The sequence below is a fragment of the Ahaetulla prasina genome, chromosome 1, assembly GCF_028640845.1.
Source record: "Ahaetulla prasina isolate Xishuangbanna chromosome 1, ASM2864084v1, whole genome shotgun sequence".
Taxonomy (NCBI): domain Eukaryota; kingdom Metazoa; phylum Chordata; class Lepidosauria; order Squamata; family Colubridae; genus Ahaetulla; species Ahaetulla prasina.
Window position 1 is genome coordinate 107,256,892 of NC_080539.1, and position 144,179 is coordinate 107,401,070.

The following is a 144,179-nucleotide window of genomic DNA, read 5'->3' on the forward strand; positions in this document are numbered from 1 at the left end:
AAAGCCAAGTTTTAAAATTACATTTGCTGTACCAGTGAACACAATACTAAATATATAAGATCTAGCATATCCTTCTCTTCTAATCTTTGGGAAAAGAGCTAACACCCAAATTTTAAAAGTTATGAATTATTCTTTAGTCAACTTTAGAAATGGTCTCAGAACTTTTTTCCTTGTCTTCACTAGAAGCTCCAATCTTCTAGTGACGGAAGATTTTTATAAAAATAAAGTCAACAGTTCTGGAGAACATCAGGTTGGGAAAGGATGGCTTATTGAATAAGGTGCATGAGCACAGATTCGCCATACAACTTCAAAAATTCCTGGATGAAATGTCTTACATTTTGACTCCTATTGATGCTAACCGACAGGAATAATGGCAGAAGATTGGGGAAGCTATGATTCAAAACATGGAATATTCTAGCTTGCTTATCCCTGTCATAATAGTTCTTTGGATGTCCATTTAGGAATTTGATTTTGTACTTTAGTGATTTCTCTAAAATGTGACCCCTAGAGAACTCCAAATTCTGATGCCAAGTTGTAAATTTTGATATAAATTAAATGCTTGTCATGTCATTTTCCATTTTTTCATAGAATCCAACTCCTGGCATGCTACTCAAAGATCAAATGTGGCCTTTTACTCAGGGAAAACTAGGCACCCCTAGGCTAGTGGAAAATTACTCATAATCCACAGGGCTCATTCTGTGGGATTTTGCTGGCTAATTTGTCTCCCATGAGATTTAAATACCTGGAGATAGTCCAGACTCCAGAAGTTTGCAAGGACATGCCTTTGGTATGCTAATTATCCTTTTCCATCTGATTCAGGTGAGGCAATCAAAGGGCATATTGGCAGCTGGAAGCAATCTTTATAAAATAGAGGCAATTAGAGAGTACCTTCTTTGCAGAGAGAGAATATTATTATTTGTTTCAGGTGGCTCTGCATTTTGATTAAAGCTCAGACTAGCAACCTTATTTTATTGAGGGCCATAACACTAATCTGTTGGTAGTTACATTATTGCATGCTTGTGCTGTTTGTATGTAGTTAAAGCCAACAATAAATGAGAATGGCCATTGATAATTTTTTTTCCTGTTGTTTTTCTGAACACCTTTTATCTCTCTCCTGCCAGAGAGCAAGCTGGTAAGGAAGTGACAGAGCATTTTTTTTTTACTAGAGAGCTGTCTTGGTCTCTTGCAAAGGACTTTCAAAATGAGCCTGAGAGCCCATAGCTTCCAAGGTCCCAGATTTCTGCTCTAAAGGACCAATGTCTCCATGTGGAGAGGCTGCTAGGTTAGATTTGTGTATAAAACATTAATAAGGGCCTACATTCTGTGACATGAGTGATAGTAAAATAACAAAGAATCCAAATTAGATAGATCTATGTAAAGTGTCTCTTTATCTATTGAATACATACAACAAACATGTATGAATGTAGCACAAAGGGTGAATCACTGCTTAGCAACCAAAGCAATCTTTCCCCCCCCTTTTCTAACCAACTGTTTAATTGTTGATGAATGGAGGAAACCATTATCTCCTGGTTATTAAATGTCTCCTGTCATTATCAGGGAACAATGAAGTTTTCAATTCCAAGACATTTCAGCTTCATTAACATTCATTTCATTTACATTCAGATTCAAATTCAAGAATGTTTACAGGGGGAAAACCAAATTTACTAAAATTTATATAACACTGAAGGTGCAACAGGGCTTCCTTTAATTTTTAGAAGAGCATGTGACCCAAGATGCTTTACAATATTAAATTTTAAGATTTAGTGACTACAAAATCATAAGAATCATATCTTTCCACCAAATCTGTCTCTTCAACAAAGGAAGAGGCTGCCTTGTTCTATACAGTTTAGGAAAGTAATGGTAAAATGAGCTTGATTTGAAGTATCACAGAATACATACTGTGAAAACATACACACATACTTTCTAAGTATTTCTTTCGGGGGTAGCATAAAAATGTAGGTAGTTTTATACCTAACTTATAATTGGCACATTAAATTTCTATGCAGATTTTCAATCATCCAGGTCATAGCTGTCCCAAAGGTGCTTTTTTCCCCTCAAAAGGCAACTGGACTTTCTTGGTTGGTTGCTTTGAAAATGTTTTGCTTATCATCCAAGAAGCTTCTTCAATTCATGAACTGAAGAAGCTTCTTGGATGAGAAACATTTTTAAAGGAAAAAAACAAGGGAATGCAATTGCCTTTTGAGAGAAGAAAAGCACTTTTGGGACCTTTACTAAATTAGCCTAGTTAGTGCTGAGTGTATCGACTGATACTTACATTTTCTAAATTAGAACACTTACCAGGTTAGCTTTGTTGCAGGAGACAAAATCATTCTACTGAACTTTGATTCAGTGGAATTCCAGAGTCATCCCAAATAACATCAGCTTGCAAAAACAATGTTTGAATAGGTTGAACTGTAGCATCATTCAAACAAAAATATGATTATGTATAGCCTGGCTTCACATGACAGATGGGGTAGTTAATAGTTCATGTGTGTTGTGTGAAGTTAGACAACTGGATTAATGTAGTAAGCCACAGTTCAGTAAACAATGGATGAACATGTTGTGAGATCACAACAACTGGGACATAACATTTCAGAAGCATGTATATGCTTAACCAGAGGCACAAATGAGTCTAAAATCTAAACCGACAATTTGTGAAAATATAGCTGTCAAAAAACAAAATCAATGCTCAGGATCAAACTAGATATGATGTGAACTACATGAACTGAGCTTTCTGTTTGTGTAAAGCCTGTAATCCTTTAAGGAGAATTAAGAATTTAAATAATTTAAATTCTTAAACTTAAATTGTCTGCAAGTAATTATTTAGTTTTTATTAACAAAGCAGTACAGAACTGGTGCTATGATGCTGTCTGTATGTGCCTGGCTAATTAACCCCAAAGGACTTACCATTAATTACTGTAAAACAATTAAAAAACACACATGGGTAAAACCTATCATTCTATAAACAGAATGTACTGAAAACTCTAGACCTTTCTGTTTTTCTTTCAGTCCACAAAAGTCCAAGCGTTCAAGTAAGGTGAAGTAGGAGGTATGGAGATTAACGAAGTCCTCCTCTGAGGGAGATGGGCAGTTTAGAAATGTAACAAACAAACAAATCTTCCAGAAAGCAGGGAAGCATCCTCATAGTGCTATGATTGGCACAACCTTAAAAAGAAACAATATATTCTAGAATTCTCCAGAATGGTAGATTTTACAAATCTATATTAAAAATGTGGGATTCAATTTGTGATAATAATTACTGTACAAAAAAACCTGCAGACGTCTGGGGTTTGTCATCAGCCAAGCTGAAGGTGGGGGGGAAACACAGGAAGGGGGAGTAGAGGAATGTGGCAGACATTGGAGCTATGTTTTTACCAGCAAATATTTTAGATGGAAATTGATCAACCAATACAGAGTACTTTGGTTATGATAAAAGTTCTATCAGAACTCAGAAGAAGCAAATACATCTTGATGAATTCTCCATTCTGAACAATATATTTATATAAATATACATTAATTTAGTAAGGTCAAAAAACTAGCAAGTCTTATGGGAGGCTACCATACTTCGGTTTTATTTATTTACATCATGACTAATAATTCTGAGTGTATTAGATTTATGGCAGACTATTGGAAATAACATTGTTGCAGAACAACATATTGTGGAATGTAAACATCTTCCCTGGCTACAACCACCACGAATGCTTTCGGGACTAAGAGACCTTTCTTTCATTTGAACATGATCGTTAATAGTCAAATAACTCAAAAAATGGTAACGTAATGAGCTCTCTAGTGGAGGATTTTATTTTTAAAAAGAGCCTATGTGTGCAGTTTCTGATCTAGAATGGGACTTTGGGAGATGTATCTATTTGGCTCTTGTGATGTCCTTACACCTACCTGGCTCTTACCACCCATTTTTGCAGCTCCTTATGGTCAAGAAGCAGGAATACAGTGTTTCTATTTACGATATCCTTAATTCCACTAATCTTATTAGCAATAGTTATAAAAGCAACCACCAGAGAGCACTACCATCCACTTAAAAAAGCAAATTGAAGGACAAAGGGTCAAGTGAAAACCAGTGTCCTATTTAAATAGAATATATTTATATTAGCGTAAATGATTTGGGCTGCAATTCTGTGCATACTAAGGACTATCCACTTAAATCAATTGGCTTTACCTTTAGATAGCTGAATTAGCAATGCATACTGTAGGGTAGTTTATATATCTCCAAGTCCTTTTAACTGTAAACAGAATTCAGCTTTACGGTACTTATTCCTATGTAACCATAATCCTATAATCCAGTGATATGAAATACAGAGCACTGAAACAAGTAATAAGTATACAAAAATAGTTCTGTTAGCAAGAAGAAACAAATATAGACATTAGCAGAAATAATTATAACAGAAAAACAAAGCAGTCATGCCTCATATAATTGGCAGCCTTTAATAATGACATGTTGCAGTATATTGTTTTATTGGTGAATACTCTTGTAATACCTAATGTAATAAACTACTGAACTATTGAAAGAATCTTTTATAAATAGAAAATGGATTATTCCCCCCCCCCCCAATTCTCTAATAATATATTAGGTACTCTCAGGGGAGGAACAGTCTGCCTGTACTTTAAAGCTACTTTTCAGCTTTTTTCATCATAATCCTTTCTTTAACACAGCTATTAACATTTCACACATACCCACAGAAATACAAAGGGCAAGGGTTTAAAACAGTGAATATGTAGACATGCACAACTTTACAGTTATCAAAGTATAAAGGTAAAGGTTCCCCTCGCACATACATGCTAGTCGTTGCCGACTCTAGGGGGCGGTGCTCATCTCTGTTTCAAAGACGAAGAGCTAGCGCTGTCCGAAGACGTCTCCGTGGTCATGTGGCCGGCATGACTCTAGGCCAAAGGCGCATGCAATGCTGTTACCTTCCCACCAAGGTGGTCCCTATTTTTTCTACTTGCATTTTTACGTGCTTTCAAAGCTGCTAGGTTGGCATTCCATTATTGTTGTGTTTTAATAATCAAGCAGTAAACGGCATTGCCAAACAATATTCTTAAATAAATATTGGATAATTTGCAGTATCTCCACAAGTATGAATGGTTAGTATGTATCATTTTAAACATCAGATTTTAAGAAGATTATTTAATATCAAGAAAAACTTTGTATATAAAAAATTTACATTTGATAAATTTAGTTAAGGAAAATGCATCAGGAAGACTTTCTGAAGACTGCAGAACTATATTGTATCTACTTTGTGTAACTTTATAAATTAATTAGCTTTATGTTCAATGCCTGTCCCTAGAATTTTAATGTAAAATCTTATAACTGCCTTTCCTATTTATACCATCAGAAGCTTTAAAATGTATAGATTTTTTATAATAAGGTGTTATTAGTTTTGGTAGTAAATATTATGCCTTTAGTTTGGAGTCAGACATTTTTATGTCAAGTATTTAGATTGCATGTGGAATTCTCTATTCCCCCCCCCCCAATAATGGTGGCTCCATTCACGTAACTTTATATCACAGGTTTCCCAGACCTTTGAGAATTGTGGAAAACTTAAAATTGGGAGACAGAAACCAGTATTTAGGTCTATATCAGCAGAAGTGCCTTAGGCTCACACTAAAGGGTTTGGGCAGCAAGTACTTAATGAGCAAAAATGAAATGGAACCTGTAATACTAGTGCTTTAAAAAAGTTCTGAATACAATCATATTATCTCAATAGCAGCTTGTAATATGTAAGAAAACGATATTTACTGACGAATTGTAAGTGTTTTGTTTGAGATAAGCACATCTGGGTTCAGAATATTCTACACATGCAGTAACAGCAGCTTCTGATCTGCAGAGGCTCTGTGCACTAAACTGAAGCCATCTGATAATAATTGCAAGTTAGCCACAGAATTCATTCAGAGGGGATGGTTTGTTTTGCCACCAGTCCAGGTGGTAGTATCTTCTGTACTCTGCTAAGCTTAAAGCAGCCTTTAAGTTTATTCAATTTTAGATTATTGAACAGTGGTGAAATCCAAATTTTTTTACTACTGGTTCTGTGGGTGTGGCTTGGTGGGCGTGGTGTGGCTTGGTGGGTGTGGCAGGAGAAGGATACTGCAAAATCCCCATTCTCTCCCCAGTCGGGGGCCAGCCAGAGGTGGTATTTGCCGGTTCTCCGAAGTAACCAAAATTTCCGCTGCTGGTTCTCCGAACTGCTCAAAATTTCTGCTACTGGTTCTCCAGAACCAGTCAGAACTTGCCAAAACCTGCTGAGTTTCACCCCTGGGTTACATCCACCATCTCTTGTAGCCCTCTGGTCTGCATGCTATTAAGCAATAAATCAGAACCTGCTGGATTTCACCCCTGCACTGCTCCCGACCCTCAGCTGATTCAGGCTGCAGGGATTGCCATTGCCTATTGCCACATGGGCTTCCGCTGCTTGCTGCAAGCAGGCAAATTGCTGGGAGGCAGATTTTTTTTCTTGTGCTGAAAATTAAAATGAAACTAAAGCAGGTTGTTTGCTGCAAGGAGGCAAACTGGAAGGCAGAGCCAGAGTTATTGTACGTGTTTTATGGTTTTATTTTCTTCTTTGTATCCTTTTGTTGTAAAATTTCTGTCTAGAATAAAAAATTAGCTGGAATTTAAAAAGCATTTCACTAACTTAATTAAAATGTTACCTGAAGGAAAACGAAGAGAGGGGGGAAAAGTTTTACATCTAACAGATTGCGTGCTGAATAACTTACTGATTCTGATTACAGTACCAATCTATACAAAGAAAAAAACTTTAAAAAGTTCCAAACTGGTAAAATTTCATATTATTTCCCATATCCATGCACTAGCGTATATCTTGTTTTCCTCCGCAAAAAAGATAGGTGCTTCTTATAGTCCAGAGCATCTTATACTCCAAAAATATGCTAGTTTGATTTTGAGCTGTGTATTTATTTATTTATTTATTTTTATTTTTGTCACAACATTATATACAAGCACATATAATGAAAGAAAACAATAGGACAGGAACGGTAGGCACTTTTGTGCACTTATGCACGCCCCTTATAGTCCTCTTAGGAATGGGGTGAGGTCAATGGTAGACAGTTTTTGGTTAAAGCTTTTGGGAGTTTGAGAAGAGACCACAGAGTCTGGTAGTGTGTTCCAAGCGTTAACAATTCTGTTACAAAAGTCATATTTTCTGCAATCAAGATTGAAGCGGTTAACATTAAGTTTGAATCTATTGTTTGCTCTTGTATTATTTAACAGGAAGGACATTGCAATAGATGATTCTATGTTCCCTGCCCCTTCAAGCTCCAGACTCTACTGGAATTAGGCAGCTGATAAATTTAAGTTAATTAATTAAAATAATTCAAAATATCTGATTAAATAGCATGGTACCCAGTTCTCAATATTTTCATTATAAACTGAGCCCTATCGCATGTTTGGCAGTCACCTCCTGCTAGTAAATCAGGCTAACAAATCTGGGCTCCAAGAATTCAGATGATCAACAGATGGCAGCAAAAAGAAACAGAAAACTCCTTGTTTCTGTCTAGTGGTCATTCATATTTTGCAGGGCAAATTTAGTAGTTTTAAATCAAGGGTTTCCAAATTGGTGTATATGATGATTGTGTCCAGGGGGACATGATAATGCATTTTTTAAAAGAAAAAATAGATTGGCAACATCTGTGAAGGTGGGCAAATTGATGGGAAGATGAAAGGGAGGGAGGGAAGGTTTTTATGGAGTTTGGTGAGTGTGCAGTAAATGTCTGTGCCTGAATGGCCCCCTGAAAAGATTGGCAACAGATTGCTTGGAGAAAGTCCATTGTATATAATGGTTTATATATCAGTGTATAATGGTTGCTGAGGCTTTCTGAAGCATCTTAATAAAGCTGCCTGCAATTTGGAGAAAGGCAGATTTGACCTTGGGAAGAAGGTCCAAGGTATCCAGAAGCTGCCTCAGATAAGGCTATCCGGGGCACGCTGTGTAGACAACACAGAGGAAGGCAACAACAAAGGTCAGCTGGGTGCATCAGGACCAGTGAAGCACAGAGTGGTGGAGACATCTGGGACATTGTGCTGTGGTACTAGAGTGCTTGGCTGTGGCAGCCCTGGGGATGAAGTAGAGGCTTGAGATTGGGGGTAGCTGGCTGAGACTGCTGAAAGCCCTGGGCCTTTATTTCAGCATCAGTACCAACTGCTGGTACCATAGCCAAGAAGTGCTACTGCGTAAGGGGGCCAAAAGGGCATCTTTTCCACCCATCCCTTCCCCAGATGAGTGGGGAAAATAGATAAGTGGGGGGAGGTTCAAGTTGAGGCAGTCCCTTACATTACCGAAGCTCGGGGGCAGGAGACACCAAGAGGGGAATGGCTTGGATCGGGGTGCATCCTCACCTAATGACTGGTGGGATTCAGTTACAAATGGCAATGGGGACTGCTGGGATTTCCATCACTAAGCAATGCAATAACATGATGTTTCACTTGATAATGGCAATGCTTAGCAATGGAAATTCTAGCCCCAATGATCACTGCTGAGAATTACCTGTACGCACCATTCAGAAGTTCAGAACTGCACAAAATGGAAGTTGTGGTGGTGCAGTGGTTAGAATGTGGTATTGCAGGCTAACTCTGCTCACAGCCTGGAGTTTGATCCTGACAAGATTGACTCAGCCTTCCATCCTTCTGAGGTCAGTAAAATGAGGACCCAAATTGTATGTTGTGTAAGTGCTATTGCTATTCCTCAGCAGAGAAATTACTAATTGTAATTTTTGGAAATGTTAGAGAAATGAAAATATTTTCAATTCACTTAATGGCCTATTAACAAGTCTTGTGAATCTAGGTTTAGGGTTGAAAGGGAGAAGCTATTTATGGGGTTATCAGCAAATGGGTTGGGTTGTAAAGTTTAAAAAGCCTTTTCCTTACAAATATGGTATCTCAGCATGACTGCATTTGAAGGCTTTTCCAAGCTGAATTGATATTAACCTAAATTGCCTGCCACACATGAAATTTGTGGCAGAAAATCTGGGCAATGGGAAAGAAAATGGCACAGAGGCAGGATGGCCTCACTTTCACACGGGCTCCTCCTGTATCAGAAAAATGGAAGAGGAAAAATCCACTCATTTTATGAAGGTTGCAACAATCCTTCCCATTTTTTTTCTTTTAGCACTGCTTTGCAGCCATCATTGCATAATGGGAAGCAGTATGTCTGGGAACAGACACATAGTATATGTAGATGACCAGACTGAGCTCAAGGGAGGGGTCAAACACATCATCAGTCATGAATTCCTTTATCGCCACAAGAGACCTAAATCCAGCCCATTGTGAATTCCTTATTTACCATCAAATAGCTTTAATGGTTAGTAGTTCAGATTCTTGTAGAGAGCTTAAGCTTTCAATAAATCTTTATACTCATTTGTCTGGACCTCTCTGGCACTTGACAGGATAATTGCTATTTTAGTGGGCTTCGGTAGCAAGGTGTGGATTTGTACTGATTTTTCTAGGAAAATTTAACATGACCAGGCTCTATTTCAATATGTTCAAGTTCTTTTCCTTCTGCCTACATATGGGATCAAACCACCTGGTTTGCTGTGACAGATACAGATCCCTTTACCTTGTGAACAGTTCTGGCTTTAAATATGCTTGCAGGTCATTTTAAGCCCTTCATGGCATCATGGGCAGGTTATTTGAGGAAGCCTCACTCTCCAATGGTCTCAACATCAGGTGTGGCAGGAAGGTAATGCTCCAGCTGCTGTCAATTAGGAAATCCCATCTTGTAAGACCCAGCAATGAAATGGCACTTGTCACTCAACATCAGTTTGGTCTTGGACCTGCTAGCCATTTGGAAAGTCCTTATGATTTGTCTGCTTTCTTGGTTTGGAGGTTGAGAAATTAGGTGAACCCATAATATGATATTGGTTTATTCCATTGCCATTTTATGTTCTTTTGTTCAGGATGCTTATTATTTTAATATTCTGTATTGATATTCTATAAGTTAGCCACCCAGAGTCACGTTTGCAAGATGCCCATACAGCAATTTAAATAAATAATAGATGACTTCTATAAGGTGGGAATGCTGACTTATTCATTTACTTCAACATCAGATGAAGTGGAAAAAGTTAAATCTTAACTCAGTCTATTTACAGTTGAGGATTTTTTTAATATATGAAGATATTCAACCCATCTTGGAAGGAATCATGCTTTTTTCCCTAAAAGATCAAATGTGAAATCAGCATAACCAGCTATATTTGTGAGATGAAAACAGCTAGTCTTTGACTTACAACCATGTGTTTAGTAACTGTTAGAAGTTACAATGGCACCGAAAAAGTGACTTATGTCTATTTTTCATACTTATGACCCTTGTATCGACCCCCTGGTCAGGTGATCAAAATTCAGATCCTTGACAACTGACATATTTATGATGGTTGCAGTATCCCTGGGTCATGTGATCACCTTTTGCAACCTTCTGACAAGCAAAGTCAGTGGGGAAAGCAGATTCACTTAACAACTGTGTTACTAACTTATCAGCCGCAGTGATTGACTTAACAACTGTGGCAAGAAAGGTCATAAAATGAGGCAAAGTTCACTTAACAACTGCCTTGCTTAGCTACATAAATTTTGGGCTCATTTGTGGTGTAGGTTCAGAAATACCTGTAGTGCAGAAAATACCTGTAGTGCAGAAAATCCCATTTTCTGAGAAACAGCAGAGGACCAATGTGATAACAAAGTGCACAATTAATTGAGCTTGCTCACATATTGCTTAAAATAGGCACCATGTGCATGACACAATGACTCTACAATAAGAGCAGTACATGACCTCCAATATTGACTTCATTTTTGCAAGGGCAGATGTAATGAGAATAAGTTACAATATCTGTCCTCTAATATAGCGGTACCTAACCTTTTGGGAGCCATGGACCGGTTCCATAGAAGGCAATCTGGTGATTTCACACGCTGCTTGGATCCCACACGTGCACACAGACTTTGCTCACTTGTGCGGTTTGGTTCCTGGTGGGCCACAGACTGGTGCTGGCCCATGGCCCGGGGGTTGGAGACCCCTGCTTTAAGAGATAAAGGTAGGTACCGGTAGATTGTGCCAGCATAAAAGCTCTGTTTGTTCATAGATATGCATTTATAAAGAAAATGGGCAAAAATGAGATTTTTTTCCTGCAGCTATCAAGCAAAGCAGGAATGGTGAATTAAATAATGGGACTCTCACTGTGGCTGAAACCAAACCTGTCTCCACATACAAAACTGCATTTCGTACACTGGAGGATTGCAAAGATGGCCCTTAGGAATTCTGACTGAACCACATTTAGATAGACTGATTTCTGCAAATGTGTACCTGGGCTCATACCACAGCAGCCAAGCCACTAATATAAACCACAAATGCATTTCAAATGCATCTCAGTTACAGGTGATATATGTGATGACAGACTGCTAAATAGAATAAAATGAAGAATGACAGGAAAATATATAGAACAATTTTGATAGTAAAACAGAATAAATGTCCAATTTTTCACTTTCGTTTTCTCACTCTGTATAATACGGGATTGCTAGTCAGCACAAATCTGTAAGGCTGAGAGAAAAGACAAGCCATATCTCACTGGAAAAAGAAGAAAATAAGCATAACAGCAGGCTATAAATTTTCACCAGGAATGCTTCTCTTTCAATCTCTGTGGGTCATTTCTTTTCTACTGCTCTGAGTTTTGAGAAGGATGTCTTGTACAAAGGCTTTAAGTAAGGACTGAAACATGATCTTACATAGCAGAAGAGGAAGGAAGGAAGGAAGAAAAAGAAAGAAGGGAGAGAGGAAGAGAGGAAGAAAGAAAAAGAGAAAAAAGAAAGAGAAAAGAGAAAGAGAAAAAAAGAAAGAAAGATATCTGCCTTCTGGGCTTTCTTTCTGAGTGCTTCGGTAGAGGGAAGTATGAATTAAAGATGATGTACTGCATTTTACTATTGCGGCAGAAGACAACTTGGCTCAGCTGCCCCGCTCACCTGCTGAAATCCTTAAATTACAGCTAGGCAAGCGCGGGCGGGGAGGTGGGAGGAGCGGAGGGGGGCCAGGATTCCCGCGAACACTACTCCGTTGAATGGTGGAGGCTCATTGGAGGAAGGCAGCTAATCTCACTCCTCCCCTTTTCCTGGCCGAAGCGCCGGCCTTCGAGGGGAGGACCCGAGAGAGCAGGAACTTCGCGGAGCGCCTCTTGTCTTTTTTCATGTTGGCGGCAGAACCATTATGCTCTCGCTCCCATCATGAGCCGCTGGTCTACTTCCCAAGGAGTCGTCCTAACAGCGTATCATCCCAGCAGCAGTAGCCGCCGACGCCGCGGCGACGAGGACGGCCAAGAGGCGCCGGGAGCCGATGCCGAGGAAAATGCCGAGGCGTCCCCCTTAAGGTAAGGGCTGGAGCTCCCACGCGATCTCGCTTGAAAAGGGGAAGACTGCTAGCCGGGCGTCCGGGTGGCGTAAAACCCGGGGCTCGCCTACCTGTTGACGTAGGCGGGCTGCTCGGAGCCAGGTACGACGGACTTAGCCGCGGTGTACCGTGAATCATATGACCAAAGTTTAAATGTCAGAAGAAAGTTGGAAGAGCAACCTTGAGGGTTGGTGCTGCTGCTGGACCGTGTAGGCGAGCGTGCAACAAATGTGCGTTGGCAATAGCCTCTGCCCTGTTGCTTACTAAATAATATTGCATGCAGAAGTAACTCGTAATCAAACACGCTAAACCGCCTTCTCAGATGGTCTGCGGGCCAGAAAGCTTTTTTTGGCACCGAAAATGAGGCAGCTGAGGAAGCTTTGGGTTCGCATGTGTTGGCAACAGCCGGCTTAACACATTCTTTCTCTGTTCGATAGTTAACCCCCAAGGCCTCATGCCGAGTGTTTCCAGATGTATTTCCCCCCACTTATATTAAAGTAATTCTACACACCACAAAATAGTTTCCTGTAATCAAAGGGATTCAGCAATATAGCGGGTGAGCAAGTATTAGGAGTGTGTGCTAGTCTACTCCTTTTCTCCCCACAGGGTAAAAAAGCAATTTCCTAGATTACATTAAAATGCAATTTAGTTGTATCAAAAAGTTAAATAAGATTCCTTTTAAAGTGCAAGCGTTATTTTTTTTTTACCCAATAGCATGACTTATAGGCTGTCTCTTAAAATCCCTTTCACATAGATTTCAGAGGTGCAGTAGACTTTCTTGGTATGTGTACTTTGCTTTACACACGCCCCTCCCCCTGCCACCTTATTTCTCCATAATGATCTCAGTTTTTTTCTTTCTTCCTGTCTCTGAATTGATAGTGTATGAAAAATACTGATTCTGTAAGTTTTGTTCAGAAAAAAAAAACTTGCTTCAGAGACAGATAAATTAATCCAGTTGTTGCAAGACATTTGGGTGGAAAAAGGCTGGCATGATTCATTTGTTGTCAGGACTGGGATATAATCAGTTCTGTTACAGAGAGTTAGTTTGTTCTCTGCGTAATATTGGTACTGTGCAATGTTCCGTATTTCTTTAAGCTTAAAAAAGATGGACTTGATACGAAGTTGTTTATTCCAGTTTAGCTGTCATCTTTGAATGATGCCTGCAGAAGAGCTAGAAAAGTATAGAATCAGATCTGGATTGACAGATATGAAGGTCTGATTACAATTGACTCCAGAATTTCTGCCATATAGCATTATGGTTGTTGTGAAGGTCACCACGTAACCTGACTCAATTTTACAATTGTTTTTACAATGGTCGTGAAGTGAATCACAGGACGTTAAGCAAATCACATGATTATGAAAGAAATCCATTGTTCCAGACGGATGTTGTTTGCCAGAAATTGGCAAAAAAATAATAATGCTAGAAACTGGCAAAAACACAGCAAAGTGCAGCCGTGTGATTGTGGGACATTGCAACCAGGCACTTGGCTGGAAAGCAGGAGACCATGAGTTCTAGTCCCACTTAGGCACAAATAACTGGGTGCCTTGGACCTTTCTCTCCATCCCAGGAAGGAAGCAGTGGGAAACCATTTCTGAAAACACCTTGCCAAGAAAATTGCAGGGACTTGTCCAGGCAGTCACCAGAAGTCAATAATGATTTGAAGACATCCAAAATGAAATAATATATATATAAGGCCGGAATTGTATACTTTTAAAGCTTTTTAAAGATATTTCTTATTTGAAGCTACTCCCATATAATTCCTTTATTTTTATGGCATAAACGAATACTCAAACATATTCGAATTCTCTCAGTAAGTTTACTCTTTTATGTATTAGAAATAATGTGCATAGAGTCTGTACTGATGTAAAGCTAATATAAAGGCTTTTCCAGTCATTTCATTGACTTTGTCATTCCCAAGACAGCATGAAGTTGGAAGACATTTACTTCAAGGATACTAAGCTATAATGGAAACAATCTCAAAAAATACTTAAATATTTCCATATTTTCTTCTACATTATAACTGCAGATGTATATTTAAGACTGCCTCTAAAAATAAGTGGAGACATTGGCATGAGTCTTTTCAGTGCCTCAATAATTTTTCAGGAAAGGAATTATTTCTTTGTGGTATGGTTTTTTTCTGTTGTGTCCAACTTTTGGTTTGGAACCAGGATGGCAGTATGAAGGAAATGACTGATATACTTGATGAAGTCAGCATTTGCATTGTTAAGGAGAAATTTAGACCTGAGCATCCGTAACTCACAAGCTTGCCAAAGTATAATATTCTTTAGGATAGGAAGGAAGTGAAGGATCCCAAATGCGCTCTTGAACTGCTGCCTACTGTTTTCCAAATTATCTTCCCACCCCAGATATAGATAATTAGCTTCCATCCTTGAAACTTATTAGTTGTGGGTTCCATCTATCTCTTCTTACAAACTTGAGTTACAGCAAAGCAAGATGTCACTTTGATATAAAAAGTTGATGAAGCTCAAACTCTATATAAATGTGATATAAATGTGAATTTGAAGGAAGTTTGAAGAACCTACGTTCAGTCAAAAGGATCATGGGTTTTGAGGCATTCTTCTGTATTTGCTGTTGCTATTACATTCAACCTGATTCAAAACATTTATGCAACAGAAAATGAAAACAAGCCCGGAAAGCAAAAATATATCTGATGATAGCAATTGCAAATTATAGACTTAAGCTCCAAAAATAAATGATGGTATTGTGGTTTGATGTCCTGTGGAGTAGTAGAAGAGTTTAATATGATGTGGGTCCAAGAAAGAAGGATGTGCTGCATATTTTGTCTTTTAATGGCAAGGGACATTCTCAGGAGTTATTCGGATCTGAAAATAGTATAGATGTTTTTCTCCTTTTTCCCTAAAACATTAGAACTCATTTTATTTAGTAAAGGGCTTGTCAATCACAAATTTCTGAGTATCTTGCCTAGTTTGGTGAGACTAATGTTCATTCTTGTACATGGAACAGTTCAAGTTCTCTATATTTCTTCAAGATAGTCTTTTGTTTTGCAGTTGCCCTGTCCCAGACACAGGATGTTATGATTGGTCTTCCCTCTGTTCCTTTCCTCTGTGTCCTCTTCAATTTTCCCGTCTCTTGTTCTTTCTGTAAAAAAATAGATAGGAAAATGTAAGCTGCACATTACTTGTTGATTGGAAAGAGCTAACCATTTGGAAGCATCAGTGGTCTTGGCAAAAAACAAAAACAACTAGGTAGCCCATGACCCATTGAATCATTGTTTCAGAGATATTTCCTTACCAGCTTCCTCACTGCCTCCAACAATGACAGAACTGCTAAGGTACTGCCTTCATTCTAAAAGTATAGCACAATCAAACATCAGCACAGGAAATGTTTTATGACATGTTGTTTTATGTTATAAGCTGTTTTATGATAATGTTATATCATAAAATGTTTTCAAAATTTGCCAAATTTCAATTCCCTGAGAAGCATGGATCCAGATTTTGGACCCATTCTATAAATTAGCACATTTGAGATATCTTGGTTCAAAAATTGTTATCCTAACGATGCACCATTTTCCCAGTTAAAGGTTATGGGAACTAAAGTTTTAGTAGTGTATAGATAAGATGCTTGGAAAAATTAAAAACTTTCTCTTAATCTTTTCCCCCTTCCCCCCCGAAAGTTACAGTACCTATTCATCTTTCAGTAATGATCAGATAAGGAAATAAAGGTTACAATAAAAAAGTAATAGATATATAACAAAAATAGAAACTATGAAATTTTCATGCTGAAGGATTCTTAATAAGTCCTTTACAATTATAACAGGAGCATTCTCTGATTAACTTTTGCCATTATTTTTATTGTTATGTTTGATGAATTTAATAATACATTACTTAGTTTAATTACATTTAGATTTTATTATTTTAATTATTGTAGTTTATTAAAGATGTTTTTAATTATTACATTACAAATTTTTAGTGGCTAATTGTAAATCACTTTGAATCCATTTGGGAGTATATATAGATAAATAAAGAAATAAATGTTGCTTAATGTGACAGTGTGGGATACAAAATCAATTTAATTTTTCTAGTTAAAACCTTTAAATCTATTTTCTCTTTTCCTCTCTATTCCTCTGTCCTTCCTTTGTTTAGCAGTTAACTTTAGATTGTAAGTGTCTTGGACCGGGATCTGGCATCTTATAATTTTAAAAATCTTGTGCATGTGGGTGACTTTATATAATAAAAGATACGTAAAAGTGACAGTGAAATGGTCTAATGAATGGTTTTTCAAAGTGTATTCCATGTAACCCTAGAGAGTCTGTGAGATACTAAAGGGGAAAAAAATCCCCACGTTCTAAGTTTCTATTACTAGAACTTGCTTTCTTATCAATAGTTTTTTGCTTAAATGTGTCATAGATGGGACCTTAATTTCATGAGAAAAGATTCATTGTCTTGTTATAAATATGACTGTAGGAGAAGAGCAGGCAGAGCTGGGGGAGGGGCAGAGTTAAACGAGTCATCAACCTAGAGTCATTATGTTCTCACAAATAGTCTAAGGCTAAGCCAACCCCTCTTGATTTCTGTTGACCTTTATCTCATGCCAATTTAGTATTGAACTTTAGTTGAGTAGGTTCTTGCGTATAGGCTTGAGCAATAAACCTTCTGAATTGAGACTTAAAGTATGGTCCTGATTCTTTGTGCCCAACAGTGGCAGCTATTATGTCTGCCCCAGCTTTTTTTCCAAAGAGGAAATACCAGGATGAGACCAAAGATCCAGGGCTCATATGAAAGTGACGTGAAGATTAAAATGAAACCAGCCCATGGAATCTTTGGATTCAGTCTCTGATAAATGATGTAAAAGCCCCAAACAGTCCTACTGCTGCTAATTGGAGGAATAAAGAGTTGAATGGGAGAGGACTTCCAGATTGTAGAATTGGTCTCCCTAAGATAGGAGTCAGCAACCCCTGGAGCCGCATGTGGCTCTGGAGCCACATGTGGCTCTTTTATCCCTCTGCTGTGGCTCCCTGTTGCTGGTCAGCTCCTCAGTTGATAGGGTTTTTGGTTAGGATAGGTAGAGGAAAAAGGACTCCGCACTAGGAGTAGACTCTATGGTGGGGGAACTGGACTTCCAGTTGGCAAAGGAAAACGGATGCCACACTAGGAGCAGACTCTATGGTGGGGGAACTGGATTTCGGGTCGGTAGAGGAAAAAGGACGCCACACTAGGAGGAGACTATGGTGGGGGAACCGGACTTCCGGTCGGCTCCAGAATTGATTGGGGGGCTTCCAGTTAGGACCTTTGTGGCTCTTTGAGTGTTTAAGGTTGCCAACCCCTGCCCTAAGAGAAATACCTCTCCAGGGATCAGAACCATGATGAGTTATAATTGAACATATATCTGATATATCTGCTGCTTTATATTATAAGGCAGTGTTAGAGCCTGAGATCGTGCATTTCAGCCTGTTTAGCATTATATGGACCATTACTTTTTTTTTCTGGGATACATGAACCCTGACCACTTTTCTCTTTTATTTATTCATTTGATTTATATAACTGGCCACCTCACTTTGAGATGAGACTTACAATAAAATTAATCAAATTAATAAGATTCAGTATGATGTTTCTTGCTTTGGGATCCACAGACTGGTTTGAATATTGTTTTGTCTGTAGAGTTTCTATAGGATTTGCTTAAAACTATATTCATTTTCTGAACATTCATTTTGGATCCCTACACTTGCATGGGGCAGAAGAGGAACTAAAGGAAAGTTTGTACAATGCAAGGATCATAGTATAATCTTTGAGAAGGAAACCTCCCACCTCTCTCTCAGTGAAACTTAAGAAAGTGCATTGCAAAGCAGTATGATTGGTTGTGGAGTGATATTTACTAAACAGGTTTTCCTGGGTCTTTTCTCTTACAAAGAGTGGTATCAAAAGCTGTTGTTTTACATTACTGTTTGAAAATATGCAAATGTAATATAACTTTCTGCATTGAAAAGGGCAAACAATACTGATTAACTTTGTTTTGGAATAGATATTAGTGAATATGGGAAGCTATATATTTTAAAAAGCATTGTTCCCTCTTCTGAGAATTTTAAAATAGTTATCACCAAAAGAGTACATTTGTTCCTTCCTGCAACAAAGCAAATCTGTTTCCTCTAAACAACAATGACTTCCTCATCCTCAGGAAATAAGGTACAGATTTTCATAAGCATCTATGATATGGCAGGAACAGTGGTAATGTAAATAACTGGAAAATGCATTCAGTCACATTCAGTCATAGTAGAAAGATTATATGGAACTATTAGAATCCTATGCTTGTGTTATTCAAAAGTGTGCAAGGAGACATGCAGGAAGGTATCATTTTTATTCACTAAATTGATTTATGTGTGTAATTATTAAGTGATGTCTGTGAACAGATGACTCCATCTATTAGCTTAAGGTACACAACTTCTCATAATTAGAGAGTAAATAATGCATGTTTCACATCAACCGGTATAAGAGTCCATATACTCTTATATGGACTTTGCATGAAAGTCCTGGAATATAAGTGAGTAACATTATATATTGGGTTTGGAATTTAAATATTTTTGACTTCTGAGAGCTATGAAGTGAGGTGGACAATTTCAACTGTGTGTGTGTGTATATATTTGTTTTAATACAAAATAGGTTTAGAGCTCACATGCTGTTCATGAGCTGAGGGTTGCTCACTTCCAATGTATAGAGGGAATGTTTCTGCACATTTATTATACAGTATATACTTTTTCAGGAATAAAGAGCTGTCCTGAATTAATTTGGCATAATGGCTTTGCCCAGTGTTTGTCATCTAGTGAAGTTTTGGGTCTCTTGTCATTAATATTCTGAGCTCAGGAATTAGTGCTTAGTTGTGCACATCAGGAACTGGCAGAGCACCAAAGCTTATATATTCATGGCCTTGATCTGAAAAGTTAAAATGTGCAATTAATGGCTGAAGATTTTATACTGTATATATGTATATGAAAATTTTGATGTCTTTCCATTGTATCCAAACATTTTCACTATTAACACCATTTGCAAAAATATAAAAAATGTAGTGTATAGTTGTAATTTTTAATTTGTAATTCTATAGTTCCTTATAGAAACCATGTCAGAATTATAAATCTTAATCCTAAAGGAATATGGTGTGTCTAAGCAAATCAGTTCAAAAATCTGGTCTATGTATTCAGGGAAGAGGTTTCTAAAGAAAATCTATCCTTTTTGTGTTTCTTTAAACACTGATACCTGAGTTTGCACTGAAACTATTTGCAGAATTCCGGAAAGAAGTGTGACTAATGAGATTAGACTTTGTTTACCACGTTTAATAAAAGAGAAAGGGATTATTTCTTGTTTTCATTAAGCAATTTTTGGTAGATCAAGCACATCGCCAATAATAACTTCTTTCATATCATTTGTTTTGGCTGGTAAGGAGAGATATAAGAGACGTGCCAATGACAAGCCTCAAGAGAAATTTCATATATAGATAGCAAACAAATCAGGAGAGTTTCTCTAATGGCGAAATCAATTAAAATATTCATTTTCTGAGTTATTTGTCTTTCAATATATGTATTATGTATATATGTATCTCTTCATTTAATAGTGTTAAGGCATTCAGTAAATTTTAGGAATTCATAGATTTGAAATTGGGTATTCTTCACTATTTCTCCCTTGATATCCATTTGCAGTAAGTCTTATTCAATCTTGTGTTCTTCAAATATTTGAAGAATAACATTCCAGTACCTATACAGGACATCACATTGGGAAAGGGTAATGTGTACATATGCCGGTAGAGCAATATCCTTTTATGAACAGTAATTAATATTTTTGAAATACTCAGACTGTAATCTAGAATAAATGAAGCATGTCCAAAAGGATTGAATTTATTTTGCCCCTTGGGAAAATAGACATGCTGCAGCTGCACTTTCCCAGTGCCCCATATACGCACACTTCAAAACCACAATTAATAGTCAAATGCTTTCATCTTAATTAAGGCAATAATTTCCATTATTGGCCTATGTTTTTGGTTTTTTTTGTAGGATGAGGAGGAAATTGAGATCACATCTTTCAGAAGTAGAACATTTTACATTTACAGAATACTCTTAACTTTTTCAGTGGTAGAAAACCAGGGGCCTTACTACAAAGGCCCTGGACCGTAACTGATTCTTGATCCTTTGAGGGATACTTCTGTCAACTAAGCAAAAGATCTGAATGGGAAGGAATAATCCTTGATTTAGGAATGTTTAACAGCAGTTCAAAGTTAGGATGGCCTCAGAAATAGTGACATATGACCATTCAAGTTAATGATCATTTCACTATCCCTGCTGTCACGGGATCACAATTTGGCTGCTTGGCAAACCGCATTTACAACAATTGCAGTATCTTGCATTTACGTAATAAAAATTTGCAACCTTCCTAGCCGAGTTCTAACAAGCAATGTCAATTGGGGAATCTAGATTTGCTTAATGACCATGGTTTTTTGCTCAACTGTGGTAAAAATGGTAATCTGGTCTGATCATGTACTCACTTAATGATTGCATCACTTCACAACCAAAATTCCAATCCCAATTGTGGTCATAAGTTGATGACTATATATTTATCAGTCAGTCACCAAAAGTCAGTTTATAGATGGATTGATATAGTTTGTAATCCAGTGATCCAAATTCAAATATTTCAGGCTGAACTGGATTGTCCTAGTTTATTCTGATTTTTGCCATGGTTTTAAGAATGAAACATCATGTTTCATTCTTGTCTTGTTAATGATTATCCCACGATTGTGTGAAGCTGTGGCTGCTTTAATGATTTGAAAGGACTAGTCTGGTAACAAAATGTCTGCAAGCGAGCAACCAAGCTCAGAGAGCATCAAAGATTCCCCAATTCAACGCTGAGCTACTGATTTTTGTTGTTAGTTGCGAAGTCGTGTCCGACCCATCGCGACCCCTTGGACAACGTTCCTCCAGACCTTCCTGTCCTCTACCATCCTCTGGAGTCCATTTAAACTCATGCCTACTGCTTCAGTGACTCCATCCAGCCACCTCATTCTCTGTCGTCACCTTCTTCTTTTGCCCTCAATCTTTCCCAGCATTAGGCTCTTCTCCAGTGAGTCCTTCCTTCTCATTAGGTGACCAAAATATTTCAGTTTCATCTTCAGGGTTGATCTCCTCTAGGACTGACTTGTTTGTTTACCTTGTAGTCCAAGGGACTCGCAGGAGTCTTCTCCAGCACCAGAGTTCAAAGGCCTTGATTCTTTGGCGCTCAGCCTTTCTTATGGTCCAGCCTTCACAGCCATACATTGCAACTGGGAAAACCATAGCCTTAACTATACGCACTTTTGTTGGCAGGGTGATGTCTCTGCTTTTTAATACGCTGTCTAGATTTGCCATAGCTTTCCTCCCCAGGAGCAAGTGTCTTTTAATTTCTTGGCTGCAGTCCTAGTCTCTTCTATTGATTTGAAACGAAACCTTTTGTATGCATTCCCATGCACATCAAAATATCTCTTCTGGAAAATTTGCACAGCTTCAAGATAGTGGGTTTGTTTCTGCTGTTTTTACTGAATCGATCAGCTACTTTCAGCACTATAAATTGTGGCATTCTTCTGGACCATCTAGCTAGAGAGAGATTGAAAAGCCTAGTTCGTGGTATCTGGAGAACAGATTCTGATATTTGTGCTGAGGACTTTGTATCTTAATTTATGGCATCCCACAATATTTAATTAAGTACTGGGATAGATCATCAGGTGGTAGAGAGGGTTGGTGTTTGTATGTAGATGGCTTTGCTACCTCTGTCTTGAAAACATGGTCATATGTGTTGTCCATGTTTTAGTAAGGGCTTAGGTGAAGATAAACTGGATAAAACCATTCCTCCAGATTTTCAAGAGATAGATGTGGCCAGGAGTTTTTATGACCAGTTGTATCTGGCAATCAGCACACAACTACCGTATATACTCGAGTATAAGCTGAGTTTTTCAGCACGTTTTTTGTGCTGAAAAACGTCCCCTCGGCTTATACTCGAGTATATACGGCTTATACTTGAGTTTTTTTTCTTCTTCTTTTTTTCACATTATACCGGATGGTGCAAACTTCGCGGGCTTTTGCATTAGCACGGGGAAGCCCTGCCGGTGCAGTGAGAGGGCGGGGCGGGGGAGCCGCCAGCCTTCTCGGCTGAGGGAGGGAGGCTTTCCCTGACCGGTAGCTGCCTCATTTCCCTCCCTCGGCTTATACTCGAGTCCCCAGTTTACCCCAGTTTTTTGGGGTAAAATTGGGGACCTCGGCTTATACTCGGATCGGCTTATATTCGAGTATATACGGTACTCCTGAATTGATTTACTAAATTTTGCTGCACAGGAATACTACTTACTACTGGTATATAGTAAAATTTTCACTGATACAAAAGGGTGTTGATGGTACAAGGTGTTGATCATTAAAGCTTTAAATTATGCTTTTTAGGATACTTAAAGGATGGCCATCCCTTATATGATTTGCCCACAGTTGAATTAACATATTTTCCATTTTGACAATCCAACGTTACAGATTTTGGGGCAACAGAAATGTATGTATGAAACTCTCGTTCATATATTAGCCACATCTCAACCTTGGAGTAGCATGTGATGCTAGTAGTTACGTTGTACTGTTCAGTTTTGGTTCTTCTATTTTTTAAAATCCTCTTCTAATTCTGGGTTTTATTGCACTAAATTTTAACTAATTATGACATTTCTATTGATTGTAATAGTTTAATATTTTTTCATCTATTTCATATTACATTTTAAAATTTACTTCTTTGGAGATTGCAACATGAAAATCCTTTATTATTTAGTACAGTTACTTATTTACTGTACAATAAGCTAATTATAAAACACATTTTGTCTGTTCTCCCCCTCCCCTCAAGTTTAAGGTGTATAGTTTATTGCTTTGTAATTCTAGTTCTAATAAAGTAATACCTTCCTTGAATTATTATCAACTCATATTGACTTCATGAGCATGAAGCTGGCTGGGGAATTCTGGGAATTGAAGTCTGCCAGACTTAAAGTTGCCAAGGTTGGAGACCCCTGTTTTAAACAACAGTATAGAAGTGTTTTGCCATGTCTTTCTTCTAGGCTTTCTTCAACTTTCCAATTTAGTCTGCAAGTGTTCCTAGCAATCTTTCATCCAGGTAGCCCAACCTTGCTTAGCTTTTTGAGGTCACAAAGGTTCAGATATAGATTAATATCCAATTTTTTCTCTCCCCCACCCCCCACTACAGTTGTGTCTTTTAGACCAGATGCCTTTCGGCAGAGACTGCCCTATTGATCTTTATAAGTTACTGTGGGAGCATTTTTGAATGAAATGCAGGATACAAATTGTTAGTGATTGCTATTGTTACCTTAGAGTCAGGGGATTACAAGGTCATAAAAAAGGGTGTTTTATTGTAATCTTATAACCCCACTCTTTATATGTAGTAAACTGCATATGCAGTGATGCTTTTAGTACTCACCTCTCTACCTTTGAAAGCTAGAGAAGATTTTTTGTTAGCTTCTGTTCAAGTGGATTTGTTCAGAAAATAAAAATAGTTGAATAAGTCTTTTATTTCTTTATTAAAACCAGTGTAAATGGATATGGTATTTGTCTATTAGGAATTTTTTTTAGTACCAAAAGATACAGTGTACATTTGCATATTCAACAGATCTGATTTGCAAGAAGAGATGCAAATTGGATGCCCACATAGTAGCAGATGCAAATTCATATATCATGCTTTCTACATAGTGCTTTTCTACATTCTTTTCTGAGTGTGTGATCACAATTTAGAGAGAGAGAGGGAGGGAGGGAGGGAGGGAGAGTGCTCTGTGAGATGATTTGTGACAATTTTTTTTCTTGCCCAGCACTTATACTAAAACATACAGCTATTTTTGCTTTCAGTATCCAACAGTACTATTTCTTTGAGTAACTTTTAACAGTTGCTTAAAGTAGTGCAAAATACCTTGTATCCACAAGATCATTAATTTTGAATTATCTCAGTGCATAGGGTACCTTCGAACTGGTAATTATTTTCCCCAGCATACAACTCAATTAGTTTCTGGTAGACTCGGCATTGATCTTTTATCAGCTTCATATAAATGGTAGTATTCATGCATTTTGTTTTGGAGTATGATATTTCAGGAATGTTTATGACATGCTGTAATAAACATTCTAGTTTTATCTAGCAAATGCTGTAGCTGTACAAGTTAATTTTTAAGTGGTATTAAATTTGGCATACTGGTAGTGAAAGGGTTTCATTAGCTGCAAACAATGAACATTTATTAATTTAAGTATAGGTATTCTTTAAAGACCTTCAAGTAAAAAAGGAGAAAAATGACATAATTATAACAAGCTTTGGGATCTCTGTAAAAGGCCATATTAGTTAATCTTAAAAGTATGCAAAAATTGCTGACAAGGATTCTGGAAAAGGACAAGAAAATTATCATACAAATAAATTTATGGAAAGATTCTTGATTCAAATGGTTTCTGAGTATGATATATTTGATTATATTTTCTGGCTCTAAATTAATAACTGGATGATTTTATCTCTTGAGTGTAATCCAGCTATGATCCTTAACCCAGAAACAATTTAAGTGGTATGAGGAAGAAGTAAATATAGAAGTATTTATAAAAGTTGATACTCATTTTGGCTTTCAGTTTTATAAACACAAGTTCTGCTAGTTCATTTATGTATGTTTGGAAAGCCTCTGAGTTCAAATTTTACAAGTCCAGTCAAGGTGGCAGATAAGATAAAAACAATGCATGTGATAATAATGTTATAATAGCAACCAGTACTAACGCTAATTCTGGTAATAAATTCAAAAACATGAACCCAATCTTGTGTAGATATAGATGAAGGCATGCCTTAAGATATCTTGTCACTGAAGTTTCTGAACTACATCTAAAGACAGTGTGAAGGAAAATTCATTGTAGCTGCTCACCTGGAATCTCACCTATAATGCAGACATAACTGCATTCAGTATTCTTTTGCAAGCCACCATCCCCACTTCTACTTCCTGTTAAGTGATGAATCCATTCCTGAGTAAGAAGTAAAACTCTATATAAAACCAGTTTTATTGCTTTTTCTACTCCCAGCATCTCAATCTTATCTAGGTTTCATTTTGTCTCACTATATTCACCATCTGCCTTCAAACAAGGGTTCAAGAGTTACCCAGCTTCTAGTTCCCTAAGAGCAACAGAGGACAACCACAGGTTAATACTTCATAGTTGGTTATGTGTAGAATTTGAAAGGGGTGCTTCACAAAATACACATACAGCATATCAGGAGTGTCAAATTCAATTTCATTGAGGGCTGCATCAGGGCTATGGTTGACATCGTGGAGGCCAGAGGGGCGTGGCCGACTGTCTGGACGTGGCCAGCTTGACGCCACTCCCCAAACTGCTGGCATTTTTCCTCTTCACATTGATAGACTGGGCCAAAACCACGCTGGCCCAATGTTTCCTCTTAACATTGGGTAGACCGGGGCGAAGTGATGTAGATTTACATTTTTCAGGATGGCTCCATGGGCAGGATCCGACCACATCGCGGGCTGGATCTGGCCCCTGGGCCTTGAGTTTGACACCCCTGCAGTATATGTATAACTCCTCATTGTGTTAAAGAAGCACTCTTCAAAAAACTTGCTATAGGTGCTTTGAAGGCTTTCCTTAGTTGTCTCCATATGCACATATTGAAAAAGTAGCAATAGCACTTAGACTTACATGCATTCTTGTATGCTTTATAGCACTCTTAAGTGTTTACAAAGTCATATTGCCCCAACAATCTGGGTCTTCATTTTACTGATCTCAGAAAAATAGAAGGCTGATTCAACCTTGAGTCGTGTCAGGTTCGAACTCCAAGCTGTGGGCAGAGTTAACTTGCAATATTGCATTCTAACCACTAGGTTACCAGGAATCCCAATGCTTCAATAGTGGTCCCACTGCATCAAAAGATCCTTCAATAGTGATCCCACTGTGTTTTGCACCTTTTTTTAAAAATAGAAGTCTTGTGCAACTTTGCCATGTTACTATAACATCTGTATATGAGAGACACTTTATCCCATAATGCTGTTCAGTGTATCAACAGTTTTCTGGTCATAGCTTCTTTTGAAGCTTTTAAATCCTCATCTGTTCCCCCTTTTTATGTATTTCAAATGACTAGGTATCTCCTGCCTATCTGATGGAAGAAATACTTGTATATCTTCAGCAGTTAACTTGACTTGCCTCTCTTTGAAATACACTTGGAAGGATGGTGCGGTGTATCCAATGCCTGCTTGCTAGATGTGCTGTTGAGGGCTGTGACTGTCCAAGTGGCTCTCATAGAACCAAGTGCTTTGACTGCAGCTGGATATTATTGTGATGATACTTAGGCCGTAGAAAATGTTTAAGTAAAGCTATTGTTGCTATTATTATATTATTATAATATTATTATTATAATAAACTTGGGAGGTAAGTCCAGAATGTTTATCCAGAAGCTTCTACCCTAAAAAACCAAGGCATAAATGTGAAAGGGTAGACCAGAAAATATATCTTGTCTGTTATACCTTAATTTGGCACTTGAGAGAGTGGATGGAGTGCAGCAGTGTCACCAACATCAATTTCATATCGGTATTCTACTTAATATACACTTGCGTAAATGTGTGTACGCACTACTAAGCTTTCTGCGCTGAAATCATTTGAATAAAAAAAATATCCACACAAAGATGTAGGCATGTTATAATCACAACAAAATAAAGTAGTGTTCCCTTTGTTAGTGTGGAACACTTGTTTTTCATTTTTCATTTGCACAAATGAGAGTTATGCTGTGATGCATGTGTCAAAACCGATAAAACTTGCCTTTGCTAATAGACCTCTAAGTAGATCATACAAGTTTGTAATGAACAAAGTACATTCTGTCACTTTATTGGACTAGCTATTAATTGAGATAAGTCCTTGACTGACCTTGCCATAAAATCCTTGGCTGTGTTTGAAAGGGTTTTTTGGAACAAAAAATATTGTAGTGTATAAATTGCTGAGCTTTGTCTCAAAAAGTAGAGAGACAAAAACATATTTATAATTGCAGCATACCTTCTAAATATAAGGATTTTCTAAGAACAAAAGATTGATTTAGGTTAGACCAATAACATGAAGACATTAAGGACATTGGAGTACAGAGGATGTTCCATGTCTTCAAAGAACTGTACACATGGTTCCTAATTCAAATTAGGACAGTGAGCAAAGTGGAGGAAGATTTGATTCAGACTGGGTTTTACGTAATGCATTGGCTGTTTCTGAAACTCTGCACTTGGACCTTAAGGTTACTCACACATTGTGCTGTTAAGTGTCAGGTTATTGGAGGTAAATGAATAGTGTTCTATGGATTTGAATTGTACGTGAAAAAATCAGTTAAGGTTCCAACTGGAAGTGAAGAATTAACAGAGGGTGAGAAATGCAAACATATTGTTGTGTGTTCAGAATTATTCTACAGTACAGAGGAAATCTGAACACTATTTTGGGAGTTGTAACATATAACCCAATAAAAGGATGTTGTTTTGGTCAAAAGAACAGCTGCATGCTTTGTCAGCATCCGAGTCATCCTCAAATGCATGTTCATTTTTAGCAACAATATTATGAGGAAACTAAAATACAGAACTGTGGAGATTAAAAACTGTATGAGTATGTCATTGTTTAAAGACTTGTGAGTTAAAGTACTTGCTTTTTTCCCCTAAACATGAACTAGGCCTCTCTGCACCACACTTTCTAAAGTCATAGCAGTGCTTTTTTGTCTTGAAACCAAAGACCTAGTAGAAAACGAACTATTTTCAATCACTATTTTCAATGATTAATATTCTGTATGTTCAGGGATTGCCTCTTAATAGCAAATATTTTGTTTTCTCCCAGTATCTGTTATATTTTTAAAGTTATATTTATGCCCCAAAATATTATCTAATTGCCATTATGTCTCAAGAATTCCTCTGAAGGAAAATCATGTTTCTTGAGCAATAGTTACTACATTGATCTGCACAAGAAGAGGAAAACCCTTTTTAAAATGCTTTTATATGCCCTGTCTCAGGAGTATTACAGTACTTGGTTGAAACCTCTAAGGTAAACTAATGTTTGCAAAGCATTTCTAATTAGTCTATTTATAGGTGAATCTCCAAGGAAGGTTAGGTATCTTTTTTGTCCTGGCACTTAAGTAAATAGTGCTTGCTAATGGAGTTGTTGCCATGTCACAAAAGATTCTTTAAAGTATAACACAATAACAGAGTTAGGAGGGACCTTGGAGGTCTTCTAATCCAACCTCCTGCTCAAGCAGGAAACCCTATACCATTTCAAATAAATGGTTGTTGAATTTCTTTTTAAATGAGCCGTGATGGCACAATGGTTAGAATACAGTACTACTGCAGGCTAAACCTGCTGATTACCAGCTGAATGCCAGTATTTCGATTCTCACTGGCTCAAGCTTTCCATCCTTCAGAGGCTGGTAAAATGAGGACCCAGATTGTTGGGAGGAATAGGCTGACTCTGTAAACCGCTTGGAGAGAGCTGTAAAACACTGTGAAATGGTATATAAGTCTAAGTGCTGTTGCTATTGCTAAAAACCTGCGGTGTTGGAGACCCATAACTTCTGGAGTCAAGTTGTTCCACTGATAAATTGTTCTGTCAGGAAATTTCTCCTAATTTTTAAGTTATTTCTCTCCTTCTTAAGATACCATCTTTTACTCCTTGTCCTTCCCTCAGGTGCTTTGGAGAATAAGTTGACCCCTCTTCTTTGTAACAGTATATATAAAGTAGATATACCGGTAGTACACAGTAGAGTAGGGTATATACGGTAGTGTATAGTGCACATAGCATATATAAAAGGCTATAAAGCAGTCTTTATAGAACAGGGACCCATCAGTTGACGGCCAGGTTGTTTGGACATCCTCACACAAACCTTGTAAACAGACCCTTGAAACCTTAGAGTTATCATGAAAACGCAAAATTGTTACATTATTCAGAGCATCATCTTGCTTAAATATCAAAGAGATAAAATTTAGCTTCCCCCCATCTCACTGTGTACATGACCATTCAAAAATAAGTACAGCTATTAGCCTAACCCCCATGCTTTAAAAGTTGTTTATAGTCATAACAGCTTGTTGTTTTCTCCTTTATTGTAAGGGTGGATCTGACAAGACAGAAAGCATTGGGGGCTGAGATGGGATAAAGTCATTATGAAATACAATGCAGGGGCTCTTTGCACCCAAGACTCAGAAACAAGCATCAAGAAATCCACTATTACACAAAAACAGGAGAAAAAGGCCTAAGATTAAAAACGCTCGGGCTATTTTAAATAGAGGGCTTGATTCTACAGTAGGTGATCTTCATTATTAAGGCTACTTGTATCTGCCAGGAACACAGCATGTCTATCCAATGCTTTTGACTCTTCTGATGTTAGTCTGTGGGTGATGATTGAATTTCCAGAGAAAGATTTACTGCTGGCCCTGGGCCATCCTGAAAACAAAGGCATTTTAAGATACTTCACCCAACAGTATTTTTTACATACATAAAAATTAAAAGCACAACATTACAAATTAATGACTTTAAAACGAATTTAAAAAATTATTTTAAAGTGTAGGCAAACCTCATAATAGCATAGAAAGACATTTGAAGAGCAGCAGAAAGGTCAGGAAATGTAAATTGAATTGAATTGAATACTTTATTTAGCTAAGTTTGATTAGACACACAAGAAATTTGTCTCCAGTGCAGAAGCTCTAGGTCAGTGATGGCTAATCTTTTTGCCATTGCGTGCCAGGAGCGGGGGGGGGGGGGTTTGCGTGCATGCGTGCCCACACCCATAATTCTATGCATCTCACGCCCATGCGCATGACCCCCCCCCAGCACGCAATGGCACAGTTTTCTCTTTCCACAGCCTCCAGAGCCTTTCTAGGAGTTTGGGGAGGGCAAAAATGACCTTCCCAACCCCCCCCCCCCGAAACTCTCCGGAGGCCAGATATAGCCTATTTCCCAACTTCCAGTGGGCCCAAAAGGCCTGAAAATCAGCTAGCTGGCATGCACATGTGCCCGGAGCTGAGCTCGCATGCCCACCAATATAGGTGGGCATGCGAGGTTCACCATCAGTTCACCATCATGGCTCTAGGTGTACATGCATAGCAATAGAATAATCATAATAATAATATCAATAAGAGTGGGGAGTAAAGAAGATAAGAATAAATAATGAAACTACAGCCATACTACATGGGTAAATACACATAGACATCAGGCAGCACTGTGAGAATTAGGTGTTCAGCACAGTGATAGCACAAGGGAAAGAAACTGTCTCTATGTCTGGTTCTTTTGGCCTGCAGTGCCCTATACTGCCATCCCAAGGGAGGAGTTGAAACAGTTTATGTCCAAGATGTGAGGGGTTCTGTAGATATCTTCTCAGCCCTCTTTCTGATCCATATAATATACAGGTCTTTTATGGAAGGTAGGTAGATTGCAATTGTTCTTCCTGCAGTCTTAAACTATCCATTAACCAGACAGTTGCAGAAGTATAAACGACAGACTCTGTAAAACTTTATCAACAGCTCCTGGGGCAGTCTGAATTTCCATAATATTTTTTTGTTATGCCTTTTTAATGATGGTTTTAATGTTAGATGTCCATTTCAACTCCCAGGAGATTATAGAACTCAAAAACCTGAAGGACTCTATTGCTGACACTGTGCTTTTAAGTATAGTAAAAAGTGGTATAATAAAAGATCTCCTCCTAAAATCCACTCCTATCTCTACAGTTTTAAGCATGTTCAGCTCCAGATTGTTCCAACTGCACCACAGGGGTAGTTGTTCAACTTCCTGTCTATACGCAGACTCACTGGCTCAAATGATACGAGTGACCATTTATGTCATCTGCAAACTTTAGAACTTTAACAGTGATCTCTAGAGATGCAGAAGAGCAATAGAGAGAGCACACAGCCGTGAGGGGCACTTTTTCTAATTGCCTGGGTACTAGCTTCAGTTGTTGTTTTCCATCTGTCAGAAAGTTGATAATCCACCTATAAGTATGAACAGTGAACTGAGTCAGTTTAGAGTGAAGGATTTCTGGAATGATGGTATTGAATGCTGAGCTGAAGTCTACAAAAAGGGTCCATGCATAGATCCCTGGGCATTCAAGATGTTGCAAGATGTAATGCAATGCCATACTGACAGCATCATCTGTTGACCTATTTAGGCAAACTGGGAAGGATCTAACAGTTGATCTGTGATGACTTTCAGGGAGGCCAGCACTAACCTTTCAATGTTCTTCAGAACTGCAGGTGTCAGAGCAAGGGGCCTGTAGTCATTCAGCTCCCTGATGGAGGATTTCTTATACTTATTTCTTAAGATGATGGTAGTCATGATTTGAAGCAAGAAGGGACATAACACATCTCCAGTGATTTATTAAAAGATGTGGGCCAGTTGTTCAGCACAGGGTTTCAAAAACGAAGGAGTTACTCCAACTGGTGCTGTTCCGATCTTATGTCTATGAAATAGATAAAATGGCAAAATGGCAAAAGCTAATCCTGGTTCAAAGCTATTAAAGGTGTTAACATTTTCAAAGGAATTGGGGCAACGAAATGAAGTTGGGACTTCATACTGCTAACACATTAACAGAGTGTCCTGTCAGATCCAGTCTTGGCTACTTGTCTTGAAGCCCTAGATAATTATTAGATTGTCAAAATAAATTTATTGAAGTATTTCCATCCACTATGCTTCAGGTAACATGTCAGTCTAAAGCTAATTTTTATCTGCAGCGGCCTCTCAAGTCAGTGATGTATTGAGAAACGTCCATAGATCATATTCTTGGTTTTTAAAGGAAAAGTAATCCCTCCATAACACAATTTAAATATTCTTCTGGGTCTTGAGTTGTGATTGAGTAGATTCAATTTTACCTGCCTACTATTGTTCCATAATGATGATTTCCTAAACTTTCTTGATTTTTGATGAAAAAGAGAGAAAGCTTGACATCATCTCACATTGGTGAGATTTCACACCCAATCCCTGGATAAGCTCTGTCAGTTTTATGTAAATGTGAAACAGCAGGAGGGAGAGAGTAGATTCCTTTGGGATGTCTTGAAGTACTGTGGGGTTGAGCAGTTCTTTTTGTAAGTGAAAGCCAGGAGCTGAACTGCTCTTTAAAAGAGAAATATTTGTTGTAAAGGTCAGTGAGTTTTAAGAATCTGAGCTTTAGAGTATCAAAGAGTTCTCATGTGCTACAGTTCCCACATCAGCAGTTCTCACTTCAGCCAGACATCTTTTCTATTACCTATCCATCACCTTCCATTGCTCTGTCTTCTTTTTGAGATGGGGTGTTAAAAAATACTCTGCTCCTGTGACACCTCCCTGCAGACCTATCCACCAAATATAATGAAAATATTTCTACATATTCCACTCTCATTCTTGGAATGGGACAACTTGCCGCAGCCAATTTGCCATGGCCAACTTGCCACGATCAACTCACCACTGCCAATTCTCCACGGCCAACTCGTCACGGCCCACTTCAGTGGGACAACTCAATATGTATCAATTTATGTACACTGAGAGCATATGCACCAAGACAAATTCCTTGTGTGTCCAATCACACTTGGCCAATAAAAAATTCTATTCTATTCTATTCTATATGGCCAACTCACCGTGGGACACCTCGCTGCAGGACAATTCAACAATTCAATTTCATTATTTAAAATAATTAAATATTTTAATTTTTGTCATTCACATTTCATTTTGTCCCTCCTTTGGCATCCTTTCTTTAATGATTCTATTTTCCATTCCACTGAAAGGAACAACTAATTAAATTGAATGATTTAATTGATATACTGTTAGTCTGAAAAAATTTGCTAGGGCATGTCAGTGAATTATTAGTACTTGTAAAAGTAACTTACGTTATGCAAGCTTAATGATCACCATATTATTGTGTAGTGGTGATCATTTCAGTGTCTTTTTCACATAAACAGTTGGCTGATTTTCTCCATGATGATCTATCCATAACCTGTTCTTTCAAGTCTTCCAATTGGGCACTCATTGCTGCTGGAACTGAATCCATCCATCTTGCTGCTGGTCATCATCTTCTCTTTCCTTCTACCTTTCCCAGGATTAGAGCCTTTTGCAGACAGCTGGGTCATTGCATAATGTAACCAAAATAGTGCCTCAAGTGAGAACTCCTAGATTCCTATGCACAAGCTGGACAACAAATTGGATTAAACTGCAAATATAAACCTTTATGACAACAGAATAAATAAATTATGCATGTGTGTATGTGTGTACACATTAAGTAACGCTATTAACGGTTTGTTATTTTTAAATTATGTGTGCAGAACTGGCAAATTTTAATGCAGTTGACTTAAAATGTTATTTGCTTGAGCCAGTTTAATGGGAGATACAATAAACAAAGCGTGCCACAGCTTTGGACACAAAGATAAATAGATTCACCTCAGGGCATTGAACTTGTTTTCTTTATTTTAGCTCAAGTTGTCTTGGGAGAGTTTATCCATGTTTGAAGTACATCTAAATACACTCAAAGGACGTGATTAATCTGTTAATTTTGGGAAAAACTACTGTGGGAAAATATGCTTCTTCTTCATGAAAGACAGTGGAACTCAGTGGAATGTTGATGATTAATGCTTTAAAAAACATTTTTTTTTTAGATTTAGAAAATGTTTCTGGTGTTCACTTAACGTTGACATGTTTTTTTAAAAGTAAAGAACAATCTTAGTATGTTACTTGTAAGCCCATGTCTTTTCCATTGTTTCCTTCTGGAATGTTTTTTATGATTTATAGCCCTACTAAGGTGTGGCTTTGTTACTGAGATTTGGGATCCTTGTCTATAGTGGAGCCTGTTCAATATATTAAATGTTTCTGTAACTCAGATATTAATTTATTTTATTTTCACTTTATAAAGTGAAAACCACTCACGCCGTAATCACGAAATCTCCAGAACCCATGAAGCCTACAAACTTGAAATTTGCCATGTATGTTCCTCTTGGCCTCTAGGTGCTCACTAAGAAAGGATTTTTCAAAATGACCATCAGAGCATTATTATTTCCTATATTATTATTAACACGCTCTGATATTAAGGATGCTAATGTTCTACTCCCCTTCCCCACCTGAAAAGAAATCTGTCCAAAGGCAAAACACAAGCAGAGGAGTTTCACTTTCAGTTTTACTTTCACAGCAGCAAGCAGCTTTACTACAGAACAGTTGAGCTAAGTCACGCCTATCCTCCTTCCTGTCTCCTTGGTCACACAGCAAATACTGTTTGAGTTTCCAAACACCCCTCAACTCTCTCGCACACTGACAAGATGCTTGCCAGATGAATATCGATGGATGCTGCAGGCTGGGACATTATAGTCCCCCTCCCTCTCTATTCCAACTGCCAATTGCATCATATTAACACACACTGATGCTGTGGAGTTACACATTCTATATTAAGTTTCAGGCTGTAAGTGTCAATTTATCAAGCCTGAGCATATAGTTTTGTAGCAAAGCACGGGCATCCAGCTAGTGGTTTTAATATTGTTTCATATTTGATATGCTTTTATGTGTTTTAGATTGCATTTGGTGCATTATTTTTGATTGTGTTTTAAAAAGTGCTGTAAGCCACAGAGTCTTATGCTTGAGATTGGCAGCTTCAAGTTGAAGATGTCAATACATACATACATACATACATACATACATACATACATACATACATACATACATACCACGAGTGAAATGCTCCCGGTTCGGACTGGCTCACCCAATCTAGTAGTGATGGCGGCGGGTGGTTCGCAGAACTGGTAGCAAAAATCCCTGGCTCCGCCCCCTGCCTCTGCTGAGTCGCACCATCATCAGAGGGTTTTTTTTTTACTTTTAAAAGCAGTTTTTCTTCAGCCGAAAACATGCCTTTAAAAGTAAAAAAAAAAAAGCCTTTGAGGATCCCGCGGCTCAGCTGAGATCGTCAGAACCCTTTAAAAGTTTTTTTTAACAACCTTTTCTGCTGAAGAGGTTGTAAAAAAAAGGGTTTTAAAAGGCTCCTCTGGCAATCCCAGGTGAGTTCCTCATCAGCAGAACCTTAAAAAAACATGTTTTCTACAAGCTTTTCAGCCGAAGAGCTTGTAGAAAACCTCCTTTTAAGAGATTCTGGGCTGCGATGAAGCACTTACCTTATACTGCTCCTTTCCGGCTGGGAAAGCCATGCTTTACATCAGTTGCATCAGCTAGCAATTGAAGCTGCTTGCCTGAAATCCATTTCAGTCAGCAACTCAATTTGCCTGCTTTGCTGGCTGAGGACCTCTGGGAATTGAAGTCCACAAACCTTAAAGTTACTAAGGTTGGAGATCCCTGATCTAAAAAATATAAATAAAATAAAATAATAAAATATTTGTGCAGCTTTCTGAGATTTGGTGTGTTTCTGTAGTGTTTCACTTTAACTACACAAACACACAAAATCTCACAAAGCTGTATGTGGCATTGTGTTTGTGTGTGTGTGTGTGTGTGTGTGTGTGTGTGAGTCAGTTGTGTTGTGTTGTGTGTGTGTGTGTAAAGTGTGAAAGTTGGTTTTTGGTACCTCTTATTGTTTTGTATACTTTGTTTATTATTTTTATTATTTATTGTTATTGGCCACGCCCACCCAGTCATCTGACCACCAAGCCACGCCCACCAATTAAGCCATGCCCACAGAACTGGTAGGGAAAATTTTTAGATTTCACCCCTGATATATACATACTATTCCCATGTGTCTCCAATTAAAGTAGTAAGGAGGAATGGCTGCTTATCTTTTGAGCTTGGATAAGGTAGGCCGATGGTGCCATCTGTTGAGGCTGAAAAAAATGCTTAACGGCTCTCAGGAGGCAACACTCACCTCTGTGGTTTGGCATGAACCCATTGGGTTCATTGGGTTCCTTGTAGACTGATGTCATTCTGGGCTTGTTCCACAGGTTTAAATATTTATTTTGGTGTGTTTGTTTTCTAGCCGGAGGTCTGGCCAATATACAATGAATCATGATAACTCTAAGAAGCCTTCAGGGAAGCTCCCTTGCGAGCATTCAGGATCTCAAGATTCACTTGATGAATTATCCATGGATGACTACTGGAAAGAACTTGAAAATATCCATGAAACAAGAAGTGGCAATCATGAAGAACGTGACCTGGTTGTGGTGAAAGAACCTGATGGTAATTACATTTAAACTCTATGAAACTATTCCATAGATTGTGAAGGTTTAATTTTGCACTATTTGGTTTCTGCTTCTAGTCTAGACTTGTATAGTACAGATTTAAGATTGGCGGATGTTTCTAAATCTGTCACCTAGTAACGGTTCACTGTGAAAAACATGGATGTGTTACTATAGATTACTAAGGATTGTAGGGAAAGATACTTCCGTAAATAACATACAATTTATGTGTGGAATTTATGGCGACAACATGTGCAGATGGATTTAAAAAAGGATTACGAACAGTTATTTATTAGTTATAAGACTGAAAACCAGAACAGACATTGGAGTGGATTTTAATTCTGGGCATTTGGTTGACCACTTCTGGAAGCAAGATGCTGTACATCATAAACCTTTAATTATACCCAATAGGTTGCTTCCTTATGTTTCCCATTGATGTTGAAGTGAGTATGAGAGGTTCTGATTTTTGGGATGCTTGCTAGCTATGTAATCATCTCCAGTCAGAATGTGCACATTCATCATATAAAAAGTAATAGGACTGGAGAAGCTAATGGAATAAAATACAAGTCATCTGTGCATATGGGTTACAAAGCCTATATTAAACCAGGTTCATCTTTACTTTTGGCAATTAGCTCCTCATTAACTATTTTATTTTTCTGTCATCGTAGCTTCTGGGGAGGATAGTATTGTAGCAATTTGAAATGTGCTTTGGAACCAACCACAACTAATTATTGGGTGTGTGCTCAATTTTACCACAATATAGACTTCATTGTGAGTAGCCATTGATGATCAAACATTGATCAGCTTTAAAAATGTTCCTTTAAAAAAACCAGCAAACCAAAAATATCAACAGTGTCCTAGAAATTCAGGAATATTTTTTGACTGTATTTTAAAAATCAATACTATAAAAAATCTATATGCCTGGTTTCTTCATTTATGAAATTGAAATTAATTGAATTCTAAACTGCCTGGAATGTAGTATAAAAGATTTCACCATTCCATTGGCTGGTTCACAGTAATGTGATATAGATAATTCATGCTGTGATACTGCTGGCTTTGCTTCCAGATAATATGCGCAACGTTTATTGCCCATTGATTTATAGTTCAGAAGGAATTTCAGCCATTATTGATACTGGATTAGGGCCAAACCATAGCTGAAGTAGCAGGAAGTTGTTGTTCCATTTTTATATAGAATGATTGTCTTGTAAAACTAGAACCTGCAGTACAACATCCACTTGTCATGCTTGAGGAATTTTGCTTTTAGAAATGATCTAGTATTTATTTTTCAACTATTTCTAGTGTCTAAGAAAATTCTCACTTTTAGATAACACCATTTAAAACTTAATAGTGTCACATACTTATATGTTAAATGTACAATATTCAGTGTTGGTTTAGTGCTAAAAAAAGAAAGGAAACAATGATATATAATTATATGCCAGATAATACATTTAGCATTGTGATTTCAGTGCTGATCATATAACTCTTCTTAGACGTGATGACAGTCAATCATGTATTTAATTCTTAGGGTTTTTCACATTGCCAAAAGATATAAAAACTGTAACCTTGCAATAAAATATTGTACAAATACTAAATTTTTAAATTTGGAAAGATGGGGATTGCTAAAAGAACAATACTAGCAAAATATTTTATGGCAAAGCTAACAAAATAAAAGCACAAACTGCATTACAAATACTTATTATTTATTATTCTGTTAAAGAATTACATCTAAATAAATTAATATTTTATTGGAATTTTTTCCCAATAAAATATTAATTGTATTTCTGCTATGGAGGTCTATCCAAACATAATTTAAAAATAACAGAGAAAACTTTTATTGAATGATATCTGACAAACTTAACACTGTTTATCAAAACTTAGTTCTGTTTTAGATTTGGAGATGGAGAATAATTTAAACTTGAGTTAAAAAATTTTTTTTTAAAAAAATGAACCATTTAATTTTTTTCATTTTTCATTTTTCATTTCATTTTTCATAAGGAAAGCTGATATGAATGAATTTTTCATATAGTGTAGCAGAAACACTACTGAGTACAGTACGCTACAAGTAGTTGTCCGGCAGACTAATGATTTATAGTTTTTCTCAGCAGGACTCCTTCTGTATTCAGGAAAGTATTAAAGTGTTGCCAGCTAGAAACAATAAGGAAATTATCCCCTTAAAAATCGCTAAGGAGCAAGTAGAGCATCAACAAAGACAATTGAATGTTGCAGTACAATAGCCCATTTGCAGTAACAGCACTCATTAGCTTGATAACCTCTGATTAAATTGATTTAACAAAGAATTCCCTTAGAAAAACAAGTTGCTTAGAAAGGATAAAAAGTACAGATAATATATTCTGATGTAACACGTTCATATTTTTGAAGGAAATCCATGCAACAAAAGTACAAGAGAAAAGAGAAGTGATGGTACAGATATTATAGAGAAGAGAAGTACAGATATTATAGTAGTTTTGCTATGTATATCTACCTTGTCCTTTCTCATGGAGTTCAGTGGCCATATTCATATGTAATAGCAAAACACGTCTTGCTACATTTAATGTCCCAGGTTTGGAAGTGTTTATTTCCTCTCAAAGTATTTTAATAGTTTGGGAGAAAACCAGTTTTCTATATCCAGATGTAATAACAAATGTAAGACCGTGCAAAGCAGTAACATCTAATCTGACTGCACAGTTATGGAATAAACAGGGAAAAACAAAGCATGCAAATAACTTTGAGATTCAGGACTTCTCAATCATGTAACTTCCATCTATGCTTACAATGATTATTGCGGGGAAGATAAAGTATTTGTAGGATAGCAATGAAGAATAACACAAAACAGAAACCAAATGTCTTGATATTTGAATGATCCTTTTTACAGCTTCATTGCAATCCCTAGGAATACCTTAAAAAAATACCTTTTACCATGTAAATCAGTTAGTTTTATCTAATTTTTGTGCAGAGGTAATGAAATATAGTTCAATTTAGGTCAAGTGTTTTAGCCTCAACATGATAGGTTAGAAATTTTTAAAGCATGTTTGAGTTGAATCACCAGTTGTGACCTCTTTTCTTTTTTAGTACATGAAAAAGTTTCTACTGTACCATAGAGACTATTTTCATTTTTCTGTTAAAAAATATGGGGTTGAATGTAATACAAACTGCATCGTACATGTATGTCTTCCTTCTCTTTATATGAATAGAGGGTGAATTAGAAGAAGAGTGGTTAAAAGAAGCAGGTCTGTCCACCCTCTTTGGTGAAGCTGCTGGAGATTCCCATGAAAGCATGGTGGTTTTGGCTACCTTGACAAGAACTCAGGCTATAGCAGTGCAGAAGCGAGTCGATACTGTCACCCAGACAATGAGGAAGAAAAACAAACAGTACCATGTTCCTGATGTGAGAGAGATCTTCAAGCAACAAAATGAATCAATGGTAAAAGTAAGTTCCTGGTTTGGGACTTTGGTTTGGCATTTCTGAAAAAGCTTTTTAAAACAGTGCAGGATAGATGGGAAGTAAAATGCACTTTTTTTCCATTTTAGCAAAACCCACAGTAGAATTTTCAGAAATTTCACAGTAGAAATTTCAGAAGAGCTGAAGACAAAGTCTAGATTTGCCAATTTTTTTTTAAAGGGTAAATTGCCTATGTAAAGGATCACACATAATTTCTGAAACTTTGCCTTTTTTTTTCTTTTGTGAGGATTCTATACTTTGAAGTGAAATTAAGCAACTTTTCAAGGGAGCATATTTTAATGTAGGTATAGAGGACTTGAATTTTATTTTGATCCTTGTGTCTTTCATTTAAACATGAATGAGAAAGGATGCAACTTTTGTTTATGAGTAGGCAGTTGCATTGAAATCAATTTGCATGACTCCTGCAAATCAATTTTTCTGAATTCAGAATTTCCCAGCCATTAAAATGTGAATTAATTGCTCGTATCACTATTCTACAAATAGAGAAAAATATTTTCTGTATAGAATATTTAGAATGAAAGAAAGTATATATTGTAGAGGTATACGTCCCTGCTTGGTAATATCATTCAATTAATTCACATTTAGGAGAGACCAATACAGTGTTCAATATTGTATTGAATTGTATACGACTAATTCTGTTAATTATTGAGAGCAGTATGATGTATTGATTGTGTTGTTGGACTATGACCAACATTCAAATCTACCCTTAGCCTTATGTCTAGAGGAAAGGCAACATATGAATATAATACTTAAATAACAAATTTTGAAGAATGGCTGATAAAATATAAGGCTACAGAGGCATATCTATAAAAGCATTAGAAGTGTACTTCAGTGCAAAGGAGGCATTATTTTTCTAATGTCCCACAAAACTTAATGCATCCTGCATCTCTATTACATATGAATATATTGTAGACACTTGTGTTTCAGTGTTTTAGAATAAAAATATGAAAAAGTATCTATTTCTATTAGGAACCAAAAATAGGAAGTGGCAGATAACCTTAAAATGTATTTCCCAAAACTTGCAGACTGTTATGCAGCACATTCTCTTATTTGTTTTAAGATATATAATTGAGATCATATACAGTAATGCAGCAAGTATTGAATAGTTACATGGCCATTCTTCTTCTTCTGTGCTATCCCTATGGTTCCTTCTAGTCAGCGTTTATGGTTGGTTCATGATACTGATTTAGCTCATTTCACTACAGTCTATTCCATCAATTTAGCTTTCCCTCTTGAAAATAGAGAAGCCAGGAGGAGAACAACAAATTAGTTTCTGCATGTATTAACTGTGTGTATACTATTTTAGTGAAACAATGAAGGAGTCTCTTTTTAGAATAGTAAATTCTAAATTCTATCTTTTATACCATCAACAATGCTACTTTTTATTATGAAGTATAACTCTATGCTTACATTATATTTGTAAATAGGAAAACAGTTTTGGTGTTTTTTCCCTTTTTAAACTAATAAGAAATAAGACAACAAATGTACTATTGTGAAAATATTGCACCTAGTTAAGAGATGGATTTTTCTCTGGAGCAAAAAGATCTTTTATATAAGACAAGATTAGTAATGATAAGCTATGAAGGAATTTTGATATCCTATTGGAAATCCAATATAGATAAGCTCTAGATAACCATTGTTCTAAGCAGTTTTAACTCACATGGATTCTTTCTTTTAACAAAGAAGGCAATATTTTATTTACTCTCTCTCTCCTGTCAACAGGGAAGAATTGAAAATATGTTGAAAATAAAAATAATTCCACTGTTCCCCTGCTAACATTCATATCTAGGGGGCATTTGCTATTACGCGGGTTAGCATGTAAAAGTACAATGTAAAAGAAAAAGCTAAAGAAAAAGCTAAGCTGTCTCCTCATTTTCCCTTTAAAATGTGTATTCTGTAATGTGAATCATACTCAGTATCAGGAAAAAGAAACAATCTAGAATAGGTGTGTCAGACTCAAGGTTCAGGGGCCAGATGTGGCCCGCGGGGCCGCCCTGGAAACAGTGAAGGGCTGGCTTACAATGCCTCTGCCAATGGCCCTCCCGAGCTCTACTTTTGCTGGTAGAGGGTTGCAGGAGGCCATCGCAGCTGAAAACTGAGCTTGGGAGCCCATTTTCGCTGGCAGAGTGCTCGGGCCACCACATGAGTGATGTCAAGCTGGCCATCACACGAGTGATGTCAAGCTGCCCCATCCCCCCAAGGTCAAACACAACCCTGATGTGGCCCACAATGAAATCGAATTTGACACCCCGATCTAGAAAATCAGTAGCTAGGCAGGGCAGGCAAAAATTAACATTTTACTTCTAAGTCACCCAGAGTTGGCACTCAGATGGAAAATAAATAACCTCCCCCACCATTTGCTATTAACAGGAGGCTTTCAAGAAGCAACTCACCTCAATTGGCCAACTACCAGCATTCTTTGAATTCATTGAATGCAGGTTTTTGCCCACAACCTTGGTTTTCCTTGGAAATTCTTAAAAAGAGATATACATTTAGAAATGAGGTTTCACCAGATTTTAATTCCAGTAAAACTATTGTAAAGTGACATTTCTCTGGTTTGAGTCACTTATTATAATTTTTGCAAGCAATGCAAAAGAAATGCAAGTAAAATTAAGAATAATCCATTAAATCTTTATGGAAATTATATTAAGATTCTCCGAACCTTCTAAAATTCCAAGTATTCAGGTGTTAACTGTATTCCTTTTCCATGAAAGTCTTATTTTTTTATATCTAAGCTGTAGTTTTGTAAGTACTGAAATGTTTAATAAAAGTTCAAAATCCATGTTAAGAGTGAAGTTGTTTATTAATGAAGAAAATTGCTAAACTCTTTATACAATACAACATTTTAATACCATTTAAAAGTTTAATGATGCTGGTCTTATATATTCAAACTTCTTAATTACCCATGTCCCTCATAGAGGGGCTCTTCTCATATAATAATAGATGTGCTTGTGTTAGTGCTTCTTATGCTATTTTTCTGTTGGTTCTTCAGTTATTTTTTAATAGTTAAGTAGGATCCATATCTACTACCCGATAATTTCTGAATGGTTTCCCTATTGCTGTCTCCTCGGAATGTACAATCTAATGAGACTTCAGTTACAGGACTTACAAATTCCATTTGAATTGTTGATTCAACTTTCAGAAAATAAAATTCATTTTAATCAAAATGACTCAACATATTCAACTAGAATACATTTGATTTGGTTTAATATGGTTCAGAAAGCTGGTTTGGTCCATAGATCTGAGAGATTGTAGAATTAATTTTTAATTCTACTTTTGGTAAAATATAGAGACCTATACATTGGTATGAGGAGCTTATTAATTGTGCTGTATCAATCACCCCATGTATGGCAATTTCTTTCAGATAAACGATGTTATGCTTCAATGGTTAGATGGCTGAGGCATTGGTGTCTAAATATAAATCTTTTTAACATTCATATTCTATTGTGTTTTTAATTTATATGAAATGTTAATAGACATATATCCATATGCTAAATAAATAAATAATCTTTGTATTTGTCTTAGAAGTTGTTTTTTGTTCTCTCAAATAGCAAGTAATTAATACTAACTAACTAATGCTGTTTATTAAGTTATATAGCTTATAATCAATATTTAGTTTTCATTCCTATGTGTCTAATTATTAGCTTACTTATTTCATATATTGTAGGAATCCAACATTGATCACCAGCCTGTAAGAGCAGAAAGGAAAAAAGAAAGTTCACAAGAAGATGCCAAAGAAGGTAAATTTTGGTGTAAAATAAAATCTAGGCCACTCTACTAATAGCTTGTGAGCAATGTGATTAGTTCTCTTAAGAAATCCTGTCTATATGGCATAATAAGGCAAAGGTATTGTTAGTAAAATAATAGACCATGGTTTTTAGAAGTCTGTTGACTAAAAAGAAGCTCTGGTTTACCTGATCACATTAGGTCAAAAGCAAATATTGCAATATGACTTAGTAGGTTCTTATGCACTGTAATAGATTAAAGATTTTACAGATACGTTAAAAATTCATAATCATATGGCCAGGGTCAGATATTATGAAATTCTGGTTTCAAATATATGAAAGGGCCAAGTTATCTCCCCTTTTTCTACTCAGAGTTGTAGGGTTTTCAAGATACGACTTGGCAACCTTGTGTGTGTTTCGAAGCAGAGAGTAAGCCACCTTATGCTTCATATGTTCAGTGCAACTCAGAATTAGGACATTAAAATAGATTAAGAAACCACAAGAAGTAGTACAATCAAGACAGAGATAGATATACCATAATCCATAATTTCCAACCTATACTTAAGGGAAGAAAAACAACAAAAGAAATAGTAATGTGTCTGGACTAATTCTAAGAAATTGTATTAATTTGTGAACAGACATAGTGACAACAGCCATGGTAGAAAATCAATCAATGTAGTACCTTTAACAGACAAACTGCAAAATTCCAAGTTCAAATAGTAAGCCACGTGTACTCCTAAGAACATTAGCAAAATCTTTCTCCTCTCACTTAAGCCATCAGGCAGCTGTTTGCTGGTAAGAACTGTTTCTAGGATGGGAAGGTTGCCAAACTGCTGGGTCAGCATAAGGCTGAGAGGGGAAGATTGAAAAACACCGGGTCTTCTGCCAATTAACCAGACTGTGGAATCATAGCTTGGAAAACGACCAAGCATTTATTTAAGAATTTTGTAACATCTGGTTCTTTTTTTCCTAGTGCCTTTTCATGACTGCTTTAGAAATGGGAAGTTGTAAAAAACTATTTTCATGTGCTCCATGCTCTGCAGCCCTGCATGCAAATGGCCATTAAATATGGCATTTGGCAACTTTACTGCCTAATAGAGCACTGCCTCCAAGTTGGGACAGGATGAAAATCTGTTCCGTCTGCTGATTTATCCAGGCTTATTTTGGAACAAACTCTGGTCTGCGTATCCTTCAAATAATTATCAGTTCTACTTTTCACAAAGCATTATATGGGCATGGCGTTTAATAGGATTGGAATTGGGATTGCTTCATATATGAAAGGGAGCAAATATCTTGATGTGAAATCAACTTATGGTATGACTCCCAAAGGAATAAGTGCCTTCACATTTCTTGCAACACCAACACAAATAATCATTAGTCAGTCCATCAACTCAGTAGACATAAAGACAACAGTTTGATGAAATAATTTAAACTTAAATAAAAGGATATAAACTTAGTGTTCTTCAAAACTTGAGTCCATTGGTTGAAAAGAATTGGAATTTCCAATTCTTGATTCAAAACGTCTTGTATATTTGTTAGATATTTTAAACTGTTCCTTCAGCTTTTGACAGAAAAAAAAAGGAGGCTTAGATTCTGTAATGATATGTGGGAATAACCTTGGGAGACGGGCAACTGCTGAAGCCAAGGGAATGGCTAGATAAGAGGGAGCCTAGTTCCCAGCAGGAATTGTGGGCAGAATAAACAGCTCAAAAGGGATCCTCCGCCAGTGGCGGTCGAGCAGCCCTGATTGAGTATAATTTGAGTATAGGATTGACTGTTGGATAAGTGATTGTATTGTACACTGGTCAAATTGTGGGAATTATTATGGAAAATAAAAATTTTGATTTAAAAAAAAAAGGGGATCCTCCATAGTTTCTTGGGCTGTAAAGGTGACAGGAGAGAAACGTACTTTCAGAACTGTAATGTTCTATTAATATAATCTTACGTAAAGTAGAGCTAATGATTCTGGGTGTGCTTCTTGTCTGGACTACCTCACAATGATGACATATCCTGAGATTGAATTGTTCAGTGTTAATCACTTACCAGGTATTTGAGAAACTGCTAAAGCATCAAATTGGAATTGAGCTGTCAAAACATGTTTTCATACTTCCCTTTTGGGTTGATGGTAAAGAAAATTCTATTTGCAGTTGCTGAAAATATTTAAAGTAATAATTAAACAACAATTAATCTAATGTACCGTAGGATACCCTTTTGCACCCATTCTTTCCAGGAAAGGTTTGCCACTGATTTGTAGAGTTATGCCAGAAAGTTAAGTGTTCATAAGATTCCATATCAGAATTAGAGCTATCACCTAACAGGGACCAAATATGTCTAACACTGGAATTAATTGTCATAGACTTTATACCTAACAACTGCCAAGATTTAAATGGATAAGTGCAAGGCAATTCCAATTCAAAAAATCATTCCTATAATATCATATTATAGGAATGAATCATATAAAATATTAATACTAAAATATAGGTCCAGTGGTATTTCCAAAAATCTAGAAGAGTAAAATGCCACCTGCCATATATAAATGTCATTTAGAAAGGGAGATTCTGAGTGTTTTTCCTTTTCCAAATAGATTTCCTCCAAATCCTATTAATTTGATCAGAATTTTTCTTTGGAATAACCATAAATATTGATTTATAAAACATATACAACACTAGAACTTATATTAATTTTAATTTTACCCTACCAAATCAAAGTTCTTATACCATCTTTCAAAATCTAATATAATTTGTTCCAGCACAATACACATATTAGCTTGGACAAATTTTGAAATATCTAGTAATAAAATAAAATAGGAATAATAAAATAGGAAAGAGACCACAAATCCCATTTATGAAATCATTCCAATGAGACATGTGACCCTAATGAAGGTAAATTAGATTTAGCTCTAAACCAGGGCTGTCAAACTCACGGCCTGTGGGCTGGATGTATTACGTGCTGGCCATGCCCACACCTGGTTTAATGAAGGGGGAGGGAAATCCCGATACATCACATGATGCTGCCATGACGTGAGTTTGACACCTCTGCTCTAAACATTTGTGGGGATACTTGTCAAATTTAAAATATTTTATATCAAACCATGCAACCATCACTTTCCCCCCCAGTAATTTGGTGTTTTATACAAATTCACTTTACAGGTATATGATCTTACGGGGGAATGTAACAGTAGCGTAAAGTAAGGGGAGCTTGTATGTGCTTTGGTTATAGATAGGTAAGAGAAAATAGAAGTTATTTTTTTCCCTTTCATCTGTAACCCCCTGCATTAGATCCACTGCTGTTTTTCTTCTGAAGTTTGCAAGTTTCATAGAAAGCCACCTTCAGCTGTGTGCTATTTTCAGAACAATTGCTCACAGAAGACATATTTTTTTAAAAAAAGAAATCCTCAATATATAAATGTAGCTCTTTGTATATCTTCCACTTAACCCTGTTAATCTGAAACTTGTTATAATTTAACTCCCAAATTGTGAATTTCATCCAGTTTCCCAAATACCCTTTTTTAAAAATCTGCTTCCAAACTCAAAGTTTAAAGGCAGTTGGAACAAAACTAGTATATCTGTAGGTCAACAGGTAGCAGGCTACATCCCCTCATTGGTTTAGAGAATGTCAAACAAAATAAAAGTTGTAGTTGCTGATTTCCAGTGATAATCAATAAGAAATGTGGAGATTTGGGCTCCGCACTAAATCAGTAGGTTTCACAATTGATCTACAGGTAATCCTCAATTTACATTCATTTGTTTAGAGACCAAAGTTAAGAACAGGACCAAAGAAAGTGACTTATGGCTAGTCTTCAAATTTAGAGCAACTGCAACATCCCAGTGTCATGGGATCAAAATTCAGGTGCTTGGCGACCAGCATGTATTCACAATAGTTGCAGTGTCTCAAAATCATGTGATTGCCATTTGCAGCTTTCCCAGCAGGCTTCTGGCCCTTAAAGTCAAAGTGGGAAGCCAGATTTGCTACTGACTACATGATTCATTTAACAATAGCAGCGATTCACTTAAGAACCATGGCAAAAAAGATAGCATTGGACACAACTCATGTAACAACTGCCTTGCTTAGCAATGGAAATTCTGATCCCAATTGTGGTTGTAAGTCAAGGCTGTATTTTGAACTGCTGAATTTCATCCAAATGACATGGTTGGGTATACCTTCAAGGGGGAGGTGGGGGGAGAAGGCTGGCTTGTGTTTTGGTTCTTCTTATGGGCCATTATGCGTTTTTGGGGGCGGGATTTGCTGTAAAGGAATAGCTGTTCTTGCCAATTACTCCCAGGCTCATAGTAAAGAATGGTACATATTACTGGAATAGCATTTGAAGTGTGTTATTGTTTTGCTCGTTAAATATGATACTATCTTTGTTAAGTTATGGAGGACATAGTGGTGTTAACCATCAGTGATTTATACTCCATTTTTCTATTCTGGCAAATATTCAAGCTGTCTTACAAAATTTTGAAAATATACATTTTTAAAAAAATTCAAGACTCCGGGATACTTTGTAGAATAGCATGGAAAGGGTCTATGTGATAGCAGAAGGTATCAAGCAGTAGTTCTGCAACCCCATTTTCTTTCTGTGGCCTGACAGGAAGGACTGGAACCACAGTTAATCAATGCCTCCAAGATTCAATTCTACTTACCGGTAGATAGTCCAGAAAAATACACCAAAAGATCCAGAAGAATCTGTCCCATTTCTCCAATTCAGTTTTAAGTTTAGGACATCATCCCAGACAACCAAAGCATTTTCAGCACTACATTTTGGCAAAAGCCCAGTTGAAACACGTCCAGATAATTAGTATCATTCAAGGGCATTTAGAGCTGCAAGATCAAACCCTCTGAATCATGTTTTCCAGAGACTTTAATTGTACAGCTCTCCCAAGTGAAGACTGGAGCCCAGAAGGCTGATGCAATCTTGTGCAGACTGCCTCTTCTGAGAGTGCACACTCAAAGCCTGTTCATGCATAAAAGCTTGTTTTCCACAGGTAGCAAGCAGATAAGCAGGCAGCCAGGTGGTCAAGGACATCTTCTCTTTGTCTTACCATTTTAACTAGGTCAGCCAGATAGAAAGCTGGATGTTCATAGACCAGTTTAAAAGAAGAAAGTAGGGTATTTTTGTTGGTTTATTTGTTTGAATTGCAAAAAACCCACAGTGGCAAACCCTGCCCCCCACAATGTTCTCTAAAATATGTCTGTCCTTTAATAGTGAATTAGTTCTCTGGGGAAGAAATTTACTGAGAACAATCTCAGTGACTGGATGGTACATTCCTGGATATAGGAGGGCTACAATTCCTTAAAAACTTGTTGTATATTTAATGCTTAATTTGAGTATGTGGTTCATTCAAGCAGAATTGTGTGAGTATTTAAAAAACTTGTGTTTTTTAAATATAAATATACACATTTCAAAACTTACCAGAGCGTAGGTGAGCGATAGCACTTTCAATTTGGTACACTTCTCTTATTAAAAATAAATAGTAAGTTAGAAAAACGCATTGAAAATTGAAGCACAGGTTACAACTTACACTGCTAGTTTTTCATAGAATGGAGCAATCTAAAATTGAGTTCATTTGAGGGCTGAGGGAAAGCCAGACATTATGATGGATAGCCTCTAAAGCAAACATGAAAGTCAGGCTTGATACATGGGGAGTTATGATATATGATAGTCCTGTGTAAACCTGTAACAGGTTGACTCATTATTATTTGGTTGACTGACAATTAAATCCACTGTATCTTTTTGTTTCACTGAAAGGAGTGTGATAATTCAAAAAAAAAAAAAAAGGTAGAGGGCAGGGAAACAAATTCTGCTAATTTTCCTCTTCTGTGCAATTTCCAATGTTTCTTCCTTATTTGACTCTTCTCCTTTTATGAGATGGAATTTTCTATAATGTAGGCAGTCATTCAATATCACCCCCATTTAATTCATTATTTAATTAGCTAAACAATACATTTCCTACCATCATTGGATTAATACTGGTAAATCCATTATCTTGATGTATTTAACAAAAGAATCCTATAGATAAAATTTCTCCTGTCTCTCCTCTCCTCTCTTCCATATTTAGCATATGGTCAACATATTGATAATTGTCCAAGAGAAGATTTGCAACCAGCTGAAACAGACATTAATTTGGAAATATCATTTTCTGAACAAGCAGTTAATCTCAAAAATAACTCTGTAAGTGATGTGTTAAAAGGCAAAGAAGATGACACTCTGCTTCCTGTAAGTGTTTATATGTATATATGTATGTATTTAGTTTAATGTCCTTCATTTTGTAAATTTACACCTATTTTTATCTATCTCCCCCCCCCCAAAAAAAATTATACATTGGACAAGTTGGATTTAAAAGAGGTGAAATGCTGTACCTTTCCTGTAGCCCAGCAGCCCACACCAGGAACAGGTTCTGTGGAGAGAGGTTTTTCTGCAGACCAGAGGAGGCGGGGTTTTGCTTGCTGCCTGCATTCCGCAGATGAAGTATCGCTTGTTTGCATGGCCCGGTTTCTGCCATGCCGTGGCCCTGTGCTGGTCCACTGACTGGAAGTTGGGGACCCCTGCTGTAGAGATGAGGCATTTTGTGAATTAATTAACATCAGCTCCACCCATTACTTATTAATACAAAATTTTGAATGAGGGAAGACAACATGAACAAGATTCATGGGATTATATCTAGGATATTTTTGCTGACATCTGGACACTAATGGTGGAAATGTAGCTTGAACTATATATCATCAGTGATAGGTCCCACAGTTAACTTATTTGGTGAGAGACAAAGAGCCATATGCAACAAGTGTGGTGGTAAAATATCATAGCACAGATACTATTCGTATTGCTGGTAGTGGGCCATTAATTGAAAACCAGTTGTCATGCTAAATAATTTTTAGCTTATTTTCCTTATAAAATCATTTGGGTAGATATGATAGAGCTATATTCTCCATTATTGTCACTGGTAATTTGAAGTTAAGGAACAGTTTCAGAATCATAAGTGTTGTTTAAGATTAACACTTAAATCAAAAATAAACGTTCTTCTTTTTTTGTGTCTTTTATGTGGAGATGTTTATTTGGAATGTGGATGGGTCAGAACAGGAGATTCTTCTTCCTTTTAACCTTTTAAATGAATGGCTCCAGTTTCTTCTTTTAACCAAAGTTATCAGGCCCAAATATTTTTGAGTGCATGCGTTAACAATGAATTAAAGATTGTTATTTTAATAAATGCAGAAAAGTGAATACTTGGGAAGGAAGGTAACCAAACCAAGAAAAGGAAACTTAGATCTATATTCAAGAGGTAGCAATTTTTTATCAGCAGACAATAGAATGGATGATTATGTCCCATGAGGTAATTGTCGAATCTTAGTGACCACATAGATAAATTTTCTCCATAAAGAATAGGCAATAGATAAAGATAAAAATGCACAACTGAACAAAAAGCGCTGAAAAGAAATAAACTATTGCTGATGCTTGCATTTTGTTCTTCCTGCCAGCTGTATCCTACTGATTTCAATTTTCCCAGGGGTGTTGGACAGAGAAGGTTTGAGCCCAGGACCAGACAGGAAATCTATTCCCACTGTACTGTCCTTTCTACTTACAGTACATGTATCCAATTCAGACTGGAGAAAAAATTACATGCTTCTTGCTTCCTCAGCCTGTCATTGGAAGAGGACTGTGGTTTTAGGATTATAAAACATTTGGAGTTGCTAAACAACCTGTAGGATGCTAAATTAACCACAAATCTGCTTAAAGGTTGTTAGTTAACGCTAATTGTTCCAGCTTGCATAATTAACTCCAATTAAATTACATAAATGGTTGTAACAAAGGGAAGGGAAGTTTTTAATCAGAAATTTATGAAATATACACACTACAATAACAAAACAAGTATTTTTCCTCAAAATGTGTATCTCTTGAAGACAGCAGTGTTTTCAAAGTAGGATTCCCATGTTTTCCTTTCTCTGACCATGGTACATTCCCATAGCAGTTCTGAAGGGCTCCACTTTGCACCATGATTGCATTTTCATTTAAGGAAACACAAGAATGACTTCTGTTCAGATTGCCTAACTTCAAGGAGGCTGCCAGATAGAGAAATTCTCTAACACTTTCAAAGCCCTCACCTATTCAAGGCAGTGCCCCAAAAGAATAGATACTTTTGCCTAAAGCCATGCTTGTTGCGCTTCGAGAAATGTAGATTTAGTTCTAGTGTTCCTTTGTTTTTTTTTTTAAAAATGAAATTGTTAACACCAAAGTTTCACACAACTGCATTACATACATTTAAATAGAACTTCAGATTTCCGAAGGACAAAACGGGTACAACAAAAATAGGAGATCTTGCACCTCAGGATATGAAGAAAATCCATGCTTTGGCCCTGATTGAACTGACTGCTCTTTTTGACATACTTGGAATTGAACTGAAGCCACAGAAGGCAGCAAAAAGTAAAGTGAAAGGTGAGTTTGTTGAATTTGGCTTTTGGTTGGTTGGTTGGTTTTGCAAAATGCACGTTTGGATACCTATTTGGGTATTTTAATTTGTAAACATTGTCAGTGGAGGGGAATAATGAGATACGGTTAGTTTGGATTCCATATACACTTAGAAATAAGAACAGAGTAGAAGGTCATTGTGCAATGGCAAATAATTTCCTCACTGCCAGGAAAGCAAAGCGAACTTGCCTAGTGAGTTGAGAGAGATCACTAGAGGTCCATTCAAGAGAGATATTGCCTCCCCATCCCACCTATGATATGGAAGGCTAAGGTGCTAGTTGGTGGAAAACCTTGGCTCAGATAAGCACATTTATATTCCTCTGATTTCCACTGCAGTGTTAAATATGCTTAAATGTACTTGACCATAGTTGGATCAGGCAGTAGGTAAGCTGCAGTATGAAACTGAAGCTGTGCATTAAAATAATAAAATATCCTCAAGATAGAGGAGATAATACTTTATATTTATTTTTGGCATAAGTTCATGTTTTCTCCCTGAAACCCATTTAGATGATCCCTCTGTAATTAATCTGTTCTGTAAGCTGGCTCTTTATGCTCTCTTTTACTTTCACATTTCCCCCAGCCCCCCATTTTTTAAATATTCATGCTTTCTTTAAACAGTTTCTAGTCTTCAGAAGCTTTGAAAGTTTCTCAGGAAGGACTTCTTGATTGCAGAGAGCAATCCCTTATGGCTGAGTTCATCAGGCAGGGATGAAATAACCATTTGAAAGGCTTAGCACTTGGAAGTTTTAGAATAAAAATTGCACTGATGACACAGAACAACTTAAATACCGGTACTGCATGAATGCATTCTGGCCTAGTCTCCTTTTGTTGGACCCATGCATGCTTCTAGATTGGTTATGGTTTTGCAGGAGTGGTACGTGTTTGTGTCCATGCGTTGGTGATTTAATCTGTCCTTCTGATGGAGTCTTGGAAGTACGCCTTCTGAGTTGTGGCACCTCTGAAAAGTCATCTCTGTATGTTATCTGTATCAGCAAGTGATCTACTAAATGACTACAACAACCTTTTCTTTTTCTGATTTAATGTACCAAGCTTCTGTTTATAATTTATATGCCATCCAAAGTCACTGTTGGGTGGTCTTATATTATACATTTTAAATTATAAACAATGAAACCCACTCAGCTACAGAACTTATAGCCTCATTGGGATATGCAGACTCATCACTATTAAAAGATAAAAAGGTAAAGGTTTTCCCTGCCCATTAGCTCTGAAAAGCTAAAGAATCAGTTCTCAACAAATGAACCAGCAAACATGTGGAAAATATCACCGGCCACAGCAAACCTCCTTCCCAGGCTGAAGGAAATCAACAACTGGCAGATGACCTGAACGTGTTTTACTGCAGGTTTGAAAGGAAACTACAGCCACCTATCTCCACAACCCCCATCTCAGACACACCAACAACAGCCAAACCTCCTACAACTGACCCCATCCCATTGGGTTCACAACCCCTAGTGATCAGAAAAGGAAGTGCAGGACCTATTTCACAGACAAAAGCTAGGAAAAGCTCCAGGCCCATACAAGATAACACCTTCTTGCTTAAAAGTCTGTGCTGACCAATTGGCCCCCATCTTCACCCATATCTTCAATAAATCACTAGAGATGTGCTATGTTCCTTCTTGCTTCAAATGCTCTACTATCATCCCAGTGTCGAAGAAGCCCACCATCAAGGAACTGAATGACTACAGACCAGTTGCTCTAATATCTGCAGTCATGAAAACTGCAGTCATGAAAACTTTGAAAGGCTAGTGCTGTCCCATTTGACAACCATCACGGATCCACCGTTAGACCCCTTGCAATTTGCATACCGAGCAAATAGATCAACAGATGAGGCTGTTAATATGACTCTGCACTACATCCTACAGTATCTTGAATCTCCAAAGACCTATGTAAGGGTCCTCTTTGTAGACTTTAGTTCAGCATTCAACACCATCATTCCAGGCACTCTTCTAACTAAGCTAAACCAGCTACAGGTACCTGAACAGACTTGTAAGTGGATCACAAGCTTCCTAACAAACAGGAAGCAGCAGGTGAAGCTAAGCAGAATCAGATCAGATACCTGTAGAATTAGCACAGCCCCCCCCCCAGTCTGTGTGCTCTCCCCACTTCTCTTCTCTCTGTATACCAATGACTGAATCTCTAACGATCCATCTGTTAAACTACTGAAGTTCGCAGATGACACAACAGTGATCGGTCTTATTCGAGACAATGATGAATCTGGATACAGATGGGAGGTTGAATGACAAGCCTCATGGTGTGACCGGAACAATCTGGAACTGAACACACTCAAAACTGTGGTAGACTTTAGGAGAAACCCTTCCATACTTCCATTTCTCACAATACTAGACAACACAGTATCAACAGTAGAAACCTTCAAATTTCTAGGTTCTACCATATCGCAGTATCTAAAATGGACAGCTAACATCAAAAACATCATCAAAAAAGGACAACAAAGAATGTTCTTTCTGCGCCAACTCAGAAAGCTCAAACTGCCCAAGGAGCTGCTGATCCAGTTCTACAGACAAATTATTGAGTTTGTTATCTGCACCTCTATAACTGTCTGGTTTGGTTCTGCAACCCAACAAGACAGACACAGACTTCAGAGGATAATTAGAACTGCAGAAAAAACAATTGCTACCAACCTGCCTTCCATTGAGGACCTGTATACTGCATGAGTCAAAAAAAGGGCTTTGAAAATATTTACAAATCCCTCACATCCTGGACACAAATTGTTTCAACTCCTACCCTCAAAACGAAGCTATAGAGCACTGCACACCAGAACAACTAGACACAAAAACAGTTTTTTCCCGAACACCTTCACTCTGCTAAACAAATAATTCCCTCAACACTGTCAAACTATTTACTAAATCTACACTACTATTAATCTTCTCATCGTTCCCCATCACCCATCTCCTTCCACTTATGACTGTAACTTTGTTGCTTGTATCCTTACGATTTGTACTGATATTGATTGTTTCCTGATTGCTTAATTGTAGCCTATAACTATCATTAAGTGTTGTATCATTAAATGTTAAATTTGTACCCTATGACTATCATTAAGTGTTGTAAGTGTTGTACCTTGATGAAGGTATATTTTCTTTTATGTACACTGAGAGCAATGCACCAAGACAAATTCCTTGTGTGTCCAATCACACTTGGCCAATAAAAAGTTCTGTTCTGTACTGTTCTATTCTATTCTATTCTATTCTATTCTATTCTATTCTATTCTATTCTATTCTATTCTATTCTATTGTGTATGATTCTAGGAGGCAGTACTTACCTCTGTTTCTTAGCCGAGGGAACCAGCATTGTCAGAAGACACTTCCATGGTCATGTGGCTAGCATGACTATATGCCAAGGCTGTTACTTTCTCACCAAAGTGGTAGCAATAGCAATAGCACTTAGACTTATATTCCATTTCACAGTGCTTCACAGTCTTCTCTAAGAGGTTTACAGAGTCAGCCTATTGCCCCCAACAATCTGGGTCCTCATTTTACTGACCTCTGAAGGATGGAAGGCTGAGTCAACCTTGAGCCAGGGAGACTCGCCACTACGGTAGCTATTTATCTACTCACATTTGCTTTTGAACGGCTAGGTTGGCAGGAGCTTGGGCAAGTAACGGGGAGTTCACCCCCGTCACACAGCACTTGTGTCTTGAACCTGGGCTATCAACTCTCCAGCTGACAACCTCGGCATCTTTAAATGCTGAGCCATCGTGCCTCCCTATTACAAGATACCAATCTATAAAAGAGGTTGTATGCATTTGGCTGCATGTATCTAGAAATGCTTACTCAATGTGGAAGTCATCATTTAAGTTCTCCAGAGTTAATTTCAATTTTCGGTATGTCAGGGATAAACGGCCGTGATAGCTCAGGCTGTTAGAAGCCTGTTATTAGAACACAGCAGCCTGCAATTACTGCAGGTTCAAGCCCGGCCCAAGGTTCAAGCCCGGCCCGAGGTTGACTCAGCCTTCCATCCTTTATAAGGTAGGTAAAATGAGGACCCAGATTGTTGGGGGGGGCAATAAGTTGACTTTGTAAATATTCAAATAGAATGAGACTATTGCCTTATACACTGTAAGCCGCCCTAAGTCTTCGGAGAAGGGCGGGATATAAATGTAAATAAATTTAAAAAAAACCGGATGGTTTGGATACCACAGTTCAGAATTTCAGAATTCAGGGCATAAGACTTCACTTTTCTTTTCTCTAATGGCCAACATACCTAAACTTTATGTGGTGACAAAGAGGGAGGGAATCCTATTTTACCAGTAACCTGAGGCTATAGGATTGCAGCTTGAAACAACTGTGAAATTAATTTAAAAGGGAAAATCAAAAGATAAAGCCTTTTGAAGGAGAGATTATATAACTCAAAGCAGTTTTTTTTCATAACTTCTGTAATGAGTTTCACTGTTTTCTAAATTTGCCTTCTTAGATTTTTCTTGGATTTTATATCTTTTATTTAGTCTCCTATGTTGATGTACACCTGCAGAGACGGGGATAAAAACAAACTTTATCCATGATCAGATCAACTTGATTCAGTCTGCCTGAATGAAATGTGTGTGTGTGTGTGTGTGTGTGTGTGTGTGTGTGTGTGTGTGTTGGTGTGTACACCTCTGTTCATGCACGCTTGTATGTGTGAATATTCTATCTCAGTTTGGATTTCAAGGCAGTGCTCAGTAATTTTTTAAATGCACTGTTTTGTTAAAAAGAAATACAAAATTAATTTTAGAATGACAGATTAAATAGATTAAAACCAGGAACATGTTTTTGTTAGCTGCCATGAATTGAAACATGCTACCAGTTAATCAAGTAGTTTCCTGTGCCAAAATATGCAGGAAGTATTCAGTAAAGATGCCAGGGTAGGAACTAAATTACTAAAAGCCACAGCTAGAGATATCTGACTTCTCTCTGTATGTGTGATTTTCACCCACCTGCAGAAAATAACTCTTGTAACACATTTTAGAATGTTTTTACAATATTTCACACTTGTTATAGTTATAGTGTATTTCATAATAAGTAAGTATAGGAATTTTTTGTTAATATGATCAGTGTTTAGCTTTGGAGATTTGTATTACTGATTTCTACCTAAGAAACTGTTTTTTGCTTATTCTGACCTACCCAAGGTTGGTAGATACATGAAAAAAATTCATTAAAATCAGCAGATGGACAGAATCGATATAATCCTTGTTAATAGTATCAATGATAATTCAATGTATATAAATAACTTCACATATTCTCATATCAATCTGCACAAAAAGCAATGTTGTTTATGTATTTCAGATAATAGGCCATGTCTAATTCTAATTAAGGATTTTTTTCCTCTTTCTTCTTAGCCTTTTGCCTGTGTTTATGTGTAAAGTATTTTTCCTGCATATTTTCAGAAAATCATTTTGTCTTCTCTTTAACTGCATGGTTAGGGGGCTTTATTCCTGAAAAATGATAATTTTGTAATGGGACTGTACTGAAAATACCTTTTCTGTCTGAACATGAAGATTAAAAGAAAATATTTTTTTAATAAATGCTTTCATATCACCATTTCATGATCCCCCCTCCCCCCCCTTTGTTACAGAATCTGGTCTTTTTGGTGTTCCACTCTTGGTTTTGCTAGAACATGATCAAAAGAGAATTCCAGGTATCCGGACACCACTTATCTTTCAAAAAGTGAGTAGGCTGACTGGTGTCCTTTCATTCTACTTCCTTGAGCTTTGGGATTGATTTCTAAAAGACTGTATATAATAGTGATTTAAAAAAAAAAGACTAATACTTTATTATCTAGCAAAATATTTTTTACCAAGTATGGCATCTTCCCTTTTTATTTTTTTGATGCCTTGATAAAATTCTTTCTGCTCTCTGTAGATCAGTGGGCAGGTTAAACAAGTTGTTCTTACCTTCTTTTCGCACAATCATCAATTAGTAATACAAATAACTGTGTCTTATCTGAGAATGATTTTCCCAGAACTTTGCAGAATAGACCAAGATCACATGCATATTGCTTAACCTTCGTAGCACAAAAGAGTGGTGTAAAGTGGGGGATTAAATAGCAAAAGGAAATTATGGGGAAAGGGACCTTTGCCTAACTTAGGCTACTGCATCAATTGTGGCCCTACTTGGGCCATTGTGTCCTGGTGATGATAACACAACTGTGTGATTAGATTACTGCAGTGTACTCTTATAGGACAATTGTTGGAAAAATTTCAGAAGTTGCAATTGGTCCAGAATGCAGCGATTAGATTGCTAAATCTCACCAACTTACCACTGCGGAGTTACACTGATTTTCATACCACTTGCCTGAACTACTTATTATCAATCAACTTCCAGGCCCAGTTCAAACTTGGCTGCTATTACAAAGCCATACATCATTTAGTACCAGGTTATATCATACACCGCCTTGTCTTAATTCTTTTGGGTATCTCAAGGGGCCCATTGACACTCCTATTTCCTTGGAATTATATGGCAAATTGGGATCTTCTATCTTGATCTTCATGTTTTGCCATATGCTTTCCCTGGAGGTGTGTATGGCAATAATACATTCCTCAAGGCAATGAAAACATTCCCGTTTCATCATGCATTTGGCAGAAGCTGATTGACTCTGCCAGGTATAAATGAAATAAAGAAGAACTTCGTAAACTGGCATCAGGTTAGATGCAATATCCCGAACTAATATAAGCTAGGCAACACTCTTGTGGTCTCTGTGTAAATATTTTATTTTTACATGATAACATCAACCCTGGGCTAATAGCTAAAGATAAAAATTCTGCGCTTGAGCCATCATTAGCAAGAAGCCTTATGGAGCAAACTTGTTGTGCACTTGGCTAAATGCATTTGATTGGGTAGATATGAACTGTAAATTCTCTTCTACATATAAAAGATTTTTCATTGATTAATATCTATGCAAACAGATCTCTCCTCCATCCCGATAAATTATTTTACCTGAGTCAGGAATGGGAAGGAGGCCAAAGCAGAAAGCAGGAGATGAATTTCAGAAATCAATAAATAAAGTCCATATTCCGTGATGTGAGGTGGGTGAGGTATTAGCTGTTCTCCGAATTGATTCTGGATAAACGTCACTTAATGCACACGTGTTACAATAATAGTTGTATCTTTTTAGCCTAAAGACATCCTGTGGTTGTGGTACTGCAAAAATATATATGCATGAAACAAGGGAGGCATATATACTGAAATTATGATAGTACCAATCTTTTTACTGTTTCATGATATGTCTGCTTTCTGTTTTTATGTTCAGCTCATTTCTCAGATAGAAGGGGGAAAGCTGGAAACAGAGGGATTGCTTCGAATACCAGGAGTTGCTGCTAGAGTAAAGGTAAAATGGCCCTTCAGCTTAGGAAAAATGGTGCTGTGTTCTCTACCAGTGTTTGGTTCTTTGTTTATATTTGATAATGTGTGCTCAGTAGCAAGCCTCAAACTCAGATGTTTGAATAAAATCATAACTTCTACCTATTCATTCTAAATGACAAAGCAGAAGTGGGTAGAAGCTATAGAGCAGATTGTCTGCTTGTCAACATTTAGTTTATGACTTTCATTTCATTCATTCATTCATTTCATTCATTTGATTTTTATACCGCCCTTCTCCCGAAGGACTCAGGGCGGTGTACAGGCAAATAAAAACAGACAAGACAATAATCTATAAAATGCAAAATTAAAAAACTTATTATAATTTGCCTAAAATTTTAAAATATATAGAAATTAAAACCCCGTTTAAAATTAATAATAAAACTATACAATCCATAAAATTTAAGCCAGCCCCGCGCGAATAAAAAGATGCGTCTTCAGTTCGCGGCGAAAGGTCCGAAGGTCAGGTATTTGGCGTAAACCCGGGGGAAGTTCGTTCCAGAGTGTGGGAGCCCCCACAGAGAAGGACCTTCCCCTGGGGGCCGCCAGCCGACATTGCTTGGCGGACGGCACCCTGAGAAGTCCCTCTCTGTGAGAGCGTACGGGTCGGTGGGAGGCATATGGTAACAGTAGGCGGTCCCATAAGTACCCAGGCCTTAAGCCATGGAGCGCTTTAAAGGTCATAACCAAAACCTTAAAGTGCACCCGAAAAGCGACAGGCAGCCAGTGCAGTCTGCGCAGGAGGGTTGTTACGTGGGAGGTACGAGATCCTCCCTCTATCACCCGCGCAGCTGCATTCTGGACTAGCTGAAGCCTTCGGGTGCACCTTAAGGGGAGCCCCATGTAGAGAGCATTACAATAATCCAAGCGAGAGGTAACGAGTGCATGAGTGACTGTGCACAAGGCATCTCGATCAAGGAAGGACTGACTTGTTCAAAACTATAGATTTAATATGCAAATCAAGACTATACACCCACATTCACACACACATGCACTCAAAAAACAACACACACACAGAGATATAAAATTACTTAATAGATGTTTCTGAATTAAATTAAGGAGCGGCGCTGAAAAAAATCAGTTCCGTGTCATTTTACTCAGACGTTGTCCTCTGTATGGTTGCTTTCTCCCTGGATACAGAAGGTTTTGCAGTTGTTTTATAGAACTGCTTTTCTAATAACTCATCATCCTCTGTCATATTTTGAAACCGATTTTATTCCTGGAGCTTTCAAACATTCATAAAATGTGAATTGTAAAGCAAAAACCGCAGATTGGACAAGTAGGTTATGCAATTTAGAAATACATGCACAATCTAAGGAGGTGAAATATGGATTCTTGTTGACCTGGCAAATGGCTGAACTGAAGCAAGTGCATTTTATGAAGTAGTTTGGGGGAGGATCAGCAAGTGGCTTTGAGACAACATATTAAAAAAGGAGATATCAGGCAGAAGTTGCTTCTCTTAGGCTACCCGAATTACATCCAAAATCCCTTGTAAAATATTGTCAGAGGAGGATTTGATCTGGGATAAAGAAGACAGATAATATAATTGAGGTACTAGTCTTCATAACATAGAAAGGTGTTTTATATCAAGTTGGAGAATTGTTCCATCTTTTCCCAATGGACTATCTGTTTTGATAGTTAGGGCTTCGGGCAGGCATCTGTGCAAATGCCCTACAGGATGGAAAGCTGCACATGTGGCCTTTGGACTAAGATCAAAAGCCTTCTGCAAGACAGCTGCTAAAAGATACAGCTGCTGCTTGGAGCAGAGTGTCACAAACGTAAAATGAGCTTGGGCTGAAAAAAGCGAATTGGATGTCTTAGAGAAGCAAAGAATGCTAGAAAAAAAAAAGAGGTAGGGACCAGCGGTATCTCCAAAGGGTGTCAAAATCTGTAATCAGGCACTTCAAAGCCTTGTGCCTCTTGTACGTGCAGCGGACTTTTGATACTGATGGTGTACCTACTATCCTGTAGATTCAAACTTCCCTTGTGTAGATGCTGTTTTTCTGCCCTCACCCATAACTTGCTTGCTGGGCAGCCTTCCAGAAGAGTCTATAACAATTCGCCATGGCCAACTCACCATGGCCAACTTGCCACGGCCAACTTGCCATGGGACAATTATCTGTGGGACAAGAGTTACACTAATATCAAAAAAATGGTGGAATAGAATCATTAAAGAAAGGATGCAAAAGGAGGGATTGAATGAAAGGTGAATGACAAAAATTAAAATATTTATTTATTTATTTCAAATAATGAAATTGAATTGTTAAATTATCCTGCGGCTAGTTATTCAGCGACAGGTTGGCCATGGAAAGTTGGCTGCAGTGAGTTGGCTATGGCAAGTTGTCCCATTCCTCTTCCAGAAGATAAGTCTAAGAGAATGTGGCCTGTTGTTCATGCCTGTGCTCGAGTAGCACCAAAATCCATCCACAGTCTTTTTAATTGTTTGAAATTTTAAGGAAGGAGTTAAAGGTATTTCCACATAATTGATTTTAAATTCTAAAACATTGCATATGTGTGTTTTGTTGTTGTTAATTAAAAGAATTTTTTCACAACCTCTTTCTCTTATGGACACTCTTACTGTGAAGAAGACCACACACATGAACTATGGTTAAAATGAAAATTCAGTCCTTTGGTGTATATGGCATTGCACACACAAAAAGCACAAAATACATATTTCTAGGGCAGTGTTTGAAAAATCCTGGGAAATATAGCTGTAACTCTGATGCATGAGAAGGGGGAAAAGTGACACAGTTTGCGCTACTTTTTTCATGCAGGTTGTAAACTACAATATTTTTAAATTTGAAATGCTACCCTCACCACCTGTGTTTTTTTCTCCTATGTCACTTAGATCCTTTGCCAAGAGCTAGAATCAAAGTTTTACGAAGGGACTTTCAATTGGGATAGTGTCAAGCAACATGATGCAGCCAGCCTTCTAAAATTTTTCATCCGAGAATTGCCACAACCCTTGTTTACTGTAGAGTATCTTAAGGCTTTCCAGGATGTGCAGAGTAAGTAGGTTTTTTGTTGTTGGTTTTTTTTTTGGTTTACTGTTGGGAGATTACTCAGAGTCACATGTCAAACATACAAGATAAACACGGCTCAGATCAGCCTATGAGATGCATAGATTAGACAACTACTGAAACTACTGTGTACACTTAATCTTTATTGACATACAGGTCTCAGATTTCTAGTTTCTAAATGTCCACTGAAGGAACAGGCTTCAAAGCCAGCAGAATTATGTAGTAAGAGATTTCTGATTATTTGTTCCTTTTCCTCCAAAAGCCCCATACCACATCCCAAATTTCCCCCAGGTCTGCAGAGCAGATTATCAGGCAAAGTTGGGGGCTTCCAGAAGGAGGGATCATTATAAATTATCTTTCTCCACATTCTACTAAAAGGAGCCTCTGCTGGATTAGGGAGTGTCCTTCAATCAAAACATATTAACTGTCCCATGAAATAGCAGCAAAACAAAACAAAAACTCCTTACATGTGGAAACAGATGCGCAGACTTACCTCTATTCATTAATACGCCTTACTGGTTAGTATAGAGGAGTTATTATTTTCAGAATAGTCAGAGGCATTTGCAAAGTGTCTTATACTTAATTGCAATACAAAATGTGCTACATTGTAAAGTCTAGGACCAGGCTTGGAAACAATACAGAGCTACAGATCCCAGCACCTCTTACCAAAATGTATGTTGGCTGAGGCTGCTGAGGGTTGTTGCAGTTATCAGTAGCTAGGGAGTCCTAAGATTTCCTTACGCTTCCTGTAGAAGGCCATTTAGGTTCCTTTCGAAAATGCTATCATGTTATCATTCTTTTAAGAAAAAGTTAAGGTCGGGCTCTTTTCACCTCTTCTCTTGGCTGCACGTACCCTTGTCAATTGCTGAGCCTCGTTCACAGTCCACAACCAATGTGATACAATTTTCCAGATACTTCAATTAACTCACTAGCATGGGGAATCTGCTTGCGTTTTTCTCTCCCTCTGGAGAAAGAGGTTCAGAGTAAGCTGGAATCCACATTCCAATGAATTCATCTTGTATGTGTGGGTATTTTTTCCTCATTGGAGAGAATTCTGCCTCTCCTTCCATTTAGTGATTTCCTCAGCCTAATTAGGGACAAAGCCATTCAGTGCAGTTTTGGATAAATGGTATTCTCATACTGTTTATTGCCATGCAACTCTCTTGGGGCTTTGTGGGATAACACACTTCATAATGTTTGCAAGAATGCCATTTACAAAGTTTATCTGGCACTATGACAAACAGAAGGATTTTAGGCTTCCAAGTGTATTAATACTTTTATTCATTCTTTGCAACCATCTCTATACAAACAATTAGACAAATGCACACAAATTAATATGGATATATACATGGAATGTGTTGGTTGGGAAAAACAGAACTGTGGAATTTTTAGTGCTCTTTGAACTTGATTATTGGCTTGCAGACGTTTCATTACCTGACCAGGTAACATCTTCACTGCTAGAAGGGAGTTTGGTCTATGTTGATAAGCAGTAACTTGCCAAGGTTGGTGGGACTGATGTTTTCTCCTTGGTTCCTTGAATAGATTATTGTTTATTGCTTGATGGTTCAGTGTTTAATCCATGCATATCTGGATGTTGATTGCTGGAGAAATGTTCTGGTGTTTTTGTTTTCTTCTTAGCTCTTTTATTGTCTCTTTTTAATGCTGTGTAAATATTGTTTGTTTCTATGTGTCTGTTGATGGCTGATTTGCCTGAATGCCAAGCTTCTAGGCATTTCCTAGCATTTTTGGATTTAGCTTAGTCTAAGATGCTACTGTTTAGTCTGTCATGTTGTAAAATTAAGGACTTTTCATTGTGTCTTCTGATTACTACTTAGTGTTCTTGTATACGCTCAGCTAGTCTTTCTACCTACAAAGTGGTTGTTACAGTCCTTACGTTGTATGTTGTAGAATGAAGATGATGCCTGTTTTTAATTTTTGGGACTACTCTGTCTTTTGGTTTACTTAAGATGTTTTGAAGAACTTTAGTTAGTTCTGCTACACTGAGGCTGTATAGTTGTAATTGTTGGTTATTTCTTGGATTTTTTTATGTATGGTAGTGTTAAGCCCTTTTTCATGAAGTTGCATGAGTATCCATTTTGTTGGAAGATGTTGTATAGATGGTCTGTTTCAAGGGGGTTCTACTTACCCCGGTGCACAACGGAAGTGCACGTGCTTGCGCTTCTGTGCATGCGCAACTCGTCAATTATGTTGTCGGGGCAGGTGGGCGGAGCCTCCTGCTTTTCCTACCGGTTCTATAGAACTGGACAGAAGCAGGAGCAACTCACCACTGGTGTGTTTCCTTTTTCTAGTTACTTCATTTTCATGTCTTTGCTCATCTAAATAATATTCTTACTCAGTTTCACTCTTGGGAGTTTGGGTTGTTACATCGAGGATCACACAGTTCAATCCTGAGCTACATACTGTATATTGTCTTCTAATAAAAACATATTTCCTTTTTTCTTGTTTTTTGAGAACAAAAGTTAATTATTATTCACAGAAGACTGGAAGCTCTAGAGACAGCATAGTGTTGGCTAGTTTGAAAGAAGATGCTGATTGGCTGAGGTTCTCTGCTCTCAGCAGTTGGCTAGCTCAGAGTAAAACGAGATTTGCTAAAGATGCTTTCTTCAAATTCCAGATCCACAAAATTATATACAATACCTAATTGCTGAATCGGTTTGAAATCTATACTTTGTGGAAAAATCATGGGTTATTTTGATAGTATGTTGAGAATGATTAGCAAATGAGGAAGCAGTGGTGTGGCAGATCTTTTTATTTCTAGAGTTACATGTTAGTTTCAGCTATAGATTCTATCTTTTTATTGCCTTATCAGCATTTGTTATATAAGCTCCTCCAGTGAATTAAAAGGAGCCACTGAGTAATTAGTATTAAGACATAGTTATTTGTTTACATTCACCTAAAAGATTTGCACCATTTTGTCAGACTTAGAATATATATACCTGTACTGTGGAAAAGGGCAAAGAGTAAGAACGGTTTAAGGTTGATTTATATCTGACTGTTTGCATGACTAGTTTTCAGAATTTTGTGGTTATCCTCATTGTTTGCATATGTAGATATTTTCTGTAATTGGCAAGGGCATTTACTGTGTGTATTTCACACAGGCATTTTCCAAATTTGCTTAATTTCTGTCCTGAAAGCTACCTTAAGTTATACAGTACATAAAAAATCTTAAGCAAAATATATGTGGGGAAAATTTTAAGCATCCTGAACATTGCTGATAATAACATTGCTTTTGGCTCCTACTGATAGTTTTAGCAATCGCACAGAGTTTGGTATTCCTGGATCAGCATCACAATTTATTTGGTAATAATTTGCACAGGAAAGACCACTGTATTTCACTGAGTATCATAATCTCCCTCCAATTCATATGCATAAATGGTAGGTACATCTGGGAAGTTGTTCTCTTTTATCACATATTTTTATATTAGGAAGCATTGCCCCATGAAACAAAATAGCTAAAAGAGGCTGCCATTATTTGAGACCTAATAAATAGCTTGGTAGCTGAGTCATGAAAAACATGAATCTGGAGCTTTTGTTAACCCATTGTCATAATTTGAATCTTTCACAGCATTTCAGTGAGGTTTATTATGTAATTTCATGTCCAGTAATGTCATTGAGGAAAATGCAAAATCATTCCAAAATTGATATACTTGCACATTTCCTTGGCAGAGCTTCCAACCAAGAAACATCAGCTGCAAGCACTGAATCTTTTGGTTCTTCTTCTTCCAGAGGGAAACAGAGATACACTCAAGGTTAGGCACTTGATCTTATTTTTAAGTATCAGGATTAGTAATTGATAATTCCAGAATAAAAGTTTGCTTGTTAAATTAAAAACAATCACATGTTCTGATCAGTCAGGTCTGCTGCAGGTTGCTCAGTTGGGATCAAAATGATTTTGGAGACATAATAAAATTAAGATGTTCAGTTTGGAATATGGAGGTTCAGTGAACAAAAAAGAAAGTAACCTGATATCTTTTGCCTACACAAGAAAGAATCAGAAAGGACACGATAGAACCAATTATCTTAAAAGATGGTGATTTTTTTTCTTTCCATTCTCTTGTATAAGAGGATAGATAACCACATCTTAAAAGGATAGTTTCAGTATGTATTTCCTGCATTGAGTTGTGGGATGTGGTGGGGGAAGTTATATTAAAATGGCCTTGCATTCTAGTTGCCATTGTTATTTTTTCTTGTGTAATTCACCCAAGGGCTTCTCGAGGGCAACATAATAATTGGCAAGCACATAGGCGTTGCAAGACCAACATAAATAAAAATTGGACAATCTGATAGTGTGACAATTGCTGTGATTGGTTAACCCGTATATTCTCTAGAATAAAAGCTACTTTAGTCCCTCTTTTTGCCATATTACTAAAATAGTTAAACACTTGACTTTGATGTTGGGCATCACATAGTTGCATCACCAAAGAAATGCACATAAAGCGCTCGATAGATGCAGTTAGCCATCTTTTTTAAATAGGCTGGTTGAATGCAAAGATTGCTCATACAGCTATTTTTGAAATGGTGCTCTTGTTTTCAGGTGCTGCTTGAATTTCTTCAAAGAGTGATCGATCATCGAGATAAAAACAAGATGAACCTAAAGAATGTTGCCATGGTTATGGCTCCAAACCTCTTCATGTTTCATGGTTTGGGTGCCAAGCCCACAGAACAAAGCGAGTTTGTTATGGCGGCTGGGACAGCAAATGTCATGCGCTTTATGATTAAATACCAGAATCTTCTTTGGACTGTAAGTTTGCTTTTGTTAAAAAGTGAGTGTTACCATGAAAGAATCATCACCAGAGCTGTGGGTCGCAATTTTTCTGTCTTGGAGACAATGCAGTTTCTTTTAAAATGCTATAAATGCTGTATTAATTATATGTGAGTTTAAGGAAAACAATGCCTTTTTCTTTTATATAAAGATGAAATGACTATCCATCCAAATTTAGAAACAGGTTTGTTTTCTTCATGACCATATTAATCAACAATCCAGAAAATAATCCAGTTTTATTTAATCCAGTTAATGCAAAATCCATGTTCCCCTTGGAAACATTTACAAAATAATTTATTATGCATTTGAGTTCTTTAATTTGATTATTCATTCTTCACACAGTTCTTCCCATTTTGTCAACTGTTTTGTTTTTCACAAGGAACTGTAACCTTATTAAGCAGACTTAAGTATTTAGCATACTTTATACATGGTTCTTAATGAAAACAATAATTTTTCCCTTCTAGAAATATACTAATGTAAAGCTGTCTGAGAAAAGACAGTCAGGGTCTGAATCCTTTTGCTTATGAGATTTTTTTTTATTGAGTTTCATCATGATGGGCATAGTTGCAGTTCAGATTTAAATGTTTTTGGGAGTTGTGGAAAGGTCAGGTGCAATTGTTTGAAATACTGTGGCATCTGGAACTGAGGCTGTTGACTAGAGGAGTATGGTTTGCTACCCAAGGCAAACTCTTTGTACTTAAATATAGAATATATCCACTCCACTGAGTGTGTAGCAATTCGATATTAAACATAATTTTTGGATACATGAAAAGAGTAAGTAAAAAGGAATATTAGGACAGGGATGATAGGCACGCAGGTGCACTTGTACACGCCCCTTACAGACCTCTTAGGAATGGGGTGAGATCAACAGTAGACCGTTTAAGCTTAAAGTGTTGGGGGTTGGGGAAGAAACTACAGTCAGGTAGTGCATTCCCAGCACTGACCACTCTATTACTGAAGTCATATTTTCTGCAATCGAGTTTGGAGCGGTTTACTTTGTATCTATTATTTGCTCGTGTATTGTTGTGATTGAAGCTGAAGTAGTCATTGACAGGTAGGACATTGTCGTAGATAATTTTATGTACTATGTACTATGCTTCGGTCAGATTGAAGTCGGTGTAGTTCTAAGTTGTCTAAGCCCAAAATTTGGAGTCTGGTGGCAAAAGGTATTTTATTGAGAGCAGAGGAGTGGAGGACTCTTCTTGTGAAATATATCTGGACTTGCTTGATTGTATTTATGTCCAATATGCAGTGCAGGTTCCAGACAGATGAGCTGTATTCAAGAATTGGTCTAGCAAATGTTTTTTATGCTCTAGTTAGTAGTACAATATTACCAGAGAAGAAGCTACGCAAGATTAGGTTAACAACTCTTAATGCCTGTTATTGTTATTGCAATGGGCTCTGGTACTTAGATCTTTAGAAATGAGTACTCCAAGGTCTTTGACAGAGTGAGGGTCATCTATAAAGTCATGCCCATCTAATTTGTATTTTATGTTTTGATTTTTTTTGCCAGTGTGCAAGACAGAGCATTTGTTGGTTGAGATTTAAAGTTGCCACTTGTTAGACCAATCTGAAATAATATGTTTCATTTTAAAAAGGAAACTTCATTGGTACTGAACATAAATGCGTCTGCTGTTCATTTTTAGTTGTTTTATTATTGGAAAGCTTCCAACAGATGTTTACTAATGTCTTAAGGGAGCAATAGTAATGTTGCAATAAAACATGCTGTCTGTCTGCCTAGATTCCTACGTTTCTTGTGAACCAAGTAAGAAAGCAGAATGCTGAAAGTCAGAAAAAGGAACGAAAGGACAAAGCAATGAGAAAACTTCTGAAAAAAATGGCATATGACCGAGAAAAACATGAGAAGCAAGATAAAAGTAACAGCGATCAAAAGAGTGGCAATGATGTAAGCAAACAACTTGTAACAAAAACCCACAGTTCCTACTTAAGCTGTACTCACAGGGATTAGAGCCTCCAGAACAAAGAAAGTTGTATCTCTTTGGAATATCTCATGTATTTAAGTGTAGAAGTTGCTTGTAGTAAATTGTAGGATAATTGTCTAAAATTCTAGTTGCTCCTACTAGAAGTCTCTCAATCATACCTGTGCGCTTCCTTACATTTTTAGAGTTCAAATCGCCACCCTAATCTGAACAAAGAAGAGAAACTAATCCTTACATTTTGAGCAATTGCAGTACTATTTAGAAGTTTTGAAATTGGGGAATGTTGGTATAATCTGCTTGTAGCTGAAAAAAATTATACAGCTACCTGGGACACAAAAAGTCTTTTTATTTCTCAACCATGCTATTTGGGTTAAAGCTTAAACTATAGAATAGAATAAGAATAGAATAGAATAGAATAGAATAGAATAGAATAGAATAGAATAGAATAGAATAGAATAGAATTTTATTGGCCAAGTGTGATTGGACACACAAGGAATTTGTCTTGGTGCATATGCTCTCAGTGTACATAAAAGAAAAGATACGTTCATCAAGGTACAACATTTACAACACAATTTAGAAATAAAGAAACAATTAGAGAGCATTTCACCGAGGCAGGCTTCGTCGGCGCCATCTTAGGTAAAGGGTTATTAGTACAGTCCCAAAATAAAACAGTATTAAATACTTAAAATATAGTCACTGCAAACATATTGTATGTTCTAAGCAAACTTTAACTTTCTTTAGCTGCCTGGTATCCTTTAAAAATCAAAACTGTTGCTAGAATATATAATTTTTGTTGTTTGTCACCTGGATAACTTTAGATAATGATATCTATTAAAATATCAGCATACTATTAATATTATGCATAACAGAAAACAAGGCAAATATTTGCTTATTATTTTTCTGAATGTAGATTTTCTTTAAATTATTTCACATTTTCTAACTGAATATTTATAATCTTAGTGGATTGGAGCCATCTTGTGGATACGTTTAGAATTGCGTGGGCCTGAAATTTTTTTTTGTTCCCCCCCCCCCTCTATTGAAAACAAATTAGTGTTTCTTGCCACATTCATAGTGATGGAAATAGTCGTTTTTGGTTCTGTGGCCTGAGAGCAGGAGTAGATATCTGATAGCCCCACTTACATAGCTCTTTTATGGCCCCCAGCAGTGGTCTTCAATTATTATGAAAAGTTTACTTAATTGTTTCAAAAATTCTCCCAATTTAAGAGAAAATCGAGCAGAAATCCCAACTCTCCAAATCTGCATGTTCTGGTCCTACCCCCTTTGCATCATCTCTCCTTTGTTCATCTCTTGCCTTCCTAAAACATATTAGGCAGGGGTCTTAGCAACCTGAAGTTGGCCCATCCAGGTAAGAGAAAGACATTGGGTTATAATGTAAATTTGCATGTTTCTATGTTGTTCGAAACTTATGATTCTGTTACTGTATTCCTTACTCTTAATGCAAAGACAATTTGAAATTCCATGTGTGGTCATCTATTTTGACTTCTGTCCTCTGCTATTTTGTAACAACATTTCTGTTTTCCTATACAGGTAGTTCTCAAGTTACAACCATTCATTCAGTGACTGTTCAACGTTATGGCAGTACTGAATAAATGGAACTTATACCCAGTTTCCAAAGTTACGACAGCTGCAGTGCCTCTGTGGTTCTGTGATCGAAATTTTGGCACTTGGCAACCTGTCTGCACTTACAACCTTGGGAACACTTCAATGCCCCACTACCTGCCTATCTCCCCCCCTCCCATTTCTGTCCTTTTGGCCACCTCAAGCCCTGTGTTATGGCCAGCCACCAAAGCCCCATTCACCCCGTTACCCTGTGCTCTGCAGGCCCTGCTGCACCTAGCTGCCCTTTGCCTTATTTCTTCTGATGCCAGTGAGGAACGCCTGGCTTGGCCCTATGGAAGGGAGTTGCTGGGGCTGTGCCAGGCCTTTTCTCCAAGGCCGCTCGTGCCACCTCCAAACAGAAGAGAAACAGGACCAGGCCTGGCACACCTCAGCTGTGGGGAAAAGATGGCTACGTTGACCTGGGGTCAGCAGTGCCGGTAGGATGACAGGGCAAGCAAGTGCAGGGTGGCAAGGGCTGGCTGGGTGTCAGAGTGAGCTGAGTGTAGGGCAGAAGACCCAGCAGGGCAGGCAGGGGCAGCAGAGTGCAATATGACCAAAGGGCAGAGATGGGGAGAGATAGGCAGGTGGGGCAGCTGTGAAGTGTGAGCAGTCCCTTATCTTACAAAGGGTGGGGCTGGGAGGGAATGATTTGGATTGGGATGGGTCCTCGCCTAACAACCTGTGGGATTCAATTAATGACAGCAGCGGGGACTGCTGGGATTGCTGTTGCCTAGCATCAGCAATCACATTGTGCTTTATAACTAATCCCTTAGCAGAATTTCCGAGTAGGACAAACCAGTCCCAATTACTGTTGAAACTCAAAGACTACCTATATCTTTAAACCACTAAAATACCTAGATAATACCTCCTCCAATGCTTGCTTTTCACATTCTGGCCACGTGGAACCAGGATGAAAGTAGTGTGCGATCCTTTAGAGTTATGCCCTAGATCTTCATTTGAATAAAATGCTGTATGACACAGTGGGTTTCTTTTATACTTGATGGTAAGATAATCTCTTTCTGAATATGAAATTTGAAATCACACACACTGTTTCATATTTTGGAATTATTATACTCTATCAGAAGGGAAAATGGCATTTGGTTGGAAAATTAAAACTTGATCCACAACTGGTTTTTAAGAGTGTAAGATTCTAAAATGAAGGGTCCTACCCCCCCCTCCCCTGCCTTCATTACAGAAAAGGATCTGAGTCATATATAAATATGTTAGCTCAAATGCAGGCTCTTAATATGTAGCTTCTAAATTGATGGTCAAAAATCCATCATCCTATTTGTGAACAAGTATATTCCATTGAAAGAGAATTTTTAAAATTGTTTGAATTTCGGTAAATTGCACTGGAGGTTAGGAAATAAGATAGCTTCTGCTTTACACAGGACAAAATGCCAGATTTGAGCATTCAGTCTGCACAGATTTGGAAAAAACCTTCTCAAAGCCAGCTGCAAGGTGCTATGTTCCAATTTCGTTATTGCTTTGCAGGCCGATATTCCAGAGGGAGTAATACGGGTTCAAGCACCTCATCTTTCCAAAGTTTCCATGGCAATTCAGCTGACAGGAGAGCTAAAAGCTGGCGATATCGTTGCCAGGTTCCTCAGCCAGAAAAGGTACAAGCCTGTCTGCCTTTCTCTCTCTGTCTACTAAGCCCGCCATTTTATGAAATGTTAATTCTGAATTCTACCACAGCAGGTGTAATGAATTTTTTCCAGAGGATCAATGGTTGACCTTGCAGGTAGGGGAAAAAATCAATAAAAAGGAACGTTTTTATTTAAACAACAGCCATATTGTCAGTAAGGGGGCTGTTGGCACTGCCTGTGGAAGGAATCATCAAGGTATCCATTGGGTTTAGAAAATTTAGAATTACGCCGCCTTCGACATGACCTGAGTTTAACTCATAGAATCATCTATTACAATGTCCTTCCTGTCAAAGACTACTTCAGCTTCAATTGCAACAATACACGAGCACACAATAGATTTAAGCTTAATGTTAACCGCTCCAATCTTGATTGCAGAAAATACGACTTCAGTAACAGAGTTGTTAATACTTAGAATACACTACCTGACTCTGTGGTCTCTTCCCAAAATCCCAAAAGCTTCAACCAAAAACTATCTACCATTGACCTCACCCCATTCCTAAGGGGCGTGCATAAGAGCACAAATGTGCCTACCATTCCTGTCCTATTGTTTTCCTTCATTATATCCAATTAATATAGTTATTACATACTTATGCTCATAAATATGTTTATATATTGTATAATTATTTCATGCTTATGCTTATATATACTGTGTGACAAAAATAAATAAATGAAATAAAATAAATAAATCTATGTTTAAAATGTTACCTAGCTGAAGAACTGCACCAATGTTGCTGAGGTATTTCTTCTACATAGCATTAATGAAAAGAGAATGCTGAAATAGAAAGGAGATTTTTCCCCTTAAGAATAATTGTGCCAATGTAAAACAGACTTTGGATCAATTTTCACTTGTGATGAGTTCATGCAGGCACTTGTATCCAGATATTACACTGTAGAAGGAGGAGATTTTCCTCCTTGCCCTGATTACACTCGCACTTTTAAAGGGGACTGTGGAATCCCCAATAACGCTCTTGTTTTTCTCCTGGAGAATATGATAAGGACATTGGTTCCCTCTTCTTTACATCCAGTGGGATCTTTTGATCTATGCTCCTTATTTTATGGAAGACTTACTTCATCAGAGGGTGTCAGGTTGCTCTCGTGAATATACAGTATTCATTTCTAGTGTCTCTTAGATCTTTAAACTGATGCATAGCCTGAAATATTACAAGATTCCCAAGAGTATAATAGTTTGCTTTCCAAGATTTAAATATGCAAATATGGTTTTGTAAAATGGAAGTGGGTGACCTCCTTCATTTCTGAAACGAGGCAGCTAAGCTAGCTTTAGCATAGAATCTGGCATGCGTCTATAGATACTCCTGATCTATAGGTAGTTCTCGCTTAATTATCACAACGGGGACTGGCAACTCTATGGCTAAGTGACATGGTCATTAAGCGAGGCATCATATGCCTACGACAGACATATAACCTCACGTCGGCCTTGGTCATTAAGTGAACCCCCTGGGGTCTTTAAGTGAGACATATGACTGCGACGTGCAGTTTTATTGCTGCCATTTCTATTGAGTCTGCTTGTTGGAAATTGGCTTATACATATGCAAATGGAAATCCCCATGACAGTTGTAGACACCCATGGACTGCGAATCACGTGACTGCAGGGACCCTTCACGTAACTTCAAAGGTCATTAAACAAGGCAGTCATTAAGTGAGATCTACCTGACTTGGAAGTATATAAGATGTTCTGCCCATTGAATTTCTAAAAACAATTTCAGAACATGTACTATAATGCTGGAAGTATGTAAAAAAACAAAAAACAACCCATGAATACAAATTAATTGGATTTGTGTTAAATAAAGATATCCAGTCAAAAGGTGGCAATAAAATTTCCTGGGTATTTTTTTTTTTTTAAAGGGCAGAATGATTACTTCTTTGTGAATGTATAGATTTTTTTTTCCAGCTGATTTTCCTCTCTTGTAATTCAAGGTTGCAAACAGCTTCTTTTCCCATAATCATTCAAGTGTGATATGTTATTGCAGTAAGTTAACAGATGGTAAAAAATAATTTTAGTGCACTTGCAAACTCTGAGCCAGCAGGCCATTTTCTGGTGCACGCTAGTAGCTTTCAGTCAGAAGTTATTCGGGATAATGGCTGATCATTTTCTTAATTTTTATTTTGCCAGTGGAGCTGTACAAGGTTTGAAGAAAGAAGAGCTGTTTTTACATGAAGTTGGAGGAAACATTGGTAAGGCTGTTAACTCTGCTTAGTTATGACGGTCAAAACAGCTGGTTTATTTTTCTTTATCAGATGATTTAGAATCGTTGAGACAAAAGTGACACCTTGCTCTGTGCAAGAATTCAAAATAAAGCATTCCTGATATGCTGCTATCTCACTTCTACTTCAATATATTTGGGGAAGAGGCATCCATTCTTGTACTGGGCAATTGGTTTCACTAAGAAATTGTTTTTACTGTTCGGATCCCCTCACCTAATATTCAGGAAATTATGTGCTTTCCTGTCAACTCTCCATGGAAATTAAACCTATCAGGAACCATGCTAAAATCTTTTTCTTGATGGACACCTAAACACTTAAATAATAGTACAGGTAGTCCTCGACTTATGATCACAACCAAGCCCAACATTTCTGTTGCTGAGTGAAACATTTGTAAAGTGAGTTTTGCCCCGTTTTACAACCTTTATTGCTACAGTTGTTAAGTGAATCGCTGCAGTTGGAACATGGTTATTAAGTGAATCTGGCTTTCCAATTGACTTCACTTGTCAGAAGGTCACAACAGCTGATCATCTGACCTCGGGACACTGCAACCGTCATAAATTTGAGTCAGTTGCCAAGTGGCTGACTTTTGATCATGTGACCCTGAAGATGCTGCAAAGGTCTTAAGTGTGAAAAATGGTCATAAGTCACATTTTTAGTGCTGTTGTAACTTCAGATGGTCACTAAACAAATGGTTGTAAGTCGAGAACTACCTGTATATGATCACACAACTTGATTCTTGCCCATGATAATAGCCGATTCCAGGGAGTGGAAACTACAACAAGCTGACAAACCAAGTGCTGATTTTGTGTATCTGTAAGGACCTATCCCCAGCAAGGACCCTGTATGAACATTGCACTGTGTAAAAAAATAACTTTTGTTGAATTTTATTTTCAGTTACTGTATTATTCAGCAGGGAAGAAATGTTTATAGATTAGAATCTGCTTCCATGAGCAAATAGTTTTAGCTCAGGGACAATGGGGTAAACAGGGACCATTATGCATAGCTACCATCTGGAAAAAGCATACATAGAGTGCGAAGGGGAGGTTCCCAGTCTACTGATTGAGGAATATTGAACATGGCACAATTGTTTTCCAAAGGTGGTTAGGGGCTGGTGTAGTTATGGCAATTCTCTAAATACAGCAAAGTAACTTGTGATGAGAGCAAACAATTATCTCATTTTTCGGAGTATAAGACACACCTTAGTTTTTGGGGAGGAAAATAAGAAAAAAGCTGATTGGCTGGTGGATTGGCCTCCCGGAATACCCCCGTCAGCTGTTCCCAGAGGTGAATTTTAGCAACAGATTCCTTGGTTGTGAGCTCTGTGCCTTGGGTTTTTTGTTTTTTTTTTGGTTTTTTTCTGCCTCTGAAACTTCTGAAACTCTATTTCAGAAAAAACTTTTTTCTGCCTCTGAAAGCCTCTGAAACAGGTTCAGAAAAAAAGCCTCTGAAGCTCTGTTTGGGGCTTTTTTTCTGAAGCTCTGTTTGGGAACTTCTTTTCTGAAGCTTAGTTTCTGATGCTTTTTTTCAGCTCCTGAAACCTCCATTTGAGAAGCTAGGCATGGCTACATTCGGAGTATAAGACGCATCCAGATTTTCACCCTCTTTTTGGGGGGAAAAAGGTGCGTCTTATACTCCGAAAAATACAGTAAATGCTTCCATTTCAGAACCAGGGAGGAATATCAACCAGAGTTAAGCATCCCTTAAAAGTGGAATGATTGCATAAAAATGTTTTGCATATAGCATGAGAAATTGAAGTTACAGTCCATGTTGGTGTCTTGCCTGATTTCATGACTTTGACAGAAATAAGTTCCACTCTGTTCAGTGAAATTTCCTCGAAGAAAATCATTCCTTGAAACCCTTATTTGGTATTTTAAGAGTTTATATGATAACGTTTCCGTGACAGGTGAACGATGCCTAGATGACGACACTTTCATGAAGGACTTATATCAGCTGAACCCAAATGCCGAATGGATTATAAAATCAAAAAATGGCTGAAGTTCTGAATCTGTAAAGAGACTTTCTGCAACACTGTGATATTCAGATGCAGCAAAATAAAAAGACGTTGAATTCATTTGAGACTTAGATGAGTTACCCTGCTGAGGAGTATCGTGCTACAGAGTCCGCCTTCTGCTTCTCTCAAGTAAAGGACAGCTACTGCAGCAAAATTAACAGGACAGGAAGCTTTCCAATCTCACTGATTTTGTTGGAAGGGACCAACTCTGCAGTTCTTGTTATAAACACCACTGTGCCTTTGGTATGGTCCACTGGATTATTATTTTCTTCAGGTTGCTCTTGTTAGAGCCAGCACCAGTTTTCTTAATAAAGACGTGTATTTAAAAATATGTATAAGGAAAGTATTTCTTCATTGGTTCAGAACATCTTCAACTGTACTTTACTGTCACAGGGGATGGTGGTGTGGTGTAATATGCACCATTAACATTAAACTGGCATTTGTTTGTTTATACTAGCTCGGTAACCTGAAACAATGTTCCCTTGTTATCTCCAGGAATATATTTATTGAACATAATGTGAATGATTTGATATAGCTTTCTTTACTGGGTGGTACTTCCCAAGATCAGTAATAAAAATGGCAGGAAAATGAAGAATTGCATGAAATCGTGTCTCTTCTTTTTTCTGTACATCAAAGGTAATCCTAAGGAGTTATCTACCATCTTTTAATCCTAATGAGTTTCATTTGATGTTTGTTTAATAAGCATAAGACAAAATAAGATGCAATATGCAGTCAAAGATCAGGTATTCACACTTTGCAATTTAGACCTGTCAATGAATACTCAGAATATTTAAATGCTCCTAGTGCGCTGTCTATTCATTTCACTCTTGATCTAATTTGTATCTAAGAATTCTGGGATTTGTATAGGTAGTCTTCATTTAGCGACCACAATTGGAACCAACAACTTGTTAAGTCAAGTGATCACCGAGTGAAACCATTACGATCTTACTTCAGCTTTCTTTTTCTGCATAGATCTATGAATGCATGGATTGGTCATAAAGTTGTAAATGCATGGATTTTTCATTACTGTCATAACTGTTGATGGTTACTAAATGGGGCAGTTGCTAAATGAGGACTACCTATAACGCCAACATACTTTGTGGATGCCAGATTGCAAAGGCTGAAAAACTATGGATTTGTCAACAAAAATGGGTGCTTGTCCCGTGGTCTAAGAGCTGTCTCTAAAAGCCATGGGGTCCCAAGACACTCACCAAACCTCTCCCCAACCTGTAAGTTTTAGTTTATTGGAAATGAAAAATCATTAAGTACATTGGCACTAATTGTACTGACTATATTTAATGTAAGTTAAATTCATACTCAAGTAAATATACATTTTGGCCATTTATTTTCCTATTGTACACTTTGAAGTGTTATTCAAAGTTTTAGATGTGACTCTTTGACTAGAAAACAAAACATGCTCCTTGTCCTAGAAAGATTCATAGTCAATATTATATAAGCCCAGGATATTTATTTACAGTGATTTATCTAAGAAATTTTGTTTATTAAGAAGGAGGGTATTGAAGCACAATAGATAGTTAAATATTAACCTTAATGCCTTTGAATTATAAATTCTAATTTTGATACTTATGTATTGCTTTCCATATGTTGTTACCCATTCTAGACAGTTGAAGCTGCCTGAATGATACATAACTTAAAATATGGCTACCCTAAATTGAAGAGATTAAGAGGATTTATAAACAAACATACAACATGTGTTTATCCCAGGCAATGATTAACCTGCTAGAAGCGGATCTCACGTGAGAGTGTGCCACAGTTGAATACATGACCATACAGGTTTGGTCTTTTGCTCTTCATAAAACAAAAGTCAACAGAGCTTTACACTTTTTTTTAGAAATATAAAACAATAATTCCCCAGAGAATTTATTAAGTATGAAAAAGAATACACTTTTTTTTAATGCCTGCGTTCCTCATGATAGCATTTTTACCAATTTGTTGGGTCCTTGATTTTATCATTCTCGGGCTTTGTGAATTGAGAAAGTTGTATCTCATTTGCTATTCAGCGGCAAATAAAAGGTTTATGAATTGCAGAGAAATTTGACCAGAAATCCTTCACTGGGATTTGGTAATTGTGATATTCCCTCTTAATCTAGTCTCCCACCAACTGTGTAAATCTAATTAGTAGGAAAGGTCATGTGAACATGCCAAAAAGGACAAAAATGGAATCATAATGGTAACCAACAATAAACTTTTGCTCTTTTTGCTTTCTTTCTTTGGAGAGTGAGAATATTTGATTAATAAAGTGGAAATATGAAAACCTAAAGAGCCAGCATCCAGTAGCTTCTTAGGTGGTCTTTCTACTCCATCCTAAGAGAATCCTCCCTCAATTGATTGGCGTGGCATGATAGGCAGAAGGCCTTGCTAACAAACCAGGGGCTGCTATGTTACTGGAATGTGTTCCCTATTTCCCCTGGCTGACTTTGGCCCAACTCGCCTCAGAGGGTGGGGGTTTGTGGGAAAATAGGACTGTGAGCCATATTCACTACCTTGAATTATTTATAAAACTAATAAATAAGAAAGATCTGAATTAAATAACATATGAATTAAATATGGCCCTAGATGCAGTACCTAGTTTTTAAGTAAGCTCACTTATTTATTTATTTAAGTTTTTATGTAGCTGCCTATCCTATAACAAGCACTGGGCATCTCCCAATCAAAAATTAAAAACAACATAAAAACTATTATTAAAACCAAACATATTAAAAACAAAAACCTGGTGCCAAGACAAGCTTCCGATGTGCAATCTCCTCATCCTATTCCTAGCCCAGCACTTGGAGACGAAGCCAGGTCTTCAATGCTTTACAGAAGATAGGAGAGGAGAGGCCTGCTGAATTTCCGTTGGACGGTTGTTCCACATGGCAGGGGCTGCCATGTTCCTAGCTCCCCTCAGAGGCAATATTTAGGAGCCTGCCCAGCCTACCTGGCCTAGTAGGGTGTCCTTAGAGAAAGGCGGTCCCAAAAATAATCTGGCCCTATGCATGTAGGACTTTAAAAATGCTGATCTGCATCTTGAATTGCACCTGAAAGGAAATGGAGCCAATGCAGGTTGCCCAACAGAGGTGTTACATATAAAGAGCTGTAGTGGTCATTAGATCAGATATTTCAAGAGCTCCCGGTTGCTGGATTAATGCCATTTTAACTACTATTTGAAAAACTCTTATAGCCCAAAGGTTGGTTTTTAGTTCTACTATAATCTGGATCCACAGATACATACATGAAGTATGCACCAAAAAGTATCAGGGCCGGTTATTCCTTTATAGATAAGTAATTTTTTGTATAAAATAAATTGTTTCCATTTAAAAACAAAACAAAACATTATTTCGCTCAAATGTGTGGTGTTCATCTTGCATCAACCCCATTACTGGTTTTTCTACTTGGAAAAAGCAGTACAATTCCTTTTTTTAAAGCTACTTCATTGCATGTTACTTCTATTTAACCTATTGTCAGTGTTACTTTTGCATTTTTAAAAACACAAACCACAATTTTAAATAATTTCTTTTACACTTTGAGGGCCTTTGAGCACTCAAGCACTAGTTTTGTCACATATATTGTTTTCATCACCCAGGGCCAAGCTATATGTGCCATCAAAGTAGTATAGTATAATCTGGTTCCAGTTTCAGAAAGAGTTGTGTGCAATTCAAATGTATAGAATAGAATAGAATAGAATAGAATAGAATAGAATAGAATAGAATAGAATAGAATAGAATAGAATAGAATAGAATAGAATTTTATTGGCCAAGTGTGATTGGACACACAAGGAATTTGTCTTGGTGCATATGCTCTCAGTGTACATAAAAGAAAAGATACGTTCATCAAGGTACAACATTTACAACACAATTGATGGTCAATATATCAATATAAATCATAAGGATTGCCAGCAACAAGTTATAGTCATACAGTCATAAGTGGAAAGAGATTGGTGATGGGAACTATGAGACGATTAATAGTAGTGCAGATTCAGTATATACCAGAGGTATCCAACCTTGGCAAATGTAAGACTTGTGGACTTCAACTCCATGGCTGGCTGGGTGTTTCTGGTGGTTGAAGTTCACAAATCTTAAAAGTCACCAACTTTGGACACTGCCGGTTTATACTATCTAGAACCCTGCTAGTTGAAAACTTCTTGGCTCAACATTGTGCTGTAGAGATGGGGTGGGAGGGAGTGAATTGCAGTAGAAAACATGCATTTGTTTATTTAGTAGACTGGAGATAGATGATGTCATATCCCCACCCCCTTTGTTGAGAGAGGGTTGTTCAACTTTGACATAGCTGACCTCTTTGACCCCTCTTTCAAACCAGTGGTCCTCTATCCAAAATGTGGACTTTAATGTCTTCAAAAGAGTGGCCTTTGTCTTTTAAATGCAGATGGACTGCTGAATCTTGTCCTGATGGGTTTGTTCTCCTATGTTGTGCCATGCATTTATGAAATGGTTGTTTTGTTTCCCCAGTGTACATGTCTCCCTGCATTGTACTGCATATACCAGGAAGGAGGCAAGGGCAAATCAAAAAATGTTGCCAAGAAAACTGCAGGGCCTAATTTAAGTAGCCATCAGAAAGTTAACCCTGACTCAAAACAGGAGGAAAATTTATTATATCTACTGCTTCTAAATGATTATTTCATTTTCATTAAAAAAACAACACCTGACCAGATTCTAAACTCTTCTGTTGTACTCTTTTTTTTCTTTTATCCTGATATTTTGTACTTTTTTCCTTTTTTCTGTAGGATTTTTCTGTACAGCTTCCATAGGTGGCAGCATTGATCTACATCTGGGTTATAAGTTACAAAAGAAGCAACACGAATTTATGAAATGGTTAAAAAAAACATAACAAAACAAGCAAAACTGAAGAGATTACCTAGAAATCTTGACATTAAATTGCTAAAGAAGCTTTCCATCAATTGTTTGTAAAAATGCAAGACAAAAGTATTGGGAAAAAGATTTTAATGTGGTTGTGAGCATAAAATATTGACACACAAAAAATATATAAAATGATGCCTGATATAAGTTTTTTTTCTCTCTCCCTCTTTGCCCTTATATTATCTACATCTCATAGAAGGTCCACTTCATCTAAAAAATTCCTTTTCTAAAACCTCTTTCTTCTACAACTAAGTCTATAACTGCCTACTTGTGCTGATCAATTTGCTATTTTACCTAGGTTATTGAGGAAAAGCAGTAAACATTTAAGAGCTGATTTAGAGGAAAATGTCCAAATATAGTACAACAATATTATGCGATAAAACTTAATTTGGTTTGAAAACTAAGTTGCAAGAAAAATAATTCTTGATGTCAGCTAGACTGAATTAATCGTTCTGAAAAGCAACAAAAAAAAACCAACCCAACAACAGTTTGGGAGAACAAAGTTTTACTTTAAATTTAAGTTACATTCACAAGTACTAGGGACCTGTAAGGTTTATAAGGTCTAAAGTGAAGGGTTCCTAAAGCCAGAAAGTTGAAGGTAGAGCTACTTGGATTTTGCATATGAACCTAATCTAATTTTCATTTCCATTCTGGGTTTTGTAGGCATCTGCAAACCCACTTTATCATAGACAATAGTAGTGTGAACATACAAGGATTGAAAGTAAACTGGATGTGCATGGAGGAACAAGTTAAACAGCTAGGAGTATAGGTAGCTTACAACCGCATTTGGGATCAGAACATCCATCACCAAGTGATGTGATCATTGAGTGAGTCATCAAGTGACCATTTCTGATTTTATAGCCTTTTTGTTGTGGACAGTAAGTGAATTGGAGGTGGGTGTCAGCAGGTTCTGACCAGTTCTAGAGAACCGGTAGCAGAAATTTTGAGTACTTCGGAGAACCGGTAGTAAAAATTCTGGCTGGCCCCGCCCCCAGGCCTCCCAGCTGATCGGGAGGAAATGGGGATTTTGCAGTAACCTGCAAAGGTTGGGGAGGGAGTGGAGATTTTGTAGTACCTTTCCTCTGCCACACCCACCAAGCCATGCCCACCAAGCCACACCCATAGAACCGGTAGTAAAAAAACGTTGAAACCCACCCTGAAGTGAATGATCATAGTTGTTAAAAAAAATATGCAGCCATTAAGCAAATCCTGCTTGTCAGAAGCTGGCTGGGAAGGTCGCCAATATCAATCACATGACCCTGGGAAACTGCAACTGTCATTATTAGTTGCCATAAACTCAAATCATGAGCAAGTGTTCACAGGTATGCTGCAATGCTCATAAATGCGAGACTGGTTGTAGGTCATTTTTTTCAGCAACCGCATAACTTTGCATGAAAGGTTGTAAGTTGAGGACTATCTCTGGTATCTGAAGCAACTGCATGAACCAAAATATGACTTTCAATGATTCAAAAAGAGATGCTTTGTCCATGTTTCCACCTATTACTAAGCATCCCTTTTCAAGGCTTTGCTAGGCCCTAATCAGTAGAACTAGGTCCTTCTGAAATATTAGATATAATTGTAATGATTGTAATGATTTTTTTAAAAAAAATATTAGAAGGTCAGTCTAGAGAGACCCCTATTCATTTAAAGCTGGGAAACAAGGGTTGGTTAAATCTTTTCCTACATTAGGATTTCTACTGTGAGTAGCCTCTTTGGAGTCAGGAAAAGTACACAGGACATAAATAATAATATGTTATTAATGAGCAAAATGGCAGAGATTGAAGCAGAGCCATGCTCAGCTCAATTATTAGACTAGTGTGTGAAACTGCAGGATTCGTTCTCTTTTGGAACCATGCTCAGACGTCTGTGGTTGACAGATCAGAAGCTTCCTGTGAAATGCTGATGAACTTCTAGCTAATTAAGAATTTTGGCTGGCAGCCAGTTTTTGGTTTTTTTAATCTTCCATATTTTCGTTGGTTTTCATACTTGAAAAGCATAAACAACCCGTGTCTAACTGTTTGATGGTTGTGATCGCTACCCTCCACTTCCCCAAATTCAGAGCAGTTTTCTTCTGAGACTAAGCTACTTGATGGATTTTTTTTAAATCAAAGCTTGACAGTATTGTCCACTCTCAGGAAGTCTGGATTCAAAGAACATATTTTAGCACCTTCTTGGGAGGTCTAAGCAACTTCCAGGTTAAGTTCCAAAATCCAGAGGTTGTTTCACTAACTGCCTGTTAACTAGCAAAGCCTTCCCAACCTCCTCTCACGTTGCCATAGGTAGGGATGGGGATGGGGAAATAGAGCCTCACAGCTGTATTGAGGAGTTTGCACCTCAGTCAAAACAAAACACATTCCAGTCGGCAAATGTCAAGGCCATCTCCACAGAGCTCCACAGTGGCCGGAAACAGTGACTTCTACAACCTGCAAAATTGCTTCGTTGTGGAATGTGACTGATGACATACTTTGGAGGGAGCGGGAAACAGGGTCAGAGCCAAGGCGTGAATTAAGAGAGGTTAGAGTTGGCTCCACTTGGATTGTGCCGACATGATGCTCCTAATAAATAACTGGATTTCTTTTGAACCTCAGCTTTTGATTAATGTTTTAATTAGGGCATTGGTCAGAACCCTGACACTGCCATTGTAAATATGGCTGGTTGTTTTTGGAGAATATTAACTTGGCCATGAGTGTTCATTTGTCTTCTGTTTTCAGAGATAATTTTGTTTCTTATAGGATTATGTGAGGCGATAGATATCGGCAGAATCCAAGACATGCCAATCGAGAAGATAGCCCTGTTGTTTTCAATGGGGCTTATAGTACTAGCCTGCAACAAAACCCAAGAAACAAAATGAAATGGAGAAATTTTGCTGCAATTGAAAATACTGTGGTCAACTCTCAAGCCTTGGTGACAGAACTTCAACCTTGTTGGATGCCACTGCCAGTTTTCTCCACAGTGATCTTAACACTAAGAAGATTTTTCTGTTTCTAGTGAATTCTGTTACATGTGACTTTGTTTTCATTGCTTATAGTACTTTCTTTGGGCTAACTTGGTTTCTTTGACTGTCTTAAAACATTTACTCCTTTACTTTAGCAAGGAATCTTTTCTAGAACTGAGACTGTTGCAGACCGAATTTAGATCCTGAAGAAGGAATGGATGACAGAAGCCAGAATCAATGCAATTGGCAAGGTTTAATTGATTTTTTTTCTATTGGTTTTCTTTATTTATTAAATGTCTACACCACCCATGTCACCTAAATGACTCTGGGTGGTTTACAGCAACATAAGAAATCAATAGGAACATACCAGAGGTGGGTTTCAGCAGGTTCTGACGAGTTCTGGAGAACCAGTAGTGGAAATTTTCAGTAATTCAGGGAACCGGTAGTAAAAATTCTGACTGGCCCCACCGTCATCTATTCTCTGCCTCCCAATTCCCAGCTGATTGGGAGGAAATGGGGATTTTTGCAGTAACCTTTCCCTGGAGTGGGGTGGAAATGGAGATTTTACAGTATCCTTCCGCTGCCACGTACACCAAGCTATGCCCACCAAGGCATGCCACACCCACCAAGCCACACCCACAGAACCGGTAGTAAAAAAAATTTGAAACCCACCACTGGAACATACGAATAAAAACACAGATTAAAAAGAATTAAGAAAAAAGTTAAAACCTAGAGATAAAAGTGGAATTTAAAGTTAAAATTCCTTTTCTGCTACTGCTTAGATTGGTTTTGGGAGAATAAATCAGGAAATAGCTGAGTAGTTTAGGCATCAACAAAAGAAGATTGAGAAATAGTTGTATCGTTCAAAAATCTAGCAGGAATTGCGTGCCAAATTAAGACAGAAGCAGGAAATAATCATCTAACTGGGATTATAGCAGAAAGCTCTTTACAGGTTTTGTGTTATGGAGAAAACAAAGGAGAGATTAGATGCCTTGGTGCCTAATTAAAGTCCCAGTTCATTCACTGTCCAGAGGATACAGCTGCCTTTACAGGACGAACCAAACCTCCCAAGCAGATGGGGAAGGCAACAGCCAAATGTTTTCCTCTTCTTTTAAATATACATACATATATATATATCGCATTTAAAATATGAAACACTGGAGTATATATTTTCCTGGGTGGGGAGAGGGGACAGTTGGCAAGAGATAGTGGTGTAAATCAACTTTCCCACTGATGGGTTTTATGAGCATAGTTTTGCATGTTATTTATTTAGAAAATTTATACTGCTGCCCATCTTAATTCTAGGTAGTGAACAAATAAGAGACAAAAACATATTTTTTTTAAAAAACAACAAAACGATACCAATTTGAAAATGACGGAACCACTTGATAAATGGAGGACAACATCTATTCTGTGATGGGTTAACATTTTGTTTCCAGCACCTGGAATAAAAGTCAGGCCCACAAGGTCATCCAGAAAGCCAAAAGAACTGGGGCCAGATTATTCCACAGGGCAGCTGCTGAATCAAAGAAGATTATTCTTCCTGGGTCCTGCTAAATGACCCTGTTTTACACAAGGGATCCAGCCTGTTGTTTCCTACCTAACAAATGTGGTGGAATGAGGAAATAGCATTAGAGATCAGAAGTGGATTTCAGCAGGTTCTGACCAGTTCTGGAGAACCGGTAGTGGAAATTTTGAGTAGTTTGGAAAACTGATAAATACCACCTCTGACTGGCCCCACCCCACTCTATTCGCTGCCTCCTGAGTCCCAGCTGATCAGGAGGAAATGGGGATTTTGCAGTAACCTTCCCCTGGAGTGGGGTGGGAATGGAGATTTTATAGTATCCTTCCTCTGCCATGCCCAAGCTACGCCCACCAAGCCATGCCACACCCACAGAACCGGTAGTAAAAATTTTTGAAACTCACCACTGTTAGAGATAGATAGTCCTGCAAGTAATCTGGTCCGACGTCATGCAGAACTTTAAAGATGACAACTGCACCTGGCATTGCACCCACAGAATCTTACTGGAAGGTTCTTGTAATGAGTGGTGGTTATGAGATAATGTTCTGCTCTATTATGGATCGAGTCCAAATGCTTTTTAAAGGCAGCCCTATGAAGAGCACCTTGCAACAATCCAACCAAGAAGTGACTAAGGCCTGAGTGACTGCAAGCAATGCCTCTCGAAGTAGTGCAAAATATAAATTTGCACAAAGGCCTTTTGGGCTACAGCTGCCACCAACTCCTTTAGTCAAAACTATGTCTCCAGATGAGCTCCCAAGTTTCCCACCAGTTCCAGAGGATTGCTACCCTATTCAAAACTAATTATTATTATTATTATTATTTATTAAATTTTTATACCGCCCTTCTCCCGAAGGACTCAGGGCGGTTTACAGCCATAATAAAACAACAGCAATGTACACATAAAACCATAATTAAAAAACTTATTATACAAATGGCCGAATTAAAACATTAAAAATAAAACCCCGAATTATAAAATATTAAAACATTAAAACTAATTAAAATCCTATTAAAATCCTATGCCAGTCCGGCGCGAACAAACAAATAGGTCTTCAGCTCGCGGCAGAAAGTCTGAAGGTCTGGCAGTTGCCGGAGTCCAGGGGGAAGTTCGTTCCAAAGGGTGGGAGCCCCCACAGAGAAGGCCCTCCCCCTGGGGGCCGCCAGCCGACATTGCTTGGCAGACGGCACCCTAAGGAGTCCCTCTCTGTGTGAGCGTACAGGTCGGTGGGAGGTATTTGGTAACAGCAGGCGGTCCCGTAAGTACCCTGGCCCTAAGCCATGGAGCGCTTTAAAGGTAGTCACCAACACCTTGAAGTGCACCCGAAAGACCACAGGTAGCCAGTGCAGACTGCGCAGGAGAGGTGTTACATGGGAGCAACGTGTGGCTCCCACTATCACCCGCGCAGCTGCATTCTGAACCAACTGGAGCCTCCGGGTGCACTTCAAGGGCAGCCCCATGTAGAGAGCATTACAGTAGTCCAAGCGAGAGGTAACCAGAGCATGAGTGACCGTGCATAAGGCATCCCGGTCAAGGAAGGGGTGCAACTGGCGGACCAGGCGAACCTGGTAAAAAGCCCTCCTGGCGACGGTCGTCAAATGATCTTCGAAGGACAACCGTCCATCCAGGAGGACGCCCAAGTTGCGCACCCTTTCCACTGGGGCCAATGATTCGCCCCCAACAGTCAGCCGCGGCTGCAGCTGACTGTACCGGGGTGCCGACATCCACAGCCACTCCGTCTTGGAGGGATTGAGTTTGAGCCTGTTTCTCCCCATCCAGACCCGTACAGCTTCCAAACACCGGGACAGCACTTCGATGGCTTCGTTGGGATGGCCTGGGGTGGAAAAGTACAGCTGCGTATCGTCAGCGTACAGTTGGTACCTCTCCCCAAAGCCATTGATGATCTCACTCAGCGGCTTCATATAGATGTTGAACAGGAGAGGTGAGAGAATCGACCTCTGCGGCACCCCACATGTGAGGGGCCTCGCGGTCGATCTCTGCCCCCCTGCCAACACCGTCTGCGACTGGTCGGAGAGATAGGAGGAGAACCACCGATAAACGGTGCCTCCCACTCCCAAACTCCCTAACTGGTGCAGCAGGATACCATGGTCGATGGTATCAAAAGGGAATGAACATTCCCAGATCTGCCTCCCTAAATCTTCAGTCTTAACAGAGTTAAGACTCTTCCTGATCTTTCTCATCTATATCCTCACAGCCCTAAATCACTGAGAATGAACCTTGACAGCATCACTTATATAGTCTGGAGCAAAGATGTAAAACTCAGTAAAACTGAGTATTATCAGCACTCTGCTTATGCTTAACCTTCTGTTGATGAATGACCTCACCTAGCAGCTTCATGTAGATATCAAACAGAAGTTGGGAAAGAAGCATGTCTGAAATACACACAAAATAAAGGGTTTTAGAGCTAGATATCACCTACCTTTCAATGCTGTCTTAAACATCCTCAGAAGAAGGAAGAGAACAACTGTAAAATGGTGGCCCTCTCACTTCCAATCATTTATGGTTAGAAGGATACCATGATTGACAGTATTGAAAGTCTAGAAGAGTGGTGTCCAAAGACACAAGAAGTCATCAATAGGTGTGGTTAATGCTGTCATAGTACTATAACTTAGCCTGAAAGTTGGCTGAAAAGGGTTTAAATAATCTATTTTTTTCAGGACCTTTTGGAGCTGCAAACCAATCACCTACTCAATATCCCAAAGGTGCTTTTTCCAAAGGCAACTGGACTTTCTTGGTTTTTCCTTGAAGACATTTTGCTTTTCATCCAAGCGGCTTCTTCAGTTCACATCCAAGAAGCTTCAGAACTGAAGATGAAAAGCAAAAAGTCTTCAAGGAAAAACCAAGGAAGTCCAGTTGCCTTTGGAAAAAGCACCTTTGGGACAACTATGACCTGGATGGCTGAGAATCTCCGTAGACATTCACCTACTCAATAATCTTCCTTTTTTAAGGGACCTAAACAAAATTCTGTTGGGTTTAGCCATGGTTTTTAAAGAGTTGATTAACTGCTTCTTCTTTCAAAGAAGTTAGAACAAAGGTGTCGGGAGGCAGCCCACAGGGTGCTTAGATCTGGCCTGCAGGGCCGCCCTGGCCTGTGGGGCCACCCTGGAAACAGTGAAGAACCGGCCCGTGGTGCCTCTGTCAGTGAAAATGGAGCTCAGAAGGGCAACAGGTGGCCATCCTAGGCTCCGTTTTTCAGCTGTGACAGCCTCCTGCAGCTCACTGCCAGCAAAAACAAAGCTTGAGGGCACTGCACATGGCCCCCATGAGCTCCATTTTCACTGGGAGAGGGCTACAGGAGGTGGTCATGGCCAGGGCCCAGGAGCCCATTTTCACTGGCAAAGTGCTTAGGTCACCACAGGTGCCCCCGACATGAGTGATGTTGGGGGCACCTGTAACGTCATGGCCACACCATCTCTAGCCATGCCCACCCCAGTTCCCTGAGGTCAAAAACAACCCTGATGTGACCCACAATGAAATCGAGTTTGACACCCTTGAGCTAGAACAGCCCCTTAGTCAAAGAAACATTCTCCTCTGTTTTGTTCCAACGATATGTCTCCTGGGAAGCCAATCAGCAGAGCTATAGATGTAGAACATAAGAGGCAAAGCTCAATGTTGCATTTTTAGGGCTCAACTCCTGCCGGATAATTAAGCAAAACTATCACCCAATCCATTCCATTAGAGCTGAACAGCCACAATCAATTCCAAGCAAACCAAATGACTTCCAATAGATGTCTAGAATATCCCTCATAGTAAGACTAGTATAGCCCTTATAGCCCTTAAAGCAGGGGTGTCAAACTGGTGGCCCATGGGCCGGATGCGTCACACATGCAGGCCACGCCTACCCTAACTCTGCAAATGGGAAAAACATCGCAAAATGTCACATGATGGCAATGTGACACTGTGAGTTTGACACCCGTGCCTTACAGTCTTCAGTGGTTCCCCAGTCTCTCCTTACTCAGGAGGAATGAAGATACCTAGAGCAGGATCACAGATGCAATAAGAGCAGAGAAATAAGCAAAGAAGAGTATGCAGATTTCTAGGAATTTATCAATCCATTTGCTTTCTACCTTGACAAGTTTATATAGCATAACAAAGAACAAATTTTATCAGCACTTGTGTTTTACTTTGATTGAAGTGTCTCAGAATTATTGGTTGATTGATTATTTGTATTTCACATTTCTGATGTGTATAATAAAACATAGAAATATAAAATAGCATATAAAAAAATTAAAATGTTAAGAGTTAAAAGTATATATACTTTTGTGAGTACTGTATTTTCTTTGCTTTGCGCATTATATATTACATTAATTGAAAACCATAATCAAGCATAAAAATGTCTCACCTTGTCTCGGCAATTTTGTAAAGCATAAGAGAATCCTTGATCCTACTGTATATTTCAGAAGATAGATGCTTGTGGTTAATGTAATAAGTGTAACCTTTCAGTTCTGATCAAGGACAATTCCCTATTCTATTTTCCCTATGAGCGAAGTCAGGTGGATACTAGTGGAGGATGTTCATATTTATGTTGATTATTTGGAGAGGTGAGTAGGGTTCATCTCCAAGATGTTGTGCCTATTTTTTTTATCCTTCCCTTAATAGTTATGTATGGAATGGAATTCTAGGTGGGATGGATCTCTTTTTAGCTAAAAAAGAGCTAAAGGACATTCTTTTCTGTTTCATACTTATTCAAGGAGCTGATCTGTGAGACCAGGTACATCAAAAGAAGGGGAATATAAAAATTCAAGATGGTGCCATGACAGAGCGATCAAACACTCTACTCAATACACAGCAAAAAGGGGCAAAGCTTTGACCATACATTGTGGGTGACATGTTGGCATTTTTCACTCTTCTTGTTTATATCTGTGCATGAGGAGGTTTAGGCTAGTGAACCAAGACTAGACTCCTGTCATCTGTCATTGATTTTGCCAAAGAGTAATCCATTTAAGCAAAGTGAACAATTTTAGATTGGCTTGAGATTGGCTCACACAAGCTATGCATGATAAGCTCACACAAGCTATGCATGATAAGTCAGGGGACACACTCCAAAAGCAGAGAGAAGCAGGATTGAATTCCAGGAATTCTAAGGGTTGAAATGGATACCGTAAACATCTGAAAAAGTGGTGGTATTCAGCCAGGTGTATCTGGTTCTGGCAAACTGATAGAGGCAGCTGCAGGAGGCTCCGCCCACCCGCCTGGTATCAAATCTCATTTTTGATGCTCTGCGGATGCACAGAAGGTCCTGTGCATGCGCAGAGGTGGTGCGCACTCTCCCATTTGCAAAATGGTAGCGAAGGTAAATGAATATCACCGCTGATCTGAAAGGCTTAGAGAATTCAGTTTACCAGTTAAACCTTCAAACTTACCAAAAATGCAAAAAAGAGGGTCAATTTTTCAGTTCATTCTTTGAAGCTCTATGAGCTCTTCAAGGTACTGGTGGGCCACATCTCCTAGGCTGTACATTTATTTTCCTAATTTAAATGAAGCAGAATTTCACTGTAGGGATAAATCTAGATCCTCTTAGTAATATTTCAATTCAGTTCAGTTTGCCTATGCATACCTAGAAGAAGAAGAAGAAAAGACACAGCTGCATCATTAAAATAGCATGTGTATTATTATTTTTTATTAATATTACTTTTTAATTGCAAATTATTTTTATTTGGAGCTAACTTGTGTTCGTGGAAAAGAAAAGTGTATACATTCTTGCTGTATTGCTAGCAGCAATTTTAGATATACCTTTATGCTCATTGAACAAAGTGCAGATTACCAGATGCAAAATACAATTCTAGTGCCTTAAAGTATCTAAAGTATCCATGCCGAGTTCTTTCTTTCTTGCATCCAGGAGAACTTTAGGGGGAAAAATAGTCTCAGCAGCTTTTAAATTGATTTATGTAGGCAAAGCAGACCATCTGGAAAGCATCTGGCTTGAGCCAAGTTATCACCTCTAATGCTGAACTTGGAAAATATTCCTCCTCAATACTGTAGAATAGAGTAGATGCTAATAAAGGAGGCTAGTGAAAAAGCTTATGGAGGTCAAACCTTCATAGGAATAATGGAGGCCCTTCACAAGACCCAGAGAGCTACATTTCTTATATTTGAGTATTGGAATGGAGCGGGGTGAAATGTTCCCGGTGCGCAGAAAGGTTTTGCAGTGCGTGCACTTCTGAACTGGTACGGAAGGTAAGTAGATTTCACCCTTGGAATGGGGGAAAACTGAGGATTTTCTAAGGCGTTCCTGACATTTGTGAAGTGCGACTTTTGCAATTTATGTAGCCTGATAGCTAGAAGTTATACACTGAAGTTCAGTTGCTTGTTGGAAAAAAGAAAATTACTACAAGTGACATTAGTTCAGAAAAGAGATTATTAAGAAACCTTTTTATTTAATTCTGATTGCAAAACTTCGTAGAAGGTGTAAGCACTTTTTAATTGGCTGACCTGAATACCTCCTTCAGCTTGTATTAAAATGATTAGGAAATAGCTTGGTGAGCATTCGTAAATTAAAATCATTTAATTGAAACTGTGGCCTAAAACTAAAGCAATTGAAGCAGATAGGAGCGCCTTAAGATGACCAGAAAGGACAACCTCCCACGGGTTTTAAAAACCGTACATGCTTAAAAATAAAGTTACCCTTTTGCATAGAAGTATATGAAGAAGCACGAGGCATTCAGCGAGATAATTGGGGTGCCTCGTATTGGTGGTCACAGATGGTCAATTAGTATCTGAAACCTGAAAGAGAATCTGCACAAAATGTCTTCCGAGTAGCAGATTTGAAAAACCAGTTGGGCGATGGGCTTTCAAATGGGGCGTGTTTGTATCATCTTGCAAGAACAAAGTACTGTGGATCCCAATTCCATCTAGTGGTGTAAGCATACTAATGAGAATGGCTCTCCAGGACTTCAAAAAGAGCTTTGAATCCGGGACCTCTTTGGAGAACAAGTGCTCCAGCATGAAGGCTTTACATCAGCACTTAGAAATAATAACATTAATAAATATACAGTAGTAACTGTTCCACATCAAATATATTTTAGTCCAGGTGAAGGGAAAGAAGACAACTTTATCCTTCTGCAGCTCTGGATTTTCAACCTTAATAAGAGCTGTGAAAACAGTAATATATACTGTATATAAAATAATTACTTTTCCACATCAATTGGCATTACCCCAGTCATGTTCTTGAAACAATATAGATTGAAGGGACTCACTGATTGGAAACGGCAAAGAAGCAATTTAGAATTACAATAATATAAAATGGATGCTAGTTGCTCCAGTCTATTCACCATGAATTACCTTCAATATATCTGGCATGTCTGAATTTCTAGTGTGGTTTCCTTGTAATTACCTAGTTGCCTTGAAGGGACAGTAGTTCCTCTATCAGTCTTTTAAATTAAGTCCAGGGAAGTTGTGAGAAATGCTTATTCAGGCAAAGGAAGAACACCATCAAAATGAAAACAGAGGCAAAAGCACATTAGATATCAAGGTAATGATGTCACAAAGTTAGTACTCCATCTCTTTGTGGGATCTGCAAAGCAATTCTTCTGAAATAATTTCTCACAATAAAAAAGGCTATTTGTTGCTCTGTGATGATTACAAATGATTTTTTCTTTTAATGAAATCCAACGAGCAGCTGTTCCAATTTGTTGCCGCATAAGGCCATAGCTTACATTACCTTTTCTGCCCGTCTTTGGAAAATAAGAAAAATGTAGCTGAAGGAAACCAATGAGCTCTTCCTAATATCAAAGCAAATATTACAAAGAAATGCAGCTCGATGGACTTTTATTTACCTGGTACGATGTGTTTTGAATTTTTGATTGGCTTTTCCTAGTGCATTCGCTCAGGGGTCCATTTTGTTCCTCCAAAGCAGCTTTGGAGAAATGGCGTAAAAAAGAAGAGCCTTTCAGGGCTTCCCAGTTGTTCCTCCCAGCTATCCCTGAGCTATTGGTGCCCTTTCTGCACTGATTTTTGTGGTGGTGTTGCATAATAACTGTTAGTGTTCCAATACCTCAGGGGCTGCCACAAAGAAGAATAGAATAGAATAGAATAGAATAGAATAGAATAGAATAGAATAGAATAGAATAGAATAGAATAGAATAGAAAAGAGAATAGACTAGACTAGACTAGACTAGACACTAGAAACTAGACTAGACTAGACCAGACTAGACTAGACTAGAATAGAATTCTTTATTGGCCAAATATGATTGGACACATAAGGAATTTGTCTTGGTGCATATGCTCTCAATGTACATAAAAAGACAAGATACATTCATCAAGAATCACAAGGCACAACACCTAGTGACAGTCATGCGGTACAATAAGCAATCAAATCATACTAGGGAACAATCAATATCAATATAAATTGTAAGGATACAAGCAACAAAATTACAGTCACAAGTGGGAGGAGATGGGCGACAGGAACGATGAGAAGACCAATAGCAACAGTAATGCAGCCTTAGTGAATAGTTTGACAGTTTGAGGGGATTATTTGTTTAGCAGAGTGATGGTGTTTGGGAAAAAACTGTTCTTGTGTCTAGCTGTTCTGTGTGCAGTGCTCTATAGCGTCGTTTTGAGGGTAGGAGTTGAAACAGTTTATGTCCCGGATGTGAGGTGTGTGTAAATATTTTCACAGCCCTCTTTTTGACTCGAGCAGTATACAGTTCCTCAATGGAAGGCAGGTTGGTAGCAATTGTTTTTTCTGCAGTTCTAATTATCCTCTGAAGTTTGTGTCTTTCTTGTTGGGTTGCAGAACCAAACCAGACAGTTATGGAGGTGCAAATGACAGACTCATTAGTTCCTCTGTAGAACTGTATCAGCATCTCCTTGGGCAATTTGAAGAGGGAGTCAAGCTGTTCTCGAAAGAACCTGAGGGCAAGACAAGAAGCAATGGGTGGAAACTAATCAAGGAAAGAAGCAACTTAGAACTAAGGAGAAATTTCCTGACAGTTAGAACAATTAATCAATGGAACAACTTGCTTCCAGAAGTTGTAAATACTCCAACACCGGAAGTTTTTAAGAAGATGTTGGATAACCATTTGTCTGAAGTGGTGTAGGGTTTCTGCCTAAGCAAAGGGTTGGACTAGAAGACCTCCAAGGTTCCTTCCAACTCTGTTTCTCTTTTCTATTCTATTCTATTCTATTCTATTCTATTCTATTCTATTCTATTCTATTCTATTCTATTCTATTCCAATCAAAGCAGAAAATGATTAAATACAAGAACGATACTATTTGATGAATTACCTTTTAATTAGACTACATCCACTTCATGCTGCCCATATTCCCAGAAGGCTCCTAGAAGGCTACATAAAAATATCTTGTGATAGTGATCTCAAGAATTTGAGAATTTTGTGCCATGAAAAGCCACAACTTAATTTTCAGACTGGGCTACAGGATACAGAGGTCACTAGAGAGGCTACTTCCCACTTTTCTTCTTCTGAGGTTTAAATAAGATTAAAGCTGATGTGTTTACATTCTGAAAATATTTAGACTAACCATTTTTTTGTGGTGAGGTATTTTGGTCTTTTTGTTCCCTTTTTGCTTTGTGGATTGTTTTTTTCCCCCCACAATGAAATGTCTGCAAGAAAACAACCAAGCTCAGAGAATACCAAGGACCCTTCAGAAGTTGGTGTTTTTGTGTGTGTGTGTTATAATCTGGCCTTGTTCCTAGAATTTTACTGGGATTCAATGACACTTTTCGTTTCTAAATCTGCTATATTTTTCCTGTGAGGGCATCCACTGTTTTTCTTAGCAGCAAAAATCCCTTAAAAAGGAAAGACAGATTAAGCCCACAATGTCATTTGAATAATAGTGCTAGAAATCATCCTTTCATCAGTTATGCCTAAAGTGAAAATAACAGAATCTTCACATGTGTACGTCTGCTGATGTTTGTATTTAGTAGGAGTGAATTAATTAGCATGGAAAAAGTGTTTTGAAGATAAAACACATTTTGTAAAGACTAAGCATTAATTTTGTCACAGCCTTGTAATCACCCCCAGATGCTCCACAAATTAGTTCCCTAATAAGACTTTAATGGTGCTCATTTATCTTTTCCATATCAGGTGTGGGTCACACTTGTTAAAACAGCTTCTTTCTCTTAGGTAAGGAGTATTTCCATAAGCAGTGTTTAAATCGCTTTTAAGTTTTGTGTGCTGATCATGTCAACGTCCGTTCATTCTTCATTCCGAAGAGGAAAGTATAATCAGAGTAAGTAAACATTCCTGACCATGTTGGTTTTACATTCATCTTACAAACCACTTGAGTTAAGCAATTTATGCTATAGGCACGAATACATTAAGGCTCCTTTTCCCAATTTCCTGGTCTCCCAATGAAGTGGGGCTTTTGGAAATCCCAGATAGGATAATTACTGTATGCTGTTTGGAATTGGGATTGGAAATTGCTGCCTTAAATAACAAATGTAATGTAACGCCTTTAGATTATACAATAACTAATCCATTGGTAAGCAAAGGTGATTGATACTTGTATCACGATATTTAATATATAATAGCCAGCATGGCAATTGTAGTTTGTTTTAAGTTGAATAAAAATCATCAGTGGGCCATGTCTATTAAAATAACATGATATTTGGATACATGAGTTGAAACAAAGTCTCATGAAATGACATCTCAGTTTTATTTTCCACTTCTGCAGTCTAGTATCCAGTTCTGGACCCCAAATATTTAAGATATTAAAAACAAAGATAGATTCAAAGGGGAGTGAGGTCCAATAGAAAAGTAAGATGGTAGCATGGAACCCAAGTTCTTTGAGGGAAGTTTGAAGGAAAAATACATTTTTAAAAGGATGCTGTCATGTGACAAGCTTGGAAAAGAGAAGGCTATGTAATCTGGAACATGAGAGCACATTTCAGAGATTAGAATTGTTAGGTAGAAGAGGGAAAATGCTTTCTTTAATCCCAGAAAAATGGATTACACTGAATGGGCTTAAGTTATAGCAAAGTAGTCTCACCTGAATATTAGGAAAAATATTAGCATTGGAATAATTAACTTAAAATGGTAGTAGATGGTCTCTTATTATAGGTCTTCAGAAGTTGGACAATTTTCTGGTGGGGATATTTTATACCAAAGCAGGAAGAAGTACCAGGTGTCCAGTAAGAATTTCTGCAACCCTATAATGGTGTGGTTTGATGGGCATGGCAGGGGAAGGATATTTCACTTGAATGCTGTCAAACTAAGAGAAAATAAAGCTGCTTGATAGGTCTTAGACCTTGTGCCATTGTTTTGTACATAAATTATCCATCCCTCTAGAAGTCATGCTTTGAAATATTTTTTGACAAATACATGGATCTAGATTTATCGGTTTGAAGGATCAGGTCTTCTTTATCATCAACTGAACACTGAAAGGTGAAGAATATTAAGTCACCTGTGGGCTAATTAAGAGATCCCACACACCCACTTTGAGGTCTGTTTCTGTTGCTTGAAGTATTTCTAGCAGGACTACCAGATTCTGTAATAGCTTTGTTCCCTATGCCATCCATCTGGTAAACTTGCAAGATTCGTTTTTCTCACCATGTACATGTATACATCCAAACTATAGTAGACTGTTGTTTCTCTGTGTCATAGAATTTATGTGGGTATGTGCATACTTTTGTTGCTTATGTAGTATATATTGGAGGTGGTGGCCCTTTGAGAGTTGTATGCAATGAGATTTCATTTTAATATATGTCAATTAGTGTACATTTAAAGTGACAATAAAATTATTCTAAGTCTAAGAGAATACATGAAGGTCAAATGTCTTTTGAAGCTAGGCTCTCTTAGTTAAAATGAAAATATATAATTAAGCTGTTCACAACTTTTTTTAAATTACAAGAGTGGATTTCCATCTGCTTTACAGTGCCCGCTTATTGAAACCACTTTAATATTTTCTTGTCAAGTGAAGAGGTATTTGTTTTAAAGTGATTGTTCCAGCATGACAAATCAATGATCCTCTGCAAGTAATAAGCCATCTAGTGAGCAGGACTGTTATAAAGCATGTGCTGGTACAAGTGTTTCAGAGTTTTTATCACTTCCCACATAAGCAGGAAGTGACAGGGTGGCACAGATCTTTAAAACTGGCTACGGCTGACTTAGCCTAAGTACTAACAAGGCTATTTAAACGTAACAATCTGTTCTAGTTCCATTCCATTAGAGTAGAAAATGAGATTTGGGTACTGTGTTTGGTGAAATAACTTTATCCCACTGTGCTGTCGTCATATGAGCTTTAGCCAGCAACTGATCTTGAGTTAGATATGTACCTTGAGAGTTTGTAGCCATGTCCTGCACTCCCAGATTTGCAGGTAAAGGCTTTGTTGCAGGAAAGCAGTTATTTAATCAGCTGATACTTGTGCAGTTGGGCAACTTGCTGAATTGGAAGTCAATCAGGATGAGGTAAAGTAGCTTAAATATGAAGAAAAGTCATTGAGTGAGCTCTACTGGCTTTCTGCTGATGCACCTCTCTCCATTTCTCCTACAACTTTACATGTGCTCTTTGGGGCAGATTGGACGGCCATTTCCATCTCTAAAGGGACAATGAAGTTACTATAGGAAACGAGAAGGATGAAGTTTTGCAATCTGAAAAAACAAATCTATTGGAGTGAAGTTTTCATTCAATACTCATAACCTTCAACGAAACTTGGAAGATGGAAAGAAGGACATCTGAAACTGAAATGTTATTTTAAATCTTGTATTTCCTTTGTCCAGCTATTTTCCTACATTCCCCAAAGCTGATACGTCAATACATTTTTAAACAGAAATAGTTAACACTATAGCTGATAACCTTTACTGTGAATAATAATTTCTTGCCTTGTAGGATATTGTGGAGAAAGTTTACCACAGCACTATGTAAGTTGCTTGCCAAGTTACCACATCTTGTTGGTAACAAGGGATGAATCTATGAATTTGACTCTTCAGCTTTCTTTCAATTTATAACCAAACAGGATATGATAATTTGAAAAACTAGGTCAGTTGCTAAATCATAGCAAGTGGGAATGAGGCATGGGAAAGAGCAAAGAAGGACAGTGAGAAACGTGACTGAGAAAGGAGGATGAACCTTTTGTTCTATTAATACTGTACTCTTACTGTTCTCTAAATCTTGCTGTTATAAATGTACCCAATTTCTGAAACTCAGAAAACCCCAATAGCTGCCACAAGAAATCCTGGATGCACTGTTGATCTGTTGATACACATTATTTGAAATACATAAAACCAAGCTGGGATTAGGGGAAGGTAGTCCAGCTCCTAGCAATACACCATCTGGTTCTTTTTGGTTTAATGGGGCTGATAAACAGGGCACCAGCAGAGTCTGATTTTCTCTAGGGGTGAAATCCATCAGGTTCTGGAGAACCAGTAGCGGAAATTTTGAGTAGTTCAGAGAACTGGCAAATACCACCTCTGGCTATCCCCAGAGTATGGTGGGAATGGAGAATTTGCAGTATCCTTCCCCTGCCATGCCCACCAAGCCATGCCCACCAAGCCACACCACACCCACCAAGCCATGCCCACAGAACCGATAGTAAAAAAAAAATTAGATTTCACCACTGTCTTTTTCAGTGACGATGAAGAGAACATTTCTATCCAGATGAAATAGTAACATTTCAAAATGCAGGTGCGTGTGTCTGTGTGTGTGTGTGTGTGTGTGTAAGCCCCTCTGTGTGTGTGTGTGAGAGAGAGAGAGAGAGAGAGAGAGAGAGAGAGAACACAAAAGTCACTATTTAACTGAAAAGTTGAAGTTCCATGAAGAACCATAATGGCTATAAATTTTGACCATCTGCTTTGGTCTGTACTGGGTCAGACCAAAATTTTAATGGTAAATTTCAGCGTGTCTGCTTCTCATGGCCCAGAGTAGAGGTGCTGTGACAAATGGTTGCGGCTCACTTGGATTGAGTAGCTTGTTTATTTAATTCAAATTTGTTATAGCCATCCAATTCTAATGGACACCAGGTGAAACACTTAGCCACTGAGTCTAAGCAGTAACTGAGAGCAAACTCCTATGCAATTATTACATATATAAATTAGAACCATACAGGCGAAATTAGAACCATACAGGCTTGTTATTTATGTTCTGATATATTGTACAAACATGGCAGACACGGGTATAAATCATTGGTGCAAATCAAACAGCAACAACAGAAAAATAGTTGATTAAAAAATTGCCTAGCATTGGTGAATGGTGTAACTGTAATAATTCTTTGTGAGACTTAAGACTCCATCAATATTCAACTGAAAAAAATGAGGGTCAATGGTATCCTGGCCTTGACTGTGCTTCTTTTTAATGACTACTAGAAATAGATGTTCTATTAAGAAAGGACACTTAGGTGTTATTCAATTTTTTTAATCCTGTCTTTTATTTATTTATAAATCTCTCTCCCTCTCTACTTTCTTTTCTTTTTTCTTTTTTTCTTTCTTTTTCTTTCTCTTTCTTTCTTTCTTTTCTTCCTTCCTTCCTTCCTTTCTTTTTTTCTTTCTTTCTTTCGTCGCACAGTATATATAAGCATAAGCATGAAACTATACAACACATAAGCAAATATATGAGTATGAGTATGTACTGACTATATTAATTGGATATAACGAAAGGAAACAATAGGACAGGAACAGTAGGCATGTTTGTGCTCTTATGCACGCCCCTTACAGACCTCTTAGGAATGGGGTGAGGTCAATGGTAGATAGTTTTTGGTTGAAGCTTTGGGGATTTTGGGAAGAGACCACAGAGTCTGGTAGTGCATTCCAGGCATTAACAACTCTGTTTCTGAAGTCATATTTTCTGCAATCAAGATTGGAGCAGTTCACATTAAGCTTAAATCTATTGTGTGCTCGTGTATTGTTGTGACTGAAGCTGAAGTAGTCTTCAACAGGAAGGACGTTGTAACAGATGATTCTATGAGTTAAGCTCAGGTCATGTCGAAGGCAGCGGAGTTCTAAATTTTCTAAACCCAGGATTTCAAGTCTGGTGGCATAAGGTATTTTGTTGTATTCGGAGGAGTGGAGAACTCTTCTTGTAAAATATTTCTGGACAGCTTCAATTGTATTGATGTCAGAAATGTGGTATGGGTTCCAAACAGTTGAGCTGTATTCAAGAATTGGTCTAGCAAATGTTTTATATGCTCTGGTTAGTAGTGTAGTGTTTTTGGAGAAGAAGCTACGCAAGATTAGGTTTCCTTCCTTCCTTCCTTCCTTTCTTTTTCTTTCTTTTTCTTTCTATCATCTATCTCTATCATCTATCTATCTCTATCATCTATCTATCTCTATCATCTATCATTATTTATCCATCTTTATCATCTATCTCTATCATCTATCTATCATCTATTCATCTCTATCATCCATCCATCTATCTATCTATTATCTATCTATCTATCTATCTATCTATCTATCTATCTATCTATCTATCTATCTATCTATCTATCTATCTATCTATCTTCATGGCTAAGAATTGACCTTGCTGAGTCAGTGACGCTACCTGAGACTTACCAGAGATGTCTTTAAGCAAGGCAAACCATTTGAAACATTCAGTTTACTTCTGGGCAGCTTTTTTAAGTAAGCTGTGGATTTCTAACCAACTATTGCATTTTTATTTTTTTTAGATTGATCATCAAACTTCAAAAGGGTCCAGACAGCAGACTTGCTCCAAAATTGTTTCAAAGAAGAGGAAAACTATTCATTTAAAATAAAGATGTATAGAGCATAATATTTAATACATTGTATAGAATGCACGGTTATTATTATTGTTTTCCTCAATATCATATAGTAGTCCATTGGGGGAAAAGTACGATCATGCCACATTTTAAATATTTTTTAAAAAAGAAACACTGCTGTTGAAACATTATATTAGGTATTTAGTCCAATGTGCATTTGATGTTTATATTAAACATTTGATTAGGCAAAGAACGCTGCCATCACTATTTCTCCAAGAAATTCATATTATGGAAAAATATATATTATACAAACATATAGAAAATACTAGTGAAACGCATGGGCATTAATATTCAGAAGCTTTAATAATATAGATTTAAAATGCTTAAGAGCTCATTGCCTGTTGATTTGGAACAGCAGTTCAAATCAACCACTTGAGCTCTTTGCCTTTAATCTTTCTTTGAGGGTGGAGATGTTTTATTATGATTTTAGGGCTTAATGCAACTCTTGTATGCTGTCAAATGTCTATACAATTTGATGATTTAATCTATAAATAAAATCAATGTTCAAAGGAGATTTTAAGTATCTCCAATCTGAAGGGAGAGCAGTTTCCGACATGATGCTAAAAACAGGAGTAGCAGAATTAAAAGTGCCTCAGTATGCCACGTTCTCCTATATAGTACCCGAAATGTAACTTACACAGAAGTTTCCAATACAGGTAGTCCTCGATTTATGACCATAATTGAGCCCAAAATTTTTGTTACTGAGACATTTTTAAAGTCAATTTTGCCCTATTTTATGACATTTCTTGCCGCAGTTGTTAAGCGAATCACCGTCGTTATTAAATTACTAATATGGTTGTTAAGTAAATATGGCTTCCCCATTGATTTTGCTTGTCAAAAGGTCACAAAAGGTGATCACATGACCCTGGGACACTGCAACCGTCATAAATATGAATCAGTTGCCAAGCGTCTGAACTTTGGTCATCTGACCATGAGGATGCTACAAAGGTCGTATGTGTGAAAAACAGTCCTAAGTCACTTTTTTCAGTGCTGCTGTAACTTTGAATGGTCACTAAATGAACTGTTTTAAGACAAGGGCTACCTGTACAAAGCTCCAGGAACTCCAGGCACAAATACAGCATGAATATTTATTGTGTATGAACACAATACATAATGTGCTCATAAAATATATTTGGCAAGTGAATCTTTAATACATCTACACATTTGGGATTCTCACCGCTCTTCCCCTTAATTGAAATACCTTAGTCCTTTCCATAGAAAGCAAAAACTATATTTACAGTATATCCCAAAGGTGCTTTTTCAGGAGGCAACTGGACTTTCTTGTTTTTTCCTTTGAAGATGTTTCGCTTCTCATCCAAGAAGCTTCTTCAGCTCTGACAGGATAGTGGGGAATGGAAGGATTTATATTCTAAAAAGATGCAAATGACCAGCTGTCTGCAAGAAATATAAATCCTTCCATTCCCTACTATCCTGTCAGAGCTGAAGAAGCTTCTTGGATGAGAAGCGAAACCAATGGTGGATTTCTACTGGTTCACCCGGGTTCCTGCGAACCAATAGTGGTGGCAGCGGGAGGCTCCGCCCACCCGCTCAGATGTCATCATGGACACTTTGCCCATGCGCAGAAGGTTCTGAACATGCACAGAAGGGCAACATGCACACTCCCGGTTCTGAACCAGTAGTGAAGGTAAGAGGAACCCACTACTGAGCGACACGTCTTCAAAAGAAAAAACAAGAAAGTCCAGTTGCCTCCTGAAAAAGCACCTTTGGGACAACCATGACCTGGATGACTGAGAATCTCTACAGACTTTTAGCTATACAATTTGGGATGAACACCCTTTGAATGGTAGGAGTAGGAATGAATTTCCAGAGGAAAAAATGCAGATTACAGGAACCAGGAACACTACTCAGGTGACCCCGAGGACACAGATAAACCTCCAGGTGGCCTCAACTGCTCTCTAAAAGGATGAAGATTATCAGATGTCTGCAAGGAATATAAATCTTCCATTCCCTACTATCCTGTCAGCTGAAGAAGCTTCTTGGATGAGAAGTGAAACATCTTCAAAAGAAAAAACAAGATAGTCCAGTTGCCTCCTGAAAAAGTACCTTTGGGACAACCATGACCTGGATAACTGAGAATCTCTACAGACTTGTAAGTATGTTTATATGTGAATGATATGTTCATTCTTACATATCACAATAAAATATTAGTGATGATGTAACTACTTTGTTACTACGTTACTCACTATGTTTTATCCTAGAGCCAAAGACACTATAGGATGAAACATGAAATTGCATTGCTAGCCACATCCTGCTCACAGATATGGGGAGGGGAAAAAAAAGAGAATCTCAGAGTGCTATCCAAAGCTGCAAAGAAATTTTCAGAAAATCCTGCGTAAGGCCATTGAGTCCCACTAAAACCAGGTGAGGCTAAAAGGTGAGGCTCAAAATTACACACAACTACTAACACAAACTGGCACAGTACAATTTCGTTCTATAACGCTCCATTTTGCTTGAAAGTAAGGAAAAAAAATGGACACATCACACATGAGTAACTTGCTGCTTTATTCATTTTAAGGGATTTTCCCCCACCTTGTTTCATATTGCTTTTAGAAGTACACCCTGAAATGGCAGTACTGGAATATATCACAGGCATATTTGTAAAAGAATCTTTTTGTCAGCATTACAGCTCAGATTCCTATTGCAATTTGATGATTTTTCTCTTTAATTCCCAGGGCAGGACAGAGGTTGCACTCCCTTTATTTCCAAGGCCTTGCTGAAGTTAATCTCCAGTGGTTTAGCTGTCCCTTTGATGAGTTTCAGAGATCTAATGCAGCCTTTGAATCGAATGTTAGTGGTCAGGCCAAACTGCTTCAATCCATCTGGGAGGGGAGAGATAAAGAAAAAAAAGTAGGATCTTTCAGATCACGAGACTTTTTTTTTAAAGAAATCTTTTTCTGTAAGTAGATAATAGTGTAAACTGGTACCAAATGTCTTTCTTTACACACACACACACACACACACACACACACACACACACACACACACACACATATATCCTGTGTAAGATTGGAAGTATTTAGGCAACGTTTTGATGAGATCTCACTCATCATCTTCAGGCTTTGGCTTTGTTCTTTGTTCACATATATATATAGATGAACTCATATGCATAGATGTTATTTGTAGATATATGGTACAGAAACAATTGTCATAGAATGGGGGTGTCAAACTCGATTTCATTGAGGGCCGCATCAGGGATGTGTTTGACCTCGGGGGGGGGGGCATGGCCAGGGTGGGCATGGTCAGCTCGTCACTCGTGTCATGGGTGCCTCTGGTGGCCTGAGTGCTCAGCCAGTGAAAACAGACTCCCAAGCTCTGTTTTTGCCTGCGACTGTCTCTTGGAACTCTCTGCCAGCGAAAACAAAGCTCGGGAGGACTGCCCGCAGCTGTTGTGAGCTCCATTTTTGCTGGCAGAGGTATTGTGGGCTGGTCCTTCACTGTTTCCAGGTTGGCCCTGTGGGCTAGATCTAAGCATCTTGTGGGCCTGATCCGGCCCCTGGGCCTTGAGTTTGACACCCCAGTCACAGAATAATGAAACTTATATTACTACAATATATATATATATATATATATAAGTTAATATATATTAACTTATATATTATATAAGTTAAAAAGGAAGAAACAGCTGCAATCACACATTGCTCCCAGAAGCACGAAGCTGAAGCCTGAAGATGACGAATGAGACTTCGTCAAAACGTCGCCAAGACACTTCCAATTGTACGCGGGAGAAAACCCGAATAACCAAAGACTTACATACAAACACCCGCGAAAACCTCAGAAAACATATATATATATATATATATTGCTCCCAGAAGCACGAAGCTGAAGCCTGAAGATGACGAATGAGACTTTGTTGAAACGTCGCCAAGACACTTCCAATTTTATGCGGAAGAAAACCCAAATTACCAAAGACCTATATATATATATGTAGCAGTTAAAAAGGAAGAAACAGCTGCAATCCCACATTGCTCCCAGAAGCACGAAGCTGAAGCCTGAAGATGACGAATGAGACTTCGTCGAAACGTTGCCAAGACACTTCCAATTTTACGCTATATATATATATATATATATATATATATATATATATATATATATATATATATATATATATATATATATATATATATTTAACTGAATAACATAAAAACCATATTTTCAGATTGTACCTTACCCCAGGAAATCAGAATTGAATAGAGTAACAGAAAAAAGAATAAAGTAGAAAAAAGAATAGAATAGAAAAAAAGAATAGAATAGAATAGGGAAGGGAAGGGAAGGGAAAAGAAGGGAGGAAAGGAGAGGAGAGAAGAAAAGAGAAGAGGAGAGGAGGAGAGGAGAGGAGAAAAGAGGAGAGGACAGAAGAAATCTTTATTGGTCAAATGTGACTGGACACATTTATCTCTGATGCATAGGCACAAGTTATTCAGCTTTTTACTAGTTTTTGCTATGTCATGGGGTAATCACACTTATCACAACATATTATGATTTTAATCCCATCCAGGGCACACTAATCGAAGTGCTAATGATATGTAATAACTTTTCTGCTCAATATGAGCAAAAGGATGAAACATAAAATGAGCAAGCAGATAACCAGGCAAATAAATGGGAACCTTAGATGCAAAACACAGTTCAAAATTTGAATTTGGAACAGAAATGATTAAAAACAAAAGTTCTTTTCCCACAATGCTTGCAAACATTACATTTTCAACATGTGCTGCCGTTGCTGTTGTCTATTTAGCAGCACTCAATCTAGATCACGTGCATTTGTATAATTTCTTGGTTTCAAAAATTTTACTTTATGAAACACTGAATAGAATTTCATAAAGGGATTCCATTGGGGTTTGGTGGCTGTAATAAAAGTAATAAATTAAATAATAATGAACAATAGTAACTGCAGCATTGGCCTAGTTTATTTACTCACCAGGATAACCTCCAACAAAGACAGGATCATTTGTCTCCGCTGAAGTGGAAGCTGCATTAGGGCTGATCCCTTCCACATGCTGATCATCCACTGTCAGAATTAAACGATGCTTTATCTTGTGTGCCACAACTCTGTGCCACTGCCCATCACACAAACTCCCTGGTATAGCTGGTTCATAAATGGCCGAAAACCGACCGGCACCGTTATCGACATGAAACATCACCTACGTGAGAAATTACACAAACAAACAAACAAACAAACAAACAAACAAACAATTTAGTCAAGCAACTTATCCACATAACTTGGAAGAGACTGTGATACAATGTGTAGGCCTCGCTTTCCCATTCAACATATTGAGACTTAATTATCCTTTTCAGCAAAAGCTGCGATTAAATTCTTAACCAATGTAAATGAATGAATATTCTGAATTCAAGGATCCACTTGAAATTAATTTATAACTGAGAAGCAATTTTGGCAAGAAAGCACAAATTATGGATCATACTGTTTGTCAATTGATTGCTGCCAAAATCTAAAATGGATAATAGACCCACAACAGTGCTACAGCAAGAGGGCTTGATTATTTCAATGTTTGTACAAGCTGGCTATTTATATTCCAGCAGCATTTATTTTAGAAATAATTTAGCAGAACCAAAATGAGAGTTTGGAAAGGGAAGCAGAAGTTTAATTAGAAGGGATTTTGCAAGACTGTTCTAACAAATGCAGATTAGGTTCATAATAATACGTTAACTGTGAAAACGTTATGGAATTTGCCCTTCCCCCATCCAATTTAAATTTGTAGTAGTTTGTTAGACTGTACTCTGACTTCAACTGTATTGCAAAGATCACTGGCTATAGGGAGCATCCTTTTCATGCTTAAAAAGAAAACTGTGTTCAAGATTACTGATGTGGAACAATGGATGAGTAACATGGCTCAGTATCCTTTGGCAAAATCTCTTTAGGGCCGCTGAGAAACAACATTTAATTAGATTCTTTCCTAACAGTTCCATACTCACATTTTCATCTACCAACTCAATGCCAAGGCCATCCATTTTTTGACTGCTGATTCCCAATAGAACACCATTTGTCCGTGTTGTACGAAATTGAAATTCCACCTGTAGGTCTAGTCCCACTTTATATGCTCCAACTAAGGAATAAGGAAGGAAAAGCAGTAAGTAAGAATTTATTATTTATTTATTTATTTATTTAGATTTTTATACCGCCCTCTCCCGAAGGACTCCCGAAGAATAATGCAAAGGTAATTTTTCTGTACTGTACAGAGATGCAGGTAACATTGCATTAAGGACAACATTTGTATTTCACAGTTACTTTATATACCAAATGGCTTTGGTGAACGATAGTGTGACATATGATACATTTTTTTCACCTGGTGACACCGTGCGTAACAGTCACATTTCTTAATCAGATTGGTAGATACGTATCTATTTCTACCTGTACATACAGAGAGCTATTTCAAATAGCATCCCGTCGTGTCAAGAACTGTAATTAATCTATTCCGAATCTTATTAAAAATCAGAACCGCAACAATCTTGTATAGATATTGAACATGATGATTATTACCATCGCTGTAATATATTATTATGCCTCAAGGGCAACATTCTTGTCATTAATTTCAAATTTCACAAGCCTCAGAAGATGAAACTGTTCTGCTGTCTCTGTTCTACACTTTTGAGTTGTTATTCTCTGTTATCATTCCTCCCTTGGCAACTATCTAAACAGAAGGGCCTAACCAGGATTTAAAAAATGTTCATGTAGCAATAAAGGAGAATAGTTGTCACTCCGGGTTGAAATGAGGGGTTCTTGGTGTTCTCTATGCTTGGTTGTTTTCTTGCAGACTTTTCATAACTAAACTACGCAACATAATCATATTACCTAGTTTGGATAATGAAATATCTGCAAGAAACCAAGCTCAGAAAGCACCAAGGATTCTCAAGTGTTCATTTAAGAGCAGATTTTGAGATGGTATTACCTGTTTTAGCAAATCCTGTCCCTGCAAAGTAGGTTCCTTCCTGTGGATTGACAAAGCATCTTCCAACATTGTAGATGGAGGTGGGATTATTCAGATCAATGGGAACTTCTGTCATTCGAAAGTTTCGCATACATCCATCAATGCTGTAGACAACCTGAGTCAGGGTAAAAATACTTAAGAAAATTAGTTGCCTTTCTATAATACTTTTGTCAGGCCTGGAAACCATATTAGACTAGATTATTAGATTAGAGGTTTTTCTGGAACCTTGACAACTTTATTCTTACAATATCAATTTTTTAATCTATTGTTTTCAACTTTATGACAGGAATTATCCTAGTTGTGAGACTATTCTATAAAATGTAATTCTGACACATTTATTTTCTGATACTGAGTTGCCTTTATAAAAGATGTAGCAAAGATAATACCCAAAATGGGTAGGATGGTTATCATATTATATTGGACATATAAAATGTTAGTTTGTTTCAAAATGGTTCTTTTTCTTATCTTTATATATTTCTTATATTTATTTTCATTTTCACAAAAGTTACCTTGTTGTTAGCATTTGTACCTCTATGAGATCAGATCATGTTTATAGTAAAAACTGATACAACACCATGCTGTCTACCACTCTCAAACCCCTGAGCCAATCCTGAAAGATACCATGATTGATGGTATCGAAGGCTGCTGATTGATTACGAAGAACCAGAATGGATACCTCACCACCAACCTAATCTTGTCAGAAATTGGTTACAACATGATCTATGCCATCTCAGTACTCACTGTACATCCAGGCCTGAAACCTGACTCTAAAATGCTTCATTAACTTCTCAGCCACATTCTCCCCAAAATGGAAGGTTGGGTATAGATGAACAGAAGGTTGTATATAGATGAAAATGGTTCAATACTGTTAGATTCAGTGATGGTTTATTGATGAGGTGGATAACCACCTCAATGCAGATAGGGTGAGTCACAGCCTTTCTAAAGGATGTACCACTTGAATCCAGCCATACAGTATGTTGTCACACAGGAAACCTTATCTAAATGGTGGGGCATGAATCTAATACACAAGTGATTGCACTTCCAGCCACAGGTATCCTGCCACTTCCTTAGAATGCACAAGCTAAGTTCTTTTCACCTAACTTAAAGACCGAGTTTTGATAAACTCCACCAGATTCACATAGCTGGAATTCAATTTAGAGAGGATTTGAAGGACTTTATCCAATATCCATTAAATACCTCGAATGTTTCTTGTAATCATCCTGCAAGAAGGACCAGGTCCCCTTGAACAGGTTCATCAGCCAGCAATCTATAGATAAGTGCTGAAAAATAATCTCTTGCCATTCTTCTTGCTATAAAGTAATCAATAATAAAGGCTCTGCCTAATGTTCACTTGGATTTGCCATTTGTCTTTCTCTGTTAACATTTTCTTTTGTCCCCCAACCCTTCTATTATATTTTTTTTACTGTTTTCTCTACAATAAACCCTTTCCTCTTGTTTGGTCATGCTTCCTCCAGCAGAACAATTTGTTACTAAGCAATTTCTCCTACAAATGTTCCTGCTACTTTGGAATAGCAGTAAATTAAAGTATGAATTCAGTGTAGCGTTAGTGTTAAAATGAATGACCTATTGCTTTGGTTCATATAAGGTTTTATCTGATTTATATTGTACAAAGCAATTACGTCCCTATTCACGCAAAAATGTTTTTGAAAAAGTAATAAAAAATTTGCAATCAAGAGTTTGGTGAACATTAGAAAAATAAGTGATAGAAGAACAATGTTTAATAAACATGTATAGGCAACAATTAATGGAACACCTGGTATCAGGTAACTAAGTTTCAATTAAAAGTTATGATTAATAAATCTCAGCTGGTTCCTTTGGAAGAGTCTTAGGATGTCTGTTTATTGTAGCCACATCTTGCCTATGTTGAAGGAAGATGGTTTATACAGATCTTTTCCCCATCTCCAATGTTATCCTATCAACTTATTAAGTAGATTAAGCTGGGTAATAGTGATTAGCCTGTGTGTTTCAGGGCTGAGTAAAACCCAACACTGTTATTAAATCTAAGAAAAGTGATTATATAAAAGAAAGACTAGAATGTAGGGATACATGAATTTTCTATATGCAAAACATTAACCTGTGGTTGGCATACACACTTACCTGGGATTAAGCCCCACTGAACTTGCTTCCAGATAGGAATGCATAGTACGCTACTGTTAATACACTTTTGTGAACAGTGGTTGAGGTCTACAATATTATTTGCCTCACAGTTTTCAGTTTTGCTACAGTAATTATATTACATCATATCTAGGCTGGAGAGAACCAACCTAGAAATAAGGAAAAAGTTCCTGATAGTTAGAACAATTAATCAGTGGAAGAGCTTGCCTTCAGAAGTTGTGGGTACTCCTTCACTCGAAATTTTTAAGAAGAGATTGGACAACCACTTGTCTGAAATGGTATAGGGCAGTGTTGGGGAACCTTTTTGGTACCAAGTACCAAAATTGGAGTGTGCCTGCGCACGTGTGTGCTGAAAACCAGAAGAGCAGCCGCCCGGAGCATGCATGCTCCGGGAAGATGATCTTCCGGTTTCCAGCACGTGCATGCACACCGGCCAGCTGATCTTTGTGCATGCATGCACGCCAGAAACCGGAAGACCAGGTGGCCAGAAACCGGAGGATGCGTGTGCCAGAAACCGGAGGATCATCTTCCCAGCATGCGGTCTTCCAGTTTCCGGAGCTCCCGCGCACGTGAAGACCAGCTGGCCAGCGCACTGGAACCCAGAAGAGCAACAGGTAACGGTTCGCATGCCCGGAGAGATGGCACTGCATGCCACGTCTGGCACATGTGCTGTAGGTTCGCCATCACAGGTATAAGATCTCCTGTTTGAGTAGGAGATTGGACTAGAAGACCTCCAAGGTCCTTTCCAACTCTGTAATTCTGTTCCGTTTTCTGTTCAAAGAGAAGCTCCGCTAGTAATATAAAAATGTACCATATGATCTGTTTCTCAGTGACACAACACAATGACATTTAGATTAACCGCTACAAAGACTTAGTCTCCCTAAATGACATGATTGTTTCCTATAAAACAATGCTAGTGTGGAAAAAACCCAGACCAGTCAGAAGAAAGGCAAATGCAGATTATTTGAATGGAACAAGGCCCATGTTCTTTCAAAGACAATGAATGCCAGAAACCGCCTTACTTTTACACTTGTGCACAACAAATAACTCTATTTTATCAGTGCTTTAGATATGTGAAAAGAGTCATTCTTTACTTACCGGACCAATTCTTCTTGTTGTATAGTTAATTGGCAATCCCCCAACATACAGCATCCCCACAACATCCAAAATATCAGCTTTCTTTGGGCTAGTGGTCCTGTTTGTAGCTCCATCAACTGATAGGACCCCTTCTTGTTTGCTTCGGAATATTTTTATCTGGAAAAAGATAGAAGGGCAACTCATTATTATTATTAGTTATACTACAAGAAGTTATCCAGTATCTTGTTAGAGGTACTGATGTTGCACAATTTTGTGCTCTTATTTGGGAGAACCTGAAGATGGAGAAACCTAACAAACATGTTTGGGTGCATTATGTAATGTTAATTTTACTATTAACATTATAGTATACATACTATATATGAAATGGTGTAGGGTTTCCTGCCTGGGAAGGGGGTTGGACTAGAAGACCTCCAAGGTCCCTTCCAACTCTGATATTATTATATTATTATTATATTATATTACATATGTCATTTAAATGGATAAATAGCTTCAGTCTAGTCTTAGATTTGATGTTTAGTGTTAAAATATACAGCAGTCCTTGAAACGTATTTCCAATATAGGACTGACATTACAAATTACAACCACCTTCCATAAACTAATGCTCTTTGTATGTGATAGGACCATATTTTCTACATTTCCTAGCCAACATAAATATTGACAATAAACAAGGGATTTTTTTTCTGACTGAACATTTACAGGTTGACCTCACTATCTATGGTGTTGTTATCTGAGGTTTCATGTATCTGCTAATAATAAATGGAAACTAGAATTTATTATCAATGTTAATCTGTTTTGCAATAACTCACAATTTATGACCATGTGGGCAGGTTGCATTACAGTCGTAAATCAAGGACTACCTGTACATAAAAAGGCTGCTCTCAAGCTCTTACAGTGTATCAGCTACATTATTATTTAACAATTGGACTCTTGACTGCCTAACTCAGTGTTTCTCAACCCTGGCAGCTTTAAACTGGGTGGATATTTACAGAATCTTTTATGGTCCATCCCCTTGCAAAGCTATAATCTAGGGACAAATTTAATCCCATTCTGCTAAAAATAAAACTCTTATTTATTTATTTGTTTGTTTGTTTGTTTGTTTGTTTGTTCGTCCGTCCATCCTGCATTGGGGAGGAGGAAAGCTCTGTTGGGAATAAAACTCTGCATCCTAATTTAGTCTTGAATCCCAAATCAGATTAAGCTACCTCTAAAGGGAAAGACCATTTCCAAAGCCCTCATAATTAAGAACGTGGCACACTGCTGCTCTATCCGTTACTTCTAGAATTCACTACAAGTGGGGGTGAAGGTGACAATCTATAGATGAATGTACCCTTTATCTACAGTATTCATGCATTGTTAAATCATATAATACCAGGGGTGAAATCCAGCAGGTTCTGACAGGTTCTGGAGAACCAGTAATGGAAATTTTGAGTAGTTCAGAGAACCAAAAAATACCACCTCTGGCTGTCCCAGAGTGGGGTGGGAATGGAGATTTTGCCATATCCTTCCCCCAGGAGTGGGGAGGAAATGGGGATTTTGCAGTATCCTTCCCCTGCCACGCCCGCCAAGCCACGCCCACCAAGCCATACCAGGCCCACAAAGCCACGCCCAAAGAACTGGTAGTAAAAAAAATTTGGATTTCAGAACTGTAAAATACCTTGTGCCACTGGCCGTCACTGATTTTGTTGGGAATCATAGTGCTTGTGTTCCCATGCCCAAGATCATAGCTGAAATATGGAAAACCATTTTTTATCTGGATAGTAGCAAAATCAGCATGATTGATCCGAGCCATGTAGAAAAGCAGCCCGTTTTCAGCCTTTGTTCTGATTTCAAGTTCGATTGTGAGTCTGCACATTTGGAAAAGGAAGGAAACAGAAAGGGAGGACATTCAAAAAGCATTACTGTTTTACCATTTTCCCCCCTCTCGTACAGCTAGTGCTACCAACTGCAAACTTCTGTATATTCTGTATATATTAAGGGTTGTGCATAAGAGCACAAGCGTGCCTACCGTTCCTGTCCTATTGTTTCCTTTTGTTATATCCAATTAATATAGTTATTACATTCTCATGCTTATATATATGCTCAAATATTGTATAGTTATTTCATGCTTATGCTTATATATACTGTGTGACAAAATAAATAAATAAAATAAAATAAAATAAAATATGTGAAATAGAACCAGGATGTCCATATTCCATTTCTAAATTTACTAAGTTATATACAGTAGATGTAATATTCATGGATTTGGTAACAGATGTGATTTATGATTTGAAAGTATCTTCTTTTGGGGATTGAAAAAAAAAAGAATATATGTTCTGCAGTACACAGAACACAGTTCTTCTTAAGAATCAGCTGTCAGAGCTTAGTTTTCAAATTACTGGAAGAATATGCATGAGTCCTCAGCACATCTATATGAAATAATTCTTGAAAAATCCTATCATTATCAGTTGAAAGGAAACCACTAGAGAAAGCAAACCCAAACCCTGTTAATGCATAAGATAACACTCATTATAAAACAAGAACTAATAAATATATAAAGTGGGTAGTAGAGTACATGGAATCTGTCTAATATCCTTCCTTCCTTCCTGTTCTTCCACCATGCCAAATTCAATCTCCCTAAATTCTGTTATTGGAAAAGTTATTCTGCTGAAAAACAGAATCTCAACCCTTTTTATACAATTTATATCCAACATTATGTTGGATTGGAAAAAAAAATGAACCCTCTTATCATGAAAAAATAATACCCATCCATTAAATCAATTTGCCCCTTCCCTTCTCTTCCCTTCCCCTTCCCCTTTTTTTGGAAATCTATGCTTTAAAACCCATCCTAAATTTGGAAAGTGATTTTTAACTCTAAAATTAAATCCTTTTGAAGTAGACAGTATAATAATTGAACTAAGTTCATTTTATGAAGGCTTGAAAGAAAACGGGCTCGCCCATCTTCAATGCTTTGAATTGTGGCTGTCTTGTTTTAAAACATCTACAATTTAGCAAGTGTTACTACCAGAAATAATTTCTTTTTATTTTAGAATGGACTTACTATTTAAAGAAACTTATAAGCCTGCCTATTTCACACAGTGATCCTAGATGGTTCATTACGACTACTAAAAAGAAAAATGATAACGGAACAATCCTTTGCATCAGGTGCCAGACTAATTAAATTTTTAATCTTCTGACTAACCTCCCCCCAGCTTAGCCTGAGCTCATGGGAAGACCCAGGTCTTCATGGCCTTCCGGAAGGCCAAAAATGTAGTCCCCTCAAATCTATGGTGGGAAACTATTAGCTTACTTGTTCTTAACTTTTGTGTCATCAAATGCAATTGCAATATGGCTGTTTCTTGAGAGGCCAAATTGCTTGCCCCCTTCCAAGGCAATGGGTTCCACATCAGCAGCACAATGTTCCTACAAAACAAAGCAAAACACCCTCATAATCTTTCCTTCTGTATGCACCAGTAATTTAGAACAGGACTACTCACTCCCATACCATTTGAGGAAAGTGATCAATAGTTTGCCTGAAGAACAAATCATTTTATTATTGTAAAACACCAAATTCCTTTCTCCTCTTTTAACTATTTTCTAACGCTTGGTTTTGGCATAAATGCTCACTCAACAATTGCATCTATATCAGTGATGGCTAATCTTTTTGCCATTGTGTGTCAGAAAGGGGGGGAAGAGGGGGAGGGCGCACATGTGCCCACACCCATAATTCTATGTGCCCCATTCATGCGCATGCAACCCCCCACTCCCCCCTGCTCCCGGCAAGCGATGGCCCGGTAGGCCTGTTTTTCTCTCTCACCTGGCTCCAGAGCCTCTCTATGAGTCCGGGGAGGGCGAAAATGGCCTTCCCCACCTCCCTGGAGGCCCTCTGGAGGCCGGTTGGACAGGAAGTGACGTTTTTTGCTGTCCCCAGCCTCCAGAGACTCCTAGAGATCTGGCTGGTGTGCGCATGTGCGCCAGAGCTGAGCCCGCGTGCTCACTGATATGGCTACGCATGCCATCTGTGGCACATGTGCCTTAGGTTTACCATCACGGATCTATATCAATAGTAGACATTGCATCCCATTTACAACTGAAAATCCACTACTTTTCCACTGCTATTCGATTGAAATCATAATCACAGTACTACCTCTATGCAAAAGCTGGATGTACTATAGTTATTATAGCTTTGTGAATCCAGACACTGGACATAAGTCTTTTTATGAGGTTTAAATAAATCACACACTTATGTTGCCTGGTGGAATAAAACAAATAGTACAGCATTTGCTGTTGCAGGATCAAGTGTGCAGTAATAGAACAATCCAACACCAATCATTTTTTCTCTTGTTAAGATGATGGATCAAATATATAGTATAGATCTTACTTACCACTGCAGAAAATTACTGAGTTGGAAGGAGAGAAAATTGATATGCAATCACTTTAGCATATAATGTCATATTTCAATCAAGCTGAGATTTCTAGAAGCACACCTGTGGATTTTAAATCTGCAAAATGTTTATGCTAAATGTATATATAGTGAGTGCACCATTATAATAATATCCTGCAGAATTGAAAATAGCTATTTAATAGCTTTCCTGGAATCTCGAGCATCTTCATTTTTATGAAAAAAGTTGGTCCAAATAATTATAGTTAAAATTACCTTAATACTATAATTTTGCTAATTCAATAGAAGGAGAGAAAAAAAGTATATATATGGCCTTAATATAGGGGAAAAAAGAGAAAAGAGTATGTGGATTTTGTATATGTGGGATTCCTTGTAAATAGGTTCCATTAAACTATTTGTGTTATAATAATGGCCTTTTAATGCTAGCTATAAAAGGCAGACATAAATATGAGTGGCATCTATTTTCAGTTTATATGGATAATTTTCAGGATATATTGGATAATGCCAATAGAAATCAAACAAAGTGATACGAAATGAACAATAATGCTTCGGGACAGAATAGATTTTGAGTTCCTAAAATAAATATTTTTACATATTTAGTTATGTTGGAAATATTCTTTGATTTGTCTTCATCCAAATCAAAGCATTTCTTACTGCAAAAGAGATTTAAGACACCATGAATATAAAACATAGAGGAAAAAAAACATAAAATGTATATTTTAAAATAATTCTCTTGATGTTTTGGTAACAATTTGTCCATGCAAAGAAATCTTAACAGAGGCCAAAAACAGGTTTTAAAATGGTTTATAAGAACAAGCATACTCTTCTTATTCCATCCCAGTGCAATTAAAGGAGAAAGACACAGAGAATAGGACAGTAAAGCACTTCCAGACAAAGTATTTTTGATGCCTGAGACTCAAACAAGGCAACCCTACCAGGGGTGAAATCCAGCAGGTTCTGGAGAACTGGTAGCGGAAATTTTGAGTAGTCCAGAGAACCCGCAAATACCACCTCTGGCTGGCCCCAGAGTGAGGTGGGAATGGAGATTTTGCAATATCCTTCCCTCAGGAGTGGGGAGGGAATGGGGATTTTCCCCCTGCCATGCCCACCAAGCCACACCCACAGAACCGGTAGTAAAAAAAATTGAATTTTACCACTGAACCCTACCCATCCAGATTCCTTGCCAATTCCCTGATTTGCTAGATCATGCTTACAATAGCAACACTCTAAACATGACATGTGCATTGCTGTATGTTCCAGTTTTGTGATACTATTGAGTAAGAAGGCCAAATCAGGAGAATGTCTGGAAGAGCTCATTTACAAATGTGTGAGGATAGTCCTTAAGCAAATGGTAACTGACAAGGGAGATAAACAGAACCCCACCCTCCCTGTGCAGTCATTGCCTACTTGAGATTTAATGTACTTTTTATGAAATGTGGGTGGATGATAATGACAAATCCCACTCATCCAGCATAGCCACATACATGCACCATGGAACATTTTAAGGAACTGTTTAATTAAGCTTTTCAGCTGAAACCTTGAGCTGATGTTTCCAGGGCAACAGAAACCAGTGCCTTTGGCAGAAGTATTGACGGAAATGGAATTGCTGTCAGACCATCTCACACTTTTGTGCACAAAAAACTGCATCACCAGTGTTGGAAGGAGAAGAGAAGGAAGCCATTTAGTCACCGAAACCCCACTGCAGTTCATCAAGCATTGTTAAGAGAAAGGGAGGGAAAAGGCAGGGCCACACTAGGAGATACCGTCAGGTGAGAGTCAGCTGAACTACTGGCGCTCTTCACTTCAGCCGTAAGCAATTCCTGAGAAGCAGTAAACAACATGAGGCAGAAGCAAACAATGGTTGACGTTCCTAGGTAACGGCATTTATAGCAAGCAGTCAGCCTTTGTGGCAATCTAATGCCTAAAACTGCCAAACTCATTACTCTGTCCATTATTTTCAAAACCAATTTCTTCCTTTAAATTGAAGACAAAGGCCCTGCTCTAAGTACAAAGGAAGGCGGGGGGGAGAAAGTGCATTTGCCTGCATGAAGCTCGCCCATCAAGTACATGAAATACAAATCAAGCAATTCAGTCCAAATCATTTCATATTAGAAGCATTTGCAGTAAAAGCACCTGCATGGGATGAAGTCAAAATGACTAAGCTTCTAAAGCAATACAGTGGACAACAAGCAGAAATAATTATCCTTGACATCCATGGTTCTGATGTTACAATACTGCGGATTCTTTGATTGTTGAGTTATGAGATGAAATAATAAAGTTAGCCAATATGTGGGACACATGGACAAACTCCCAGTTGTAAGATTTTCAAATAGGAAACAGTTTTAGAGGAATAACTCTTTTAGATATCAAGGAATCTTTTGTAGCATCTTAAAAGCTAATACAGGTAGTCCTCGACCTACAGCCATTCTTCTAATGGTTGTTCAAAGTTATGGCAGCAGTGAAAAAAGTAACATGTCCAGTCTTCACACTTAAAACCACTTAAGTGGTCCTGCCCTTGGCAACCAGCATGTATTTACAATGGTTGTAGCATTCTGGAGTCTCATGATTGCCCTTGGTTATCTCAGGAGGCTTCCGACAAGCAAAGTCAACGGGGAAGATAGGTTCTCTTAAGGATCATATGATTCCCTTAATGACTTCAGTGATACACTTAATGTAGCATAAAATCAGTCATGGCTCTCTGTTTAGTGACAGAAATTCCAGTCCCAATTGTATTGTAAGTCGAGGACCACCTGTACACATTCTGCTAGAACTTAAAGTAGATAAGACTTGCTCTCCTGGATCAGGCCTTGTTTGATCTAGTCCAGCATTCTGTGTCACATAGTAGCCACATGGACCCATCTGGGAAGCTCACAAGTTGGGCTGGGGGCAACAGCTTCTTTTTGCTGTCACTTTCTAGCAAGCAGGATTTAAGCAGAGCTGCTTTTGATTCAGCAGATAGTGAGAAGGCATCATATTAGTAGCTATTAACACCCTGATCCTCCATGACTTGTCCTGGTTCACTTCAAAATTGTCTGTCCTTACCAGCTAGTGGCAGTACTTTAATTACATAATTTTGCTATTTCCTTTTGTAGGTCATGAACCTGTTTAGTTTCAATGGATGAGCTCTAATACTGAGAAAGAAGAAGAAGAAAAAAATCACTTTCTCTACGCCATTCATGAATTTATATATTTTCATCATGTTTCTCTTGATCAATATTGGAAGCCTAAGAGAGGCACAGAAAGGCTGCCCATCCCTCTAATCACTTTGGAGAACCTTTTTGGTCCCTTTTGCAGCTCTGTATTTAAGTTGTGTTGACCCTAACTGTACATAGAGTTGTACAAGCTAGTCTAATTATGGACTAATTATAGTCTCACCGAAAATTCTGATGCTGACAATTCAATTTACTGTTTCCTTCTTAATGATTCCAAGCACGGGATTCACTTTTCAACAGCATCTGCAGAATGTGTTCACATTTTTGTGATACTGTCCGCTGTGACTCTAAGACCTTTTACAGGGTCAGCCGGCTGAAATCCCACTAATGGTTAGATGAAATTTACATTTTTGGGGCTAAAATGTATCATTATATGCTTGTTTTCATGACTTGATGCTTGTTTGCAATTTTTATTTCAATAATGAGAGTATTTCATACTCATACCCATGTTTAAGAATATCAAGTAGCTTTTCCTAACAAAGCTATGAAAAAGTTGGCCAAAACACCATCAAACTGGTATCGCATGAGCTCTTATGGATACATTGATATTTGTTTCTTAGTCATTCTGGTGGAAATTGTCCTACGCTTTCACAATTGGCCAATAAATTCTATTCTATTCTATTCTATTCTATTCTATTCTATTCTATTCTATTCTATTCTATTCTATTCTATTCTATTCTATTCTATTCTAGTTTAATATAAAGCCTTTCTGTATATATTAAACTATTTTCTTTAATGTTTATTTAAGAGACCCATAGCCAGAATTTATCAATGGCACTAAAAGCTCCAGAACTTTATATAGAAATAACGAGCAATTCAAAGAATGGGACAAAAATAATTATTGAGATTCAACATACAAAACTGCCTTATATGAAAGTGTTATTCATTGAGTCATCAAGCAGGGTCCTTTATGAAATGAAATGAAGGTAAAAATAGAAGCTGGGGGCCTTTTCTATAGAAAACAAATGTCCCGCTTTCCAAAAAAGCTTGATAACCTTGAAATCATTTTCTTTTACAATTTAAGAGGGAACCACACCAGCAGATCGACTGACAGAGAGTGTTTGTGAATCTGTAGAACTGTAACAATTTTCTTTTATGTTTATTTCCTATTTTTGTGGACAATAAAGCTATTACAATATATATTGGCAATTTGCCCTTTTATTATTGGAAAAATAACAATATTTGCTTTTTAATTATTATTTTTTGCTAAGCATTACCAAGTCCTGTTATTATTATTATTTATCTTGAATAGCTATTATGTCTACCTACCCAGAGCTTGGCTAAGATTTGTTTAATGCAAAGCTGCAAAGGAAATATTCAAGAAGAAGAAAAAAATCACTTAAGAACTCATGTTCCAAGCTTACAGCAGTTTTCTTTAAAAATGGATTAGACATGGCTACCTTTGGGATAGAAGATGGTATAATAATGATATCAGCAAGTACCACCAGCAAAATAATATTGAAGTTATTAATATTATTGATAACTTCATTACTGAATAAACTATATCAATATGTGTATGCAAATTTTAGCTCAATTTGTTTGTACCAGCAACATGTTACAAAGGTACAGTATATCTTTTAAAAGTCAAATGCAATATAACTATATATATATATATTCTACGTGTGCCATCAGGGTATTTTATGAGAATTAATACATTATGCTGCTTTATGTTGCCTATTCAAAAATCAGTCACATATATCATATATTATTAAATCTGAGTAACTAATGCTTAACTGTAGTTAGAGTGCTTTAGAGCTACATGCCATGTACAAATCAAGTCTGCCAAAAGGACACACTATATGCACATCGTGTCGTTTTCAGGTTTCTGTTGCTTCCTTCTTTCACTGAAGCAATTCTCCTGCTGTAATTCAACATGTGTGATTCCTTAAAGTCTCTTCTAAAAAACAACAACAACAACAACAACAACTTGGAGGCTTTTGAGCAAGTATAGATAAGATTTGTGCATAAATGGCTTTCTGCTTGTGCATCCTATTTTATATGATACAGTGATTATATTGGACAAGGAGGGAGATTGGCTTGGTTCTCCGCTGTGGTTTCTATATAAGAGTAGCTGATGAAAGAAGCAAACAAATGCCAGGCTTTTGTCACAGTGACAGAGAGCAATGGTTGAGATGTTGACACACTGAGCTGTACTGTAATCAGTTCTATTTTTGAAAATAGGAAAAGAGAAGAGATTAAATAATAGGATTCCAACTTTCTCCCCTTTAGATGACAGGTTCATACATAAACCATTTCATAGGAAGCTAAAAAATTGCTGGTCTGGTAGATAGAGTCATTGATCTCCATCCATTTTTTTTAATTGCACAGATCTTCATCTTGCAAATACAACGTGGCCAAAGTTACTGTTGTGGTGGAAGTTTCAGCAGAAACTTCAAAGTAATAGGATATCAAAAATAGTATCGAAAAAGGCATTTCTTGGGAAACCCCTGTAGTCATTATCTAACCTGAGACACCTACAATGAATTATAATGGGAAACAATGAAAGAAAGATCTAAAGGTAACTCTGAATAACAAATTCATTCCTTAATATTGAATACATATTATAATCCTAAAAATAGTTTTTAAAATAATGGAAATTTACATCCTGAAATTATAGTTTATATTAGGTCTTGTGCTTATGGCAAATGTCTATCATCATAAATCATCATCCCAATTCCACTGATCATGTGTTACAACTGACGTTCTCAAGTTTTCTTCTTTGGATTCAAGCCCTACTCAAGGGTTTAGGAATAGTAAAGATAGTATTTAAATATGTATGAAGTGCTCAATTGTGCAGTTGTTTATAGTTGGACTGTCATAATTTGTTCAGAATTTAGGCAGTCCAAATTCTAAGTCCTTGTGGTACTTATACCTTGTCCCTAATGTCAACCATTCCCAGATTTTTGCAAACCTTATTTTGCAGTCTTTTCCAATTATCTGCCTTCAAAATTATTGTCTCTTGGAATAGTTACATTAATTAACCAAACATGTTTTTTCATTGATAACAATGTCTGGTATGCTGACTGTCAATCAGTCAGGATTTAAAAATCTCTTAAAAGTTTTGCTCTGCGATGTGCAACACCCTCCTATTTCATGTTTCAAATAGTTTTTATGGAGTGTGAGCTGCACAGTGTACATCAATGCCAGTGTAGTATCATCCTAATCTGAACATGTCCTCTTTTGTAATATTGCTGCATTCCATTATCATATGGTTAAATGTTTCATCCTTATCCTGGCATAACCCAGGATATGCCAAACTGAGTCTTTTCTGTTTTCTCTTTTCTTTTCTATTTCTATTTTGACCTAATGTCATCTGTGCATAGGGCTTCTTCTTGGGGAACGAAAAGGTTTCCTTTTGCTTCTTCTTTAAAAAAATAAAAATAAAATGTGTTTAAGCCATTGTTATTGTCTGATTTTTCTTTCAGTATCTTTCAAAAATTGCCCATGGAGGGCTTTCATTTTTCATTTTTCTAATCTTATTTCAAACTGTTGCATGTCATGTTTTGATTTTGTTTGATTTCTGCCATCGGAAACTCTTTTCCTATTTATTTTAATAAGCTATATGCTATTCTTTTAAAAGAAAGAGGAAAAGATGTAAAAATATATTTCTGGGTTGAATCGGCTTAATTCATTGCATGAATATTTTGGAACCTATATAATGGTGAAGCTGCCAGCTTAGAAACCAGGAGACTAACTTTTAGCCCCACCTTAGGCATCAAAGCTGCCTGAGTGATTTTGGTTCTCTCTCTCCCTCTCCTCCCCTCCCTCCTTCTCTCTCTCTCTCTCTCTTTCCTCACTCCCTCCCTCCCTTCCCCACCTCACAGGGTTTTTGTTGTGGGGGAAAATAGGAGAAGGAAGTAGTATTGTGCATGTTCGCTGACCTATGTTATTAAAATAAAATAAAGGCAGGATAAAAAAATTATAAAAGATAGTACCGAGATAAGTACAAATTTAAAAGACAATAAAAATAGATAATGCAGATTAAAAAAAATAACTTTAAAACATGAACTGTGAATCAATAAATTTAAGATATCATATAATTAAAATAATGTAGCACATAATTAAAAATTTATAACACTATCAGCCATTTCATATCCTTTTTATGATCAAAATACATCTCTACTACACTTTAAAGATACTTGATTAATCCAATTGGAGTTAAGAGGAGGAATAAAGAAAGACAAAAGATAATAAACAATACACAAAGACAATTCTGTAAATGATATTACTTGAAAGCGGTACAAAGTTACCTTGTAAGGGAGATGGGTGACATAAAAAATTAATTAATTAATTAATTAATTAATTAATTTTTCATTGAAATCCCTACTGTTTCATCTTTATTTTATTTATTTATATATCAAACTTCTTAATCATCTTTAAACATCTTTATTAACTATATTCAAATTCTGCATCTATTTAATCATACAGACTTTAACTCAGATAGTGAGTTGTAGAAGAACGGTGTATAATTAAGAGATTTAAGTATCTTAATTTTGTAATCTGTCAAGATGCTTTCTCTCCATTAAGCAGATTTCTGAGTACCCTAGTTCAAATAAAGAATAAGCATTCACTAAGGAAGTAAAAGGAGAAAAATGTAGACTTATTTTTTTCCTATATTTATCCCAGAGTTTCTCTGCATGTATGCCAAAATGTTAGATATGCAGTCTATGTTTTTGATAGCTGCAACTATCAAAATGGGAAAAGATCCCATTCCAAACTGTCATAAGCTTTTTTAGCATCAAGGAAAAAAAATGGCTAGTTTTTGTTCCTTCTGATTTATCTTAATAACATTTAGAATATAACTAATATTATCTTCCATATTCCCCTTTGGTATAAAGCTTATTTCACCAGGATGTATCAATTCAATTAAAAAGCCACTTAACCCCTTAACAAGGGTTGCCATGAAGGGTTTATAATCCACATTCAATAACAAAATGGATCTGTATGCTTCAGGACAAACTGAATTGTTTCCTTCTTCATGTACCTGACTTCTGTTCACTACTTGAGTTAAAGTTTATTCAGAGTTTCCTGAAAAGTTTTATAATATATTGCAGAAATGGACTTTTATTTATTTTTAATTTTTAAATTTCCTCTGTAGTTTCTTCTTCAGATTAAGTGGCTTTTTGTTGATTGGTAAATTTTGTAAATACTATTCTACTCAAATATTCTTCATTTTTTGCTGGATCAGATTCCTGTTTATTAATATTACAAGCAGTTATTGGTTATCTTTCATTTCAGAGACATATTTGATTGTAACTCAAATAAATTCTTTGAACTTTTTTAGTTCCATAATGATATAATCATTGTGCCATTATTTTTCCTCTACAGCTTTCCTTGGAATATGTAATCTAGCAAGGGGTTCCCAAACTCCCGGGCTGTGGCCCAGTTTCAAATGGGTTGCGACCCATTCAGAACTGGGCCACACAAGCGTTGGGTGAGCGCATGTGCACAGCTCCATTTGCACGAGGGGTAGCTGTGAGCACGATTGTTTCTTTGCTCATGCAAATGGAACTGGGTGTGAGAGCGTGCACACCTGCTGCTCACACAGAAACATTTCCTCCTCCCCACCATCGGTCTGCAAAGCTGGAAAGGTTGGGGACCGCTGATCTAATACAAATATACACACCCCTTCATTGCATTCCTCTAATATAAGCTTCCAACATTGCCTTTTTATAATACTCCCTGTGCACCCTTAGTTCTGCAGTGCTTAGTTAAAAAATGTGAAAAACTGTTAATGTTGCACATAGTACAACTGTGCGGCATCCAAGTCTCATAAATATAAAAAAAACCAACCCACAATAATGTCACAGAAACACTTACAGGAAAAGGTGGGAGAGGAGGAGGAGGAGGAGAAGGTGTACTTGCTTTCCTTTCTCCCTTCTCTGGTTCAGGATGACTTGTTGTCTCGGGAGTTTGATCTTCATCCTCCCTTTCATGATGTGGTCCTAAATCAGGACATTGTCCTATATCTGCATTTTCAAAGGCTACTGATTGGGCGAAATCCATTGGACTATGGAAACACAATGAAACCAGAAGCATGAAATAATGCCTTATTCAATATTATCTCTTCTATGCCCTTATAATTAGTTAAACGAACAATTCAGTGTGGATTGTAACTAATTTATGTGGAACCAGGGCGACGCTATATTTGCTTTAAAAGGTTCTAGCACGTGCAGTGCTAGATGTTGCACTGTTACCATATTGAAGATGACATTGCAGACTGAGTTTAAATCTCCACAAAGCCATGAAATGCATAGAGGGACCATGGACTAAGACTTATTTCTTAACCTTAGTCAACTTCCAATATTAAAAGAGGCGATGCAGAGACATGAATACTATTCTGAGGTGCTTGGAGTAATGGCAACATTAAAAATATAGTAGATCATCTCTTCTTACCGAAGATCTATGATATCCCAGGTCACTAATATGGGTATAATTAAGATACTCTGGTTGTGGTTGCTATTTTTAGAGGCTGCTTTATTCCAGATGACTTGTGAGTAGTTTACATTAAGAAACTAAAAACTATTAAAAGAAGAAATAGACCCTCAGAAGGTAGACTCTGACTTACAGTAACTATTCTTAGGAAAAGAGGCCAAAGTGTTAGTCCTGACTATGGATACAAGACCTCAGGAAAACTTTACAGAATTCTTCCAGAATGATTGAGCAGGCTGTATTCAAGCCCAAATCCCATGAATATCACTACAGGAAAAAGAGGCTGACCCTTTCATTTCCCCTCCAGACTGATCACGGGGGTGGCGGGGAAGGAAAGTCAGAAATGTTTTGATGTATCTTCTCCAGCATGCTGATCCCTTCCTTGAGGGCAAAAGAAAGCCAAATCTTCTCTTTCCCTAGGACAGAAATGGGCATCCTTTTGATGACTGATAGGTACATTTGTTTGGGGTCAGCCAAGGCTACTATGGACAAAAGGATGATGAGAATAGACAGGGACCAGGATTTTTCTCTTCAATTTATTTTAGCAGAACACCAGAGGGCAGGACAAGAAACAATGGATGGAAACTACGGTCATAAAGGAGAGAAGCAACCTGGAATCGAGGAGAAACTTCCTAACAGCCAGGATAATTAACCAGTGGAACAGCTTGCCTTTAGAAGTTGTAGGTGCTTTATCACTGGAGATTTTTTTTTATTAAAAAGTTTTACAAAGTTTTTACAAATTCTCCCTCCACCCTTCCCTCATCCTCTCCCGCTCCCCCCTCCCAGCTTCTCCCAATCCCTCCCCCTCAGACTTCCCGGAGCAAAATACAGGTATAACGTCTAACAATCATAAACTAAACTATGCTAACTATCCATAAACTCCCATCCCTCCCCTGGAACCTTAACTCCCTTCTTACATAAAAAAAAATATGCATACAATTCTTACATTCTATTCATTCATAAGCTATATGATACTTTTTAATTTGATATTTATTTTGAATATAATCAATCCATCTTCTCCATTCCAATATGTATCTTTCTTGTGAGTGGTCTTTCAAATACGCTGAAATTTTTGCCATCTCTGCTAAATTTGCAACTTTTAATATCCACTCTTCAATAGTATATCACTGGAGATTTTTAAGAAGAGACTGGACAGCCACTTGTCTGAAATGGTACAGGAGCTCCTGCTTAAGCAGGAGGCTGGACTAGAAGACCTTTAAGGTTCCTTTAAGCTCTGTTACAATTCTGATTCTGATTCGAGTTTGGAAGCGGTTCTTTTAAATCTTCATTTCATGTAAAATATGGGAAGTCACAAATATCTAAGAGTGATAGGTTTCTGGAACAGCATTAAGATATACTTACACAGCATTGACAACCAGGTTCCATATACAGCCATCAAAGGCAGGTATGTTTTTAATTGGGGGCACGTGAAATTCAGGTGGGGTTCCTCCCACAAAAAGCCTTTTAATGGAGATAGGCTGATCGACTGGGAGTCGCTGGGACTGTCTTCTGTCCTCATCTACTTGAATAGCAAACAGCCTGCAGAATTATGAAAAGCCCACCATTAGCAAATCGCCCTGATTAAGATACAACACTGCAATAATGGCCTTAAAAAAGCCTGAAGTTTTGATACAGTGAAGAAGAAGGATAAGAATTCGATTTTTCCCTTTTGACCACCAAATCATGACTGTATGGAATGATACTGTTTGATCTTGTCTTCCCGTTGATTTATAGAGTCCTTGAATCTGAGATCTGAGATCTGAGATGACAAATTTAATTGGGCCGGGCTCTCTATACACAGAATATCAGAATATAATAATTTAACAATATGTTAGCATATTTAAACTGTAATTTCCCTGCAGTATTGCAAATTTCCTTCCTATCCCGGTTCACCATAGGAATAATATTTAACCAGTAACAAGTTACTAATGGACATATCCAAACCATATACAGAATACTAATGTTCCTTAGATTTATTTCATCTCCGGCTTAACAAGGATGTCAATCACTGTTAAATTCTCCCTTCTCCTTCTCTGAATTCTTTATTTTTTTAGATGTATTGTTTCTTCAACAATGGCTTAAGTGGAATTAACTTTAACATCTTATTACCTGTTGAGATAGGTAAAAACATTTCTAGAAAACTTATAGATGTAACATTCCTGAAACCATGAATGCCAAAAGAGAGCAATGGAATTCAATTTCAAGATATGTAAATAAATATATTCATAGTAAATAATGAGCATGGAAGTAGTCTGGTCCATTTACATGAGCTTTAAGACCTTACCAATTCCTAATTTTACAATTCAACAAAATTGCTGGACACAACAAAGAGAACACATTCATTTTTTTTAAGAAGGGTGAAAATAGATCCTCAAGCCAAACATAATAGTAACTCAGTCCTGAAAGAGGTTTTTCCACTCAGTTTATACAGAAGCTTAGAACAGTTCTCTTTCAACCTTTTACACTATGATTAGGTACACTAAGCCACACTAGTTTTCAGAATAAGCTTTGAGATAAAGCATTCACTTTTTTTTCCTCCCTTCCAAATGGGTGATCCCATGCCAGATAATAGAATAATAAAAGCCCATTGTTCTTGTTAGACATTATTAACAGGCAGTAAGAGACAATCTTTATAGCAAAGCTAGAAATATGTATAATGACTTATTAACATAGTTGCTGGTTAAATTTCTAATAATTTATATAGCACTTAGCTATTGTTGAATTTGTCCAAGAAAATGCTTATCCACAGGCAGAGAAGACCAGCACACAAAGAAAGAACCTCACTTGTCAATGCTATCACATAATTATCCTGGAATGGACAGCAATTAGTTCATAATTATATGGGCAATTAGCTTTCCAAAGAGTTTTCAAAAATGCACTGTACTTATAATAAAATAAAGCCTGTGTGATAATTAGCAGATGGAATGATTAATGTGATAAATTATCTTTTTCCAGTTTTACAACAATCCAGTTTGTAAAAATCTGATGTTTGTTGTACATGTAGTTTGGATAAGGGCTTCTTTAAAGAATGAGTTTAGGATGTATTTCTATCCACTAGAAAAAAAAGTATGAAGCAGTAATAACTACAAACTGTCCTTGTAAGTAAACACATCATCATAGTCTTGTTTCAGTTTACATTGCTAAACTAAACAATGTATTGTTTGGGATTTTAAATTAGTGTTATTTTAGTACTATCAATATATCAATTTCCGTATTATCCGGGAAATATTAAGAACATTTTTAGCAACTGGAAATTTAATAAAATTTATGATTGCTGCCAGAAGAGATGGTAACATTTCCATGGAAGATATCTAGACAGAGATTAAATAGATCGATCGATCAATAGATAGCTAGATACATAGCTAGATAGCTAGCTAGATAGCTAGATGGATAGATGATAGGTAGTAGACAGAGGAAGAGAGTTTGGATAGCTAGACTTTCCCAGGGTATATCTGTTAGTTTGAGGTATTAAGGGCTCAGTATCTCATGATTCCAGGGATGCAGTGGCTCAGTGGCTAAGACGCTGAGTTTGTCGATCGAAAGGTCGGCAGCTCAACTGTTCGAATGCCTAGTGCCATGTAACGGGGTGAGCTCCCGTTACTTGTCCCAGCACATATGTGCAAGGGGAACCTTTACCTTTACCTTTATCTCATGATTCTGTCTGTTGTATAAGCAACAGACAAATGCTGGTTCCGAGAAGGAAGCTTTTGTGAAAAGTGAAAAGCTTTTCAAATCTATTGCTGGCTTTAGCCACAATTTTATGGATATTTAGTGGTCTGGCAGTCAATTTTGTCTTTCTTCTTCTTCTTCTTCAACTGAGTATTTCCTGTGGTCATTATACTGTATTCATTTTACTAATGGTGGGTACAAAAGGGAATGGACTTGTTGACAGGTGACCAGAGTCTCTTGTCTTAACATATGGCACATTTTTGAAACTGCTGAGGTGCAATGCATTAAAATAACACTCTGCTTGGGGGGAAAAAAACCAGTGGCAAGGTTATTTGTTTCCTTCCCAAACTTACAGTCATTGCTGACAGATTTTTTTTAAGGTTACAGAAGAACTCAGCTATACACCATAGATGCAGTGAGAAACCAGTTTAAAAACTTTCTCAGAGCATTTTAAAATTACTCTGAGACAGAAGAGCTCAACTATATATCATACATAAAGTGAGAAACCAGTTTAAAAAACTTTATCAGAACCAAAGATCATAACATATATCCTGTTATGGTCAAAGGAAGCTTCTAATCTGTGTAGAATCATAATGTACTCATCTCCTTTCCTTAAGCCACCATCACTTATTTTCATGTGGCTTATGTATATCCTAACTTGGTTGCAAAAAGAATTGCAGCCAGCATTACCTCCTTCTATGAAGAGTCTCATTGCTCTATAAACCTAATTTAGTAATGGTTTGCATATAATGCTTCTGCAAGGCTATCGGATTGAGACTGGAGAGAAAAAGAAATCCCACAATGGTAGCAAAGAGAGCTTTCTCTAGTTCTTTGCTAACTTTTAGTAGCAATCTGGATTTTTGCAGCCCAGATGTCTCAGCCCTAGTTTCTTGCTTTTCTGTTGAACAACAATTGAAGGGGAAACAGAAGAAATGAAGGGCAAATAGTTGCCATAATTCAGTACTGCATTTGTATCAATAGCTTTTTCTTGAGACAGTTTCTTCCCTTGAGTATGAGGGCATATCAATCATGGCTTTGATACCTGGCTCAGAAAACCATGAGCCCATTTGTTTGTTTTTTTGATTGGCAATCTAACCTCTCTTACTCTTTATTTCAATAATGTATGATAAATAGCATATAAATATATAGAAGTTTAATTTCTGGTCAGTTAGGCCCTGCTGATACTTTGGCTTCTTACTGGAAGTTTTTTTTTTTATATTACCTCATGATCCAATTCCTTGGCTGCGTTTACAGTGCATTTACAAAAGGTGTCTAAGTTTAAACAAAGCCATTTAGATTAAAGAAAACCTGAAGCAATAATGCCTACTCTAAAGCATAACCTGGGTAGCAATAAATTCACCATTCTCAGAAGTTAATTTTTAAATGAAAATTACAAAGCGATTTCATTCTTCTCTCTTACAGTTTCAGGCGCTTGGCAGAAAAAACAGAGGGATCATCCAGAACCCCTAATTTCTGATTTATTACCCTCCAAGTCTTTCCAACCAAAGGGAATGTTCTTTGCCATCATGAAACTCGCCAGACTCAGGTTTCACAACAATCCTGCGTGGATCTCTTACTCCAGTAGAAATATGTACTTCAAGCCGACCTCCATTCAGGAATACAGCATAATATACCTGTGAGGAACCACAAACATTTCAGCAGAAAGCCTTTATTCCTAATTTTTATGTTTTTATAATCATTTTCTCCAAGAAAACACAGACTCCTTCTCGGGTAATTCAGAAAAGGACACACAGAAAACAACAACAACCCATTACTGGCTTTTTAATAGTCAGATGGCATGCAAGTTTAATAAATTTTTGTTTTTAAATCTGGAGAACCTGACTAGTTTTAGCTACCAGCAATGATTTGAAGATATATTGGACTTCTAATATGTATTATCGTACTGATATCATCAAAAAGGGAAGGGAATATGTGTGTATCATCTGCATACATCACTGAAAACCAGAGTTTGAACTGGAGTCTTTCCATGGCTTCTAAAGTGTTATTAAGATTTCCCTAAACAGTTCTTCTAATTTCTTATCTAAATCATAGAAGGAGAATGTGTATGTGTATGTGTGTGTGTGTGTGTATCTATGTGTACATACCTACATGCCTACCTACTACTGTAATCACCTACTGAATTAAGAATAAGAGATGGATACTGTAGAGCAGGAGTGTCAAACTCACATTGTCATGGCATTGTTACGTGATGTATCACGACTGTTTTCCCCTTTGCTGAACCAGGGGTGGGTGTGGCCAGTGCATTATGCCTCCGGCCTGCAGGCCGTGAGTTTGATAGCTCTGCTGTAGACAGTAGAATGCTTGTATCATCTGGTTACTGTTTTTTCTCTTTTGTTGTGTCAATTTTCAGTTTAATATGTAGGTGAATCCCCCCACCCCATAAAATATATTGTTATAGTTACTTTATCCTGAAATAATGAGTCTACCATGTATTTCATTCCAATATGACTATTTTTTTAAAGTCAAGATTGCATCCTGAAGTTCAGGGAAGTGCAAAAACCAAGGAGTAATTCAGTTCCATTCAAGAAGTACAGACAAAATTGGTTGTTTGAGATAAAAATGGAATTAGTTTTTAAAGTGTCCTTCTTTAAGCTTGTTGTCTCATTTTATTATTTCCCCATTACTTTCAGTGTACAAAACACAAGAACATTTATAAATTTGGATATCTACATAATATAGTTAACTGTAATAAAGGAATCATTTAAACTGAATAGATGCAAATACTTCATACAACATTTTGGAGGGCCTCTTCCCCTTGTGCTGGTTCCTCCTCTTAGACTAAATATGATATGGTGGAATTAGATTTTATTTGTTTTTTTGTTTTTTGGTACTTTGTGACTGCTGCCTGGGCTAGTCAATTAGCACTTTGGCAAGATTTTTGGAAATGCAGAACAGAATAATAAGTTGGAAGGGAGGTCTTCCAGTCCACCTCCCTGCTCAAGCAGGAGACCCTATATCATTTCAGACAAATGTTTCTCCAGTCTCTTCTTAAAAACCTTTAGTGATAGAGCAGCCACAATTTCTGAAGGCAAGCCATTCCACTGGTTAACTGTTCTCACTGTTAGGAAATTACTCCTTAGTTCTAGGTTGATTCTCTTCTTGTTGAGTTTACATCCATTGCTTCTTGTCTTGCCTTCTGGTGCTTTGGAAAATAGGTTGACCCCTTCTTCTTTATGGCAGCCCCTCAAATATTGGAACACTGCTATCATGCCACCCCTAGTCCTTCATTCCACTACACTAGGCATACCAAATTCCTGCAACCATTCCTGTTTTACCTCCAAGCCCCCAATCGTCTTCGTGGTTCTCTGCAGTCTTTCCAGAATCTCCACATCTTTTTAATATTGTATTGACCAAAACTGGATGTAATATTCCAAGAGTGTGTTCTTCTCAAAACATTGTAAAATGATACTAACACTTCACATGATTTTGATTCTATTTCTGTTAACGCAGCCTAGGACTATGCTGGCTTTTTTGGCAGCTGCAGCACACTGCTGGCTCATAGTTTAGTAAGTGTCCTGTCTAGGATTCCAAGATCCCTCTCACAGTTACTATTATTGAACCATGTTTCACCTAATCTATACCTGTACATTGGATTTTCTTGCCTAAGTGTAGAACCTTGCTTTACCCTTCATTGAATTTCATTCATTCCCCATAATTATAATTCACCCTTGTTTCTACAGCTCAGAGAAAGTGATTGGTCAAAGGCACTCAGCTGGCTTCATCCCTTCATTGGCAGCAAGAGAAGTCACAGTTTTCTGGTTTCTAGCTTCATGATTTTTATCATAGCAGCATCAAACTTTTCTCTTCTCTTCTCTTCTCTTCTCTTCTCTTCTCTTCTCTTCTCTTCTCTTCTCTTCTCTTCTCTTCTCTTCCTTCTCCTCTCCTCTCTGTTCCCTTTCCTTCCCTCCTCCCCTCGCCTCCTATTCTAAATATAAACCCTGTATCATTTGAAAATTAAGCTGCTTAAATTTTATTTAATTTATACCCTTCTTTCTATCTATCCTGTCAATTAAAATAATTTTAAGATAATACAATAAAGATTAAAAAATTACTTGTTTTAAAGCTGTCAAAAGAAGAACTGAATGAATTTTCTTGAGACTGCATTCCATTTTAGGATCGTTGTAACCTGGAATAATTCAGTTCAAAAATCTGACCATGTACCTGCCAATGATTTGCTCATAAGAGACAATAAAACAATTCCTTTATCATTCCATACCTGCCCTGTTTGTCTGCGTTTCCTTCTTGGAGGTACATATATTTCATTAGTACCAAAGAGTATGATACCAGATTCATTTTTAGTACTGAAGGACAGGTGAATTTCTGTTCCCACTTCAAGAGAGACTGGCGGCATCTCCACAAAGCCAGGTTTAGGGAAGCTGACTGTGTAGATATTCTATAAGAAAGAAGGAATTGAATAAAAAAAATGCTTGTAACAGCAGATCAGAATAAATGGTGCAACAGTTTACATTTCAAAATGCTATACAAGCACTTCTCCATCTGTTAAATTATTCAGCATTTGAAAACATTTGTTAGACTTAGATTCAGCCTGAAATAATTTTTTATGTGAAGCTTCTTCCAGGATCCTATTAGTTTTGGTCGTGGATATCTAGGATTGGCAGATGGCTGCCAAAAATGTGCTATACCTTTGAAGTCCTCAGTACAGAGAACTATTAAGTAGTTGGGCATTCCCTTGATGTTCCTCTTCTTAGCTTGTCAATTACCCTCCTCTCCCTCCCCCCCTTTTCTAGGAACAAGAATCAGGTATGCCACAGGAGTTCAGAAGGAAAGTAAATGCAGACCTAGTGAAAGATGTGATGGGAAAGCTTCAGTAAGGAATTTCAAGGCACAAATGGATGGCTAGGTGGCAGCCTTGATAACTAATATTATAAAAGTTGTCCTATTAATTACCTCACAGAAGAGGACTCAAGGATGGTAGGATATCAGATGGTTCCTCTCAAAACTCCTAGTAAATTAATTCCAAACTTGGGATGCTAAAATTTAAAAATGTATATGGACTGCCATATGATAATGGTTTGAAGAACCCAACAGAGATAAGGTGCTGGTGGAGGAACCCTTACATGGCAGAACAACACAGAGGCATCTGAGGTTGGTTTTATATGCTGGTGAATATGAAAAGTGATCGTCTTTGAGACATCCAGGTTCTTAGCTGCCATATACAGGTAGTCCTTGGTTTATAACCAAAATTGGGATGGAAGTTTCATCACTAAGTGATGTGATTGTAGGAAGTTAGCACCCACCCCTCTTCTAGAAGAATGAAATATTTTAGGAAATATTAAAAAGGCAGAATATTATATTTCCCTGGATGAGAAATGGAGAAACATGTTTTAAGGACAAAGCAGCTTCCTGCCTCCCCCCACCTTTGTCAATGGGCCATCACCTGCAACACAATAGAATCCATCTAGCAACAGAAACCCTGCCACATGATAAGACTCAAGCAGGCTTGAGGGATAACCTACAAAGTTAGCTAAGAGCCCTAGACCACCTGGGAATTTGACAACCAATCAGGATACATTTCTTATACAGGAACAGGAAATACTAAGGTGGGGCCCAAAAGAGGGTATAAACTCAGGCACTCTCAGTATCTTCCATTCTTCTCCTCTCTTTGGTTCTTCACCCAACACCTTGAAGCATGTGATTGCCTTTTCTACTCAGGAACTTAAGCCATGTGATTCCTGTCCACCATTAAACCATCTTTCCAAGCAGTCTCCATTTTTCCAGTATCTTTTTTCCCACTTGGAATTGAACCCAGAAGGATATTTCTTCCAACATGATCATTAAGTAAACTATCACATGACAGGATCTGATATTAAGACCATTTTACTAAGGTTGTTAAGTGAATTGTGTGGTTCCTAAGCAATTCACATGGTCTTTAAATGAATCACACAATCATTAACTGAGTTCGGTTTCCTCAATCGACTTTGCTTGTCGGCAGATGGCTGGGAAGGTCACAGACTGCAATCAAATGACCATAAAATACTGCAAGCATCACAAATGCGAACAAATTGCCAAATGCCCAAATTGCAATCAGATGACTGCAAGGATGGTGAAACTGTCATAACTTTGAGAAAGAATGGTAAGTAACTTTTTTCAAAACCACTGTAATTTCAAGCCATCATTAAATGCAGAGTTAAAAATTAAGGAATACCTGTAATGAAACTTTGGTTTGATGGATTGGATGCAATGGAAATCTATGTTCAAATTTTACCACTGAAATAATGGTGGTAAACAATGTAATTCAACAGAAATCTGCATTATAACATAATTGTTTATGCTATTGATGTAATTGATTGTCTATGCTATTCATCTTTTATGCTATTTTTGTAAATTATACACACAAGGATTTAATTTTCTCACTCCCCCTTCAAAGTCATGCCAGTTGTATTTAAGTTCCTTCACTTGTCACTGGTTTATCATCATCATCATCAGCAGCAGCAGCAGCAGCATTTCATCTTGTTAACTGAGCTCAACTCATCAATAAACTATTCATGGCTTGATTTGTGGTTTAACAATTTTTCACACTGATAGAAATAAAGTGCTTCATTTTACTTTATTTAAGTAACTAGTGTTATATGAGTTAGGCTTAGTTTTTTTTAAAAAAATTGAATTTATATCCCGCCTTTCTCCGAAGACTCAGGGCGGCTTACATTGTGTTAAGCAATAGTCTTCATCCATTTGTATATTATATACAAAGTCAACTTTATTGCCCCCAACAATCTGGGTTCTCATTTTACCTACCTTATAAAGGATGGAAGGCTGAGTCAACCTTGGGCCTGGTGGGACTTGAACTTGCAGTAATTGCAAGCAGCTGTGTTAATAACAGACAGACTTAGTCTGCTGAGCCACCAGAGGCCCTGTTTGTCCAATATACTACTATAGAATATATTTAAGAATTGTCCTTAGCAACTCTGCTTGAGATGTCCATATATATTGTCTTAAGTTCCTTAGTGCAAGTAGAGTAAGATATAAATAACCCATATATATAGTACCGTTTGCTATAGTGGAAATCTCTCATATAATTAATACAATGAACATATAGAAATTTGTGAAAGGAGAAGGAGAAATTTATTCAAAAATTTACTGAAGGGCAAGTTTATTCTTTTTAATTAGTTCAATGCTAGTTATAATTTAATCATTTGCTAATGTAAACCACTAGTTTTAACTTGTTCAAGGAGAACATAGAGGGTTCAAAAACTAACCTGCAATGTGCACCCTCTGGTAATGCCAAGATAGTCAGGACTACTTAAAAGATTATATGGTGTCCGGGAAATTTCAATATCCTTGAGACAGCCTGCATATTTCTTTGTGTTTACTTCTGGTCTGTCAATATAAAGAAAAAATAGAGTTATTTTCAAGAAACGTCCCAGGATGTAAAGAATTATTCTATAAAACCATGTTGATATGATTTTCATACCGGTCCAATTCAAAGAACCCAGTGTTTCCTTAAAGACCAATACATTCATGATAAATAAAATTTCATGGGCTTATGAACCACTGAACTCATGAATTTCTACTATAATACACATGGACAAAATTCTCTTGCAAAAAATTGCTACTCTTCTAGAATATAATGGCTACAGGATTAAATTAAATTCTTGTACAATGTCTTATGTGCTGTAAGCATTTAAGGAACAATATTATTAAACCTATCCCTTGATGATAACGATTTAGAGACTTCTAGTTTCTAAAACAACTACAAACTGGACTAAAGAAACAGACAGGAGAAATCTCAACCAAAATGATGATAACGACTAAAATACAGGTAGTCCTAAGTAGTCCTCAGGTTATGTCCATTTGAACTATGTTCAAAGTTAAAACGGTGCTGCAAAAATGAACTTGCAATTGGTCTTCAAAGTTCTAGCTGTCACAGCAACCTCATGGTCACATGATCAAATTTGGGTGATTGTATTTGGGTGCTTTGTATTTATGACACACAGACCCCTCTGACCTTCATCATCTTCACCTGCCTCCCTTCTGATACACTGACTGATGCTAGTTGGCCTCAAGCCATTTGATAAAGTGACTCTGCTGACTATGCTATGCTGGACCATGCTTCAGCCTGCCACTTGGCTACCTTGCTGTGTATGAGAAGCTTTGGGCAAATAGCTGCTCAGAATCACCACCAGTTACTTCAGCCATATGTAGGGGAGGCATCACAGAGATGTCCCTGGCTTGTTGCCTGGTGGGAGGATTTCCTAGGCATCGGTGGTGTGCAAACAGTCCTCGACTGTCCTCCTGCCCATAGCCTACCAACTTGCTTACTTAGGACTCCTGCTTCTTCTCACAATACGATCCTTTGAAGTCCTCACTTAATTACCTTGGATGTTAGGACCATACAGATGATATGGACAATGGCAATAAGGACTGACAAAATGCAGTCATGTGATGTTACACTTTAGGATTGGATCACTTAACAATGGAAGTTACAGTCCCAATTGCTATTATAACCTAATGATTACCTATAACCAGAGTTAATTGTGATCAGAATTACATTTACTGTATGTTCATTAAGTTATACAGTGCATAAAGTATATTTTTGCCTCCCATATTCTAAAATGCTCATGTTTATTTTTCTAATACTAGAATTTCCAGTTAAACATATTCTAACAATTTACTAGCCTGACATGTGATCTACTTAAAAGCATTACAGTTATTGTGCAATTTTTTTTTTTTTGTTTACATTTATACCCCGCCCTTCTCCGAAGACTCAGGGCGGCTTACAGTGTATAAGGCAATAGTCTCATTCTATTTGTATATTTTTACAAAGTCAACTTATTGCCCCCCCAACAATCTGGGTCCTCATTTTACCTACCTTATAAAGGATGGAAGGCTGAGTCAACCTTGGGCCGGGCTTGAACCTGCAGTAATTGCAGGCTTGGTGTTCTTAATAACAGGCTTTACCAGCCTGAGCTAAACCGGCCCCCTATTTTGAAAGAATATTGCCAGTTTTAATGTTTACATTTGATTTGTACTATATTTGCTCACAAGGCAAAAATGTAATTTAAAATGCATTCTACTATGTATCTTGAAGTCTTGAATAGAAGACTTCTACTTCAAAGATTTGCAAACAACAACAGCACAACACATTGCAATAATCCAATGATTCCCACCCACCCCTTCAAGGACCAAATAATGTTGACTTTTTATCAATGTTTACCATGTTCATGTCACCACTCCACTAGCCAGGAAAAACTATTTCATGAATAAATTGGCATTGAATTTTGTACAGAAGATAGGCTACAGAAAACTGAGATATCCTGAGATAAGTGGCTAACTTATACACTTACCAACTTACCATCCAAGTGAAAGATGCTTGTGAAAATAAGAATTTAATATCTGGCATTAGATATGAAACACAATCATTCACAATTCATATATGTATAGAATTGTAATACACTCTAATTTAACAACTTAAATGTTCATAAACAGCATTTTTAAAATTTTGCTTCATTGTTGTTGGTAGGCTGAATTGCGCTGAAGCCATCTCAGCAAAGCGTAGCATCCATCTTTCTAAAACTGGCAATACTCAGAAGTTTAGATTAAAAAAGAAGGAACTATCTCCATTCTATTCTATTTTGCCAACCGAAGTTAATGTAAGAATTGGGTAATTTGCATGCTGTTTATTCTCCTTTCCCTGTGGACACCAGCAGAGCTAGAGAAGCAGATCTGGTAATAATAAATACAATTTAAATTTAACTTCGTGTCAAACATTGTTCTCCCATCTGAATTTTTCTCTGCTTCTTAAAAGTCTATTGCATTTTTATAACAACTTTACTTCCCCCTAGACAAAATATTTCTTGAGCTGTATGATGCCCAGATTCAGAAATTTGTTTTGAAGTGATTTGATCAAATCTCTCAATGAATCAAGTTGTCAAATCCAACTGGGAACTCCAAATCAACTCACAAAAAATCCACATTGGTCCAGATTAGAAAATCTACTTGAAACAATTTGAAATGTCGAAATGACTCCAAAATCGATTTTATGGTTCATTTTTAAGTAGAGGCCATGATATTCCTTAATTACTTATTTAAAGGAACAGAGCACGGTTTACAGAGATTGGTAAGAAGAAAATCTCTGTCCTTGGGCTTATCACATGAACTTAAATTCTAATTTTAGCATACATATGTGTAGGGGCCATATGTATAAAGGAAGTATTGGAAACAATTTTAAATTTTTTTTATGAAGCAATGGGAAAAAAATGAAGTTGATTCAAAATGCCATACATGACAGATAAGGCTTTGGCTTCTAGAACCAATAGAAACAAATCTGAATGTTATTACCAGGACTGCTATACCAAACCTTTAGCTATTAAGGCGGTCTTCTGTAACCCACGAGGCACAGAGGAAAACAGCAGAAGAATGAAAATGATCAGCTTTATATCTGCCTTACAACAGCAATAGCAATAGCACTTAGACATACATACCAATTCATAGTGCTTTTCCAGCCCTCTCTAAGTGGTTTACAGAATCATCATAATGCCCTCAACAACCTGGGTACTCATTTTACCAACCTCGGAAGGATGGAAGGCTGAGTCAACTTTGAGCCTGGTGGGAATTGAACTGCCGAACTGCAGCTAGCAGTCAGCTGAAGTAGTCTGCAGTGACTACTCTAACCACTACGCCACCTCGGCTCAAGCATACAAAGAGATCTTGCTGTCTTCTGTTCCAAACAAATTGTTGGACTATTTGGATTTATCCAGCTCAATCCCAAAGGACAGTTCCTTAACATACACAGAAAAAGAGATGTCCTTGAAAGAGACATTCTTCTAGCCTTTATGGAAATATAAGACTTTAGTTCTCCTAGACTGGCCATTTCCAGAAGCACTGGATTGCGGCTCACATCAAGGGAATTGCTGTCTCAGCCTCTTCAAATACATCAGCTTGAAAAGTCCAGGTTAGATAGTGACTTTTTAAAGAAAAAATCTATCCATGTTTTCAAAGTCTCAGTCCTCCAACTAAGTTGGATCATTAATCCGACCCACGCTGAGTTGCAACATGGACTGCTTTTTAAAGCTAGTATTATTATAACTCATATCTAGACTTTTTCTTTCCTTAGGATCCTGATCTAATTAATTTAAAAGGGAATAAGGGGTGGGGGGGGGAATGAATGAAAACAAAACCCCCCAAAAAAAGAAGAAGAAGAAGAAATCCATCACAGCAAGACGTAAACCGCTGTGTGAAGACGCTAGCTAAGTGTCTGTTGCTGCGATTGTGCGCAGCATGAGGTAGGTCTCTGTTAAGCACTTGGGGGTAGCTTGATGTGCTGCAGCAGGATCGGTTGCCAACTGAGCAAGCCCCGGAGCAGCAGCTGGAATAAAGACATACACAAATTGCTTTTGCTTTGCCACTGGCTGCAAGCGGCACTTAACCCATGCAAAGCTTACAGCATGCAAGCATTGATTTAAATGTTATGTCTTTTACCTTGATTTCATACTAGATAAAATAAAAAAAAACAGAAAAAAATAAAAAAGGGGGAAAGAAAGAAAAAAAACATTTTTGTTATTATTTTTGACAATTTCTTTTTGTAATGATACAGCTTTTCAGATAGGTTCAAATACAGTCTTAGGCAGTGGTGGGATTCAGCCAGTTTGCACCACTTCGGGAGAACTGGCTGTTAACTTTCTGAGCAGTTTGGCAACCTGGTTGTTGGAAGAAATCATTAGGGCAGAGAACCGGTTGTTAAATTACTTGAATCCCACCACTGGTCTTAGGGAGTTGAGATATTTCTTTTAAATAATTTCCCATGTATCATCATTGTGCGAGTAGGGAACTACATGCCCAGGCAAAGCAAAAGTTCAGGCAGGACTCAGCTAAACTGGTTTTCTTTTTTCTCAACTTGATATAAGTATGGTAAATATTGGGGCACTTTCTAGAGTTGCAGCTTCTGATAGTATTTTTGCACAGCTTCAGCTGGAATTGTTATAGCAATGGCACTTAGACTTATATACCGCTTCACAGTGCTTTACAGCCCACTCTAAGCAGTTTACAGAGTCAGCATATTGCTCCCAACAATCTGGGTCCTCATTTTACTGACCTTGGAAGGGATGGAAGGCTGAGTCAATATTGAGCCAGTGAGACTTGAACTGCCAAACTGTTGGCAGCAGAAGTAGCCTGCAGTACTACATTCTAACCACTGCGCCACCACTGCGCTACCAGCTATGAGGATCTTGCTAAAGTGATTCATACCCATATTACCATTCAGGTAGGATGCAATGTGTTTTACTTGAAATTGTCTTTAAAGATCACTTCAATGCCACTTTCAGAATGGCATTGTAGTTAACTAGTATTTTTCTTTGAGAATACTTGTGATCAGAAACCTGCCCTGGCTGTCAATTAGTTTGCAGGTTCAATTAAAATTGTCATTTTGACATATTTGACCATTATTGCTTGGCATTGGGGTTATGAACAGACTCCTTGCTCCAATCAAAATTGGCCAAGGGAGAGATTACTTCTACTATTTCAGTTTGGAGAGCTAATGGGAGCTGAGTCCAGGAACTGCTTCTTCTTAGAGGTAGCACCAATCTCTAGAATAGTCTTCCAATGGAGTTCAGACTGGCCATCTTCCCCACTTCCCCGGTTTCATTCAGATAAAATGTATTCTGGGGAGCATTGTAATCACATCTGGTTTTATTTTTTGGTGTTATTTTATTGGTATTTAGCTTTCATATTTCTACCGTTGTTTTTCATTATATTGTTTTAACCATCACGAATAGTTCATTTGTGGTGAGGATGGGAGGAAGGGGGAGGGGGGGAAGAGAAAGAGAGGGAGAGAGGGAGGGAGGGCGAGAGAGAGAGAGAGTGGGAAAGAGAGAGAGAGAGAGAGAGAGAGAGAGAGGGAGTGAGAGAGTGAGAATGTTTTGGCCAAAATACTGGCACAACTTCATTGCTAAGATTAAGATAGGGTTAAGCTACTGTCAATGATTCTCAATTATTTCTTCACCACAGATCCCCTCTAAGTACCTTTTGTGCTCACGGAACATGGCCATGGAATCCCAAGATTTAACTCAAGATTTAAATCATTACATTTCTTCAAGACTTCATAGACTCCCTATGGCATCATGGCTCCCCAGGGGTCCATGGACCACAAATTGAGAACCACTGGAGTATGTGATTGGTATGTGAGGTTGGAGAAGAAAATGATCAACTTTCAAAGGTCAGAGAGCGTCAAGGACCCCTCACATCCCTTTAATTCCTAGGCCATCTTTACTAATGGAGGGGGGAGACATTCAATTCTGTGGCTGAGAAGAGAAGATTAAGGGGAATTGTAAGAATCACATTGAACAGAAAGCCAAATGAAAGACATTTAGTCATCTTTTACAGTTTGATTCTCCTAAAGGAACAGATTAAAGTAATGGACTATTTTATCAGCTGGCATCTTGGAAAGCCATGGAGACCCTTCATTTCAAGATCTGCAGAGCCAGACAAAATTTTGGGGGCAGAAAGTCACATTTAAACAATTATTATTGTATGTTGCAGAAGTCAGGGAGTTGTATTTGACAGGATTTTGGTGAAAGGGGAAAGATCTGGGATTTTCAGTCCATTGTCTTTCAGTCTTTCAGAAACTTTCTGTTTTCGTTTCATGAAGGTATGTGTTAAGCCTATTAACACTTATTTTGCTTAATTTCCTGTCGAAAAATGGGCAGGAAATCATTTTTTCAACAGATTTTCTGTGGAACTCAAGAGCTTAAACATATGGCCAATTAGAAACAAATGGAAACAATAATAAATAACTGCATTGTTAGTTTCATCAAACAACAGAAGGTTATTTGGATTTGCTGCTCTTCATTCCAGATCTCTGTGTATAAAGATAAGAGGATTTTATGTGTATTATGATTAATCTGTAAAAGTGAAGTTGCTATAACTAAAATATCTGGATTGTATAGTATTTGAACCTTTATTTCATTTATTTTTCTATAAACATCCAGAAAAGTTCCATAGCTTATGTATTAACAGTTAAAAATCTAACAAATTCCAATACCTATACATCTTCCTGCAGAATCAGAACTGAAAGCCTACAGAATGTGCTTTATACAAATAATTTACAACTAGGCAGGAATTTCATGTATTTTTTATTTATTTATTTTATTTATTTTATTTGCATTTATATCCCACCCTTCTCCAAAGACTCAGGGCGGCTTAAACTATGTTAGCAATAGTCTTCATCCTATTTGTATACAAAGTCAACTTATTGCCCCCAACAATTTGCATCCTCATTTTACCTACCTTATAAAGGATGGAAGGCTGAGTCAACCTTGGGCCTGGTGGGACTAGAACCTGCAGTAATTGCAAGCAGCTGTGTTAATAACAGACTGCATTAGTCTGTTGAGCCACCAGAGACCCTATTGAATTGTGATGTACATTACAGGAATCATCAAAATATGGTCAAGTTATATTGTATGTTCTTTCTCAACTTCTTGATGCATGATTCCCAGGGGGAAAAAAAACTAAGGTTCAAAATGTGTTAGGTTGAGAAGAACAGGAATATGAC

At 37.5% G+C, this 144,179-nt stretch overlaps 2 protein-coding genes across 8 annotated transcripts in view; one reads left to right on the forward strand and one right to left on the reverse strand.

Moving 5' to 3' along the window:
- Positions 1–12,126: 12,126 nt before the first annotated feature.
- ARHGAP18 (Rho GTPase activating protein 18) lies at positions 12,127–78,955 on the forward strand. 2 transcript variants are annotated; one of them, XM_058171990.1, is made up of 15 exons: positions 12,127–12,366; positions 36,300–36,499; positions 39,690–39,919; positions 43,626–43,698; positions 49,743–49,900; positions 51,946–52,111; positions 57,728–57,819; positions 59,402–59,479; positions 62,357–62,516; positions 66,216–66,298; positions 67,084–67,290; positions 69,053–69,217; positions 72,366–72,490; positions 74,652–74,713; positions 76,647–78,955. In XM_058171990.1, exons 1-15 carry the CDS (start codon positions 12,224–12,226, stop codon positions 76,736–76,738), a joined length of 2,034 nt encoding a protein of 677 aa, XP_058027973.1. In that variant the 5' UTR covers positions 12,127–12,223; the 3' UTR covers positions 76,739–78,955. The 2 variants fall into 2 exon arrangements, with proteins under 2 accessions (XP_058027973.1, XP_058027963.1); XM_058171980.1 differs by having other exon boundaries at positions 39,690–39,925; positions 76,647–78,954.
- A 25,314-nt stretch (positions 78,956–104,269) lies between these two features.
- LAMA2 (laminin subunit alpha 2) overlaps positions 104,270–144,179 on the reverse strand; it is a 515,150-nt gene continuing 475,240 nt past the window's right edge. For 3 of the 6 annotated variants that reach the window (XM_058172060.1, XM_058172053.1, XM_058172038.1), the window contains 13 exons: positions 141,113–141,124; positions 136,891–137,011; positions 133,890–134,066; positions 131,138–131,286; positions 127,346–127,522; positions 125,372–125,561; positions 115,248–115,360; positions 113,616–113,805; positions 111,962–112,117; positions 108,689–108,842; positions 107,715–107,845; positions 106,702–106,924; positions 104,270–104,605 (listed from right to left, as the gene is read on the reverse strand). In XM_058172060.1, coding sequence (XP_058028043.1) covers positions 104,448–104,605; positions 106,702–106,924; positions 107,715–107,845; positions 108,689–108,842; positions 111,962–112,117; positions 113,616–113,805; positions 115,248–115,360; positions 125,372–125,561; positions 127,346–127,522; positions 131,138–131,286; positions 133,890–134,066; positions 136,891–137,011; positions 141,113–141,124 — 1,951 coding nt within the window. In that variant the 3' untranslated portion in view covers positions 104,270–104,447. The other 3 variants (XM_058172079.1, XM_058172043.1, XM_058172071.1) reach the window with 2 other exon arrangements.

Coding starts and splice junctions, on each gene's coding strand:
- ARHGAP18 (XM_058171980.1), top strand. CDS start 12,224: ATGAGCCGCTGGTCTACTTCCCAAGGAGTCGTCCTAACAGCGTATCAT. Junction 43,699..49,742: donor ACAAGAAGATGCCAAAGAAG/GTAAATTTTGGT, acceptor TTCCATATTTAG/CATATGGTCAACATATTGAT. Junction 74,714..76,646: donor TGAAGTTGGAGGAAACATTG/GTAAGGCTGTTA, acceptor TTTCCGTGACAG/GTGAACGATGCCTAGATGAC.